The sequence below is a fragment of the Microcaecilia unicolor genome, chromosome 1 (assembly GCF_901765095.1).
Source record: "Microcaecilia unicolor chromosome 1, aMicUni1.1, whole genome shotgun sequence".
Taxonomy (NCBI): domain Eukaryota; kingdom Metazoa; phylum Chordata; class Amphibia; order Gymnophiona; family Siphonopidae; genus Microcaecilia; species Microcaecilia unicolor.
Genome location: NC_044031.1, coordinates 530,392,757 through 530,536,935, shown reverse-complemented (window position 1 = coordinate 530,536,935; position 144,179 = coordinate 530,392,757). Strand labels below are relative to the sequence as shown.

The window sequence follows — 144,179 nt, the reverse complement described above, 5'->3', positions numbered from 1 at the left end:
AGCCCCCCCAAAATTGGAAAAGGTTACAGAAAGGAGTAAGGAACATAGGCTTAATAAAACCTTACTAAAACCTTACTAATCCTTTAGGAAACTGGAGAGAATATGGCGGAAAACACAGAGTAAAACAGCAAGAGAAGACTGGAGAAGAATGGTAAATGTATTCAAATTTCAAAATAAAGTAGCCAAACAACAGTACTGTTCTGAAAAATTAGGGAAAGGTAGACCAGATATTAAAAAAACAAACCTATATCAGATAATAGAACACATGGAGGGGCATAATTGAACGGGGTGCCCAGGTTTTCCTGGGGCCGTCCTCGCAGGATGGCTCTGTGAAGGGGCGGGGAAACCCGTATTATCGAAACAAGATGGGCATTCATCTTTCGTTTCAATAATACGGCCGGGGACTTCCAAATCTCAACATTTAGGTCAACCTTAGAGATGATCATCCTTAGGTCATCCTTAGAGATGGTCATCCCCTGTTTTCGGCGATAATGGAAACCAAGGACGCCCATCTCAGAAATGACCAAATCCAAGCCATTTGGTCATGGGAGGAGCCAGCATTCGTAGTGCACTGGTCCCCCTCACATGCCAGGACACCAACCGGGCACCCTAGGGGGCTCTGCAGTGGACTTCAGAAATTGCTCCCAGGTGCATAGCTCCCTTACCTTGTGTGCTGATCCCCCCAACCCCCCCCCAAAAAAAAAAACACTCCCCACAACTGTACACCACTATGATAGCCCTAAGGGGTAAAGGGGGGCACCTACATGTGGGTACAGTGGGTTTGTGGTGGGTTTGGGAGGGCTCACATTTACCACCACAAGTGTAACAGGTAGGGGGGGATGGGCCTAGGTCTGCCTGCCTGAAGTGCACTGTAGTACCCACTAAAACTGCTCCAGGGACCTGCATACTGCTGTCACAGAGCTAGGTATGACAATTGAGGCTGGCAAAAAAAAAAATTTACATTTTTTTTAGGGTGGGAGGGGGTTGGTGACCACTGGGGGAGTAAGGGGAGGTCATCCCCAATTCCCTCCGGTGGTCATCTGGTCAGTTTGGGCACCTTTTTGAGGCTTGGTCGCAAGAAAAAATGGACCAAGTAAAGTCGCCCAAGTGCTCATCAGGGACGCCCTTCTTTTTTCCATTATTGGCCGAGAACACCCATCTCTTAAGCACGCCCGAGTCCCGCCTTCGCTACGCTGCCAACACGCCCCTGTGAACTTTGGTTGTCCCCGCGACAGAAAGCAGTTAAGGGCGCCCAAAATCGGCTTTTGATTATGCCGATTTGGGCGACCCTGAGAGAAGGACGCCCATCTCCCAATTTGTGTCGGAAGATGGGCGCCCTTCTCTTTTGAAAATAAGCCTGCTAATGAGTCCAGAAGAATTAATAGAAACAACAATCACTCTACTCTCTGCAAACTGTTTAGCAAAACACTTTGAGGGTAAAATAAAAAATGTAAGAAATATAGTAAAAGGGAAGGCAATAAATCTCAATGATTTCGAAGAAATTATCTCCAGTGGAGAGGTCAAAAGACAGAAAAAAAGAAAAGGTGCAGCAGGTAGAAACTGGTCAACCTTTTCACCTATTGAGACAGAAGTATTCAAGAATTTAATGCTAAAATACTAAAAGTCCCAATGCCAATTAGATACCTGTCCAGTCCTATTTACTGAAAAACCCTTCAGAAAGTTATCTCGATCTAGGAATGACATGGATAAAAGAATCTTTAAATACAGGCTCTTTTCCAAGACTTGTCAAAATTATGCTTATCCCATCCCCAAAAATCAGAAAGAAGACCTAGGAGATGTCACCAACTATAGACTGGTGGCTTCAATACCATTTATATTTCAAAATCTTAGAAGATGTGGAGGGGCATAATCGAACGCAAACGCCCATGTGTAAGAACATCCATCTCCGAGAACGGGTCGTGAAGGGGTGGGCCGAACCGTATTTTCGAAAAAGATGGACGTTTATCTTTAGTCTCGAAAATATGGTTTGTGCCAGGCAAATGCATTGGATGTGGGCGTTTTTGAGATGTGGGCGTTTGAGCTGGGCGTTTTCGTTTTTCAGTGATAATCGAAACCGAAGCGTCCCAGTTCAAAAGCGACCAAATCCAAGGCTTTGGGTCGTGGGAGGGGCCAGGATTCATAATGCACTGGTTCCCTCACATGCCAGGACACCAACCGGGCACCCTAGGGGGCACGTTTAAAAAATAGGAAAAAACATTACATTACCTCCCAGGTGCATAGCTCCTTTACCTTGGGTGCTGAGACCCCCAAATCCACCCCAAAACCCACTCCCCACAACTCAACACCATTACCATAGCACTTAATGGTGAAGGGGGGCACCTACATGTGGGTACAGTGGGTTTTTTTTTGGGGGGGGGGGAGTTAGAGGGCTCCCATTTACCACCACAAGTGGTACAGGTAGAGGGGATGGGCCTGGGTCCGCCTGTCTGAAGTGCACTGCATTACCCACTAAAACTGCTCCAGGGACAGGACTTGTTGCTGCTGTCTAACCTTGGCACAGCAGTTCACACCGTAAGACTAATCTCGCTGAAAACGTCCTTTATTTCAATAACCGCGTTTACTCACGGTTAACTGCAGATCAGAGGTTGTGCCCCACTGGCAACGAGTCTCCCTGGTACTAAGATTAGCAGTAGGTCAGAGCTGGCAGAATGGTGTTCAATGCCCTCTTTCAGCAACATTCAAGGTAAGAACTAAGTTCTGTAACGTGGCTAACACACGAAAGGGATCTAAAACGGACTTACAAAAATGGCCACTACCTCGTGGACTACCGGAAACAAAACAGGGCACACTCTGACCCAGTAAGCAGAGGGAAAAGCACCATGGGAGAAGAGCCTACCAACTACCAACATCGTGAGACTGTAACACAAGCTAGTGAAATCACGGAGCCCAATACCCTACACCCACCACAATGCAATTCTGATGTGACCCTGCAGTGCACCCGAAAGCCACATCTGACCCAGGGAAAGGCTGTGAGAGGATCGAACACATTCTGCTGTCATGGAGGTGGGTATGGAATTTGAGGGTGGCATAGAGGCTGGGAAATAAGGTTTTTGCAAGTGGGTTTTTTTTTGGGTGGGAGGGGGTTAGTGACCACTGGGGGAGTCAGGGGAGGTGATTGCCAATTCCCTCCGGTGGTCATCTGGTCATTTAGGGCACTCTTTTGGGACCTGTTTGTGAGAAAAAAGGGTCCAAAAAAGTGTCCTAAATTCTTGCTAAAAACGCCTTTCTTTTTTCCATTATCGGCCGAGCGCGCCCATCTCTGCTCAGCCGATAACCACTCCCCATTCCCGCCTTCATCATGCCTCCGACACGCCCCCGTCAACTTTATTCGTTCCTGCAACGGAGTGCAGTTGAAGACGACCAAAATCGGCTTTCGATTATACCAATTTGGCTGCCCACGGGAAACTGACGCCCATCTCCCGAACATGGGCGTTTTTCTCCTTTCGAAAATAAGCAGGATAGTCACAGAACAATTAAAAAAATTTTTGGAACACTACAATCTATTACATCAATACCAATGTGGTTTCAGAAAACACTAAGTACAGAGACACTGCTAGGTACCTTGGTTCATGAATTCAGGAAAATAGTGAGCAGTGGCCATCAAATAGCACTGATCTAGTTTGACCTCTCAAGTGCCTTTGACATAGCAGACCATAAGATACTCTTGAAAATCTTAGAATCAGTAGGAATTAATGGCGTAGTTTTGAAATGGATAAGTCTCACTAATTCTCGGATCTTACAGTGTGAAAAGGGGTGGAACCCTGTCTAAGGATTGGATAGCATACACTAGGGTGCCACAGGGATCCCTCCTATCACCAATCCTATTCAATGTCCTGATGTCCACCCTGAGTTTCTATATGGAGAGGAATGGAATTAACTGCTTCTCCTACGCAGATGACATAACACTGTATTTTCCCTTTCATAAAGACAAAGATGATGTTAACACACTGGTCAACCACGGTCTGATGCTGGTTGACAAATGAGCATCATGTCTGTATCTTAAACTGAATTATGACAAAACAAAGATTTTAGTAATCACAGCACCCACCATGGATGTGTCAAACATACAACTGCACTTCAATGGAATACTACTGAGAATTGAAAAAGAACTGAAAATATTAGAGATAACGATTGACAGATACCTAACCTTTGATAAACAATGTCAACAAATGGTTTACAAAGTCTTCAGTGTACTAAAAAAAAACTCAGGATAATACGTCATTGCTTCAGTCAAGACAATTTTAGGATATTCTATAAAATGTAGGCATACTTCTCAGAAAACACCTAGGTGTTTTTTTTTTACTGTGCAGATTTTTCCACAAATTGATTATTGCACCACTAGTAAAAAAAGGCCCGTTTCCGAAACCAATGAAACGGGCGCTAGCATGTGGCTTTTTTTTGTGTGTGTGTATGTGTCACAGAGTTATTTTGTGTGTGTGAGTGTGTGAGGGTGGTGTGTGTGTGCAGATGTTGATGTGTGTCTTTTATTTTTTTTATTTGTTTTTTGGGTGGGGGGTTGGGGGATGTGCTGTGCTGTGCTGGCAAAGTGGGATGGATTGGTGTGTGGCTTTGAGGGTGTGTTTCTGTTGTATTGTGTGTGTGTGGTTTTGTCTGTCAAGGAGGTTTGTGGAGGGGGGGTCTTTCTGTTGGTGAAATGTAAATGTGGTTGTAGAGGGGTCAGCCTTTGCTGAGTGGTGGATTGTTTTTTCCGGGTTTTTTTTGTGTGTTGTGCTGAGGCAGCAGTGTTGTTTTAAATGGGCAGAAGGTAGAGGAGCACGTTCTTGGTCTGTCAGTATTTTTGGGCCGTTTCAGGGCTGCTGTAGGGGAACGCTGGAAGTGAAATGTGCTGTGGGAAGCAGCGCCGTCTTTTTCCATAGGGCTGGGGTTCTGGGCATCCTGGAGGTGGGAGACGGCTTGCCTGAGGACGGGGATGGTTGTTTTAAGTTGGCGTAAGGGAGAGGAGCATGGTCTCGGGCCGTCAGGGGGTGATCCGGAATGTTCGGTCCATTTCAGGCCGGCTACAGGGGAATGCTGGAACATTTATGCGCTGCGGGAAGCAGCACCGTCTTTTTCCAGGTGCTCGGGGAACCCCCAAGGTGGGAGACGGCTTGCCTGAGGCTGGGGATGGTTGGGCACGTCCTTGTCCGCTTCGGCAAAAGGGGAAGAGGAAGGGGGTGGGGAGTTACCTGCAGCCGCATAAGAAACCGGGTATTCTTTGTTTGTTTTGTATTATTAGTTTGCATTTCTGTTGTAGAAAGAGTGGATGCCTTTCGAATGATGGAGGTGGTGCGTCGGTGTGCGGTTGTTTCGTTAGTTTGGCAGCCAGTCTCCAGCGATTCCTAGGCAGGGAAGGAGTAGGGAAACAAGCTCCGCATGTTTCCCTACTCCTCCCCCTTCCTTGGTCGCTGTTTGCTGCTGGCTGGGTCACGGGTAATCCTTCCAGCTGGGCCGCAGCTTGTCCTGTTCGCCCACGTCCCAGATGGTGAGGGGCACGTTGTTCTCCGGCTCCACCAACTCCAAGTCAAGCGAACCCAAATATAGTCTGTGCTGTAGGCCCTCCGGCACTCTTCAGTACCGGCATTAGGCATTTAAAAAGTTCTCCCCCCCCCCCCCCCCGGGTCTATTTTTGCACATACCCACAGCAGGAATATTCTTCTCTCGTTCCAGCGTTGGTTCTGTGCTCTCCATGCTGCACAGATAATGAGCCGTTCTTCTGGTGAATGCTCCTCCCTTATTGCCACGTAGTTTCCTCTGATAGGTCCGTCTTACATTGCCTAGCGTTGCCTGGGAAGGGTTTTGTGATGGTCCTTTGTGTTTCAGAACATTGAGGGTGTTTTTTCTGATTGGTCCGTCATGCGAGGGCGGGGCAGAGAGACATGGTCAGTGTTGTGGCTTCACCACCATGAACTGACGAACCCTTCAGGGAGTGACTGAGTGACTTCAGAACGTTGTCTTCAGAATGTTGAGGGTGAGTTTTATTATAGTAGATATTATATGTAGGCTGTGCAACATCAATTAGAGAACAGATACAGACACTACAGAATGTTGCAGCTAGACTGATCTTTTCTAAATCAAAATATGAGAGAGAACTCCTTTCTACATCACATTACACTGGCTACCATTTGAAGCGAGAGGGATGTTTAAACTCTGCACCATGATACACTCATTTCTACATGGCAAAATGCCAGAATATCTAAACCATTGGCTAATACTACCCAAAAAGAGACTGAGAAGGATGAAAAGAAATCTTCTAGACCTAGTATTTCCATCAAGAAAAGGTGTCAGATTTAAGACAGTACACTCAGAGGGGCATAATCAAACGCGGACGCCCATCTCCATGGGCGACTATCTCCGAGGACGGGTCCGTGAAGGGGCGGGACAGACCGTATTTTCGAAAAAGATGGGCATCCATCTTTTGTTTCGATAACACGGTTGGTGCCGGGAAAATGCATCAGATTTGGGCGGATTTGAGCTGTGGGGTATCGGTTTTCAGTGATAATGGAAACGGAAGGCGCCCAGCTCAAAAATGAACAACTCCAAGGCATTTGGTCGTGGGAGGGGCCAGGATTCGTAGTGCACTGGTCCCTCCCATATGCCAGGACACCAACCAGGCCCCCTAGGGGGCACTTGTAAAAAATAAAAAAAAAACATTAAAATACCTCCAAGGTGCATAGCTCCCTTACCTTGGGTGCTGAGCCCCCCAAATCCCCCCCAAACCTACTGCCCACAAGTCTACACCATTACCATAGCACTTATGGTGAAGGGGGGCACCTAGATGTGGATACAGTGGGTTTTGGGGGTGGTTTGGAGGGCACCCATTTACCAGCACAAGTGTAACAGGTAGTGGGGGTGGGCCTGGGTCCACCTGCCTGAAGTCCACTGCACCCACTAACAACTGCTGTGATGGAGCTGGGTATGACATTTGAGGCTGGCATACAGGCTGGGAAAAAAAAGTTTTGAAAGTTCTTTTTTTTTTTTTTGGTGGGAGGGGGTTAGTGACCACTGGGGGAGTCAGGCGAGGTCATCCCTGATTCCCTCCGGTGGTCATCTGGGCAGTTGGGGCACTTTTTTGGGACTTATTCATGGAAAAAAGGGTCCAAAAAAAGCAGCCCAAATTCTCGCTACTGTCGCCCTTCTTTTTTCCATTATCAGCCGAGTGCACCCATCTCTCGACCGATAAACAAGCCCCAGTCCTGCCTTCACCACGCCTCTGACGCCCCCATCAACTTTGTTCGTTCCCGCGACAGACTGCAGTTGGAGGCGCCCAAAATCGGCTTTCGATTATACCGATTTGGGCGCCCATGAGAGAAAGACACCCATCTTCCGATTTGGGTCAAAATATGAGCGTCTTTCTCTTTCGAAAATAAGCTGGTCAATAACCTTATCGGCGAAATGGTGGAACAATATACCAGTGACAATATGATCAATATCTGAGTACAGAATTTTCCATAAACAGCTGAAGACTCATCTAGTCAGAAAATATGTGTTAGGGAATGAGAGATAATGTGTACAGCACCCCAATACCCTCCAACTACAACCAATATGACCCTAAAATGTAATGTTTTTCTTCTTGAAATGTGTTGAGTCTAAAATGTAACAATGTACTCAATCTCTTAATGTAAGTCGCACTGGACTCAGTCTGGGAATGCTTGTGACTAATAACAAATAAAGTAAATATTTGAGGTGTTATTGCTCTACGGAATAATACAAAGGCATTATAATATTCTCAGTTTTGCTCTCCATTGCTTTCCTAATAATTCCTAACTTCTAATTGCTTTCTAAGCTGCTGCTGCATATCGAGCACAAGATTTCAACACATCAATCTTTCTCTTTTAAATATTCCAACTTCTTGTCAGCTGTTCTTTCACTAATTCTGCTTTCCTTTTTGAAGTATTAATTAAAAGAATCAAGAGATCTAAAGAGCACTTATTTAAATCGCCTCACAACATTTCAAAAATTCAGCACCATCTGAAAACATACTCAGTATCTAATCTGCTGTTCCTTTCAAAAGGCCTAGAAAAGGCACTGTCACTTCAATTAATTACCCTTTTGAAGAAGGTTAATGCATTTTATCCCAGACAGTCTGCCTTCTGAAAAAAATCATAGTACAGAACTTCCATTACTTTCTCATACTAATGAGATAGCTATTAATTTAGATGACGGTAGACAAGAATGAGTAGTTGCACTTGAGCCAAGTACCATTTTTGATCTGGTAGATCATCAGCTCTTGTCACATCTATATGACCTGGGGTAAGGGACATAGCTCTTAAATTTCTTTGCTCTTACTTATCTGGAAGGTCTTCTGTGGTGCACTGGAATGGATCAACTTCTCAATCTCATGCACTAGTATGCAGGGTGCTTCAAGGTTCCTGCTCTAGGCCCCTTGCACTTGTAGTATCCCATTCAGGGCATCTGTGGATCTGGGGCCTGAACTGGCTGGAGCAGTGGCGTTCCTAGGGGGGCTGATACCTGGGGTGGAGGGAGCATGGAACGAACGAAAGACAGGCAAGCGTGGCACCCCCCCCAGCGGCGTGCACCCGGGGCGGACCGCAGCCACCGCCCCCCCCCCCCCCTAGGAACGCCACTGGGCTGGAGCCTCCCGAAGGCAGTTTCTGTCGGTCTCTTACTCACTTGGCACTCAGTGCCTCCACCTGGGGTAGAAAGGTGTGAGTGGGTGGGATTACCCTCTTCTTCACCTCTCCCCAGCAAAAATCCAAAACAACTGCTGTGACCAGGGCTGGGTAATAAACAGATTTTATTGAACTATTTACATAGGCCTCTATATACACCGTCTTATGCAGCTAAGAAATTAGGATTTTTTATCACATGAACTCAGTTACCACAAGCAAACACCAACAGTCTTGTTACTGAACCTCTTAAACCAGTATATCAAGTATCTTCTAACTTATGCAGTTGAACCAATAGGATTAGTCTTTAGCTCAGATTTTCAGAACCAGTAATTGGTAGCCATTTATACCCTTTAAAACCCCTTCAGTCTAGATTGCCAAGGTAGTAGCTTTAAGTCCTTCCCAGTTTCTTACTTAAGTTTGTGTGTGGGAATGGCTGTATTGCCTTGGTCCTTCCTCTTTTTTCTTTGCAATTCCACCCTCTCCCAGTCACCTCAGATCTCACCCCTCTGCTGGAGACTTCTTGGGCTGGTGCTAGCCACATCTAGGGAACTTTCTCCCTCACTGGGCCCCTAGTGCTGATAGCACCCCAGAAGCCTTGTCCCTTGCTGGGCCCTAGTGCTGATTGCACTCCAGAGACCCTGTCCCTCACTGGTTCTCTCTTCAAGAGGAGCCTCTGTGGTTTCTCCCTGCTGAGGTTCAGGCTTACCAGCCCTTAACAGGGCTCTGCAACCACCTGTAACAAGTTTCCCCACTAGAGGACACCTCTGCTCTTCCCAGTCCAAGGTACCAGTAGTGCCCCTTCAGGCCATTCTATTCTGCCCTGAGCTGCTCCCAAAGGTCTCCTTACCTTGAGCAATGCTCCCAAGCGCTGCTCCATCTTCTACTTTGAGCTACTCACAAGGGCCTCTGTGCCTTGAGTAATGCTTCCAAGGGCTGTCACTCTTTCTATCTTCAGGAGAGCCTCTAAGAGAACTGTACATGCTGGGGTTCAGAATTACCCTTAACAGAACTCTGCAACCTCCAGTATCAGGGTCTCCGCCAGTGGTGTGCTGGAGCAGGTTCTCACAGGCTCTCAAGAGCCGGTTGTTAAGTTTTTAAGAATTTTGGGAGCCAGTTGTTAAAGTAGAGCCCTCTATGGCTACTTTAACAACTGGCTCCCAAAATGTGGGCTTGGGCCCCCTGCTGAATTATCTTTTACTTTGCTGGTGGGGATGCTGAGCCCTGCCAGCCAAGTAAATAGACTACTGCTGTTCCCCGCTCCTTGTTTCCAGCTCTGGGCAGCAGGCTGGGACTTCTCGAGCATGTGAAAGAAGTTCCAGCATGCTGCTCAGAGCAAGACGTTGGGAGTGGTGGCAGTCCATTTATTGGCTGCCAGCAAAGGTATGCCTAGCGTGCCTGCACGAAGGGAGGGAGGAGAGAGAGGCAAGTGTTGCTCCCCCCACCCCCCGGCCACCCCTGGCCCTTCCACCTGCAGAGCTGGCTACGTCCGGAGAAAGAGCCTGTTGTTAAAAATTTACCAGCACACCCCTGGAGATAGACGTTTCCATTCGATTATGCCCCTCCACGTGTCACACAGTCACTCACACACTCTCTTGGTCTCATACACTCAGTCTCACAGAAAGTCTGTGTCTCACACACACTCTCTCTCTCGCACACACTGTATCTGTGTGAAACACACTCTCTCTCTCTCTCACACTGTCTCACATATGCACTTGCACACACTCTCATTCTCACACACACACTCTCTCTCTCACAGACACACTCGCACCCAGACTCACTCTCTCTCTCTCTCTCACACACACACACACTCGCACATTCACTCTCTCTCTCTCACACACAGTCACTCTCACATACACTCTCTCAAACATACACACTCCGAGGAAAACCTTGCTAGCGCCCGTTTCATTTGTGTCAGAAACGGGCCTTTTTTACTAGTATATATATATATATATAAGACATTTTGTGGTTTTGAAAATGGTTATATTTTCTATTCGCATTTTGGACATTTAGTGCAAAATATCCAGCTTAGATGTCATTTTGAAAATGTCCCTCTTTGTATCCTAAAGCTGAAAGTGTGCAGTAACAGTAAACAGTCAAACATAAATAAATGCAAAATACTACCCAGAAATGTCATGCTAAGGTCCATTCCGATTAGAAAATCTATCTATGCTTCTGAATATACAGTTTGATTTTCTGATCTGTATTCTGATTCAGGCTACGTACGTACTGTTCTCCACCAAGGTTCATGCAGCTTCTTTCCTTCTGAGAAATTATGCTACAAATCACAAATAATTGCCCTGTATTTACAAAATAATGAGCGTCTGTGATTTTTTTTAAAACTTCTTTCCACTAATATTTCTTTATACCACCCACATTAATAATGTTGCTAATAAAGCATCTTTGGACTTAGTCCCATATAAATCTTGGAAACTTGCTAGAACTGCTAAAAATCAAATGAATTGTATCTTCTAAAAGGCAATGAACGCTATGTTAAATACCATCAATCATACTTTTTGTAAAGCTTTGCATGGGATCTTGTATTCCTAGGGATGTTCCTGTTCTGTGCATCTAGGAGTAAAGTCAGATGTGTCCTACTTTCCAAAAGCAAGTAAAGATGTTGAAAGAAAACCTGATTGATGATTCAAGGAAATGCTTCAGCAAAACAAATCAGTTCAAAATTGTACCTGCTGGGCAACTAGAAAACATTTTTGGGGAAACAATATCCTTGTGTTTGGAATCCTTAAAAATACATTCCATAATTACATACATAAGACCTCCTCCAATATTGCCAGTGTTTTATTGATTATCACTTAAAACTCAGTTCATATTCAAAGAAAATGTCTAGCAGTGTGGCTATATACTCACTCACCTTTCAGCTGCCAGTTTAGACAGGTCCGACATAGAATTATTATGATTTTAACGTTGCTTCTTAGCAATACTATTGACAGCACAAACAACTAACCAAAAGAGATCTGTTTGACAAGAGACTGGTTGTGTGGACAGACTTAAAAATCTAAACAAGAATATTTTGGGCAAAAGGTGGATTGGGGGTGAAGGTGCAGACATTTAAATATTTCCAAAATATAAAGGCCCAGGAGGTAGGCTTCTATCAATGACAAGAAGATTCTGGAAAGAAGGGCTATGGGACGAGGATGAAAGAGGTAGCTTCAGGAATAAACTAAGAAAATATTTCTTTAAATAAAAGTGAAGGTGTGGGCATTCAAATGACAGATGAAATTTACTCCCCTGTTTACTAAGCCAAGCGGCAATGCCCTCACGGCCAGTTCAAAGCGAATGGGCTGTATCGGCATTAGCACACGGCAGCCGCTAGCGTGGCTTAGTAAACAGGGAGGTTAATGTGGACAAATGCAAAGTGATGCACATTGGGAAATATAATCCAAATCATAGTTACCTCATGTTAGGTTCCACCTTAGGAGTCAGCACCCAAGAAAAGATCTAGGTGTCATCGTGGACAATATGCTGAAATCATCTGCCCAGTGTGCAGTGGCAAACAGAATGCTAGGAATTATTAGGAAAGGGATAGAAAATAAGACAAAGAATATTCCAGATGATATTCAGCCAGCCACAGTCAGCATTTTTTTTAAAACTTTGATTGTTGCCAGCTAGATTAGCTCCCAATATTCAGTGCCAGGCCATGTCTGGGCACCTGCACTGACTATTGAGGGCTAATTTGGGGCGGGCTGACCACAAGAGCTTATGCGGGCCCCTGTTGAAAATCGGCCAGGACCCATATAACTTGCATTTGGAGTTTTTTTACCCCCATCCCCTGAAAAGCCCCCCTCCTCTCTTTCCCCTTCCTCCAGCCCATGAATCAGGAACCTCTCCTACCCCTCCCCTAGGAATGATCCCCCCGACCACCCACTCTCCCTACAGTCCAGGTATGCACCCCCGGGCCTACCTTTCATCCTTGGTGGTCCAGTGGGGGCCTTAGGGGCAGAAGCAAAGCCCCTTGCCACTGCTTAGACAAAATGGCTGCCGCAACCTCTCGTAGCAGCTCACCATAAGTGTGTAGTACCGCAAGGCTGCCACAAGTGGTCATGACAGTCATTTTATCTTAGAAGTTGCAAAGAGCAAGAGTGAGGGGGCTTTTCTCTTGACCCCCAATGCCCCCACTGGACCACCAGGGAGGACAGGTAGGCTCAGAGGGGCCTACCTGTACCTCGAGGGGATAGGAGGTCGGGTTGTCATTCCCAGAGAGGGGTTGGAGAAGTTCCCGACTCATGGGCTGGGTGAGGGGGCTTTTCAGTGGTTCTGGGGACAAAAAACAAACCTCAAATACAACTTATGCAGGTCCCAGACGATATTCAGTGCCAGTCCCGTATAGTTAAGCAGGTTAATTTAGGACAACTTTTGAGCTATCCTAAATTAACCCACTTAATTATGCGGGTCCCAGCACTGAATACTGCCGGCACCCGCCACCTCCCTAATGCTGCCCCCTGTACAACCCCAGACCTGCCCATTTTTTTCTAGGGTCAGTCAGAGGCGATATTCTTGCCCGCTTTAGTGCTGCTGAATATTGGGGGTTAGGCAATGGTAAACTATTTAAGCATGCAGGAAAGGCTCCTGTCTGCTTAAATCATTTTGAATATTGGCAGGACTATAATGCCTCTGTATCACTCCATGGTGCAATCTCACTTTGAGCATTGTGTGAAATTCTGGTCATCCTATCTCAAAAAAGATATATCAGAATAAGAAAAGGTTCAAAGAAGGGCAACCACAATGATTAAGCAGATGGAACTCCTGTCTTATGAGAAAAGGCTTAAGAGTTTAGGGGCCAGATGCACTAAACTTAATGAGCCAGCAATGTGGTTTTTAAACTGGTTCTAGCCAGTTTAGCACGCAAGTAGTAAACCGAGCCATTTTCCTGTCTTGGTAGCAGCTAACGAAAACGTAATACAAATGAGCTAATTACTATTATATTGTGAACGCGATTCAATGCACTACTGTTTCTGACCCCCATGCACCGTGGAAAACCTAATGGGAAGTCTGCACCTCTCGTTGGGGCTGCTGTGAGCGGAACCCATGCAAAGGAGGATGCCCATCGCAAAAATCAGACGGAAAAAAAAAGTCCCAGTGCTCATCAGGGACGTCCTTTCAAGTGCCTAAAACTTGGACGTCCTTCAATCAAAAAAAAAAAAAAAAGGACGTCCCTGACGAACACTTGGTCATTTTTTTTCTTCAGATTTTGGATGTATTTTTCTTATGACTAAGGTGCCTGAACCAAAATGACCACCGCCGGAGAGAATCAGGGACTGGGACATGTGAGGATGTCCAAATCAAAACTATTTGGATGTCCCTCTCAATTATGCCCCTCCAGGTCTCTCTTAGCCAATCACCAGTGACAGCTAAACGCGCTGTGATTGGCTGAGAGAGACCTGGAAGGGCATAATCGAAAGCAACGTCCAAATAGTTTTGATTTGGGCGTCCTCGCACATCCCGATCCCCGATTCTCTCCAGCGGTGGTCATTTCGGGCACGTAAGAAAAACACGTCCAAGAGAAGGACGCTCATCACAAAATCTGAAGAAAAAAACGTCCAAGTTTTTGGCATGTGCAGAGCAGTCAGCATAACGATTGGCTGCTCTGCACATGCTCAGCTGGCCGACTGGCTCCCCTCTGTAGGAAGGAAATCACGTGCAAATGAGCTAACAGCGAGTAGCTCATTTGCATGCAATTTCCTTCATGCATGCCCGTTTTTTACCGATTCACTAAGGGATCAGGAAGGGAAGGGCTCTTTCCGTGGAGTTAGTGCATCTGGCTCTAGGACTCTTCAGCTTTGAAATGAGATGGCTTAGGGGGGAAATGATAGATGTCTACAAAATCCTGAGTGGTGTAGAAATGTGAATCAATTGTTTATTCTTTCAAAAAGTACTAAGACTAGGGGACCCTTATTGAAATTACATGGTAATACTTTTTAAAATGAATAGGCGGAAATATTTTCACTCAATGAATAGTTAAGCTCTGGAACTCATTGCAGGAGGATGTGGTTAACAGTGGTTAATGTATCTGGGTTTAAAAAAGGGTTGGAAAAGTTCCTGGAGGAAAAGTCCATAGTCTGCTATTGAGATAGACATGAGGAAGTCACTGCTTGCCCTGGTATTGGTAGAATGGAATGCTGCTACTATCTGGGTTTCTGCCAGGTACTTGTGACCTGGATTGGCCACTGTTGGAAACAGGATACTGGGCTAGATGGATCATTGATCTGACCCAGTGTAGCTATTCTTATGTTCTTATGAGGTGGTAGAGACAAGGACAGTACCAGAATTCATGAAAGTGTGGGGCAAAACAAAGAATCTCTGAACTGAAGGGATTGTAGACCTGAGCAATTGGTGTAGATGGGCAGAGTGAATAGGTCATATGGTCTTTTTCTGCTGTCACTTTCTCTGTTGATTAGGAGGCAAGACCTGGAATAGCACATGGAATATAAGTCAAGCTAAGAAGTATTCACAGAGTTAGTTCATCGCTTCTGAGTACAGCACCAGATAAATATTTTCTCTCATTCTCAGAAGTACAATTTATTATATTAATACTAACATTAATGGAGGAGTGGCCTAGTGGTTAGAGCACCTGTCTTGCAATCCAGAGGTGGCCAGTTCAAATTCCACTGTTGCTCCTTGTGATCTTGGGCAAGTCACTTAACCCTCTATTGCCTCAGGTACAAACTTAGATTGTGAGCCCTCCTGGGACAGAGAAATATCCAGTGTACCTGAATGTAATTCACCTTGAGCTACTACTGAAAAAGGTGTGAGCAAAATATAAATAAATAAATCTTTTTAATTTCATAAAATTTGTATGACACTGTTCATTTGAGGAAAAATTATCATTATAAACATGCACTTGAATCAGTCAAAACCAAATACTGCTTAGTAGAGACTTGTTTTCCTAAGTCCTGCTCCTTTGCTTACTGAATTACACCGTGTCAGCTCTTCCCCTAGTACATTCTGAAACTTTCAGAGCTCTTTACAACAGAAACAGAAACCTCTCCAGCAGCCTGATGAGAATGTAACCAAGGTTGCTCCGACTTCCTGTGCAACTGGGAATAAGTGTAGAAAGATTGTACTCCTGGGACATCTGCAAGAATCAACTATATTTTACTGTTTTAATTATCTTGACCTCAGACATCAATCTGTTTACTCATTACTATAGGAGGTAATTTTGTATTTTCTGCGTGTAAAGCCTGTTTTACATGTGGAAAAGGGTTTTTATGTGTGCTGAATATGCATATGCAGTGCTAAGATGCCGGTACTCATTATGGGCGGGGTTACCACATATGGCCCCACCCCTATGATAGCCACAACCACATTAGCCACACCCTTACACCAGCCATGGCGCATATAAACAGACATCATTGAAAATATTATACTAGTATAAGAGAAAAAATTAAGTGATTTTTTTTCATTATAAATAATTTCTGTAAGCTGTTACAGCTCCAGTATACCCAGTGCAAAATAAGACAGCAGATGTAAATTCTCAAATTGGACATATTCCAAACACTAAAATGAAAATAAAATGATTTTTTTCTACCTTTGTTGTCTGGTGACTTTGTTTTTCTATCCATATTGGTCCCAGTCTCTGAATGTGCTGCTCTCTATCTGTTCTCTTAACTCCATTTCCAGGGTTTCCTTTCCATTTATTTCTTTACTTTCCTCCTTTCTTCTTCATTTCTTGCCCTACATCCATAAGTAAAAGCTATGTCCTCCTCCGTGGAATTGACTGGAGGAGGTATAACGTGGATCCAGCTTTTGCCTATTTTCTCCATCCATGTGCAGTTTTTCTCCTTTCTTCCCTTTCCCTCATCTTCATCCATGTGCAGTTTTTCTCCTCTCTTCCCTTTCCTTCATCTCCATCTATGTTCATCTTCTTTCCTCCCCTCCATCCATGTCCAGCACTTCTCGCTCCTCCCCTCCATCCATATCCAGCATTTCTCCTCTCTTCCCTCCCCTGTATTCATATAAAGCAATAATTATCTCTGCCCTCTCCTCCATCCAAGTCCAGCAGTTCTCCTCTCTCCCCCACAAACCCTCCATCCATCCATGTCCAGCAATTCTCCTCTATTTCCTGCTCTCATCTCCATCCATTTTTCTCCTCTCTTCCCTGCCCTCCCCTCCCATCTATGTGCATCTCTTTCCTGTCTTCCCTCCCCTCCATCCATGTCCAGCATGTCTCCTCTCTCCCCTGCCTTCCCCTCCCATGTCCAGCGATTCTCCTCTGTCCCCTGTCCTCCCCTGCCATCCATGTCCAGCGATTCTCCTCTCTCCCCTTCCCTCCCCTCTCATCCATGTCCAATGATTCTTCTATCCCCTGCCCTCCCCTTCCATCCATGTCCAGCGAATTTCTCTTCCCTGACCTCCTCTTCCATTCACGTCCAGTATGTCTCCTCTCTCCCCTGCCCTCCCCTCCCATCCATGTCCAGCGATTCTCTCTTCCCTGCCTGTTCCTTCCATCCATGTCCATTGATTCTCTTCTCTCCCCTCCCATCCATGTCCAGCAATTCTCTCTTCCCTGCCCTCTCCTCCCATCCATGTCCAGCAATTCTCTCTTCACTGCCCTCCCCTCCCATCCATGTCCAGCGATTCTCATCTCTCCCCTGACCTCCATGTCCAGCAATTCTCTCTTCCCTGCCCTCCCATCCATATCCAGCAGTTCTCCTCTCTCCCCTGCCCTCCCCTTACATCGATGTCCAGCGATTCTCCTCTCTCTCTCCTGCCCTCCCCTTCTATCAATTCTTCTGTTCCCAGCCCGTCCTCCTTCTCCACTGCCTGCCTGCTATGAAGGAATAAAGAAAGGCTGCCAGTGTCGGACTCAGCAGCACGAACAGTGCAGGCAGCGATTGAGAGAGGCTGGCAGCGTCGGAGCTTCCTTCTGCGAGTCCCGCCTACTTTGTTTCAACTTCCTGTTTCCACATAGATGGGACTCGCATAGGGAAGCTCCAATGCTGCCAGCCTCTTTCAATCGCTGCCTGCACCATTCGCGCTGCCAAGTCCTAGAAAAAACAGTAAGTTGGGGGAGTGATCTGGTGCAGGACTCGCCGGGGGAAAAAAGGTGCCGGTACGCTGTACCGGTGCGTACTGGCACAAAAAAGCCCTGTGCATATGTAAGTACTTGTGTGCTTGGGGATCTTTTTACCAAGCTGCAGTAAAAAGGGCCCTGCACTAGCTGCAGGGGCCGTTTTTGCTGCGTGCTGAGGCCCCTTTTACTGCAGTGGGTAAAAAGGCCAAAAAAAGACATGACCATGCAGTAAGATTTCACTTACTGCGTGGCAACGTGTGTGGGGGGGGGGAGCCCTTAATGGTAAGGGCTCCTGCCCTAACTCGGTGGTAAACAGGTAGCATGTGGCGCTGCCCGATTACCGCCAGGTTAGCACCTAAGGAAATATGAAGGGCTCAGTGCAGTGCCGTAGCCAGACCTGACATTTTGGGTGGGCCCAGAGCTAATATGGGTGGGCACTGTGTATATAGGTATATAGGTAAGTAGCAGAAGGATAATAAAGTGGCCCTTCTACTAAAGCTTAGCACCCCCACCCTCACAATCTAGTTCAGTTATTCTCAACTTTAATGTTCATGTAGGCGAAACACTGAGTACTGCAGTCTGTGGCACAACAAAAAAAAGGGCCCAAATATCATTTATTTTGTTAAAAAAAAAAAAAAGACACGAGGGAACTATAAAGTACTCTTAACAGAATGTACTTTTATTTCAACAACAATTAATTTACACCAGTTAATAAACATACATTTTTCAGAACTGTTGACCTTTGTCTACTGTTCAACACAACAAAAACTGCATGAAACAAAGCCCCAGATTTCTAACTAATGAAATAAGAAAACTCACTGTTAACGACAAGATTTGTTTCTACCTACTATGGAATCTGTAGCATACAGAACATAGGTAGAATGTTTCCACTTACAGCTTTCCAGAGGAATAATGTATTCAAATTCTGGTAGCACCTCATTAAAAGCACCAAAAAATCCCTTCACGGCCAGGTACTTTATGAAGTAAAACTAAATCCTGCAAAGAGACTTCTCAGAGCCTATTTTGCAAGCCTTAACACCAATTCCAACAACAAAGGCACAAACCTCATCAATTATAGAATAAAGGATCAAAAATTAGAAATTGTCCTGTATCCTGGCATCAGCACTTCCCTTCCCTACCCACCCACCCACCCATCTATCCATCCCTGTAGCCTGGTATCAGCTTTACCCTTCCCTACCCCCCCCCCATCCATCCTCGTAGCCCAGCATCAGCCCTTCCCTTTTCTATCTTACCCCAACCATCCCTGTAGCACTTCCCTACCGCACCATCCATCCCATAGCTAGGCATCAGCCCTACCCTAACCCCCCCCCCCCACACCCTGTAGCCTAGCGTCAGCCCTGTCCTACCCCCTATCCATCCCCCCATGGTCTGGCATCTCCTACCTCCCCCCCCCCCCCCCCCACTGTGAAGAACACCGGCATTAAATATACTTTTTTTTTTAATATGCTGAGCACTGCAGAGCCCACCTCCACCCAGAAACCCACCTACATTAAATTTAAAACTTAAAAAATAATTTTTACCTGGGCGGTGCAGACTATCCCCACCCAAAAACCCACCCAGGAACCACCATGACAAATATATAATCTTTTAAAAATTTTAACCTGCACACTAATAAAATTTAAAAAGGTATATTTAGTGATTAAATATATATATTTTTGCCCTAGGCAGTGAAGAGCCCACCCTACCCAGAAGCCCACCGGCAGCAACAGCTAGCAGCATTACATTAACTTTACATTTTAAGTCAAAATTAATTTATTTTTTATTTTTTTACCTGGGCAGCTGGGCTTCGGTAAAGCTGCAGCCTCAGAGAGCTCAGCATATTGTTCTCCCCTCCGTGTGTGCTGTTGTGGGGCCGTGGAGGCCTGGGGGGGGGGGGGGGGGGGAAGGCTGATCTTTCCACCTGCAATGGGAACCGTTGGAAACTGATGGCAGACGGCTGATTTTGCCATGCAGCACTGCGGCACCGTCGGGTGCACAGTGTGGGAGGGGGGAGAGTATGGCAAAAAGCAGGAGCAGAGTTCACACCAGATGGAGGCAGTAAGCGACGGTAAAGGCAGCGGCGTGCAGCTGCACCGATATGGCCTACAACTTCCGGGTCAATTCAGGACCCATCCAACCCGCCCGCACTAAAAAAACAAAACAAAAAAAACAAATGTAGGGACAATCGTGGCAGGACTGGAGGAGGAGAACTGGAGAGCTGCCGGCTGCCTGGGTGGGCCTTAGTTGAGATTGGATGGACCTGGGCCCACCCAGGCCCACCCGCAGCTATGCCCCTGGCTCAGTGGCTTAAACTTCCCCTGGTGTGTGGAAGTTGGTAGCATACTTTCCAGTCACCAATGCCAGCACTCTTTGAGCGTGCTCAGCAGGGCCGCCAAGACGGGGAGGCAGAGGGGGGCAAGACTCTCCCGGGCCCGGCCTCCAAGGAGGGCACAGCACCAGGGTTACTCTCTCTCTCCTGCTCCTGATGAGACCCAGGTGATCGCATCCTGACAGGAGCAAGAGAGAGAAAACTGTGGCACTGGGCCCCTCTTCGAGGCTGGGGAGGAGCAGAGGCCTTCACAGCCTCTTTTTTGGCTGACGGGGTCCCCAAGCCACCCCAACAGAAGAAACCTTCCTCTAGTGCTGTTCTTCACTCTGCCGCATTGCCTGCCCTGAGACAGCATTTTCCCTCATGTTGGGCATGCTCGGTTTTGATGAAATTGAGCATGCACAATGTGAGGGGAAAAGCAGCCACAGGGGAAGGCAGGCAATGCGGCGGAGTGAAGAACAGCGCTGGAGGAAGGCTTCTGCTGGTGGGGCCCAGGGACCCCTGCCAGCCATGGTATGTGGAATTGCAGTGGGGGGGGGCGGCAGCATATATGATCCTGGGGGGGGGGGCGGCAGCAGTGATTCTGGCGGGGGAGGTGGTGGCAGTGGCGACCCTGCCCCGCACCTCGTTCAGTTTCTTGGCGGACCTGACGCTCAGTTCATGCATTACTTGTCTTCTCCTGCTCTGCTGCACAGGTATTTCTTCCTGCCGCGTCCAAACAGGAAGTACTTCACACAGGAGGCGGGACGAGGCAGGAAAAAGGACCTGTGGCCGGGAGAGCACAGAACAGAGTTAACGCGATAATGTGTACACCCAGCACTGCTGCAGCACACAGGAGCTTGAGAGACTATCTGAGCCAAGCCAGCACCAGGCGGGACCCCTTGCAGGCTGGGCCATGGGGAATTTTATCCCCCCCCCCCCCCTCGGCAGCCCTTGGTAGTTCAAGGGTTAAATAATAACAAGCTGCACTGCATGCAGAGCAGCTCATAATTATGTAAATGGATAATACAGCTTCCATTTTAAAAATAGAGCTGCAAGAGGGGGAGCAACTCACTCTACACCTGGGATGTCCTAGTAAATGCTAGAGGATGGGTCCAGGATGAGGTAGTATGAGGTTTTTGAGAAAGGGGATTTGGATCAGGGGGGCAAATTTTATTTGTTACATTCAAGCACTGAATGAATGTGCAGAGGGGGAACATAGCTATTACACTTGACCACCAGGGATTTGTGTATGGGAGGGTAGGAAGAGGCTTGTTTTGTTTTTTTAATTAAGTCTGGCAACATTAAAACAAGAAATTCAGTTTGTGGCCTATTATATTTGCATTGCTATAGCCACGAACATGCAACGTTCCCAACTGCAGCAATACAAAGAACATTATCACAGAATTTAATAATCCACGATACTAATCTGCAGTAAAACAGGCTATTTATTGTGAGTTACTAAATGAGGGCCTGTAAAGATACAGTGTGTTTTAAGCAAGTAAAATGTATTGAATATTTTCCTGCATTTTGTTCGGAAGTATATTTCTCTTGTTTGGCCAGTAGATGATGCATGTTTATGCTTAAAGCTGTTACAGAGGATTAACTTCTCTTTATTTGGCACACAGTGATGTAACCAGCTTTTATTTGAAACTTGACTGTTCTGGGCTCTGATTGGCATGGAGTTTGAAAAATTACCCAATAGTAAATAGTTGCTTCAGCCTTAGTCTGGAAGAAGAAAGAGACAGATCTTTTTGCTAAGGCTCTGTGAACAAGCATATGTCCTGATCTTCCCAGGTACTGTTTAGACAGTGTATAGATGTTTTAGTTAGTTTTCTAATTGACCCATGTTTCAGTTACTTGTTACTGTTTACTATTTGCACATTTTTGTTCAGTGTTCAATTTTTATGAGAATAAACAAAATTGTTTGTTTGTTTGCTCTGCTTGTCTGGACTGATAAAGAATCCTGATGGTTTGTGTGTTGGATCTGTGAGTGCTTTCTGGAGCTGTGGGACCACTGGGAGTGTGGCCCCAGTAATCTAGAAATCACAGGGGATAATTTGAGAGCAGGAGACTCGCCCAGAGGCGGTTGTGACCCAGTCGGTGGGAGGAGGGTGCTAGTGTAGAGCACAAGCAGCAGGTACAGGCGGACCTGCGCTGTGCTAAGGATAGACCCTCTAAGTGACCATGGGGTAACCCCAGGTGGGTGACTAGGTGTTTCATGACAGGACCTTAGATTCCAAACCTACTGGGGGAACAGGAAAATATCACCTTGAGCAACCAATGAAAAATGCTTCAGGTAGACATAAAACACCTTCTTATGATCTTCAAAACTTTCGATTTAAAGGAACCTCTATATCTGTATCATCATCTACTTCCATACCCACCCTTGCATTCCTTACGTTCCCAAGACCAAAACTTGCTAATTGTCCCTTCTTACAAATAAACCCTTCACTAACACATCTGTGCCTCAATTTTTTCGGTCCAAGCTCCACACCTTTGGAACTTTTTACCCACTTCTCTACGTCAGTCCTCCTTACCATTTTTAAAATCAGAAGACTTTTCTCTTTCAAGATGCATTTGGTTAGACTTTACTCCTTTGCAAAGCATTCTACCTCCAATTCTGAATAACTAAGAGCATCCCTATTTATTCCTTCTCTTCTTTTTTCCTTCTCTTCTTTTTTCTTATATTAATGGAGTTCCTCCCCTTTTTCTCTCTCTCTGATTGAGGAAACAGGAAATTACACCAAGAGGTGGGCTGCAGTAGGGTGAAGAGGCTGGTGCCGGTGGCAGGGCAGCCTATGGGAATCGCTGCCACCTTTTGGAAAAGAAAAAAAGAAGGTAAATGTGGGAAAGAGGGTTGAGAAGGGAAGAGGGGAAATGCCGCTTCATGGAGAGTGCCACCTGAGGCCCCCGGATCAGTTGACCTAATGGTAGGCCCATCACTGGGAAGGCCAGTCCTGAAAGCTTTGAAGGTGAGCCTTGTTATGTTAGGCAAGGAAATGGGAGGATTGGGACCTAGGCAAGTTTGATGTCTATGGTGAGATTAAGGAAGGGGAAAGTGGTGGGAGCCTGTGGAGCCTGTATAGGGATGCAAAAGATGTTAATGTACCAAACTCAACATGCAAGACTGGTGTACTAGGCTTTTCACTATCTCATCTGGTGCATCACTAATGTTAGAAATCATCTATACCTGTGGTGGATCTAGTTTGTTTCTTTATTGCTCTTTTAGGATTGCTAACTGACTTCAGGTTTTGAGGACAGGCTTAGAGAGTTTGGGTTTTACTCCATTGCCTGAATGGTCATGGTACGACCAATATTCAATGTGATTAAAGTGGGCAGGAGAGGCTCCTGACTTCAGAAATTGCTTGTCTATGACTACTGCTGATATTCAGAGGCATGTAACTAACTGGTTATCACCGCTGAATATTCACAGATAGCACCTGCGTCGAATCCGGCTAACTTGTGGATGTTCTGGGACGGAGTTGGCATTTATGCAGTTAAATGCTCATATTCAGCCCTTGACCGCATAAGATAACCGCTTAAATTGGGCCACATAAATAACAGTTCTATCTTTAAGCAGTTCAGCTTATGCAGACAAGGGCTGAATACTGCACTTAACATCATAAGCTTTAGTGTCAACTTAATACTGGATATTCAATGCCAGTGATGGACATAAAAACACAGACTGCCGCCAGCTTAATATAAGCCGGGGTGTCTCTAATTGATTGCTTAAACAAAAGTAAGACTACAAGTCTTTTTTTCTTCCAGAAAAAAAGTGGCGTAGAATTACATAATGAAATGAAATCTTCAGTCCTGTCTGCTGAACTCCTGGGTCACAGTTGACTGTTTCATAGTATAAAAATCCATTCCTACAAGGTTTGGATTGGATCACCTCTCCTGAAAATCTGGAGCCAGTTGGCAGTCTATCAGATCCTCTCAAAATACAACAGTTTTCCCTGGAAGATTCTGGGCAGTTTGGTGGATTTTATCAAATAAATCAACAGACTGAAACACTCCAGGTTCAAGAGTAATCAGTGGAGAATTATTTTGCTTCCACCTAGTGGCTATTTCTGAATATGCTGAAGGAAGCTTGTGAACTGCAGGTAATTGTAATATGTATGAGAGATCATTTCCAAAGGATTCCAGCTGCCGAACTAGGGAACCAGGTGGATAAATTCCCTGTTTAAAATTGCTGCATTGCTGAAACATTAAATATAAAGTATATTCAATGCTGGCAGTCCTGGGAGTATAAGAGGGTTCGTAGGAGAGGGAATCCAAAAAGCACACAAGCAGAAGCAAGTAGCCAAAAAGAGCACAAGGAGCCTTCAAGAGTAGGGGTGTCACATCAGAACTTTATTGATAAACCCTGACACGGTCCATGTTTCAGCGAAACCACCTGCGTCAGGGGTCTAGTAGCAGTCTGAAGCTTCAGATGTATCAGCTGATCAATGGAAAGATACAATCTCAAAAAACAATCACTGATGCCAACAAGCTGTGCAGGAACACAGTACAACTTCAAAAAATGCTTCCTGCACAAGCTTGAACTGCTGTGGACTGACAGAATAAAGCTATGAAAAGTATAATAGGGTTGGCAACTTTTTGACAAAGAAAAACCCAACACCTGCCATGCTCCATGCCCTCCCTTGTCCTGCCCCATGCCCCACCCCCAAGCCCTTTGCTTCACCTACTCTTGCACCTTATCCTGTGCTCCCCCCCCCCCCCGAAACCCAACATTCTGCGCTAGGTTTGCCATCTCAGAAGAAAAAATGGCACATACATATATTCCCCGATTATTTTGCAAACTCTGTCTGATATTCTAATAGAAAATGCATGGGTGTCGTTTGGGAGGGCTAGGTGGGGCATTGCCCCCCCCCCCCAAAATGCTGCTGGACCGAGTTCTTTGCTCTCCCTCCCCTGCCAGTATCTCTCTCCTCCTCTTCTTCTTCCTCATTCTGCTTTGTCACTTCTCCCCCCCCCCCCCCCCGCCGCATCTGCTCCCTCCCCTCCCCTCAAGCCTGTCCTAGTCCTGCGGCTCCTTCCCAATACAGCCCCGATGAGCAGGAACTAAAAACAGCTGGTACAGAGTCCTGTGCTACAGCTCTTCCAGCGGGTATCTCAAACTGCTCCCTCTAATGCACATCCTGCTGCCAAGAGAGCGGTTCTGGCGAACCTGGCTGGAAGTGCTACAGCACGAGACTCTGCACCCGCTGTTTCTAGTTCTTGCTCACAGTGGCTGCACTGGGAAGGAGCAGTGAGACTAGGACAGGTTTGAGGGTAGGGAGCGGATGCGGAAGGGGCAAGAAGGGACTAAGCAGAATACTACTACTACTACTTAACATTTCTAAAGCGCTACTAGGGTTACGCAGCGCTGTACAATTTAACATAGAGGGACGGTCCCTGCTCAAGGAGCTTACAATCTAAGAGACAAGTGAACGGAATAGGGAAGAAGAAGAAGAAAGAGATAAAGAGAGTCAGGCAGGGGAGGGTCAGTAAGACACTCAGTCCAGCCGTGGGATGAGAACAGGCTTGAGGGAAGGGTGAAGATTGGAGGGGACAAAAATGGATAAAACTGGACATGGAAGGAGAAAGATGGGGGTGCTGGAATATGTGGGGCAAGGGATGGAGAAGAAAGATGGCTCAGAGTTTTGGGTTAGGAGAGGGATATGCTGTGCACCTGGAAAAAGGGAATAGGGAGACAAAGGGCAGTTTTTGGGGAGGAGGTAAACGGGGGGGGGGGGGGGCAAGAAGGGACAATGCTGGATGGAGAAGGAGGAGAACGAGAGAGAGAGGGGGGAGATGCAGGAACACATGGGGAAGGGTAGAGAGAAGAAAAATGTCAGACCTTCTTGGGTTGGGAAAGGGAATATGCTGGACACTGGGGGGAAAAGAATAAGGAAACCAGGGCCAGCAAGACATAGGCTCAGAGTGCACAAGTGTAGGGGCACCTAAAGCTTGCTGCACTGGATTGCCCCTTCACAGCTACCAATATGTTCCACTTCACCCCAGTATCTGGGACACAAGCCGCTAACACCTCCTTTCCTCCCCCATCCAACCCTCTATCCAAATGGGATAGCAGGTGGGAGGAGAGATCAGGAAGACACTAGAGAGATGTGGATAGAAAGAGAGATCGGCAAAAGATGCTGAACAGGAGACCATGTAAAAAGAGACATCAGGAGAAGATGCTGGAGATGAGGCTGGGTGGATGGGGAGATAAAGGGAAGACACTGGACATGGTGCAAAAGTAGATGGTAGGATGTACTAGAAATGAAATGGTGAATGGTGAAATGAAGATCAGGGGGAGATGCTGGAAATAGAGGAATATGGGAAAATCAGGGGGCATGCTAGACATAGTGGAAAGGGAGATGGGAGAATGTACTGAACATGGAGGTAGGTGACAGGGAAGAACAGGGAGACATAACTGGACATAAGGGAAGGGAAAATAGGAGAGATGTCTGATATGGATGGAGAAGAAGGGAAGAGAGGAAAAATGTTTGACAAGGGTGGGGGAGAGATGGAGAACTAGATAGAAACAGTAAAAAGAGGGAGCTTGAAGACTGGAGGATGAGAAGGAGACATAAAATTTGAGAGGCCAAAAATAAATTGGAGAAAGCTTAGTGTGAAAAACCAATGAGGAAATGAAGAAGACAGAAAAGATATGGCAAATGGACAGGGGGCCCTGGATAGCACACTAAGAAGACAGAAGAAAGAAAAAACACCAGACCAAAAAAAAAGTAGAAAAATAATTTTATTTTCCATTTATTGATTGGAATGTATCAGTTTTGATAATTGACATCTGCCATCTTTATATTTTGCACATTACAGGAGCAAATGCATCTCTTTCTATTTCTTTGGTGTTGTGCTGCATGCAGAATCTGGCTTTTTGAAGTTTCACATTGATTTTGTCTACATATTTTTACTTTTAGTTTGTGGTCACGTGCTGCGTTTAGAGATGGTCTCTGTGTTCTGTATGTGTGACTGGGGTCAGTTAGGTTGATATAATATTCCTACTTGTGCAGTTATCTCAATAGGGATCACTGTGATATTTATGACGTTGCCTTTTCCTAGGAAGGTCCTTGTCAGTGCTGATGTGCAATAGTAGATTTTGTAGGGTTTTGTATTCATTCATAATAGGTCTACTGCTGGAGTGGGGTTCTGTTACTGCTACTGAGATGAAACTAGAATCAGATTTTCTTTTTGTTTGTTTTTTTTGTATAGTGAATTCTATAAGAACATACCCTAGTTCTGCTCTGCAAACATTGCATGTGAGAAAGACTTCCATGGATGCAGAATGTTTGTTTGCTTTTAACAATGTGTCGATTCAAAGCCAACATAATTTATCTCAAACAACTTTTACTGATAAAGTTTACTTTTTTTTAAGTAAAGCTTGGGCATATAAATTGCATTATTTATTTTTCCTTAGGACAACTGCCTGACTAGTAAGGGAACCTCCTCACTCTTCTTCCTAACCAGAGTTTTCAGAGGGCCTTCTCATTTGGGAGCCTTGGAAAGGGGATGCCACCTCATCCCTCACATCAGGAAGCAGACTGCCTTCAGCCACCCCTGGGGGTAAGTGCTGTCAACCACTGCCTGTAGGGGTAGGGGATAGGATAAAGTGCTGCATGTGGATGACCCCAGAAAAAAGTGCTAGCTTATGGGGATGCAGTGAGGGGGGGGGGGGCTATTTTTTCCTATCCATGTGGCATGGTATGGTAGTAACAGTATCTGGCTGTTTTTAAATTAGAAGAACTAAATAGGAGGCAATGCATTGTTTATGATGATTATTATGTTATGCATTTTTATGAAAATATGTATGTTAGTTTGTACACTGCATAGAATGGTAGATATTATGGGTATATACGTTTCAGGGGCGGATTGACCATTCGGGCAACCGGGCAGTGCCCAAGCGCCCAGAGACTCCAGGGGGCCCAGAGGCTCTGTCCGGTTGCCCTTGCCTGCCCTTGCCACTACCACTGATGTCGCCTCACACTACAGCCACCCTGGTGATCCAGTGGCCGCCGCATGCCACCGCATGCTCTAAAGAGAAAAAAGATAAAGCTGCCTCCAGTACAGAGGCCGTGCTTACAACACTGACAGCAAGGCTTGCCGTAACCTCGCCCTGTGGCACTTCCTGCTGCAGTGGGGGAGGTTCCAGCAAACCCTCACTGTCAGTGTTGCAGCATGCGGCTCTGAACCGGCAGCTTTATCTTTTTCTTTTTACAGCTCAGAAGTTCTGGATCGATAAGGAGCCTCCTCCCGTCCTCAGGTTTGAAGCGGGGTGGCGGGGGGGGGGGGGGAGACAGACCGCAGGAGCCAGAACCCCATGGGACTAAGGAGGTTAGATTGGGGCTGGGACTGAGAGAGCCAGAAGAGTTTCAGTGTAGTAGATGAAGCAGGAACCCCCACCTCTCCTGTTTTCTTACTGCCAGATAAGGTTTTATTTGCACAATGCTATCTCTGGGTCTTATCTGCACTTGGTGACCTGTACAAGCTTCTCCCTGCAGCTGTGTGGACTAGATGCCGCCTTCCAGTCTGCTCTTTTACTTGCCGAACAGGACTATTACATCCAGTTGACAAATTCTCTTGGCTCAAACCCTGGTCTCTTTGCCACACTGAACTCTCTCTTCAAAGTATCTTCACCTCCAACTGCCCCTTCACTTTTCCCCAGACTCTGGCTGAGTACTTTCATGATAAGGTTCACAAGATTAAACTTGAATTCTCAACCAGGTCACCTCCACCTCTCCTTCCCTTACTCCAGTCTCTCAACCCTCCAACCCCTGCTTCCTTTTCTGAAATCACTGAAGAGGAAACTACACATCTTCTTTCCTCCTCGAAACTAACTACCTGTTCCTCTGATCCTATTCCCACCCATCTACTTAACACTATCTCTCCTACTGTCATCCCATTTATCTGTCATATCCTCAATCTTTCACTTTCCACTGCAACTGTTCCTGATCCTTCAAACATGCCATAGTCACACCACTCCTTAAAACCCCTTCATTGGACCCTACCTGTCCTTCCAACTGTTGCCCCATCTCCATCCTCCCTTTCCTATCCAAGATACTTGAACATGCTGTTCACCGCCATTGCCTTGACTTTTTTCACCTCAAGCTATTCTTGATCCACTTCAGTCTGGTTTTTGCCCTCTTCATTCAACTGAAACAGCACTTGCTAAAGTCTCCAATGACCTGTTTCTGGCCAGATCCAAAGGTCTCTATTCTATCCACATCCTTCTCAATCTATCTGCTGCTTTTGACACTGTTGATCACATCCTACTCCTTGATACGCTGTCCTCACTTGGATTTCAGGGCTCTGTTCTTTCCTGGTTTTTTTCTTCTCTTTCCCATCGTACTTTTAGTGTATACTCTGGTGGATCCTCCTCCACTTCTATCCCACTGTCAGGAATCTGTCTTGGGACCTCTTCTTTTCTCCATCTATACTTCTTCCCTTGGTACTCTGATCTCATCCCATGGTTTTCAGTATCATCTTTACGCGATGACTCCCAGATCTACCTTTCCACATCAGAAATCTCAGCAGGAATCCAGGCCAAAGTAGCAACCTGCCTGTCTCACATTGCTGCCTGGATGTCTCACCGCCATCTGAAACTAAACATAACCAAGACTAAGCTTCTTATCTTTCCCCCTAAACTAACCTCTCCTCTTCCCCCATTCTGTATTTCTGTGGATAACACTCTCATCCTCCCTGTCTCATCAGCTCGTAACCTTGGGGTCATCTTCGACTCCTCTCTCTCTCTCCTTCTCTGCACATATTCAGCAGACTGCTAAACCTGTCATTTCTTTCTCTATAATATCACCAAAATTCACCCTTTCTTTTCTGAGCATACTACCAAAACCCTTATCCACACACTTATCACCTCTCGTTTAGACTTTTGCAACTTGTTTCTCCAATGCTGCCTTTTCCCAGGAAAGTCCTTGTTGATGCTGTTATGGAATGGTAGATTTGTGTCATACATGTCCCGAGTGACTTTTGTAGGGGTTTTGTATAAATTCATAATATGCCTGCTACTGGAGAGAGGTTATGTTGTTGTGTTCCTTAGATTAATGTTTGTTTTTCACTTCTTCTCTTCAATGATGTAGATTGTGTGATGTTTGTTTGTCAATATCTTTTTAAGTACTGTGTAGTAAATTTTCAAATAAAAAATAATTATTTTCTATTTATTAATTAGCATATGTAAGAATGTACATATGCTTGAGCTGGTTTAAGACTTGGCCTTCAATCTCAAGCATTGCGGTGGTAAATCTCCGGCATTGGGATGGACCACCACCCTGCTCCTGAACAAGCCACTAGACCACCCCTTCAAGGTAAGGGCTGTGGGGGCAGCAGTATCACGTGGGGGGACAGCGGAGGTGTATGGGCAGGGGCGGCGGCAGGGAGGGGTCCAGAGTATTCTCAGCGCCCAGGTGCCCAGAGTATTCTCAGTCCACCCCTGATAATTTTTGTAAATTAAAAAAAGGGGACATGCTGATAAGGAGGGAGAGAGATAGGGAAGAGGAAGGGAGAAAGAGTTGGACTTTGGAAAAGTAGAAAAGAAGAGGGTTTTGGTGTCAGGCCAAGGGAAAGGAGAGAGGGAAAATGTGTTCTTTCTATGTCAGTTCATGTGAATTCAAGAGGGGGCTTTATGAGAGTAATGTTCCATGATGCTGGCTCATTCCAGTTAAAAAAAAAATATCTTCACTATTTTGGTATGCTGCTTCATATTCATTCTTAGCCTGCTTGTTTTTTTCCTTTGGAATAATCTTGAATATATATGAGATGTGTATGCAAATGAATAGGTTAATGTGCCAAGCGCCACCCTTTTGACCCCCTAAATGATACAGTCAAACTATGCCCATGAGCAAATGTAATATCAAATCACAGACACAGAGCAGAAATTGGAGGAGAGGAAATTGCTATTTAATCACAGACAGATCTTGAAATGTTAGCAGAAATTAGGGAATCTAACAAATTAGGTAACACAATAATAATTACCCAGATGTTGAATCCAAAAATAGGGAAAAGGAGGGAAAATCCAAATACAACCAAAGCCTACCCTTACAACAATAAAAATATCTGCTTGAATTAAACAAAAACTACTATTCACGGAGAAACAGACCTCAGTGAATAAAATAGTACATAAACCCATAGTTTAATTTAAGCAGGTATGCTGTAAGGTTGGGTTTTGGTTATATTCTTTAATTTCAACTACTCTAATATTGACTGGATAAATTCAAGGTCAGGGCATTTTAGGGAGGTAAAATTCCTAGATGAAATCAAGTACTGCTTTATGGAACAGCTGGTTCAGGAACCAATAAGAGGGGAGCAATTCTAGATGTAGTCCTTATGATCTGGTACAAGAGGTATGAGACCACTAGACAACAATGATCACAACATAAGTACACACAGGAAATCCAATAAATTAGCAATTAAATATCAAATATAATGAGGAAAATGGTTTAAAAACAACTTAGAGGAGCAACAACAAACGTCAAAAATTTGATTTGTAAACTGCATAGATTTTCTTTGCTATATTTGCAGTATATCAAATAAACTGAAACTGAATATGGAACATCAGATATGGACATTGTTCAAACGTATCATCCTGGAAGTCCAGGCAGATAAAATCCATGCAGGGGCATAGCCAGACACCCAATTTTCGGTGGGCCTGGGCCCAAGATGAGTGGGCAGAAGAACTGCGCCTTGTCCCACAAGTGATTTGGTCTCTCCCTCTCTCGCCTGCATACGGTCTCTGAAACATCCCCCCCCCCCCCCCCCGCATACCTTTTAAATAGATTTTCACCTGCAGCGAGCAGCAACTAATACACACTGCTCATGTTGGCCCTACAGCATGTATCAGTCGCCACTTGCTGCGTGAAGATCTATTTACCAAGGTATGCGGGAGGGACAGTTGTTGGGAGTTTTCGGCTGGTGGGGCTTGGGAAAAATGCCTGCCAGCCACATCATAGGTGTACTGCTACTGGATGGGCCTGAGCCCAAAGTGGGTGGGCCTGGGCCCACCTGGGCCCACCCTTGGCTACGCCACTGAATCCATGTATTAAAAAAGGTGGAATGAAGGTCAAATGACAGCCGGCATGGTTAAAACGTGAGAAGAAGGAAGCTATTAGAACTAAAAGAACATTCTTCAGAAAATGGAAGAAGGATCCAACTGAAAATAGTAGGAAACAGCATAAGGAATGGCAAGTCAAATGTAAAGCGTTGCTAAGGAAGGCAAAGAGAAACTTTGAAAAGAATCTTGCCTTGGAGGCAAAAACATAATAACTTTTTAAGGTACATTTAAAGCAAGAAGCTGGTAAAAGATTCAGTTGGACCAATAGATAATCGAGGGGTAAAAGGGGCACTCAGGAAGGACAAGACCATAGAGGAGAGACTAAGGGGGTTTTTTACTAGGCCGCGGTAGCGTTTTTGCTCTCACTAGAAATCACATGGGGGTAAACGCCGAGAGGCCCATAGGAATATAATGGGCATGTCAGCATTTATTGCCAGTTGACTTTTACCGCAATCTAAAAATGCCACTGTGGCTTAGTAAAAGGCCCCCTATGTGAATTTTTTGCTTCAGTCTTCACTGAGGAAGATGTAGGGGAGATACCCATGCCAGAAGTGGTATTTAATGGTGATGAGTTGGTGGACTGAAACAAATCTCTGTAAATCTGGAAGATATAATGTGGCAATTTGACAAACCAAAGAGTAGCAAATCACCTGGACTGGATGGTATACATCCCAGAGTACTGATAGAACTAAAAAATGAAATTTCACACCCATTATTCATAATTTGTAATTTATCTTTAAAATGAAAAATGGAACCGGAAGATTGGAGGGTGGCCAATGTAACGCCAATTTTTTAAAAAAGTGTTCCAGAGGTGATCTGGGAAATTATATACCAGTGAGCCTGATGTTGGTGTTGGGCAAAGTGGTAGAGACTATTATAAAGAAAATAATTACTGAACATATACAGTGGTGGAAATAAGTATTTGATCCCTTGCTGATTTTGTAAGTTTGCCCACTGACAAAGACATGAGCAGCCCATAATTGAAGGGTAGGTTATTGGTAACAGTGAGAGATAGCACATCACAAATTAAATCCGGAAAATCACATTGTGGAAAGTATATGAATTTATTTGCATTCTGCAGAGGGAAATAAGTATTTAATCCCTCTGGCAAACAAGACCTAATACTTGGTGGCAAAACCCTTGTTGGCAAGCACAGCGGTCAGACGTCTTCTGTAGTTGATGATGAGGTTTGCACACATGTCAGGAGGAATTTTGGTCCACTCCTCTTTGCAGATCATCTCTAAATCATTAAGAGTTCTGGGCTGTCGCTTGGCAACTCGCAGCTTCAGCTCCCTCCATAAGTTTTCAATGGGATTAAGGTCTGGTGACTGGCTAGGCCACTCCATGACCCTAATGTGCTTCTTCCTGAGCCACTCCTTTGTTGCCTTGGCTGTATGTTTTGGGTCATTGTCGTGCTGGAAGACCCAGCCACGACCCATTTTTAAGGCCCTGGCGGAGGGAAGGAGGTTGTCACTCAGAATTGTACGGTACATGGCCCCATCCATTCTCCCATTGATGCGGTGAAGTAGTCCTGTGCCCTTAGCAGAGAAACACCCCCAAAACATAACATTTCCACCTCCATGCTTGACAGTGGGGACGGTGTTCTTTGGGTCATAGGCAGCATTTCTCTTCCTCCAAACACGGCGAGTTGAGTTCATGCCAAAGAGCTCAATTTTTGTCTCATCTGACCACAGCACCTTCTCCCAATCACTCTCGGCATCATCCAGGTGTTCACTGGCAAACTTCAGACGGGCCGTCACATGTGCCTTCCGGAGCAGGGGGACCTTGCGGGCACTGCAGGATTGCAATCCGTTATGTCGTAATGTGTTACCAATGGTTTTCGTGGTGACAGTGGTCCCAGCTGCCTTGAGATCATTGACAAGTTCCCCCCTTGTAGTTGTAGGCTGATTTCTAACCTTCCTCATGATCAAGGATACCCCACGAGGTGAGATTTTGCGTGGAGCCCCAGATCTTTGTCGATTGACAGTCATTTTGTACTTCTTCCATTTTCTTACTATGGCACCAACAGTTGTCTCCTTCTCGCCCAGCGTCTTACTGATGGTTTTGTAGCCCATTCCAGCCTTGTGCAGGTGTATGATCTTGTCCCTGACATCCTTAGACAGCTCCTTGCTCTTGGCCATTTTGTAGAGGTTAGAGTCTGACTGATTCACTGAGTCTGTGGACAGGTGTCTTTCATACAGGTGACCATTGCCGACAGCTGTCTGTCATGCAGGTAACGAGTTGATTTGGAGCATCTACCTGGTCTGTAGGGGCCAGATCTCTTACTGGTTGGTGGGGGATCAAATACTTATTTCCCTCTGCAGAATGCAAATAAATTCATATACTTTCCACAATGTGATTTTCCGGATTTAATTTGTGATGTGCTATCTCTCACTGTTACCAATAACCTACCCTTCAATTATGGGCTGCTCATGTCTTTGTCAGTGGGCAAACTTACAAAATCAGCAAGGGATCAAATACTTATTTCCACCACTGTACATAGGCATGGATTAATGGGACAAAGGCAATATTGATGTAACCAAGAGAAATCTTACCTCACCAATTTGCTACATTTTTTTGAAGAGGTGAACAAACATATGAATAAATATGAGCCAATTGATTTTCAGAAGACATTTGACAAAGTACCTCGTGAATGACTCCTAAGGAAATTAAAAAGTTATGGGGTAGGAGACAGTGTCCCTATTGTAGATAAAGAACTGGTTAAAAGATAACATATAGAGCTAAATGCAATATTCTCAATGGAGAAAGGTAAGTGGTGGTGTTCCCATGGGGTCTGTGCTGGGACCTCTGTTTTTAATATATTTATAAATGACCTGGAAACAGGAATAATGAGTGAGATGACCAAATTCTGCAAATGATACAAAGAATTACCATCCAGGGCACGCGGTAGCCGGGTGGTAATGCCAATTTGGTGCACGTTGGAAACACGTAGGCCTTACATGCCTTTGTATTAGGCCCCCTTAATGTGGTAGGTAAGGTGGGTTGGCTGGATTCTCCAGGCCAAGTGGCTCCCTTCAGGGTGCAGGAGAAATATTTTTTCCCTCCAAAATCATGGACATATATAGTCTGAATAACTACTCTCCAAATCCCTCCTATGGAGTTGGATTTTGAGGGACAAACATCCCTGCAGCACTAAGCTAGAGCCAAATTTATGAGTGACACCAGGGTCATATAATTAACTAGCATCCATAATTTTGAAGAATTACAGACCTATTTGATGGATAAGAAATTACAATTTGAGAAGAGATTTTGATGAGTATAAATTATGCTATAAGAGGCTCAAATAAACATGTATCCTATACTGAATTTCTGATCATATGGCCCACTGTTAAAATAGCTTAGATGCTCCCACAGTAATGGAATGTGCAAAGTGCTTAGAGGCCTTGGGCTGGCTTATTTTGAACATCAGATGGCTTACTATGTCCTAAGTAAAGAATAATGATCTAATCAGGGATCTTTTTTCAATCTTGTCACAAAGCTCATCTGAAGGGATAGAGAGTTCAGACCTTTTCTGTAGTGGTCCCTGAGTTATGGAATACCCTTTCTTTGGAATTCCATCAGGAAACAGACAACTTGGATCTTAAGAAGAAAATTCCAACCTTTTTATTCCCTGTTTTGATATTGTAGAGCCATAATATTCTGGAACATCTTTTTTTTTTTAATTTGCCAAGAAATTTTACAAGCAATAATGGAAAATACCAAAAAGAAAATATTTATCACTAGACAGCAATAACAACTCAAATCAAGCCCATATCATGGGAAAAGGGAGAGAGATACAGTACCAAGAAAAATAATGAAAGAAAAGACAAGAATATTATTTCTATATTATGAGACTCTTCTGATTTAACTCCTGTAAAACACATCTCACCTAACAAGTCCTTTTAATAAAGCATGCTAACAAATTTAGCATGCGTTAAATGATAAGACACCCATAGGAATTTAATGGGTGTCTTATGATTTAGCGTATGCTAAATCTATTAGCAAGCCTTAGTAAAAGGACCCCTAAATAATTACATTTAATGTTCTGCTAAAACTTTCTCCAGTTGTAAAGAATCAAAGAAAACATATTGATTCCCTTGATGTGTAACTAAACACTTACAAGGGAATTGTAAGAAAAAGGAAGTTCCCTTGGCCAAGACACACGCTCTCAAAGCCAAGAAACCTTCCTAGCTAATTGAGTAGCTCAATTTACATCTGCAAACATTTGCACAGTGTTCCCACAAAGCATCTTATTCTTATTCTTAAAATATGCTTTCATAATTGCAATCTTGTCATTTGAAAAAAATAGCTATGAGGAATATTGTCCAATGAGTCCTCCAGAAAGGTAGAAATATCTGCACTTACTGATGGACCAAAGGATCCAGGTCACCCTCCTGCCCTGGAATAACCATTCTCCTAGTAGGCAAATAATAACAATTCTGCAAAGATATTTGTTCATGTTTAGGTGAACCCAATATTTCCTTCAAGTATTTATGGACAAGTATTTCAGCTGACAAAATATGAGTCACTGGAAAAGAAATCTAAGATTTTTAGACTTGGCAATATTTTCCGTAGCCTCTATCTTATGATGAAGCAGAAGGCTACCCTTAATAGCTGAAGCACTTTCCATTTGCAGTACAGAAATCTTTGAGTCTATAATAAGCATTTGGGTTGATGTAGAAGCTGAAGTTCCATCAAATAGTTGCTTCATAACTACTTCTGAAGAAAATTGACACAGTTGAGAAACCACCTGTCTCAAAAAAAACCCTCCTTATATGGTGCTTAGCCCTGCCCAGTGCATCCCAGAATGCACCAGCAGGGTCTGGGCACCACCATTTTGGAAGCAGTGGGGCCCGAGGCAGGAGGGAGGAGGTGTTGCTGCTGCCCTCCTGCCTCCAGCAGGGAGGGGGTCACTAGACTACCAGGGTAGATCTTTGCTAGGGTGTGGGGGGGGGTGGCTGGAAGGAAGTGCAGGGGGGGGGGCTGGGTCCACTGGACCACCAGGGTGATTTTCCATGGGGGGGTCATGAGGTTTGGGGGGTCCACCCAGCCACCAGAGAATTGTTTGGGGGGGGGGGGTCAGCTTAACAGAGGGCCATAAGCAGTGCTTTTTTTGTGCTGGTACGAGCCGGACCGGCATCTTTTTTCTGAGGTCCAGCACCTCCCTGACGTTCCATTCTGCCCCCTGCAAGTATTTACCAAAGTCACAGCTGTGAACTGGTGAGCAGCGGTAGTAAAAGCAGCAAGCAGGCAGGCTCGACTCCGTCCTTCGCTTCCCTGCCCTCTCTGCATCCCGCCTTCCTCTGATGTCATTTCCTTTCCGCGAGGGCTGTAGAACTGAGCCATGTTGTTCTGCAGTGCCTTGGGGGTAGGGGGGGAGGTATGTGATGTAGTCTGAGGTATGGGTAAGAAAGGCATCAAGGAACTGGGTGAGGCAATTGGAAATGGCAGGCTGAGTCAGGCCCGGTTCACAGCTAGGACAGACTGGAAGCTACCAGTGCCCAGAAAAATGAGGGAGGAGATGACCCTCAGGTGGACAGGGATAGGATTGTTCCTACTAGTCCTGGGCTGAAGGAGGGATTGTAGCTGGTCACAGAGACATTGCTGGTCAATAAGGTCCAGAAGATGGGTATGGGCTAGAAAACTCTGGAATGTGGATATCTCCTTCGGGGCCTCCCCTCCAAACTCTCCTTATCTTCCACCATGGCATAAGCCACCACTGCATTTATTGTGCCCATATCTCACCACCACAGGTGCAAATCACTAATCCCAGATACACCACTGGGCATACCTCTACCTACTTCCCTAGTGGGATCCAGCACTAACAAACACCACCTAGCACTCACTCTCCTACCACCAGCACAGTGGAGGAGTGGTCTAATTGTTACTGCAGTGGGCTTTGATCCTGGCAACCTAGGTTTGATTCACAGTGCAGCTCTCTGTGACCTTGGGTAAGTCACTTAATCCTCCATTGCCCCATGTACAAAAACTTAGATTATGAGTCTTCTAGGGACAGAGAAAATACCGGCGTATAATGTGTGCAGCACTGTGTACCTCTAGTAGTGCTATAGAGGCATGATTGATTGCACACACATTGCACTGTACACCCCCCCCCCCCCACCTCACCCCGGGCACGAGAGGCCACCTATAGGAATAGAAAAGATCTTCCACTCTATGAATATGCTGGTTGTATGGGATGCCCAGGGGGAGATTATGGACATGTGTGCCTGATGTCCATGTTCCACCCATGATGCCCTCATACCACAGCATTCTAGAATCTACCACAGGTTTGACCGAGGGGAGATCACCAGCAGCTGGGCCCTAGGTAAGCGTAACCAGGATCCCCGAACCCCATACCCCCTCCTCCCACATATCTTTAGCACTCCCTCTCTCCAAGGTTCTCCACAACTCAGAATTCCCATCTCACCTCCACAAGGTAACCAGACCAGCCAATTCACACCCCTGTCTCTCCTTCTGCTTCCCCCCACAGGTGACAAAGAATACCCACAGTGAACCTGGCTCATGACCTCGATAGTGCACCACAAACTGCGGCAGAGGGGGAATACAATAAGAGGCATCAGACCACAAGATGTATTATGGAACACATCTTTGGGTAGCTGAAGAATTGCTTCCGATGTCCCGACCGATCCAGAGGGGAGCTCCTCTACAACCCTGAAAAGGTAGCCAAGATCTTCATGGCCTGCTGTATGCTGCATAAGCTGGCTCTCAGAAGACAATAGCCCCTGCTATAAGATGGACAGCAACCACAGCAGAAGGCCCTAAACCCAGACCAATTTTTAATGAAGGTACACAGCACCCCCACACCCTCCCACCACTATCACCCTCTCCATGAACACTCCCACCCCCTCATCTACCAGCCATCACACATCATACCCCTCCCCCACCACCCATCACCCTCTCCACACCCCATATCACACTCCCTCCCCCTCCCCCCACCCCTCAATACAGCCCACTACAGTAAGGCAGTATGCCACAGAAATTGCATACTTCCCCTTCTCCTTACCCCTCCCCCAGCTCCGCAGGACTGCACCTCTCCCACCCTGTCCCTGAGCCGCTGGCAGCAGCCCAGGTCTTGCTGCTGCCGAACTAGTGTCTGACTCTTCTCCTACATAAGATAACATAAAAACATAAGAATAGCCATACTGGGTCAATCCAATGATCCATCTAGCCCAGTATCCTACTTCCAACAGTGGCCAATCCATGTCACAAGTACCTGGCAGAAACCCAATTAGTAGCAACATTCCATGGTACCACTCCTGGGGCAAACATTGGCTTCCCCCACGTCCATATCAATAACAGACAATGGGGTTTTCCTTCAGGAACTTGTCCAAACCTTTTTTAAACTGAGATATGCTAACCACTGTTACCACATCCTCCAGCAGCAAGGTGTAGTCTTCCAGGTTCTCTGATATTTCTTTCAGTTCCTCTGCATTGTCACCCTTAAAAACCGTTTCCGGTGCAGGTAGATCTCTTACATCTTCTGTAAAAACCAAAGCAAATAATTCATTCAATCTCACCACTATAGCCTTGTCCTCCGAGTGCCCCTTTTACTACTTCATGATCTAACGGTCCCATGGACTCCCTCACAGGCTTTCTGCTTCTGATGTGCCTGTCTCCACAGCAAGTTTTTCTTCATATTCTCTTTTTGCCTTCTTTATCAATGATCCTATTGGGCTCCCAGTCTCATCACCATCAGCAAGGCATCATGGAGTTGGACTTGGGGGTCTAGCATGCCTTGTGTGCGCCAATGCAAAACTGAACTTCTTGTTTTTCCCCCTAAACCCACCTCCCCTCTTCCCCCTTTCTCTATCTCTGTTAATGGCTCTCACATCCTCCCTGTCTCCTCGGCTCGTAACCTTGGAGTCATCTTTGATTCCTCTCTCTCCTCTGCGCATATTCAACAGATCGCCAAAACCTGTCGTTTCTTTATCTGCAATATTAGCAAAATTCGCCCCTTCCTTTCTGAATACGCTGCCAGAACCCTTATCCACACCCTTGTCACCTCTCGCTTGGACTATTGCAATTTACTTCTCACTGGTCTTCCGCTCAGCCATCTCTCTCCTCTCCAATCTGTCCAAAATTCTGCGGCACGACTTATTTTCCGCCAGAATCATTATACCTACACTAGCCCACTCCTCAAGTCACTTCACTGGCTCCCAGTCCACTTCCGCGTTCAGTTTAAACTTCTCGTACTGACCTTTAATTGCATCCACTCTGCAGCCCCCCATTACCTCTCCACTCTCATCTCTCCCTACATTCCTCCCCATGAACTCCGCTTGCTGGACAAATCTCTCTTGTCGTCCCCCTTCTCCTCCACTGCTAACTCCAGGCTTCGCTCCTTTTCTCTCGTGGCACCTTATGCCTGGAATAGACTTCCTGGACCTATACGTCTAGCTCCATCTCTACCTGTTTTTCAAATCTATGCTGAAAACCCACCTTTTCACTGCTGCTTTTTAGCTCCCATTAATTCCCTCACCCGTAACTGTCTTGTCTGTCTGTATTATTTAGATTGTAAGCTCTTTTGAGCAGGGACTGTCTCTTTGTATCAGGTGTTCCAGGTGTTCAGCGCTGCATGCGTGTGGTAGCGCTATACAAATGCTAATAATAATAATAATGCATCTGTCACAGACCATGCAGCCAGTGTTCTTTCATACCACATTTCTGGTGGCAGCATAGGTATTGTAGAAGGAGCTGACATTCCCCCTTCCCCCTTCCCCCCTCCCCAAGCACACATGGCCACAGAGCTCAATGGTGAGCTGCTTTGAATTGTTATGTCCAGGTCGCTGTACCAACAGGAGGAGTGGCCTAGTGGTTAGGGTGGTAGACTTTGGTCCTGGGGAACTGAGGAACTGAGTTTGATTCCCGGCACAGGCAGCTCCTTGTGACTCTGGGCAAGTCACTTAACCCTCCATTGCCCGCCGCATTGAGTCTGCCATGAGTGGGAAAGCGTGGGGTACAAATGTAACAAAAATAAATAAAAAATAAAATGAAGGGTTCATCTCCCTTAATGCTTCTACATTCCAGTCCTTTCCCTAATCCCCAGAGGACACTGGCCAAGCTGATGAGTATTAGGAGGTGGAGCCCTTCCCAAGCAGAATTAAGAGGCCAAAGATTGGTCCAGGAATCTTCAGACACATTTCTGCCACATGTCTCTCAGACAGTAGTCCTGCCCATCTCACCAACTGAGAGCCCAGCCTACCCCCCAGGACCTAGCAGGGCAATATATAGCCCCATTCCCTGATGGCCTATAGCCATGTGCTGGGAGAATGAATTGGGAAGGGAGACTGCAGGCCTGTGGTTCCTAACTCCCTTCTCCCTTGGGAGGGGGGTTTAGGAGGCCACATATCAACCACCTCACTCACGATCCACACAGATTCCACGAGGAATGAGGTGATTAAATCTGTAGAAGACACAAAACTATTCAAGTTGTTAAAACATATGTTGACTGTGAAATATTGCAGGAAGACCTTAGGAAATTAGAAGACCAGGCATCCAAATGGCAGATGAAATTTAATGTGGACAAATGCAAGGAGATGCACATTGGAAAGAATAATCCGAATCATAATTACCTGGTGCTAGGGTCCACCTTGGGGGTCAGCACTCAAGACAGAGCCGGTCTTAGGCAGGGGCAACAGGGGAGGTTGCACAGTGCCTTGCACTTCCAGGGGCCCCGCGGCGCTCCCTCCTGCTCCCTGCTATTGCCGTCTCCTTTATGCATGGGCCGTGATCTGACTGCTTTGCGTGTCCTCCCCCGAGCTGCAGGGTACCCTCCCGGCACATACCTGAAGTGGCCTCGTAAGACTTCTGCTGAAGTCTTGCAAGGCTGCCATTGGAAGTCTCGGCAGCCATATTAAAGAAAATGTGGCATAAAGAGGGTCAGCGCTGGCAGTGGGCAGGAAAAACTAGGGATCTTTCCTGCCCCGAAGAATCCACTAGATCACCAGGGTGGCTTCAGGTATGTACCGGGAGGGCAAACTGTGGCTCGGGGGACAGGGGGAGTAGGGAGGAGGTCTGGAATGGGTGGGTGGGAGGGAGGATAGGGGAGGGGAGGGGAGGATACTGTTAAAAAATAGGTAATATCTGTCCCCTTCCTCGCTCAGACAGATCCCTGTGCACTCAAGCTGCTGCATCCACGTTGTCTTTCTTTATTGTTGGTGGAATTTTTATTTTAAACTCACTTAGTTTTTCAAACATGCCGGCTTGTGCATAGGGATTGTACACAGAGGAAGTATAATAAGTAGAGTAGTAATTTGTTATAAATCGTAATCAGTATCATTTGGAGGGGCTGGTTAACGGAGCACCCTAGGCAGTGTGTTTTTTCTAGCAAAAAAGGTGCTGGTACTCAAATGCAAGGCCACCCTTCAGGGGTGGGGTGATCACTGAGGGATCCACCCCACAATAACCAGACCCCTGCAACCAGTCACAGAATCTATGACAAGGCAGAATTGGTGTGTAGAGCCTGAGCTCTTTTGTTAAAACCTGGGGTCCATGGGTCAATTTTAGCAGACAATGGAAAAGGTGCCGGTACTCAGTACCCCCAAGTACCCCCTCAAAAAAAGCCCTGAACCTAGTACTATTATATTCGTGCAGAGATTTTTTTATTATCCTGGTAAGGGGCCACTAAACAGACATCATGTTATGAGAATCAGGTGCTCAAAATTCAGAGTTTCTATCTATTTACTTATTTATGGCATTTTATCCCACATTAAACATAAATTAGATTGAAACATGGGAGCATTAAAAAAAATTTTTTCCTGTGCCTACATCAAAAGAAAAAAAGATGGCATGTGGGAACTTGCTCCTTTTGCTTTCTGGAATGCAGTGGTATATTATACAAATGCACTTGCCTTTTTTTAATTGCTACTATTTCACAGAGAAGGTATTGATTAATGAGGGAAGAGTTTCCTTCGTGCAGAACTGTTCAGAGTCAGTCTAAATGTGCCATCATTGTCCAGTTCAGCACAAAGTTAATTCAGTGGAAAATAAATCTGTTGGCTCAGGCTGCTTGCTATGTGAATATTCAATCACTGTTTCATTATTGCTACCAAGTATTACATATTAAGGGGATTTGTTTTAATTCATTTATCCAGTCCTTATATGCACATGTTTTTGCTTTTTAAACCTAAAGGTTTCCTATGATAGTATTGTGCATATTTGAATTAGTTTTTCTGTACACGTTTTGCTTGATTTGTCTTTATTTGAAATAAAACACATCTTGTCAACAAGGGACGGGGCTAGGTGGAGTTGGGAGGCCCCGCCAACCTAGTCTGCACAGGGCCCCGCAATTGCTAAGACTGGCCCTGACTCAAGAAAAAGATCTAGGTGGTGTTGTAGATAATACACTGAAATCTTCTACTTAGTGTGTGGCGGCAGCCAAAAAAGCAACAGGTTGCTAGGAATTATTAAGAAAGGGACGGTGAATAAGACCAAAAATACTATAATGCCTCTTTAATGCTCCAACCTTCAGTATTGTGTTCAGTTCTGGTCGCCGTATCTCAATAAAGATAAAAGATTCAAAGAGGAGTGATCAAAATGATAAAGGGGATGGAACTCCTCCCATATGAGGAAAGATTAAAGAGGTTAGGGCTCTTCAGCTTGCAAAAGAGACGGATGAGGGGAGATATGATTGAGATCTACAAAATCCCGAGTAGTGTAAAAGGGCCAGATGCTGTATCTCCTCCCCCACCCCCCGCATTATTCCCTACCTTGCTCCTCCTTTCTACCCTTCCCCCTCCTTAATTGTTCTCTGCCTTTACCCCCCCCCCCCCCCCCCTCCAATTCCTCTTTTTCTTCCTTCCCTAATCGGTGTGGGGAAACCTCTGTATGCTTATCAACATATATGCTGGTTATTTTCTTATCAAATATTGTAGTTCCTTTCTGATTTCTGATAACTTTGATTATATTATACACTGCCTAGATCTACTAGTTGGGCTTGGTGGTATAGCAAATCTCAATAAACTATAAACTATTGTATAAGATACTGTAAAAAGAGAGCTTTGTGTCGAGTGATTTCTAGCAGACAAGATCATTGTTTCAGTCTTCCTTTCCAAAAGCCTGTGTTATAAATTCAGAAAGGCACCTTCCATTTGCTGTTTCGATTATTTGGTAGAGAGGTAAAATCAATATCAATAGAGTTGTGCCTCCTACCACTTCAACTCTCTAATGTAATCACATCATTTTCTATTCCCGCTCTTGTCTGTCCTGGCATCGGTGATGTATTGCATGCCAATTATGTTCATAGTATTTCTATCAGTGAGTGGCTCCATGTATATCTGCAACACACCTTTTTTGTGATTCATTGGCAACTTTATGCTTCTGGCAGCCTTTACTTTCTTAATGAAGAGATAGCCATAGTAAATCTGTATTCCATTGCACTGAACACTGATTCAAGAGAAACAGAAGGCCTTTCTCAGGGCTTCTACAAAGTTATTTAAAGAATGGGTATGGCAGGTATACCTTAGATTAAATTATGGTCTGATTGATTATGACATGTTCAAATCTAATACTGCTCATTAAACAAAAAGATTACATTTGTCCCATTCCACATTTGCAAATGTTCATGAATTATTTACAGATTGTGTAGATGGTGGGAGTCAGAGTCAAGCTCAGATAATTCTAGCATCCAACTGGAGAGCTGAAATTGAGATCAACCTTTTTACTATCATGTATATAATCTATGCACACATATTTATTTCACTTTACAAAAGAACTCAGTGCCAAATACTAAGGAAGTCTTTTACTAAAGCTTAGCTTGAGTTATCTGCAGCAGGGTCCATAGGAATAAAATAAGCTCTGCTGCAGATAACTCGAGCTGAGCTTTAGTAAAAGACTTCCTAAATGTTCAAATAAGGCTTGAAGCGAACTCTGCTATGAAACTAAAGTGTGGCCTTCTCTTATTAGATTCCTTCACTAGCCCAGTATATTCCGGAATTCAGGAGCTTAGCAACATAGGGGTCAACACAGAAAGCCTTGCGGTACATCCACACATGGATGTCTGAGCATGTGGCTTCAACCATGAGCATAATATCATGCCATGCAGAAAGCTAATATTATAGATGAATGTAATCAACGGAGGCAATTCAATCTAATAACTTAACAACCCTACGCTGGAATACATTCAAGATGTTTATAAATGTTTTTATTTGTATTTGTGCAGATTCCTGAATAAGGCACTTTTAGTGCCAAAATATGGTACCGTGTTGAGTCATCTTTTATTAAAATTTGTTATCCATATTCAGCATCTTTGGTCTGTTTTGAAGAGCCTGACTCTGTTCCCACTCTTTGTCTCTACGTATGATTCCCCGTGGGATATTCTGTCTTTTTTCTGCATCATTTCACTTAAAAAAAAGTAATATCTTCACTTTTTTATATGCTGCTTTCATATTCATATACTGGCTTCATATTCAGTCTTAGCATGTTGCTTGTTTTTTTTTCCTTTGGAATAATCATAGTGAATATATATGAGACATCTATATGTAAATGAAGAGGTTAATGCACCAAGCTCCACCCTTTTGCCCCCCCCCCCCCCCCACATGAAACAAACTATGCTCATGGCACCCAGTCATAGAATTGCCCTCTGTGTGTAAAGGAAGCATGATCTAGTGACGAGGCCAGGGGTAGCTGGGTGGGAACCAGTAGCCTTGATGTTCCCGGCAATCAGCCTTCTTTGGTGGCTAACATCCAGCAGGTCCATGCAGATATAGGCAAGCAAAAGATAAAGCAACAGCTTTTTAATTAGACTTCATTTTCTTTTAATTATCCACTTTTCATTTTGTCAACGTTAACAGAAGAGATTGCTGTATCATTCAAGACAAATGGCTTTTCTACATAGTCATTTAGCATAAGGTCAATATTCAGATGTTTTATACTGGTAAAATTGGGATTTACCTGTATAAATCTTCCGTTTTAAAACTATCCTCTTGGTCCAGCTAACTTTATCCACACAAAATTTGCTTTTGAATTAAGCTACCCGGAGGAAAGGGGGCCTGGCAAGCCTGAAACATTTAGCTGAATAACACTATATTGAGCACTATCCAGCTAAATTTGAGCAGATAGGTCAGTCCACACAACTAACAAGAATAAATTTCTGCAGGTTTATTTGGATATTCACTCCAGAAATGATCTCCAGGCAGCCTGAAAGTGTTAACATAAGAAACATGACATAAGACCTATTCTGCCAAGAAGCATATACAAAAATCGTTCCATCCCATTGTGCAAGATTAGTAGATGCTTATCCTAAAGAGGTGGGAAAATGTGGGATACAAATGTGATAAATAAATAAATAAATAAATAAATAAATAAATAATTTACAGTATATGTTTTACTGCTGCAGAAGATGTTTTCACCTAGTACTGAGTCAAGTGGTGTGAAGACTTATGCAGTCTTATGATTGCTTTAATGATATTGACCTGCATATTTTAGAAACCAGAATGTGAAAATGTGCAAGGGTGGGAAGACTTTTACAAGTCACTGTGTGTATGCTAATCATAGAGAACTATTTTGTTGCCATCTAGTGGCAATTAGAGAAAATGGTGCTACAATTTGCAGAGCAAATGTCTTGTCAGGGTTTGCAGGACACTTTTTAATCTAACAACACAGGTATTTTGTTGAAGGATTATTGGTTGCTAGGAATGCATCTGAAACTCTTCTTCTGTTCTGTTCCAACATCACTGGCTTCAAGATTATGGTATAAGCCTATAAAGTTCTTTATTCTGGTATCCCTCTTTATCTCTCATCGCTGATCACCTCACACACAACTACGCTTTGTTCTTCGCATGAATGTCAGCTGTCATTTCGCCCTGCAACACACACTAGACAAAAAGACTGCATGTTTTTCTTTAGAGCACCTTTAGTCTGGAATGGTCTGTCTGTCTGTCTGTCTGTCTGTCTGTCTGTCTGTCTGTCTCTCTCTCTCTCTTTCTTCCAGGGCCACTTTTATCTATGAGCAAAAGAGACAGTTTTCCTTTTGTAAACCCCCTGGTGGCAGAGCAAGGTATTACAATGATGGTACCAAATATGTCACAGTGTTTCCCCAAAATGACTCAACACCAACCAGGGACTTTAACAATAAAAAGAAAATATTTTTTATTAGTTGAATTATATTTAAATGCTAATGAAATTTTACCAACTTGCAGATTTAACATATGTATTTCAATTACAGGTTTGCAACACAAATCAGTTTAGTCTCTAGAAACATTGAGAGCATCCTCAGATAAGTATAAATATTAGTTACATAAATTATTTAAGTACATACAATTCTGCAAAACATCAGACTCTTCAAAGTCGCCCCTCTCCTGTCCCTCAGACTCCCGGAGACCCCCAAGGATCCCAACATGTAAGTTTTCCTCTACTCTTTTTTTCTTCTTTCAGTTATCTCTCACTTATTGTTCAGGTTTCCTTTACTATTTTCTCTTATGTGCACTTTTTAAAATAGTTTCAGTCACTTAGCTGTTCTCTTTGTTTTCTCTCTGGCTCTCTTGAACAGTGGGTGCCTTTTCTTTCAGGTGATGATCTCCAGTATCAAATTTCTTCCAGTCTTTCCCTAATAACATGTTCTCACCAATAGAGCTCTCTCCCAACTGTCAGCCTGCGCTGTTTGTCACTCTCCTGAGAGTTCCAACAGCATGCGGAACACTCAGCGCATGCACACAGACTACTCAGTTTCACTGCACTGCTCACTATCTCTACACCAGATCTAGAAGGAGCCAGGTAATCTTTTCAAATTTAACCCATAGGGTTACACTTTGCTTTCTTGGAAAATTGGAATTGTGTTATTGTAAACCATTTAGAAGGAGTGTCTATGGTGTGGTATATCAAAATAAATTGAACTATTGAACTTGAACTTGTCTCGGACCCCTGTATAATGGGGGCCCAGCTACCCATAGGTAAATTTAGCCCAGAATGCTGCACTGCAGGTCCTTGCATGGTGGGATGATGGAGCAGCTGCTGCTGCAGTACCAGCTCATAGCATGGCTCATACTACACAGTAAAAAAAAAAAAAAAAAAAAAGATAGTCAGCAGTCTTTGAGTGGCTGCTACCTCTATGCTGCCAATCAATTCCAAGTGCCAATGTCAGAGAGAGGACCAAAGAACTGTTCAGCACAAGCACATGGGTTCAGCAAGCACATGGCACAGCTGCACAGGCAGCAGCATAGGAGGCTGAGGCATAAGACATCTTATGACTGAGGGAAGAGGTGGGTCATGAAGAACAGTGCTGCATATCATCACAGACCTGCACTGCTGGCTGTTGCTGCTTCTGTTCAGAACCCAAGATAAACATTCAGGAAGGTAGAAGAGAAATGAAAGAAGGAGGTGAATGAGAAAGGAACGAAGGGATTCTTTTTCATATATTCATGGCACCTCTGAATACCCTGATTCAGTCTATGATCTTACTTTCTATGCATATGCAAATGATATCCACAATCTTGCTTTCATAGACCTTTACCCATGTAACCCCCACATAAATATTAGTGCCTATGTTATAGAATTGTCCTCTAATTTAATGTTTCACAGCATATTTGTTCCTGCTATTTGTCAATTTAAGAACAGGTACTTCTGGTTTTTTTTTTAGATGTATAGCTGCTTATTTTAGAACCTCTATGCGTGTTTTGGATGTCTAAAAACCAGCATTTAGACATTCATATTATATGGACATCCAAATGCCAATTTTATAAAGCCAGACTATGGACATCTAAGACTGCTGGGTATTCATATGGCAAGGGGGTGTGGTCTAGGCATGTTTGGGCAGGACTAGGAAGGAGCCAAAAGATGGCGGTAAACTTCAATTGCAGAAAGGGAAGGAATGTCCAAGTTCAAAAACATGGATGTCTGTATTTGGTAGGTGTCCAGGTCACAGAAAGGTGCTCAGATTGAGTCGTTCTCCACTGAATGGAGTAAGGGGAAGTCACAGTATTTTCCTGTCCCTGAAGGTCTCACAATTTAATAAAAAGAAACTAAAATTGCAAACAGCTGCAGGGGGTCTTGAACCAGGATCCTTTGGTTCCCTCTCCTGGTTCTCTGCAAACTACACTAACCATTAAGCTACACCTATTCTTTCTGTGGACATCTGTATGGCTCTTTTGTAATATGGATGTTCCTCTGCTGCCACACAGGCATCCATGTCCGTTGTCTTGCCCTGTTCATAGCTTCAATGTTTCAGTTTGTAAAATGGATGTTCGTGCTAAACATGAAAAATACACCTGAAGTGAAAAAGTGTCTATATGAAATAGGGGGAAAAGTCTCAACAAACTGTGGCATAAACACAATAGTTAATTGCATACAGTAAAAAGTCATCATTGACAACCCCCCCCCCCCCCCCTTGTGTCTTCTTTTTTTCTTTTTTGTATTGAATTCACTATTCTAACAAAACCAGTATGCTAAACATAGCCAGAACTTGGACATCCATTATTCAGTAATTTAGAGCAGGCTGTATGTCATCAGATCCTGTTCTAAAATATATGAGACTTGGAGGTCCATATCTGATGTACACACTTGGACATCCATATTTTGAGTTGAACGTCCTTTCTAAAATTCTGCTCTTAATATAATATAGCAAAGTAAAAACGTGAAGATGGCTGTGCTTTGGAAGTGTTTATGGGATGCATGATTATTTTTTTGGAGGGGGTGCAATCTGAACAAAAATGAAAGGGGGCCCATCCACAAAAATTTACCCGGGGTCCCATAACCTCTATATTCTACTCCAGCTACAGGAAGCAAGTTTAGAGAGGTCCCAGGTCATATAAAGTTACTTCTGGTGATGGTTGGGCTGTTTGTAATGCAGCCACCTCTTATCCGTGTTCCTACCACTGTCCTCTATATCTCCTCCAAGCATGCATGAATTCTGTTATATGTTAATATCAAAAGCAAGACATGCTATGAGGTTGCAAATTTTAACATCTTGGAAATAGGCTTGTGACAAGATAAGAAAGGGTGGCTCTGAAAAACAAATTTGTCAGTTTTCACAAACTCATGTTTATGACTTGAAAGGGTGGGGTGAGACATTATCCATCACCATTTTATCTTTTTGAAAAACATAAAATTATCCTATGTCATGCTCAGATCAGCTTGAAAACTTATGAAGCTGTAAATTACCCCCCTGTCAAGTATAAGTGGAGACTATTATTTAAAAGAAAACAACTGTTCAGCCCAAATCAGCAGGTTTGAGGTAAAACAGAACACGGAGCACATCCCTGCCTCTAAGTAGCTTTCCATAGAGAGAGGCAGCTACTGCAAGACAAGGAAGATGGCAAGCCAGGAGTGGGGATATGATGCCCATAACGGTGAGAACAAATCTCTTTCTCTGTCAGAGACGGGACTGTGGTCAACTGCTACACACAGAATCTTATCTGTGTATTTGCTTGAATCCAAAGATGTTCAAGTGCTGGCTCATGCATCTGTCCTAAATAGAATCAGTGACTGCAATTTTCTCTATAAAGGTTTTTAACTCTCTGCTTTGAAGTGATTGCATTTAATGTAGAGCATTGTGGTCAAGATCCTTTACAATGCCCATAGATAAGACCTTGTGACTCCTCTGCTGGATATGTAACACTGGTTCCTAGTTGTTTTTTTAATTGCAAATCCTATAAAATGTTACAGTTACTCAAAGGGATCTCTGTTCTGGTATTCCTGAGAGTCTTTCTACATTGTTAATTCTCTTTGTTCTCAGCAAGACAACCTGCTTTTAGTTCCCTTGCCTGTAGCCATCCACCTTGAGATCACTGTTTTTGCCGTTTTGGCTCTATTTATGTGGAACAGCAGTTGGCATATCTGGGTTTTAAAAAGGTTTGGACAAGTTTCTGGAGGAAAGGTCCATAGTCTGCTATTGAGATAGAAATGGGGAAACCACTGCTGTTCCTGGTATTGGTAGCATGGAATGTTGCTACTATTTGGGTTTCTGTCAGGTACTTGTGACCTGGATTGGCCACTGCTGGAAGCAGGATACTGGACTAGATGGGCCTTCGGTCTGCCCCAGTATGGCTATTCTTATGTTCTCTCTTCCACCTGATATAAGGCCAGAGCCCTCTTTGGTGAAGGTCAGAACTGGACTAAGGACATTTTTCTTTATTTAGGCCTGCAGAGACCAGGGCTTTTAGCTTTGGAGGCTAAGTGTAAGCTGTCCTTATGTAATTTAGCATTTAAGGTTCAAGATTAGGTTTATTTGATATTCCGCTTATGAATATACAAAAAAACATAACAATGCAATAAAACATATGACAGTACAGATCAAAAAATATAAGTGCAAGGCTCTAGATCCTGCCCTATTTCTCTCTGTCTTCTCTTTATTTATTTTTATATATATATATATATACATAGGTCTTGTTCAGACTCTTCTTTCACTTTTTTAGGTTGTCTCCTTTCTCGCCTCCTGTGTATTTAATATGTAATAATGTTTTATATTGTATACTGCTTTGCTGTGAAACCTCAAAAGGTGGATTAGAAAGTCTTTAAATAATCTGAACTAAATGAAGTAAAAGCAAACCAATAAAAGAGTTGAATAAAAGATTAACAAATGTTGAAATGTGAAAGTTTTGGGCATTATTAGTATCCCTTCCAAAGGCACTGTGCCTCAGGTAAGCACTTTAGAAATTCCCATTTAAGCACTTGTTAACGTTGTACTGCTTTTACATTTACCAAATTACAGTCATGATACTATTTTAGGTCATTTTAATTAAGAAAGGATAACATGGGGCTTCCATTTCTATTAGTGGTAATACTGTATCTCTGACAAAGTTGCACCATTGGTTTTGGCTCAAAACATAGCAAAATAAGAGTATTTACAAATCTTCTGTCAGGTTTTGCATTTCATTTCCATCTTGATTCTTGCACTATGTTTATTCTCTTGCATATTACTGCCTATCACAGTTTCCTGCACACTTTTATATATTTTCTTTGATCAAAGACCTAAGGGGCCAATATTCTAAAACCAGCGCTGAAAACATGTTAAAGGAAAAATAGTGTGGTAAAAATAAAAATAAAAAAAGATGCCTGATGGCTGTTAGATCTTTGACCCTTGGGCTCCATGGACTTTAGGTAAAACAGTCCCAAACCCAGGATTTCTAGATCTGAGAGATCCACCACCTAGAACACTCACATGCCACATCCAGAACTTCAAACCCCAAAGCTTCACATATGGGACCTGAGATACCAAGATTAAAACCCAGAAGCCCTGCATCCAGAGGCTTGGACTCAAGAGCCCTGGTTCTAGCAACCTTGCACTCAAAAGCCTCAGATATATCCTCACTCCTAGATCCAGAACCCCCCTCCCCCAACCTAATAATTTTGGGGGGATCCTGTCCAAGTATGGGCTAGATTGGCCACTGTTGGAAACAGGACAATGGGATTGATGGACCTATGGTTTGACCCAGCATGACACTTCTTATATTCCTGTGTTCATAGGACTGGGAGTCCTGGATCCATGACCTGGAATCCATAACTAAAAAATCATTGGACCTGTGAGCCTTGAACCCAAGAAACTGGGGCCCCTGAATCTGGAGCCCCAGGGCTCCTGGAACTCAAAGTTCTGGATCTGAGACCTAGAATCCTGAGACCAAAGTGCCCCGGAACCAGACCCTCAAAACTGAGAACCTGTGACAAGAGTTTCAGGCCCATGATCCTCGGAACTGGATTGTGAAACTGAAATCTGGGGTCTCCATATTTGAAAACCATGGACCCCAGAATTGAGAGTCCCAGACCCAGTACTCTTGAATTTAACATAGAAACAGAGAACAATGAAGGTAGATAAAGAGTATGGGGCCGATATTCAGAGCAATTTAAGCGGGCTGGAAAGGCTGTGGCCCACTTAAAGCTCCTGTTCCCACCCAACCGCAGATATTCAGCAGCACTAATAGGGCAGTGCTGCTGTAGCATTAAATGGGGCAGTGCTGCTGAATATCGCCTCTGACCAGCCCCCCCCCCCCAAAAAAAAAAGTGGGCCAGTCAGGGATGGACCAGGGGGCATGTTGAGAAGGAGCTGGCCAGCTGGGGCTTATATGAGTACCAGCAATATTCAGCCGAGGTCCGCATAAGCTTAAGTGGATAAATTTAGGACAGCTTTCAACTGCTTAAGCTTATGCGGGCCCAAGCTGAATATCAGGCCAAGACTCGAATATGGTTTTTTTTTTACATTCAAGCCCCCCACCAAGCCCCTCTCCCCTCCTCCCAGCCCACCACCACAAATCACTCCTCCTCCCCCAAATATCTCCCGCCCCCAACCCCCAACACTTCGATAGTTCAGGTAGGCCCCCGGGCCTACCTTGATCCCTGATGGTCCAGTGGTGGTTATTGGAGGCAGGAGTGTAGACCCTTATTCCTGCCCCATGCGGTGCCTTCCCAAAATGGCTGCCATAACCTCTTGTGGCAGCTCGCAATACTATATTATGTACCGCAAGCTGCTGAGAGAGGTCGCAGAAGCCATTTTGCAAAGGTGTCACAAAGGGCAGGAGTGAAGGGGCTCCACTTTTGCCCCCAATAGCCACCACTGGACTACCAGGGATCAAGGTAGACCCGGGGGTCTACCTGAACTACTGAGGTGTTGCATGTTAGGGGTTGGAGGCAGGGGGCGTTTGGGGAGGGGAAGTGAATTGTGGGCATGGGCTGGGGGAGGGTCAAGAGGGAGAGGGGTATGTGTCAGGGGTTTGAGGGGTCTTCAATTAAAAAAAAAGAAAGCTGGCTGAATATCAGGAGGCATATGGCCTATCCAGTCTTCCCATCCATGCCATCTACTCTCTCTATGTATTTGTCCCAATCTCTCTTGAATTCCAATGTTGTTTTCATCTCCACTACTTCTACCAAGAGGCCGTTCCATGAATTCATCACTCTTTCCATGAAGAAATATTTCCTCAGATTACTTCTGAGTCTATCCCCTTTCACCTTCATCCTATGCCCCCTCATTCTAGAGCTTCTTTTCAATTGAAAGAGACTTGCCACCTGTGCATTTATGCCGCATAGAGGGGCATAATCGAACGGCGCCGGCCATCTATATAGCCAGCCATCTTCGGGGCCAGCTCCACAAAGGGACAGTGCCAACCGTATTATCGAAAAAGATGGCCAGCCATCTTTTGATAATACGGTTGGGGCCGGCTAAATCTCAACATTTAGGTCAAATGTTGAGATTGTCCAGTTTACAGATGGCCGGCTTCCAAGGGCTCACCAGGGACAGCTTTTTCAGTAGTACCAGTGGGATTTGAACCTGCCACCTCTGGATTACAAGACTGGTGGTCATTTGGTCAGTTGGGCTCCTTTTTGAAGTTTGGTTGTGAAAAAAAAGGGACCAAGAAGTAAAGCTGGCGAAATGCTCGTCAAGCCTAGCTTTTTTTTCCCCATTATCGGGCGAAGCCGGCCATCTCGTGAGTACGCCCCCCCCCCCCCCGTCCCGCCTTCACTACCCTACTGACACGCCCCCTTGAAATTTCGCCTGCTCGGTGACGGAAAGCAGTTGAAGCCGGCCAAAATCGGCTTTCGATTATATGGATTTGGCTGGTTTCAGGAGGTCGCCGGCCATCTTCCGATTTGTGTCAGAAGATGGCCAGCGATCTCTTTCGAAAATGAGCTGGATAGGTATTTAAATGTCTCTATTATATCTCCTCACTCCTGCCTTTCTTCCAAAGTATACGTATTGAGATCTTTATGTCTGTCCCCATACACTTTATGACAAAGACCACTGACCATTTTAGTAGCTGCCTTCTGGACAGACTCCATCCTGTTTATATCTTTTTGAAGGTGCTTTCTCCAGAATTGTATACAATATTCTAAATGAGGTCTCACCAGAGACTTATACAGAAGCATTATCACTTCCTTTTTCCTGCTGGCCATTCCTCTCACTATGCACCCAAGTATCCTTCTAACTTTTGCTATCCCCTTTTCTACCTGTTTGGCCACCTTTAAATCATCACAAACAATCACATCTAAGTCCCACTTCGTCCACAAAAGTACTTCACTCCCTAAACTGTACTGCTCCCTCAGGTTTTTGCAGCCTAAATGCATGACCCTGCATATTTTAGCATTAAAAATCTTAGCTGCCAGATTGTGGACCATTCTTCATGCTTCCCTAGGTCCTTCTTCATGTTACCCACACCATCAAGGGTATTTACCCTATTATAGATTTTGGTATTATCCACAAAAAGGCAAACTTTTCCAGAAGCCCTTCAACAAAATCGCTTACAAAAATGTTAAAAAAGAACCGAACCTTGCAACACACCACTAGTAACATCCTTTTCCTAGCGTGATCTCCATTTACCAGTACCCTCTGACGCTTTCCACTCAACCAGTTCCTAACCCAGTCAGTTACTTTAGAGTACATACCAAGGGTACTCAGTTTATTTATAAGTCGTGTATGCAGAACTGTGTCAACAGCTTTGGTAAAATCTAAGTACACCACATCTACTGCTCTCTCTCTCTCAAGCTAACTTTGTAGTCATCCAGTCAGAAATTAATCAGATTTAGAGCCCCAGACCTGAGGCCCACCCATCTAAAGAACTCCCCCATCCACTAAACACACCTTCCACTCCAGCTCCTACCCACTAAGCTCCTCACTCATTAACCCATCCACTCAATCTCTCTCATCCACTAATCTCCCCCATTCAAGCTTTCATTCACTAGCTCACCCACTTCACCCACTTACCCATCCACTACTCAAACCCCTGACCTTGTCACCTACTAATCCACTTCCTATTCAGATTCCCAACTGTACTTCATCCCCAACCATTACTGTGCCCCATTCAAAACTCTGACTGAAACCCCACATACCAAGCTCCTCACACTAGCTCATTTCCACTCAAATCCTTCAGCTGCTAATTCATGTACACCACTCAAAATTCACCACCCACCTCCACAAGTACACTCCAACTTTCTACATCTCACTCTTTTATCTCAGCCTCAAGTCCAGAGACTGTGATTTCTGAGGGGACCCCTACATGCGTTTTTGATTGGAAAATTGTGTGAGTATTTTTAATTGGAAAACAACACACCACCTTGAATATTGTGTTCAATTCTGGTCGCCACATCTCAAAAAAAGATATAGTGAAATTAGAAAAGGTACAGAGAAGGGCAACGAAAATGATAAAGGGGATGGAACGACTTCCCTATGAGGAAAGGCTGAAGCGGCTAGGGCTCTTCAGCTTGGAGAAAAGACAGCTGAGGGGAGATATGATAGAGGTCAATAAAATAATGAGTGGAGTGAAACGTGTAGATGTGAATCATTTGTTTACTCTTTCCAAAAATACTAGGACTAGGGGGCATGCAATAAAGCTACAAAGTAGTACATTTTAAATGAATTGGAGAAAAATTAAACTCTGGAATTTCTTGCCAGAGAATGTGGTAAAGGCAGTTAGCTTAGCGGGTTTAAAAAAAGGTTTGGCCTGCTTCCTAAAGAAGAAGTCCATAGACCATTATTAAAATGGACTTGTGGAAAATCCACTGCTTATTTCTAGAATAAGCAGCATAAAATGTGTTGAGCTTTTTTGGAATCTTGCCAGGTATTTGTGACCTGGATTGGCCACTGTTGGAAACAGGTTGCTGGGCTTGATGGACCTTTGGTCTGTCCCAGTGTGGCAATACTTATCTACTTACGTATTTATACATATATCTGGAAATGCAATCAGGGTATTAGCCAAGCCTTCAACCTTGTGCCCCCCGCCTTTACCTTTCAGGATCCTCCCCTGCCCCCTCATGATCATTATCATCCCAACACCACCCCTTTCTATTGATAAAAGTGCCCTCTGTTGTTTCTTTTATTTTGTGTGGATGTCAGGATCTATTATTTTGCTTTGGCTGCAGCTGGTCTTTGGTGCCCCTCAAAAATGCAGGTCCCGAACTGGTGGTTCTCAGCTTAGTCCTCAGGACACACCCAGCCACTCAGGTTTTCAAGAATTCCACAATGAAAATGCATGAGATAGATTTGCATGCACTGCCTCCTTTGTATACAAATCTATTTCATACATGTTCATTGTGGATATCCTGAAACCCTGACTGGTTGACAGTGCCTCAAGGACTGTATTGAGAACCACTGCCCTAGGCAACTATCTATTTCTGCTTAATGGTGTTATGATTCTGTTAGAATTCTGCTAGTCAGAAAGGGGAATGCTTGGAATTGCTCCTGATTGGTTCATCAGGGGCTGAGCTCATGTCACTCTGATCTACTTAAGCTTACCTTTCCCTACAACCCCTGCTTTGGCGTTATTCCTGTTCTGCTGAAGCCTTACCTGCGCTCTGTCTGAGCTATTTGCTCTGTGCTTTAGTGGGGTTTGATTACTCCTTACCTTGCCTGCAGTTTCTGTTCCTCTGTGTGTGTCTAATTACCTCTCTCACTGCACCTGGGATCCTCTGTTTGGCTGTGGTGCTGTATGGTGAGTTCCTACCTCGTTCCATTCCAGTTTGTTTGTTTTGGTTCCCCTTCCTTGGAGTTACCCTTTTTTGCTGTGTTTGTATTCTGATTTGTGTGTCCTGCCCTTGTAGCAGCTCAGGACCCTTTGTTTATCCCTGTTGGGGTTGTTTGTTTGCTCTTTCCCTGTACTCCAATTACCCCTTGTTTACAGTGTCCCTGCCTCTGGCAGCTGTGTGTTTAAGCTTGGTTTAACCCTTTGTCTGCAGAGTTTCACTGCTTCTGGCAGTTGTCTGCTTGGTGCAGTTTCCCCTTGTGTCCGTCAGTCCTTTCTTTACTGTAATTATCCTCTGTATTGCTGAGCACTGTTACTTTCTGTGCTGGGGTGTGTGTTAGGTACCGCACTCCGTTTTGCTGACTTTTCCCTCTCCTGTCCGCTGAGGGTCTCTGCTTACAGTATCTTTATTTCACAGTCCCTCATTTCCTTTGTGTGCCGTGGGGTACTGCTTGATGTGTTTCTGTGTGTGCCGGTGCTCTATTTCTCGTAGAGACCGCCTCATTTTTCCTCTTTCTCCCCTCCCTACGTATGAGTCGGTTCCGGTTAGGCCGTGAGGCCCGCATGCTTGAATTCTGAGTAAATGGGTTCCCGATCAGCCGTGAGACCTGCCCAAATGCCCTATCTTCCCTTTTCTGGAGGGCAAGTTCATTGCTGCGTGTGTGTGCAGGACTTGGTAGCTGGGGTAGTGTATAGCGCCTGCTCAGTCCACCCCGGCCTTGGCCTAACTCCTATTCTAGGCCTCGGCCTGAGCTCAAGGGCTCACAACCAGACCAAGAAATGGTTGGGATGGCCCTGAGTGCAGTCCAGGTGCATTTTGCTCCCTGCTCTAAACCCTCCTCTACTTGACACTAAGGGGTGAATTCTGTATATGATGCCAAAAAATCAATGTCAAAAAAAGACATGTATAATGCTATACTATAAACCTTGTCTAAAGTTAGGCGTTGTTTATAAAATATTGATAGCACCCATTCCTCCAACTAAAATTTAGGCGCAATCGTTTACGCCAACTAAAACCTGATATAAAAGCCCACGCCTAACTTCGGCATGGATTGGGCATATTCTATAACAGTGTATGTAATTTTTAGCAACATCTGTGACCTGCCCATACCCCTTCCATAGCCACACCCCCTTTTGAGATCCATGCATTAGAATTTACAAGCACCACTTTACAGAATACACCTAGAGAGCTGCGTGTGTAAATTCTAATTATTGTCAATTAGTGCTAATAATTGCTTGTTAGTGGCCAATTATCAGCACCAATTGGCTTGTTAACCAATTAAAGTTGCGTGCACAAGCTGCCGCACTGCCAAATTTGTGCATGAAACTTTAGGCACCATATATGGAACCTAGGAGTTAAAATATATGTGTTACGAAATAATGAGCACATCAGCCACATCAAGAGAGACCAATTATCAACCAGTCAGTTTGTGCATGTAATTTGTTCTTTATCCACATAAAAGGCTCTCAAATGTCTCTTTTATTTTTTATGACATTTGAATCCTGCATTATCCCAAACAGAGTTCAGGTTTGATGGGGCTTATATTCCAATTATAAGCAGGTGTTATCTCTGTCCCTAGATGGTTCACAATCTTGGATATTTTTGTACCTGAGGCAATGGAGGGTTAAGTGACTTGCCCAGGGTCACAGGGAGCTACTGTGGGAATTGAACCCAGGATACAGGGATTAAAAGTCTGCTGCACTAACCATTAGGCCACTCCCCCACTATGATCCATCATTAACTATATCACAGGAATTGTTGGGCATTTATTATTCTCTTGGGGAAATACTCAACTTGGTCACATTGCTCCACAGGTCATTTTTTCACATACAAGTTACATCAGTTTTTGAGGTGAAAGTATATGCCTACTTTGACTTTGAAAACTACCCTGGGGGCAAAGTATCTGCTGACATTTGCACAATACATGGGGATACTTTTCTCTAAGAAAAAAACATACATACGCCTATGTTTACTAAGGTGCGCTATGGGCGCATTAGCATTTTTAATACGTGTAAATGGTTACGCGCATTAAATGCTAATGTGCCCATAGAAATGTATAGGTGCATTAGCGTTTAATGTGCCTTAAATTTAAAGGTGCATTAGAAACATTAACACACCTTAGTAAACATACCCCATAGCAGTGGCATAGCTATGGGGGGGCCACAGAGGCCTGGGCCCCCCCAAATTGGCTCTGGGGCCCCCGGTTTGGCTGGCGGGGGTCTCCGACCCCAACCCCCACCAGCTGAAGCATTTAGTAGTCCCATGCTGGTCTCGCACTTGCCTTCTCTCCTGTTTCCAGTCGCGTCATGCATGCTCTCCTTTTAATGAAATGAGCATGCTGTGCGTGGTGCGCTGAAAACAGGAAAGGAAGCGAGTGCAAGACCAGCGCGGGACAGGTAAACGCTTCAGCTGGCAGGGATTGGAGACACCCACCAGCAAAGGTGCCTTGCAGCAGCGGCGGTGGCGGGGAAGTCAGAAGCGGCAGCGGCGGTAGGAAGTGGCGGTGGCGGGGGGGCTCAGAAGTGGCGGGGGAGGGGCAGTGGCTGGGGGAGGTGGGCTATGTCTGGCTACGCCCCTGCCCCATAGCCTTAAAAACATGTAATGTATGCACGTAATTCTCTACCCCAAAACTAAATACAGCTGAAAGTATGGAAATTGTGGAACAGATTCTAAATGCAAGCTAGTACTGAAAGTCAGTCCCATGATTTCCATCTATTTCAGCCCTTTTTCTGAAGTCCTATGGCTATTAAATCATTGTTGTGCTAGTGATCTCTTCAAACCCTGAAGGATGCAACGTGAGGTGATTTTAAAAGGTTAATTGTGTAAATTTCTCTCTAGGACCTGACCTATGGAGTAAACAGTTTCCCCTTGCTAATGGAAACCATCAGTCCCCTATTGATATTAAAACCAAGGAAGCCAAGTATGACTCCTCTCTGAAGCCCCTGAGTATCAGCTATGATCCAACAACAGCTAAGACCATTTCTAACACTGGGCATTATTTTCAAGTGCATTATGATGACAAGGACAACCGATCTGGTAAGAAATTACAATTTACTTCTCACTGGTCTTCCTCTCAGCCATCTCTCTCCTCTCCAGTCTGTCCAAAATTCTGCAGCGTGACTTATTTTCCGCCAAAATCGTTATACCCACACTAGTCCACTCCTCAAGTCACTTCACTTGCTCCCTGTCCGCTTCCGCATACAATTCAAACTTCTCTTACTGACCTTTAAATGCATCCATTCTGCAGCCCCCCATTACCTCTCCTCTCTCATCTCTCCCTACATTCCTCCCCGTGATCTCCGCTCATTGGACAAATCTCTCTTGTCGTCCCCCTTCTCCTCCACCGCTAACTCCAGGCTCTGTCCCTTTTCCCTCGCGGCACCTTATGCCTGGAATAGACTTCCTGAGCCTGTACGTCTAGCTCCATCTCTACCTGTTTTCAAATCTATGCTGAAAACCCACCTTTTCACCACTGCCTTTGGCTCCTAGCTACTACTCAATTGCATCCCTTTATTCCTTCTCACCCTGTACTTCCCTCGCCCTTAATTGTCTTGTCTGTCTGTATTATTTTTAGATTGTAAGCTCTATTGAGCAGGGACTGTCTCTCTATGTCAGGTGTTCAGCACTGCGTGCATCTGGTAGCGCTATACAAATGTTAATAATAATAATCTAGGATCTGTGCCCAAATCTGGGTGACCATATAGAATCCATGGGAAAATGACAGAATCATTTTAGCAACTAGCTTGAGAGTGCAGGTGTTTCCAGTTAAATGTCTAGTCACTGGACTCCAAGCTGAGGTTCTGCCCTGTCCCCAGTTACTACGGAGAACATGCCTCTTCCCAATAAGACAGTGCTGTTTTAAAACAAGTGCATTAAAAGAACAGCTTTCAAAGTGCCTTTACTTTAACTTAACAAGATGTCAGGTTTTAGTAGCTTTCTGAGCAGCTGATTGCACTCATCAGTTATATCATCAGAATGGCTAAATCAATCAGCTGCCTGGCTAGCAAAGCAATAAAACAGGTTGACGGAAATTCTGAGATTAAAAATGAAGTCTTCTTGATTGGTTTTCTGATCTTTGCTTACCCAACTATGCAACACCATGAGCAGTTTAAAGCTATTTTGAGGATCCATGAAGGGGAAAACTCTGAACTGAGGCCAGCAAATACGTGAATGGTGCCTTTTTAAAATTTCTCAGCCATGACTTGAAACACACAAAGTACCCAATTCTGGCAACATGTAAGGAATTTTGACCAAAATGTAGCTAAGGAATGCAGATGGACTAGGAGTTCTTTGGCATTTCTTAACTAAATGCCACAAAGACGCACTGTAACCTGCAAATTTGTTTGCAGGTTAATAATCAGATCCAAAGACTGCAAATCTCATCAAGAGATTTAGCATTCATATAGCAGACCCTTGGATACTTCTTCATCCCTGACTTTACTCTTACTTACCTGCTTGAGCACCCACAATATTGAAAAAATTCCTTCACTGTGAGAAGGAAGAGTTAATTTCCATTGGGTTTAACACCCCCAATAATTTTTGAAATGATGACTCCTCAAAAGCTTTCCCCCAAGTACGATTCTCAGGATTCAAGCTGGTACTCTCTGACTCTGACCTGGTAAAATTACCATGGGGCCACAAGACAGGAATTCATTCAGCATACCGCTAGACACCAGGGATTTCATCAAAGATAGGCCCAGGGGAGCCATTGGAAGAATAGGGTGGGATCCTGGGAGAGAGATTAATACAATAGAGAAGGGTTTGGGTTGGGGAAGGGGACACTTGCAATTAAGGGGGAGGGGGATTGGCCACTATGGGATCTTCTGGTTAGGGAGGTTTGGGAGATGCTGCACAATGGGAGTTATGGATTGGGGGGGGGAGCCTAAGAGGGACTTTCAGCTTGGGGGAGGCACTCTGGTCACTGCTTTGGCTTATGTGTGTTTGGATTTTGCTCATACCACCTTTTTCAGTAGTAGCTCAAGGTGAGTTACATTCAGATATATTGGGTAATTCAATGTCTCAGGAGGGCTCACAATCTAAGTTTGTATCTGAGGCAATGGAGGGTTAATTGACTTGCCCAAGATCACGAGGAGCAGCAGTGGGATTTGAACCTGCCACCTCCTGATGTCAAGGCTGGTGCTCTAAGACCGGTGTTGGCCTCTTTAAAAAGGCCTGGGAGCAGTGGTATGCTGGAGCCGGCTCACACCAGCTCATGAGAACCGTTTGTTAAATTTGTAAGAATTTTGGGAGGTCCCCCATGGCTACTTCAAAAACAGCTCCCAAAATTTGAACTCAAGCCCCCTCCTGAACTCCCTTTTAGTTTTCTGGCAGAGATGCTGAACCCTGCCAGCCAAATAAATAGACTGCCGCCTCTCCCTACTGCTTGTTTCCGGCTCTGAGCAGCATGCCAGGACTTCTCATGCATGCTCCGAGCCAGCTCCAGCACACTACTACTCCCAGGCCTCATTTTAAAGAGGCCAACACACATAAGCCAAAGCAGTGACCAGAGTGCCTCCCCTCAAGCCAGAAGTCCCTCTTAGGCACCCCCCCCCCCCACACACACACACATCTATAACCCCCATTGTGCAGCATCTCCTAAGTCTCTTTAACCAGAGGGTCCCATAGTGGTCAAACCCCTCCCCCCCTTAATTGCAAGTGTCCCCAATTTTGAAAAAAAAAACATCCACGGGAAAAACTCATAAAAACAAGCCATTGGGATGTATGGGAGGCCAGCATTCTTAGTAGACTGGCAACACAGACATCCCAGCAGAGAGGTGGGGCACCCTAGGGGGAACTGCAATGGACATCACATAAAGGGTCCCAGGTACACATCTCCAAAACCCACCAAAAACCTACTGTACCCAACTGTACACCACTACAATAGACCTTATGGCTGCAGGTGTCACCTACATGTAGGTACAGAAGGTTTTTGGTGGGTTTTGTTGGGCTCACACTTTCGACCACAAGTGTAACAGAGTGGGATATGGGCCTGGGTCCCCATCTCTACAGTCCACTGCACTGATCACTAGGCTACTCCAGAGACCTGCTTGCTGCTCTAATAGGACTGGTCATAACATCTGCTGCTGTCATAGAGGCTGGTATATACTGTTTCTTTCACATCTTTGGAGGGGTGGTAGGGAGTCAATGTCCACTGAGGGCGTAAAGGAGGGTTATGCCTTAATCCATCCAATGGTTATCTGGTCATTTAGGGCACCTTTTTGTGACTTAGTTGTGATTGAAACATGTCTAGACCACAACATCTAACTTTTAGCCCTGCTTTGTTCCATTATGGCAGGAAAACGTCCAAGTTTTAGGAACGCCCAAATCCCACCTCCAAAATGCCCCAACACACCCCCTTGTGATTTGGATGCACTGCAGATGAACTGCATAGAAAAACATCTTAAAATGTATTTTGAAAATAGCAATTTGGATGATTTGGACAAAAAAAAAGGGTCCATCTGTCGCTTTGTGACGCTTTTTGAGTGTTTTTCTCTTTCAAAACTGAGCTCTCATATCTACTGTATCTTACCGAGGGTCTAACTGGTTAAAGGGTGTCCCTTTAGTCACCAAATTTAATTTAAAGTAGATGTTTTTGTAAATTGCATGAAGTTTGCACAGCAGAGTAGAGCAAATCTAATTTATTTACGAAGGAGAGGGTTGGGGGAAAAGGTGTAATTCATCATTGATGTCTCAGAGTATTGCTTGGTCGTCCTTCCAGACTAATTATAAAATCTCATTTGTCCTTTAGTGCTGAAAGGCGGCCCACTGACTGGAAATTACAGACTGAATCAGTTCCACGTTCACTGGGGCTCCTCTGATGACGGCTCTGAGCACACTGTCGATGGGGCAAGGCAAGCAGCAGAGGTATAAATTCTTCAAGGAAAAGTGAACAGCCCACTTTTCTTTACAGTAAACTGATACTGCTACATTTTACCCACTGATTTTTCTTTTTAGAAAATGATGAGAAAATATCATTCATTCCAAGCATTATTTGTCTTAATTAATATGTCTGTGACATGTTGTTATGACCTGTATTTTAGACTGTAAATTGCATTAATTGGCTTTTGGTTTGAATGACAGCCTAGCAAATCATAAAATAAAATATTCCACTATTTAAGTTAATCATATTGGGACCCGGGTGTCACTAAACTTCTCATTTTGCATTGCCTACTACACATAGACCCCCTTTTACTAAGGCAAGTTCACGTTTTTAGCGTACGCTAAAATTGGGCACACACTAAACATTAGAGACGCCAAAGCATTCCTAAAAACGTGAGTGCACCTTAATAAAAGAGCCCCCCCCTTAGGTAGCAGGGCCTGGGATAGAGGTACATTCTGATCTATTGAGAAAACGAAAAGCTGGCTACTGGAAGCTCTGACTCAGTTCTTACACCAGGTTCAGCAATCACCCCAGTTACAATATGAAAGCAGCTGCTATAAAGGGTTCCTTTCTCTATCAAGCAGGACTGAACGCTAGACACGCCCAAGCCAGTGGTATCTCTGAGCTCACAAAGAGTAGACACAAAAATAAAAAGGCTGAATGGAGTGCCTGGACATCCCCTTACATGTTAACTGAGGAAAGGAAGGAGTATTAGACCCTCAGGTGAACTCAGTCCCCAGGAGACGCTCCAGGACCTCATAAGAAAAGGGGGTCCTGTACCAGCTAACACAGGTAGGGTCCCAGAGTGAGAGGAATGCAAGAGAGAATCAAGTCTTCTTACCTGGAGAGGAAGAGAATAAAGGTGTTATATATACAACTGTACATCTGTAGAACAAACTATAACTAACTTATATTCTTTTTTTTCTACTATTCATCTTGATTATTACTATTTTTATTACTATTATTATTATTATTAATTTGGATTTTGCTCACAGCTTTTTCAGTAGCAGCTGAAGGTGAGTTACATTCAGGTACACTACGTATTTCCCAAATAATACTGTTGAACAGATGAATAACAAAAGTATCAGGGAGGAATATAAAACGTGGCAGACTCTAACATATCACAAAAAAAACACAGTTTTATCCTGAATCAACTGGTGAGAAAAGATAGAATGGCATCAGCTGTTCATGAAACCTGTAGGGAGAATGTTCTCTTTCTGAAAAGCATGACTTTGTCTGTGCCTTTCATAATGCCAGACTTAGGTCCTTGACCGAAACGCCATTGTTTTCGGATTGTGGACGCCGGGTGTTTTCTTTTGTGAAGTTGGTAGCATGGAGTGTGCACAATTGAGACAAGTAGTCGCTTTATTTTCAATCTTACTTGTTTTTGTAATATTTGCAATAAAATATAGAATGAATGTAATTGAGATACCTTGGCAAGTGATTGATGACAAATCATAAAGCTTTGACCTGAAATAGCTGGGATTATAAGACATTTCATAGCTTTTCATTCATGAACATCTGGTGCCATTGTATCTTTTCTCACCAGTTGATTCAGGATAAAACTGTATTTTTTTTTTATATGTTAGAGTCTGTTGCATTTTATATTCCTCCCTGATACTTTTGTTATTTATCTCTTTAGGAAGGTCTAGAGTTTTTATTCCCCCTCTTTTTTCTACATATGTTGAACAAATGAATGCCTTGGGGTCCCTACAGTGTGGTAAAGAACTCTACTGTCCATCTGAACCTCACTGACAACCACCTTAAACTGACAAATTGAGCAAGGCGGTTAACAATAAAATAAAAAATGAAAGCAAGGAAAAAGGACTGCAATGTTTTGACAGGAAAGGTAATCAAACACACAAACAGAATCAAGCATTCTACTAGAGACAGACATAAGTCTTCTCTCTCCCAGGTACTGATACCCCCAATAAGCCGTCTCAATCAACCAGTGTAAGCTTGCTTGAATAACCAACCTTCAACATAGCCTTAAATTTTATTGTATTAAGTTCACTGCATAGAGGTAGAGGCATGGAGTTCCAGAGATGGGGGACAGCAAAACAGAATGTACTGCAATGAGTCATCTCCATTTGAGCAAGACGAGGCCCTGGTGAAACCATGCGATGGTCATTTATAGAATGTAATACCTGTGTTGAAGAATTTCGATTGGTTAGTAAGGACAGATACAAAGGTGTACCTTGTTAAGAAGGTTTGAAGCCTAAAAACAATGCTTTAAACTGGATGCATTATTGAATTGGCAGCCAGTGATGATCCTGTAGAGCAGATGTGATGTGATTGAATTTTCGTAAGTGGCAGAGTAGGCAGACAGCTGTGTCTGGAGCCTAGTAAGTAGAGTTTTGGTGATCTCTAAATAAATGATGTTCCAGTAATCTGGGTGGGTCATAAAAAGAGCTAGAATGAGTGAGTGAAATGTATCATGGTCAAAAAGTGAATGGACCAATCTAAGTTGGCGAAGAAGGATTGGGATTTGCATAGAGCAGAAATCTGTGGCTCCAAAAGAACTCCTAAGTACCGAAAACTGGGGAATGGGGAGATGGGGGTACCTATTGTGGATTAAAAACTGGTTGAAGGATAGGAAACAGAGAGTGGGGTTAAATGGGCAGTATTCACAATGGAGAAGGGTAGTTAGTGGGGTTCCTCAGGGGTCTGTGCTAGGACCACTGCTTTTTAATATATTTATAAATGATTTAGAGATGGGAGTAACTAGCGAGGTAATTAAATTTGCTGATGACACAAAGTTATTCAAAGTCGTTAACTCGCGACAGGATTGTGAAAAATTACAAGAGGACCTTACGAGACTGGGAGACTGGGCGGCTAAATGGCAGATGACGTTTAATGTGAGCAAGTGCAAGGTGATGCATGTGGGAAAAAAGAACCCGAATTATAGCTACGTCATGCAAGGTTCCACGTTAGGAGTTACGGACCAAGAAAGGGATCTGGGTGTCGTCGTCGATAACACGCTGAAACCTTCTGCTCAGTGTGCTGCTGCGGCTAGGAAAGCGAATAGAATGTTGGGTATTATTAGGAAAGGTATGGAAAACAGGTGTGAGGATGTTATAATGCCGTTGTATCGCTCCATGGTGCGACCGCACCTTGAGTATTGTGTTCAATTCTGGTCGCCGCATCTCAAGAAAGATATAGTAGAATTGGAAAAGGTGCAGCGAAGGGCGACTAAAATGATAGCGGGGATGGGACGACTTCCCTATGAAGAAAGACTAAGGAGGCTAGGGCTATTCAGCTTGGAGAAGAGACGGCTGAGGGAAGACATGATAGAGGTATATAAAATAATGAGTGGAGTGGAACAGGCGGATGTGAAGCGTCTGTTCACGCTTTCCAAAAATACTAGGACTAGGGGGCATGCCATGAAACTACAGTGTAGTAAATTTAAAACAAATCAGAGAAACTTTTTCTTCACCCAACGTGTAATTAAACTCTGGAATTCATTGCTGGAAAATGTGGTGAAGGTGGTTAGCTTAGCAGAGTTTAAAAAGGGGTTGGACGGTTTCCTAAAGGACAAGTCCATAAACCGCTACTAAACGGACTTGGAAAAATCCAAAATCCCAGGAATAACAGGTATAGAATGTTTGTACGTTTGGGAAGTTTGCCAGGTGCCCTTGGCCTGGATTGGCCGCTGTCATGGACAAGATGCTGGGCTCGATGGACCCTTGGTCTTTTCCCAGTATGGCATTACTTATGTACTTATGTACTAATAATAAAAGTGGAGCAGTTGGGGCAGTATGATGACCAGTCAGCCAACAAGCCACCATCTTGTTACAGTTTAACACAAGGTGGTGATCCATGAGCCACTGAGCGATAACTTGCAGGTATTGTTGAACAGGTGATAAATTCAAATTAGAAGAGGAAAAAGAGCTCAAAGTATTTCTTCAAATACATATGTTTGATAGTACCAACAGTCAAAGCAAACACTGCCTTTAGTTTACAAAAACCCTTCTGTTTAGTAATTGCTTCAATTAAATATATATACACAGTACAGTCTTGATTATCCGACGTACATGTGACTGACCCATTGTCGGATAAGTGAAAAGTTGGATAATGCGGAAAACAATGGTAACCCCTTAACCAAAGCATGGAAAACATACAGTATACACATAGGCGGTCGGTGGCCCAACTGTTTGGGGAGGCTAAAGGGGGCGGGGTTAGGGGTGGAGCCAGGGGTGGAGCTTATATACATAATTGTCTGATAACACACAGAAAAAAATAAATAAATAAAAATAAAATAATCACAATTAATACCTTTTATTAAATTTAGATATTAGATATGTATCATATGTCAAAGAATAAAGTGGTTGCTCAAAGCATATTCTAAGCATAATCGCTCAACTGCAAAACACTATGCACAACTTTGTGCAAAAACACACTCAGAACCTTACTGTACCATAAATATTACACTGGGCAGAACCTAATACACCAATATACCACCCATACGGAAAATGCAGACCGTCAACAATATGAAACAAGGGATCATATCATCACAATTCTCATGTAGAGCCACAAAACACCCTAATTCATGTTTAATGTGGGATAAAATGCCATAAATAAGTAAATAAATATAAACTTTTAATGTTGAGCACCTGATTCTCAAAGTGGACATATTTCAAACACTATAATGAAAATAAAATGATCTTTTCTACCTTTGTTGTCTGGTGAGTTTTTCTGATCATGCTGGCCCAGTATGATTCTGCTGCTATCTGTCCTCAGTGAAGGTCAGGAAGTCATCCTAGTTAAATATCTCCCTGGCAACCCAGGACACCTCCAGCCAACCCCCCCCCCCCCCTCCCGCTCTCCCAGCAGTAAGGTAAACAAACCATAAACCAATTTCTACAACTGGACAAGGCTAGAGGGCTTTCACTGCAGCTCCTGCTGAGAGGATGGAGGTAAATCAACAATTTAAACCCCTCAGAGCACAGCAGGGGAGGCTTAGCCTGTCCAAGCCTCTTATACCGGGCGCCTATGAGTATACATAAAGAACAGGCAAAGTGTGTCTCTAATTGTAAAAATATTGTTTATTAACACCAATCAGCAACAACAACAACAACAACAAAAAAGGAAAACATTGTACAGCAGGTAATTAGAGCAAATACAGTACAACTGTACTGCAGACAATGTGAACAGAAATACAGAACCTAACAAAGGAATCCATATTTATCTACTGAATGTTCAGCCTCACTTGAGTTTGTCTTCTACAACAGGCAATGTGAACCAAGCAGAGCTCACTGCTTTGTCTTCTCCAGTCAATAAGAGTTTGAAGCAGAAATCAATACAACAGAAATGAAACTGGAAACTGTCCAGATCTAAGAATGAGAAAAAGAATTTAAAAAAAGAAGTGCTTTAAATGTAAACAAACAAACAAACAGGAATAGGTGTACATACAGTACTGTACTGCATAGAACTCATTGTGCACAAGAACTTACTATGGTTTGCTTGCTGCAAAAACATGTTCTCAGATCAAAAATGGTTTCTTGACAGAAACGCAAGGTCTCAGCTCAAAACATCTTTAATGTCCACTTTCTTTAGCACTTCTTTTCTGCAAAAGTTTCTGCTCTGTAAACAAAACAACTTTTTTCCTCTTTTGGCTGGCCAAAAATTGCTGCCACGCTGTAATGTAACAGATGATGAAAGAGCGAGGAAATACAAGTTAAGGTAAGTTCGCTCCTGTCTGTTACTCAACATTCTGGTGCTTTGGCATATTTTGAATGACATTTATATATATATATATAGAAGAATTTTGCTAACAATTTTGCACAATATAAATTTTTTTTTAATTATTATTTAGTGAGGTTTTTTCAGTTAACAGTATTGGGGAGGGTGTATATGGATTTCCATTAAAGTTTTCACACTCTTGTTTTGGATTTAATTGGTTTCATATATTCAAAAGAAACAAAAAATAAAAGGGTCACAAACTAAGGAGTACAAATGATGTATAAAGCTTGGAAGTGAGCTGAACTCACTGAAAATTAAGCTTGGCTGTGGGAAGCAGCCTATACTGAATTCTCCCTTTGCCCCCTGTTTAATCAAGCTTTTCTGTTTACCTCAAGAATGTGTAAATTCTCTGGATTTCCCTATACATCTCATGCATTGGGATTGACTATTTTTGATTTCTGTAATGTTGTAAAAGCAGGGTCTCAGCTTGAAAGTTCTTCAACAGTTCCATCACGGTAAAAGCGGGGTCCCAGATCCAAAAATTACTGCCATGGTGTAAAAGCAAGGTCTCAGCTTAAAACTTCTTTAACAGAATAGAAGCCACATGCCTCTTAACGGCAATGAGGGGTGCATGAAGGAGTGTCAGCTGCACTGCATGGTTCCCTTGCAGAGAAGCATGGTCTCAGATCAAACATGGCTTCCTTGCAGCATGTGAAGCAGGAAAACAGGAAGAGAAACCGTGCGCTTCTTAAACAGCAATGCAATGACATCACCCGGTGGTCTATTGGATATGCCGGATGGTCGGATTAGCGAAGGTTGGATAATCATGACTGTACTGTATATATATGGCCTGTTATTCACCGGTCAATATTCAAAGTGATTTAAGTGGCCACAAGGAAAGGGGAAATGTACCCTTTTGTCATACAGCAAGTGCACAATTTTTCTCTTTTCCAAACTTGTGCTCAAGGTGAATTATACAAGAGAGGGCTTGTAACCTAAATTGGTACCTAGAGAAAGAGAAGACTAACCAGCTTATTTTTGAAAGAGAAAGACGCCCATATTTCGACCCAAATCGGGAGATGGGAGTCCGTTTCCCGTGGGCGCCCAAATCGGTCTAATCGAAACCCGATTTTTGGCGTGCTCAACTGCACTCCATCACGGAGACAAGCAAAGATCATGGGGGCATGTCGGAGGCGTGGCAAAGGCAGGACTGGGGCGTGGTTATCGGCCGAGGAGAGAGGGGCGTCTTTAGCTGATAATCGAAACAAGAAGGGCGTTTTTGACGAGAATTTGATCCACTTTATTTGGACCCTTTTTTCAGGTCCAAGTCCCAAAAAAGTGCCCCAACTGGCCAGATGACCACCGGAGGGAATCGGGGATGACCTCCCCTGACTCCCCCAGTGGTCACTAACCCCCTCCCACCAAAAAAACCCCACTTTGCAAACTTTTTTTTCCAGCCTGTATGCCAGCCTCAAATGTCATACCCACCTCCATGACAGCAGAATGTGTTCTATCCTCTGACAGCCTTTCCCTGGTTCTGATGTGGGTCTCAGGTGAGTGTGACAGCTTTTCTGTTAAGGGCACTGCAGAGTCACATCAGCAATGCATTGTGGTGGGTGTAGGGTATTGGGCTCCGTGATTCCACTAGCTTGTGTTAAATGCTCACGATGTTGGTAGTTGGTAGGCTCTACTCCCATGGTGCTTTTCCCTCTGCTTACTGGGTCAGAGTGTGCCCTGTTTTGTTTCCGGTAGTCCATGAGGTAGTGGCCATTTGTGTAAGCCACTTTTAGATCCCTTTCATGTGTTAGACACGTTATAGCACTTAGTTCTTACCTTGAATGTTGCTAAAAGAGGGCATTGTACACCATTCTGCCAGCTCGGACCTACTGCTAATCTCAGTATCAGTGAGACTCATTGCCAGTGGGGGCACAACCTCTGATCTTCAGTTAACTTTGAGTAAACATGCTTATTCAAATAAAGGACGTTTTCAGCGAGATTAGTCTTCAGGTGTGAACTGCTGTGCCAAAGTTATAAAGCAGCAACAAGTCCTGTCCCTGGAGCACTTTTAGTGGGTACTGCAGTGCACTTCAGGCAGGCAGACCCAGGCCCATCCCCCCCTCCCCCATCTGTAACACTTGTGGTGGTACATGGGAGGCCTCTAAAACCCACTGTACCCACATGTAGTTGCCCCCTTCGCCCCTAAGAGCTATGGTAGTGTTGTACATTTGTCCCTCCCATGACCAAATGGCTTGGATTAGGACGCTTCTGAGCTGGGCGCTTTTAGTTTCCATTATCGCTAAAAAAAAAAAAACACCCATCGCAGAAAGGACCAAATCCATGGCATTTGGTCCGTCCAAACTGTATTTTTGAAACAAAAGATGGACGCCCATATTTTTCGATAATACGGTCTGTCCTGCCTCTTCACATACCCATTTTCGGACATAGACACCCATGGAGATGGGTGTTTGCATTCGATTATGCCCCTCCACGGGTCACAAGAGGCAGATGGACGTATTTCTCACATGAAAATATTTAAACCATACAATCAAACAAAAAAAAATGTTTATATGTGATATTGTCCAAAAGAAAAATGTTTCGAGAGTGGGCATTTCAGGGTAGCGTGTCTTGGGGTAAGATGAGCAGTCTTATGTAATGTGCAATTTTTTTTGCAATAACAGACATTATAGGTCATCCAGACTGTTTCTATGCTACACAATCTAATGTTTGCATGTCCCTTCAAGGTCGATAATGTCCCTTGTCAAATTGTTATAGCAATAGAACGTCTCTGAAACACCTTCTTTATCTGAAAAGAGACAGTTCAACACACTCCACATCTGGAGCATTCAGCAGCATCCCCTCTTTTGTTTATCACCGTTTATAGAGGACACTCAGTTAACTCAGAACAGTGTCCATATTTATATTTTCACTGATATATTTTAGTTGCCCTTTTACAGAGCAGCTTACTGCTCACTCTTTTAGGGCTACCGCTGGCGCAGCACAGGAAAGCGAGACCTTCCCTTTTACCAGCTGCAGCGCGTATAAAACATGCACTGATGCCAGCGCAGGCCCCCTTTTCCCGCAGCTTGGTAAAAGGGCCCTTAAAATTTTTTTTTGGGGGGGGGGGGGGGATATTTTCAAATATCGCAACATGTTTATTTCTTCCATTATGGATTTACATTGTTACACATTTTCTGGTGAATATTTATTTTGCCATTTGAACATCATATTACAAATGCCCCTCTATGTGAGCAGGTGGATTTGAACCCTGAGCTTCCCTAGCACATAGCCTACTATTCTGACGACTCAGCTCTTCCTCTGCTGTATCAGGCATATTATAACATCACCACCATTAAGAATAAAAGAGAGGGAATCTGCTGGAACCATAAGTACTTCTATGTATCTAATTTAAATTTATAAATCACTCCCTCCTTTAATCTCAATATGATTTGCAAGGTATTTATTTATTTAATCACATTTATAGCCCGCTCATTCAGCCATCTGAGCTGGGTACAAAGAACACACATAATAGTACAATAACAAATATAATACAAAAAATAAAACACATGCTCAAACCCATACCCTCCACACACCTAAGAATTACCAAACACTCTACAAAACAGAAAAGCGTTCAGCTGTTTTCTAAATAATCCGTACAAGGACAGATGCTTCAAAGCAGATGGAACAGCATTCCATAAACTCGGGCCGGCAACTGAAAAACCGTCTGCATTCGAGCCTCATGCAGTGAAGAAATATCATAGTTATAAATAAAGTCATAACAAATATAGCTGCATTATATTGTAACAAATTCACACTGATTCATTACATCTGATCATTTCAAAATTATCATTATAAAAATGTCATGTATAAGGTGAAGTATCTAATCACATGGAGAGTAAAAAGAGTTTCAATATATTGCTATACGATACTTCAAACTCGTTCACAGAATAAATTGGATAAGGTGAAGAACATTCATCTTTGCTACCTATAACACTATCTAGTTTAGAAGTACTGGTACTTGAATGTATTACCCAAAACATTCTTTTTAAGTCTTTGCTTCCTGAAATAATTTTTCTTTTTTGCATTCTTGCATTAATATTTCTTAATGGCTCCAGGCCACCTGTATATGTTATCTCACAAGCTAGATATGTTTTTGTAATGATAGCAATGCTGATTAAATTATATTTTTTCTTTCCAGTTACATGTAGTTCATTGGAATTCAGACAAATACAGCAGCTGTGCCGAGGCCGAAAACCATCCTGATGGCTGGGCCATTGTCACTTCCTTACTGCAGGTCAGTGCCACAGCAAAGCTTCCTTGTACCCTTTCTCGCTTTATGATTAGGACTCTTGGTTTCTGCTGGTTATGCCACAGTTATGAAATCTGACAAAATCCTTGTCAGCTCATGCCTCAAGAAGATGAAGAACCCATGCATAGGAGGCAGTGCATGCAAATCTCTCTCATGAATATTCATTGTGGATATCCTGAAAACCTGACTGGCAGGGGTGCCTCCAGGACCAGGTTTGGGAACCAGTGAATTAACCTATAAGCTGCCACCAGCCTCTTTCATTTTTGCTACTTCAAATTAATATGGCTGCACCTCTGCATATTACACGGTAATAATAACACAGTAGATGTCAGCCTACCCTTGTCAGAACGCCTTTGAACCATCTCCATCTGCCTGGTTGACCTTGTTTACCTTGCTTTAGTTAATGATTGCTGTCATGCCTCACCTTTCCGCCCTCAGCCATCAGCCTGCTGTTAGGACACTGTGGTAACATGAAGAATGGTGGGCCAGGAGGAGCCATGATAAACAGAGCCACACAACACATTTAATGTGAACACAAAAATAATATTTTATTAAAGGTGCCAGGTAAGGGGTCCTATTCAGTCCACAGGCATGGGAGAACATAAATATAAAACTAGTCCTTAAATGACCTCTTCTTGTGGCCTTGCCCCTGCAGGGCCACAGTGTGCACTATTGGTTCTCAGCAAGGCAGCACATTCTGCTTATCTCTGGCCTGGGTCGCTAGAGTTACCAATACAATCTTTAGCAAATAACATATACCAGGCAGCATCTGGTGAGGCCAAAGCAGTGGCGTAGCCACAGGTGGGCCTGGGTGGGCCGGGGCCCATCCACTTAGGGCTCAGGCCCACCCAACAGCAGCACATATTTAGTGCTAGCTAGTGGGAATCCCAAGCTCCACCAGCTGAAGACCTACCCCTGATGGTGCTGAAAACACTGGTCTCCACTTCAGCAGTCTAAGTTTCCTAACCTGCTGATACTGGTCTCATCGCATTGGGGGAGGGGGAGGGGAGGAGAACACTTGGGCCCACCCACTTCTTGACTAGGCCCACCCAAAATCTGCTGTCTGGCTACGCCCCTGGGTCAAAGATACAATTCTGCAACATCCCTAGTTGAATTTGGACTACCTAATTGTCGTAGTTGCAGTTCACAAACATATGGTAGCAGCATATGCAGTGGGGCTTCCGTCTGGGCCTCCTCAACCTAGCTGTGTCCTGAGCTTTTATACTTCCTAGACCACATTCTCCTGGCTCCACCCCTCCCATGCCATTTCCCCCCCTAGGCGGGAATGAGAGGTTTAAGGTGGTTCTGCCACTGTGAGGGAGTGTCATTATGGGAGAGTGGTAGCGCCCATTAGAATCTCTCACAAATACCTACCGTCCCACCCATTTACATCTGAGGATTTGCCTAAATCTCTGCTACCATTCATGATAGCAGCCCTTGACTCCTCTTCTCATTAACTTGATGCAGCTGTTCCATTGTTCTGTGTGACTTTGTTGCCTCCTCTTTTGGCTCTCTGCCAGTTAAAGTTAAAAAAGCATATACGTTTCCTTTACTAGTCTCACTTCTGCACCCCAACTTTATTTTTAGGGATAGCACACACTATTTTCCTTAGAAGTAAATTATAGGAACCTTTATCTTCATTTATGCATATAAAAAGAGGAACTATACGTATCAAGTAGAATACACATATAAATAGAAATTTTAGAAGAAGTGCAACTTATATGTCTAGATGACAGGAAGTAATAAATAAAAATGAAACTGAAATAAAGAAAAAGAAAGAAAACTAAGGTGATATCTTTTTTATTGGACTAACTTTCAAAGGCAGAATCTTGTCAAAAATGTATTGTTAGTCCAATTAAAAAGGATGTTTCCTTTTTTTTATTTTGCTTTATTTCAGTTTTACTTGTATTTATTCCTTTTAAAAGGGATATTCAGCAATCACAGTATTTTATCAGAGGTGACAGGATGCAGAGGTATATAGGGGGGTATTATTCTGGGAGGTCCTTCTGAGTCTACATGCATTGATACTTTTACCTGTCGGCATTTACACTTGCTTCAAATCATACGAAATTCGTGGCTAACTTCCCAGCTGGGCTTGAAATATTAAGGCTTATGTTTCTGGAGCTCAACAACACCTCCCTTTGCAAAATGGTCATGTTCTGGAGGATAAATTCCTAATCAGCACCATGCGGACAGGCAGATTTTCAAAATCCACCACTTATAAGTGTAAGTGGCACCACTTACTCACAGGGAGAGAGTAATTTTCTAAAAAGGACCCCAAATGGAGAGGCTGGGTGGGCGGCTGGGCGCCTTTTAGATGGAGGCCCATTTTAGAATGGAATTGACATGTCTGCATCGGGACATTCCCAACAGTCTATCGAACACTAAGGGGCTCATTGTCGAAAGAGAAGGACACCCATCTTTCAACATAAATCGGAAGATGGACGTCCTTCTCACAGGGTCGTCCAAATCGGTATAATCGAAAGCCGATTTTGGACATCCCCAAATGCAATCTGTCACAGGGATGGCCAAAGTTCAAGGGGGCGTATCGGAGGTGTAGCGAAGGCAGGACTTGGGCGTGCCTAACACTTGGACATCCTTGACTCATAATCGAAAAAAACAAGGACGTCCTTGACAAACACTTGGACGTTTTCACCTGGTCGTGTTTTTCTTATGACCAAGGCACAAAAAGTTGCCCAAAATGACCAGATGACAACCGGAGAGAATCGAGGATGACCTCCTCTTACTCCCCCAGTGGTCACTAACCCCCTCCCACCCTCAAAAAACATCTTTCAAAATATTTCGTGCCAGCCTCTATGCCAGCCTCAGATGTCATACTCAGGTCCATGACAGCAGTATGCAGGTCCCTGGAGCAGTTTTAGTGGGAGCAGGGCACTTCAGACAGGCGGACCCAGCCTCATCCCCCCCCCCTACCTGTTACCCACATCTAGGTGCCCCCTTCACCTGTAAGGGCTATAGTAGTGGTGTACAGTTGGGGATAGTGGGTTTTCAGGGGTTTTGGGGGGCTCAGCACACAAGATAAGGGAACTATGTACCTGGGAGTAATTTATGAAGTCCACTTAAGTGCCCCCTAGGGTGACCGGTTGGTGTCCTGGCATGTCAGGAGGACCAGTGCACTAGAAATGCTGGCTCCTCCCATGACCAAATGGCTTGCATTTAGTCATTTCTGAGATGGACTTCCTTGGTTTCAAAAATCAGAAACGTCCATGTCTAGGGACGACCATCTGTAAGGACGACCACATTTCAGGATTTGGACGTCCCTGACCGTATTATCGAAACAAAAGACGGACGTCCATCTTGTTTCGAAAATACGGGTTTCCCCGCCCCTGGATCGGGACATTTTGCGAGGACGTCCAAATCGAAATTTATTTATTTGCTACATTTGTACCCCACATTTTCCCATCTATTTGCAGGCTCAATGTGGCTTACATGATATTACAAAAGATATAATTATGAACAGAGTAAGAGGTTTTTTTCTAAATTAACATATTACTATGTAAGAAATAAGATATGTCTGTAGAATAATTTACATAACACATAATAAAAAACAATAATATATGATGACCAATAATGAGGACGACCCTTTCGAAAATGCCCCTCCATGTCTTTCATAAAACACTAGAAAGAAACTAGCAAATGCACAGGTATTTGCCAGCACATTCAGTACGAGAAGCTACTTTAAAAATAAGCCTAGTGGGGGAAAAAAAGATTCCTGGCTGCAGTATTGCAGATAACAAGCCCCAAGCCAGGTCCACTGTGTCTTAAAGAGATCAGTGGTAGGATAAAGTAACCCACCCAACCCCCCTCCCCCACAGTATGAGATTACTCTCAATCCCAAAGAAGAACAAAAGAAGTGAGGAGATGCTGTTGGTTGCTAAAGAAGTAGGCTATTTAGCATGTTTATAAATGATATGGAAATCAGAACGACGAGTGAGGTGATTAAATTTGCAGATAACACAAAACTATTCAAGGTTGTTAAAACATGTACAGACTGTCAAATATTGCAGGAAGACCTTAGGAAATTGGAAGATTGGGCATTCAAATGGCAGATGAAATATTTTGGGCCCTGTTTACAAAGCCATGCTGTAGGCGCACTAACATTTTAGCGTGTGCTAAAAATTAGCATGCGCTAATGCTAGAGGCACCCATAGGAAAATATGGGTGTCTCTAGCATTAGTGCGCACTCATTTTTAGCGCGCACTAAAAGGTGAGCGCGCCTACAGCGAGGCTCAATAAACATGGTCCTATATGTGGACAAATGCAAGGTGATGCACATGGAAAGAATAATCCGGATCATAGTTACCAGATGCTAGGGTCCACTTTGGGGGTCAGCACCCAAGAAAAAGATCTAGGTGTCGTTGTAGATAATACGCTGAAATCTTCTGCTCAATGTATGGTGGTGGCCAAAAAAGCAAACAAGAAGCTAGGAATTATTAGGAAAGGTATGGTGAATAAGACTGAAAATACTATAATACCTTTGTATTGAACAATAGTGCAACCTCATCTTGAGTATTGCTTTCAGTTCTGGTCGTTGTATCTCAAAAAAGATATATCAGAGTTAGAAACGGTTCAAAGAGCCACCAAATTGATAAAGGGGGATGGAACTCCTCTCATATGAGGAAAGGCTAAATAGGTTAGGGCTCTTCAGCTTGGAAAAGAGACGGATGAGGGAGAAATGATTGAGGTCTACAAAATCTGGAGTGATGTGCAATAAGTAGAAGTAAATTGATGTTTTACTCGTTCCAAAAGTACAAAGACTAGGGGACACTCAAGGAAGTTACATGGAAATACTTTTAAAACGTCCTGCATGCTTTGGTTAGAAGTTCCAGGATGCCTGGATGTCACCACAGGTACCCCGAATGAATCCTCTTTCCATCTTCCCTAGACTATACAGGGGTGGGAGGATTCCCCATACCTCCCCATTAAAATAAGCCAGCAACCAGCTTTCGGGTCTGTTACTTGTCCCTTGGTCCTTGAATCCTTGCTCCAAGTGACTTTTAGGGCCAACTTATGGGAGCATAGCAGGCTGATTGCGCATTCAGGATTACTGGATCAGGATGGATACAAGGGATCTCCCTATTAGCATATGTCAAAGGTGGAAGATGGAACCCAAGACAAATTTGGCAGGCAAACAGGGAGCTTATAACACGTGGAGGGGCATAATCGAACGGGGATGACCATCTCTAAGGACGCCCATCTCCGAGGACGTCCTCGCGAAGGGGTGGGGCATCCCGTATTATCGAAACATAATATGGTTGGGGACACCCAAATCTCAACATTTAGGTCGACCTTAGAGATGGTCGACCTAAATGTTGAGATGGTCGACCTTAGAGATGGGCAACCTTGGTTTGCGCCGATAATGGAAACCAAGGACGCCCATCTCAAAAACGACCAAATCCAAGGCATTTGGTCGTGGGAGGAGTCAGCATTTGTAGTGCACTGGTCCCCCTCACATGCCAGCACACCAACCAGGCACCCTAGAGGGCACTGCAGTGGACTTCTCAAATTGCTCCCAGGTGCATAGCTCCCTTACCTTGGGTGCTGAGCACCCCCAAAACCCACTCCCCACAACAGTACACCACTACCATAGCGCTTAGGGATGAAGGGGGGCACCTACATGTGGGTATAGTGGGTTTCGGGTGTGTTTTGGAGGGTTCACATTTACCACCACAAGTGTAACAGGTGGGGGGGTGGGTGGGCCTGGGTCCGCCTGCCTGAAATGTACTGCAGTGCCCACTAAAAACTGTTCCAGGGACCTGCATACTGCTATCATGGAGCTGGGTATGACATTTGAGGCTGGCAAAAAATGTTTAAAAATTTTGTTTTGGGTGGGAGGGGGTTGGTGACTACTGGGGGAGTAAGGGGAGGTCATCCCCGATTCCCTCTGGTGGTCATCTGGTCAGTTCGGGCACCTTTTTGAGACATGGTCCTGAAAAAAAGGGACCAAGTAAAGTCGGCCAAATGCTCGTCAGGGACGCCCTTCTTTTTTCCATTATCGGCTGAGGACGCCCATGTGTTAAGCACACCCCCCCCCCCCCCCCCCCCGTTCCACCTTCGGTACACTGCCGACACTCCCCCATGAACTTTGGTCGTCCCCGCGATGGAAAGCAGTTGAGGATGCCCAAAATCAGCTTTCGATTATGCCGATTTGGGCGACCCTGAAAGAAGGACGTCCATCTCCCGATTTGAGTCGGAAGATGGGCACCCTTGTCTTTCGAAAATGCCCCTGATTGTGAGGAGGTCACTGCTGCCACCTATTCTTCCTTCAGTTTCCAGAGGCTTCTACACTGTTCCTCTTAGTTCTATACCTCTCTGGAAACTTCTAGTGGGAACATGTGATTTCCTAGCAGGTACAAATAGAGGAGAAAAAACAACAGGTTTACAGAAAGGCCACAGCAAAAATTGACTCCAAGCTGTCTATCTACTGAGTGGTAGAAGGCTTAGAGATGATTGCTGGAATAAATTGTACACACCAGAAGAGGAGCCAGGTTGATGGTGCGGGGGAGAGAGAGAGCGGAGTTCCACTGGCGCACAATTTCAGTGCAACTTGATGAGAAAAATAGGCGCCAACAGAACTCCGTTTGGGGGAGCGGCCGCTCCCCTGGCGGCCCACTTGGCTAAGCCACTGGCACACACCCTCTTCCTATTGACAGATAGGGCGACCATAGGCCAGCAATCGAAGCATTAACTTTCAGTGGACTGCTGACCTGTGCACAGCATAGAGAATTCAATACAGTACAAACTACTGTTGAAATTCTTATGATGTTACACAAATTACAGGAATATCTGCCACAACCACTCAGCAGTGGTGGCAGCGGCTGGTGATTGAGCATGTAAAGATTTAAAAATTGTAGTTCATAATTTAAAAAGATTAGGAAACAGAAATGATATGTGATCAAAAGTGGCTTATTGCATATCCAGAAGTGTGTTTAATTAGTTGAAATATTCAAATACTGTGCATTTGTAAATAAAGTATGGGACGGATATTCAAAAGCACTTTTCTGTTTGGCAATAGCTGCTGTATGGATGAGTGTCCTAGCTGCCAGTTTTTAGTGGCAGTATCTGGGGCAGATTGAGGTTGGTGCTTGTTTGTTCTGCCTAACTCTACGGATAGGTGGAGATATTCAGACGTTATCCACATAGCTATATGGATTAATTTAGGCCAGTAAGAAGTCTGTCTTAATATCAACACTATCCATACAGCCAGTGGCAGACACCAATCTCCAAGTATATTCAGATCTGCTCACTATCTGAATAGTGGCACTGAATAAGCTATTTAAATGTCACAATGAGAGTTTTTAAAAACCCACTATCAGTGGGCATTTCAGTATCAAACCATATGTGCTTATTTTGTTAAGCAATAAAGATTAATTCTAACTGGAATAATTAGCAATTTACTCTTCTACATGCTTTCTCATATATAGATTGGTGCTGACAACCCTAATTTGCAGAAAGTCATTGATGTATTGGATTCCATTAAAACGAAGGTGAGTATTAGTTATTTCATAAGCTTGTGGAAGTGTGGAATTCTCAAAGCAAAGAAATTAAGTCATTGGCTCATCTTCAAATATCTTAAAGTCCAAAAATAAAAGCTATCTCCACCTAGCTAAGAAGTCTACTTTGGCATGGGTATCACTGTGTTAGGTTATGGTCATTCTTGATTTGTAAGAGGGAAGTCATGGATTTGATGTATTGCCTTTCTGTGATTTTATTCTGTGCAGGTGCTTTCTCTGTCCCTAGTGCGTTCACAATCTAAGGGTCCCTTTTACTAAAGGGTTGCCGTGTGGCAACTTGCTTGCTACGCGGCAACCCGGAACTACCGCTGGCCTAACACAGGTGTCAGCAGTAGTTAAACCCCCAGTAAGCACCATTTTCAGCACTAGAGAAAATATTTAAAAAATATTTCCACAGGGGGTTACCCAGAAGTAATTGGGCAGCGATACACACTGCCTGGTTGGTATGGGAGCCCTTACTGTCACCTCAATGGTGTTCCCCCCCCGAAATGGCCACATGGCAAGTGTGAACTTACCGCAGAGCCATTTCTTTTTCGGCCTTTTTACCCACTGTGGTAAAAGGTCCCTGGCGTGTAGCGAAAATGGCTGCTGCCGCTAACACAGGGCCCCTTTTACTGCAGCTTAGTAAAAGGGCCCCTAAGCTTTTGTAATTGGAGCAACAGAGGGTTAAGTGACTTGCCCAGAATCACAAGGAGCTGCAGTGGGACTTGAACCCAGTTAAGTTTTCAGCCCACTGCACTAATCATTAGGCTACTCCTATTGTTGCTGAAGTTTAGCATGTAGAAGCAATTTTTAGAGAATAATCTGATATGAGTCTCACTGCCAGAGCACCCTGAGATACCCCAGGAAAATCATGTTTTAAACTTTATTTTTATCATATTAGTAACAATAAATACAAGTATAAACTTGGTTAGAGCAAGAGAGAGATAGGAACATATCACAGAATAATTAGTGCATAGTCTAAACAAAATGAAATAAATCACCCTTCCTCAGACCACAATAAAAGCATTGGAGGGAGTAGAAAAGGAAGAAAGGAGATCATAAAGAAGAAAAAAACATAATTACAGAAAGCTTCACATGATTACCACACCAATTGCAGTATCACCTCAATCATCTAGATGATAATTTTTTCAAGTCCAAGAAAGCTCTAAGTTGTTCTGGAATAAAAAAAAAAAATTACTGAGGGCCGAATGCACAAAATTTACCAGGCAAGCAACGTGTGTTTTTGACCGGTTCTAGCTGGTTTAGTGAGCACAGAATTCAGCAAGGCATGCATAAAGTGGTTCTGCCGGTTCGTTTCCAGTCGCAGTAGCAGCCAACGAGAATTGAATGCAAAATTATTTTAATGAGCTGATTAGTATGCTACTATGCATTCAGAGTAATGCACAGCCATTTTCTAAGTGATGCAAAGAAGCAAACCCTATCTTTTACGTGGAAATTTTAATGGGAGGTCAGGAGCTGTCAGTCCTTTGCAGTTCTTCATTGTTACAGGTACTCCGGCTCACTCAGGCCTGCCAGCGTCACCTCCAGCCACTCCCAGGTCCTCTGCCACTCCTGTCCGTTTCACCTTTCTCCTTCCATTGTGGCTCCATCTTCTCCTCTCGAGGGCTGGAGGGCAGCTTTGTGTGTGTATGAAAGCTGTGTGTGGGGAAAAAAGCTACACATACTTTCATACATGCACACAAAGAGAGACATCCCTCCCCAGAAAGAGACAGGGAGGGAGGGAGACACAGACAAATTTGGCAGATTCTGCATGTAGCAGCACGGGAGACGCAAGATTGCATTTCGGGGGGGGGGGGGGGGGGAGTCCTGGCTCTCAGCAGATTCCTCCTGCTTTTTTGGGCAGAGAATGAATAGCTTTTTTTTTCACCAGTTAAGTGTCAGATGAGAACAGTCCACTTCTATGCAATCTGAAACACTTTATAACTGCTGTGACCCTAAGACAGTAATTCCCAAGCCTCTCCTGAGGGAACCCCAACCAGTCAGGTTTTCAGGATATCCAGAGTGAATATTCATAAATTGATTTGCATACACTGCCTCCTTGGTATGCAAATCTCTCTCATGCATATTCCAACTCCAGGGATTCCAGTCTAGGTTACACCTCTCTCTCTTTCTAATCCTTGCTACTCACAAGCTGCATTAACTACCTTTGCGTTAATGTTTCCTGTTTCCAAGAGTCCAGCTTCTGGTATTCATGGGTTGTAGCTACCTTTGCAGAACATCACCAGCTGAATATTGACCCAATAGTGCAGACCCAAATGTGCTGATATAGATATTTACAGCATATTCCCCCGAATTCTACATATGGCGCATAAAATTGTGTGTGCAATTTTGGGTGCATGCTCAATTTGTGCGTACAATTTAATTCTGTAATGAACAAATTAGCACTGATAATTGGGTGCTTATTGGCACTAATTGGCAATAATTAGAATTTACGCATACACCTTGGTGGGCACTATTCTATGAAGAAATGTGCGTAAATTCTTGTGGTCGGCTATGAAAAGGGGGCGTGGTCATGGGAGGGGCATGTGCAGGTCATGGGCTTTCCAGGAGTCTGCACATACTGTTACAAAATATGCCAGATCCGTGCCTAATTTAGGTGTAAATCCTCGCACCTAAAGGTTAGGGGCAGATCCTGGAGCTAGGCGCAATCCTCTAATAGGTGCCCAACTCGGAGCACCATTAAAAAATAGCGCTTAGCGCTCATTTTTTTCAGCACCAATTTTTCAGTGCATACATAGAATTTGGTCTACTGTGGAGAAAGGAAAGTCACTTTTATTAATCATAAATGCTGGGTTCCCTGAAAGAGTTTTGTCTTGAGTACAGAATAGGAGAAATTCTTTTGAAACATATCCCTCATTGATAACTAAGTTTGAAATAATTTTCTATTATTATCTAGTAATTCTAAATATTATTGCACTAGTAAGACTGAGAACATGATTATATTTCCCACATTATCAGACATTTATGATATATATTTATATACTTTTCTTTTAAGGGTAAACAAGCTCAATTTACCGATTTTGACCCCTCTACTCTGTTTCCGGCATCCCATGATTACTGGACTTATCATGGCTCCCAAACTCATCCCCCCTGTCATGAATGTGTTGCGTGGATTATCTTCAAGGATCCTGTTCCTGTGAGCTCCCGGCAGGTACCATGCAGTAACTGTTTCAAACCTTCCATGACTTTGCTCTCCTGTCTAGACAAAAATAGGGACTCCTGGGTGCCGATGATCAAAAGTAAACGCGAGCGCTAGAGGCCATTAGCGCCCGCATTTACCAGCGCAAAATGATCAGAGGGGTCTAGCACAGCAAACAGCGAGCACACCAGGCCTTAGTGCTGATAGCATGCAAATGTAGACAAGCTCATTTAATGTGGTTATTTTGTATTCCTCTTCAATGATCAGAAAAGAGCACCCAAAACAAAGGTGCCTGACCGCTGTAAAAAATATAACACCAGGTCCAAGCAGGCGTTAGGGTGTTGGAAGAGAGGATTTCCCATGATTCTCATGCTTCTCTCATGATTCTTTCTGCAAAATCTACCAGTTCCGATTGCTTTTGGAAGCAGAAGGAAGCTCGTGCAAGCCCTTGAGCGCAGGATGTGAAAAACAGCAGACCCGAACGTGAAGCACACATTGGCGTTCTTGTCCTGTATCTAAATTTAAAGTGTCAAAAAATGGCTTAGGTACTCAAACAATGTTTATTTTTATTTAGGTAAGTACTCTTAAGAGGAAAAGGCCTCGAGAAACCCCGTGACAGCTGAAAAAGTCTATAAGGGGTTGGACTTCCTCATCATCGGCCAAAAACCTCTCTATCTTTACATTGGCTAAACAAGAACTCAATAGAAAATCACTATTCATTGAGCTAAATGATTTTCTATTGAGTTCTTGTTTAGCCAATGTAAAGATAGAGAGGTTTTTGACCGTTGATGAGGAAGTCCAACCCCTTATAGACTTTTTCAGCAGTCACGGGGTTTCTAGAGGCCTTTTCCTCTTAAGAGTACTTACCTAAATAAAAATAAACATTGTTTGAGTACCTAAGCCATTTTTGTGACACTCATCTGACCGATCTAGATATCTCACCCCTACATACATTATCTAGTTGAGTTCTAAATTTAAAGTGGCCATGCTTTAAAAAAAAACCGAAGCACACACATTGGCATCTGTTACTTGCATCCAAATATAAGCATCCAGTAATAAAAATGAAAAATGCTTATATTTATTATGCAGAAAACAAACGTCAATGTATACTTCACATTCGGGTTTTACTAGGCGCATGCGCAGAGAAGCTGAGCTTACCACTAAACTCTTCTGTGCATGCGCCAAGCGCACAATCCTCCTGCGCCAAAGCACAATCATTCCACCGAACTCCCTAATACTCAACGCTATGAGCTCACCTATATTTGCATCTCATTAGCTTTGAGCATTAGGGTGTTGTTCTTTTGCGCTGTTCCAGTGGAATTTTTATGATGCTCAGTGGCGTTCCTAGGGTGGCTGACACCCGGGGTGGATCGCCAATGCCCCCCCCCCCCCCCGGGTGCAGTGCAACCCCCCCTTGGCGAAAGGACACCCCCCACGGGTGCATTTTTACCTGCTGGAGGGGTGCTGCGCGCCTGTCAGCTTCGCTCATTCCATGCTCCCTCTGCCCTGGAACAGGAAGTAACCTGTTCCGGGGCAGAGGGAGCACGGAACAAGCGTAGCCGACAGGCGCACGGCATCCCCCCAGCGGCATGCACCCGGGGTGGACCGCCCCCACCCCCCCCCTTGGTACGCCACTGATGACGCTAGTCAGAATAGCACCAGAGTTTTGATCAGCCCTCTGGTGTACTAATGAGCTCTAAATCAGATTAGAATAATCAACATACTGGCTGAAATATAACTCTGTTAAGAATTTATAAAACTTTCCAAATACATTACTATATACTGTGCTGCTTGGTCAAAGTTCAGGTGAAGAAACTAGGTCACACAATGTGACCTTTATCACTAACCAACCTCAAGGCATTTCTCCAAGCATAAACAGACTGTACAGCCCAGTTTTCAAAGAGGGTTGACTGCTGAAATTTGGGAGCCTTAATTCAGTCAGTTTATAGAGACCTAAACATTTAGCTATAAGAACACCTAGCTAAGGGGCCCTTTCACAAAGGCGCCTATGCACATCCAATGTGTGTCAAATCGGCACTACCACCCAGTGACCGCGTGCCCCAGGCGGTAATTCTATTTTTGGCATGCGCCCAAAACATGGGGTAGAAAATATTTTCTATTTTCTATCCTGTGGCGCTTACTCAGCGATAATGGGCAATCGACACGCATTGGATGCTTACCGCCTAATTAGCACATGAGACCTTACCGCTAAGTCAGTGGGTGGCGGTAAGGTCTCAGGCCAAAACTGGACGCGCACTGGTTTTCATTTTGCCACACGTCCATTTTCCGGGCTTTTTTCCAGGCGTGCCGAGGAAATTGACCAGCACATGTCCAAAACACGAGCCTGCACCAGCACAGGCCACTTTTGGGCGTGCCTTAGTAAAAGGGCCCCTATGTTTGGGAACCTAAAACTGAGGCACTTAAATTTAGGAAAGCTATTGACTTAAAGTTCCTAAATGAGATGCCCAGTGCTGGAAACAATTCATTCCCCTGACCACGCCTCACTGCTGGTTCTAGTCTCATTTAAATACTCAGATAAGGCACACCTTTGCTCTTCCAGATTTAGGTGTTGAACTGTTAGAATAAGGAACTTAGATCTGTCATAAATTAATGTAATATATATGACCATCTCTGGGAAAGTGATTAAAGTCTCCACAAACAAATGAGGTTTTAATGGATTTTGTTAGAGCAATTTGTAATACAGTGGTTCAAATCTCATCCTTCTATGTGAAAAAAAAGTTAACACAAGTTCAAACATGCAACATTTACAGAGTGTTTATGGGCCCAAGACATGAAAAATTGGCCAGTCTCAGCATTTTGGATCTGCTACTTTAGTTGCCTTTTTTTCCAATGATGGTCATGTGGAGGGGCATAATCGAACGTCGCCGGTGAAATAGATCACTGGTGATCTATTTTGGCGGCGGCGCAACAGCTGGCCGGAACCGTATTATCGAAAAAGATGGCCAGTTTAGCCCGGCCAAATGCCAGAGTTTGCCGGGTTTGAGATGGTCGGTTTTGTTTTTCAGCGATAATGGAAAAAAATGCCGGCCATCTCAACCCCGGCCAAATCCAAGGCATTTGGTGATGGAAGGAGCCAGCATTTGTAGTGCACTGGTCCCCCTGACATGCCAGGACACCAACCAGGCACCCTAGGGGGCACTTCTAAAAATGTTTTAAAATACACAAATAGCTCCCAGGTGCATAGCTCCCTTACCTTGGGTGCTGAGCCCTCCAAATCCCCCCCAAACCCACTCCCCACAACTCTACACCATTACCATAGCCCTTATGGGTGAAGGGGGGCACCTACATGTGGGTAAAGTGGGTTTTGGGGGGTTTGGAGGGCTCAGCACTTAGCACCACAAGTGTAACAGGTAGGGGGGGGGGGATGGACCTGGGTCTGCCTGCCTGAAGTGCACTGCACTCATTAAAAACTGCTCCAGGGACCTGCATACTGCTGTCAGGGAGCTGGGTATGACATTTGAGGCTGTCATACAGGCTGGTAAAAAAAGTTTTTATTTTTATTTTGTTAGTGTGGGAGGGGGTTGGTGACCACTACGGGGGGACTACGGGGGGGAGGGGGACTACGGGGAGGTCATCCCCCATTCCCTCCGGTAGTCATCTGGTCAGTTGGGGCACCTTTTTGAGGCTTGGTCGTGAAAATAAAAGGACCAAGTAAACCCAGCGAAATACTGTTTAACGCAGCTTTCTTTTTCCCATTATCCGCGAAAGCCAGCCATCTGGTAGCCACGCCCATGCCTGCCCATGTCCTGCCTTCACTATGCCGCTGACACGCCCCCTTGAACTTTCGCCAATGCTGCGACGGGAAAGCGGCGATGGTGTCAAAAAAGCCACTTTCGATTATACCGAATTTGCCGCTTTTGAGAGATCGCTGGCCATCTCCCGATTTATGTCAGAAGATCGCCGGCAATCACTTTCGAAAATAAGCCTGATATTGTTACTGTTAGTAGTGGCACAATGTAAGCAATTGTTTTTCTCTCTTTTTTTTTTTCTTTTAGCTGGCTAAATTCCGTAGTCTCCGGGCTTCTGGTGCAAGACAAAAGGCTCATCCAATCCTGAGTAATAATCGCCCAACCCAGCCTTTAAAAGGCAGAAAAGTGAAGGCTTCATTCCATTAACATGAAAAAATGGAGAATGGAAAGACATGCCTGAATCCACAACAATAAAGAAAAAGTTAATGCAATCAAGCATACATTCATAAAAGAAGATATTTGTCCTTTTGCAAGATTGCTTAAAATAGTATTCAGGGATATACATTTGTCTGATGTTGTTTCATTAAGGGGATCTTTTACAAAGGTGCAGGTAATGTTTTTAGTGTGCGCTAAATGCTAGAAATGCCTATAGGAATTTCTGTCAGTGAACTATCCTACTAGCTCCAGTGTTCTATATAAGTGAAGATTATAGCTAAATATCATACATAGAAAACACTTATATATCATATAACTTCAATTTTGCATCTTGAAGACCTTAGTCAAACGGAGTTCAAGCGACTATTTTCCTATCGTCACCGGTCCTCTTTTAGTTATAAATAATTTGTTATATGAGTGTCTTATATTTTTTAGTGATTTTAATAGGGTAACTGCTGTCCCAAACTTTGCTAGGTAATACTAGCTTTCACTTAGCTTTAATGTATCCACTCCAGGGGGTTTACTCTGTCCGACATGACATCATGTTTCGCCGTTCGGCTGTGTCAAGGATTCCTCCCCAAAGAGATAGGTCCATCATCTGTGGCAGCACAGACTGAGTAATCAAGATGCATAATTGAAGTTATGTGATATATAGGAATTGTTGAGAATTGGGGGGTCCCGAGCCCCCCAAGAAGGCTGGAGTGACCTTAAATCTGACTCCATCTCTAAATAGCACTAGTACTGGGGTACTCAAGGAGTTATTGCCTCTAAGGGAGACGTTAGGTCTAAGGAAAAGATACCAGCCTTATGACAAACTGGATTTAGATTACAAGTTATACAATGCATTTATACTTACAGCCTTTGATCATTAAGTGAAGCCCACAAATCATCATTTGGAATGAGGAGTTTATTTGCCAAGGTATAAGTCAAATCAGTGATTGACAACAGGCATGTACAATCAATTAATTATAGGAATATAATAAGCTGCAAACAGGTGTTAATTATTTGCTAATGTTTTATAATTTCTTTCACCAATTAGAGGTTTTACAAGGGAAAGCAATTAGGTAATTTGTCAATTCTGCTGGACACATTGGTTTCCCTTGGAGAGAGAGTGCCAACCCTTTTCTCTCTAACTTAAACCAGGAACTACCCTGAATTTTATAGGCGCCCTCAGGATATGGATAATATGACAGTAGATATACCTGATTGGATCTATGCTAATGTCATGGTTGTCACTGATTGGCTCATGCTAATAAGTAGCTTCTATCTTGCTACGCCTTTCCTTTCTCACACCAGCTGACCACAATCCTGCTCACAGGAAGTCTCCCTCCTCTCTGGAACAGCTAGTTCCCTATTTTCTTTGCACCTGCTATGACTCACTTATTTCTCAACTTGTTTTTCTAACTTACATTAGAGAAAATTCCACTTTGTAACAGATACGGGCTTCCATTTTGTGTTGAAATCCTCCATTTTGTTTCCATATCTATTGACTTAACTTTTAGGCCTCAATCTGGGCTACAAACTAGGCCATACTTTTCCAGGAAGCTCCCAGTTGTGTCAGCCATCAGATTTCTGACTCAGCCAAGGTCTGTAATGGCCTGAGCTCTATGACTGGGCCCTCCACCATTCCAGTGGAGGGGTCTCTGGCTGTACCATAATTATACATTCCCCACTTGTCACCCCCTCTGGGGAGGGGTGACACAAAGCTCGTCAAGCTTGTCATCATCCAAGGTGGCAAGCTATCAAACGAGAGGGGGAGTTTTGGTCTTACAAATTGCTAGAAGGTATGGTGCAAGACAGGAAACTTCATTCTCAGGTTATATATTATTTGGGCATATGGAATTCCCTTTATATTACCTAATCCCTTGGGCCTTAATCCTGATGTCATCTCTCTTGAGACTTACTCAAACCTGTAGTGAGAAAGGTTTTATGAATGGGACAAATTCATGAGTTCATCTACAAAATCTCATGAAGTATCGGTATGTGGGTAATAGCAATTTCAGGTGGATCGTACTAATAAACACTTTCAGGTCTTTCTATGGCTTCTATTGTATCTGTTGCATAGTGCATGGGGAGATAATCTAATGTATCTATCTCAGTGGTCTTGGGAAGGAATAGTGGTTTTGAGTAAGCATTGTTATGGGCTCAACAAATATATGGTTAGTACTCTGATTGCAGGCTGTTTTAGGTTGTATGTATTCAGAATCCTTAAACAGGTCGGAATTCCTGGACCTTACCATTACTCATCATTAGCATCCAATAATGAGCACTAAAAAGTGGATAGCAAGTATGAGGTTGCCTCATACAGCAAAAATGGTCAATCCTAGGAAAATGTATATTAACAAAGGTCATGCATGGATCTTGACATATGCATAATGACCTGGAAGTATGGGAAGCATTTCATATATCCTTTACCCCACTTGGAGCTTAGTCAAACCTACAGAAAGATATGCAGCTTAAGTAAGCCTATACCAGAGTTAAACAATTGCATAACTGGTTGATACTAACAGAGTTTACACCTACATTATGATATCATAGCCAGTATTAGGGTTTGATGTTACCCTTGTATCTGAGCAATATCAACTTCAATTTAAATTACATAAACAGAAATAACGGGGAAACTCTTAGAAAAACATTTAGAACAATAAAGGAAATAATAGGAAAATAAAAATAAAACCTTTTCAATATATAGACAGGATTACTGCTAAACTGAAAATAAAACAAAATATGAGTCTATAATGTCCATAAACAGCAACTGTAAATCTCAAGTGAAGTATCAGTTCTTAATCCTCTTTCATCGATCATGGTTGAGGCGGTGGAAGCGCAGAAAAATCTGGACGGAGATCTGGAAGATCTAACAGGGCTGGATTTTCACAGCAACTTGGGCAAGGAATCAGTAGAAGTGACAGTCTTAATACTAGGAATTGGGATTTGCAGAATGTATCCCCACTTCTGGCTTGCATAGTGTGCAAGACAGATTGGTAATTACTACGAAGAGATGATCAAATAACAATAGTTAAGTATATGGAACAAAGAAAAGGGTACCAAAAAAACAATAAAAATTAAAATTTAGAGACGATGTTGATTGTTCAAGTTATTGAGGTATGGAGGGTCAGGAATATGGTGCACAAAAATAGTCAAAAGGCACGGGCAATGCATTGAAATCTATCGCCAATAGGTATGGAATCTTCACCTGCGATGACTAACATTCACCAAGGGTTGGGCCCTCAGCTGCAGGAGGCCAGCAGGACTTACGAGTTAGATGATTCAGAAAGAAGGGTAGCGTAGGAAACAGTCATAGTCAAAGCAGAAGACTAATGTGCAGAAATTTAAAACTCATAACTAGTCCAGGTGATGGAAGTATCTTCTGGAATCACGGTCGCTGTCTGTTGTAACAGAGAGCTCATACGTAAAGTGCCATGTAGGTTCTGGAAAAGATGAGCCTGCAAAAATATTTAATACAATAGAATATTTAAGAGCATAACCAAGAAGGTCTAAATTAATGACATCATTTGGACAAAATAAAATTCTCATTGGAGGAGGTGGCGCTTTTTTTGATTGTTATTAATATATATATCTCCATATATGTAAGAGTAAGATTGAACCTGCATATTAATAGGTTTAGAAATATTATTGTTGTAGTTATAGTATGTTACCGAAGTAGTGCCTATGTTATCACTTTGATTCAAACAAATCAGACTATACCAGCTTTCAATTAGACTCATTCGATTCTATAATTTAATAGGATACCTTCTGGAATGGATGGTACCATGGTACGTTAACCCTGGTGTCACCCTATGGGATAGGATGAAGAGGGGAATGTTAATATGTGTTGTAGCTTGAGGCCTATCCACTGGAATGGTGGTGGGCCAAGTTACTGGGCTTTGGCCAGCTGAGCAGCCCTGACTAGGCCTGAAAGCCCACCAATGGCCTTATAGATGGGAACCTGCAAAAGCAGGCCTGCATGATGGGTCTTAACAAAATCTGATAGAACTGTTAAATTGAACATAACACCTAAGATGTAGAAATAATGGACAAAAATGGATGAAGTTTGGTTTTTAAAATGAAGTCTGTGAGATTGGCACTCAGATCATAAGATGATATGAAAGATGATATGAAACTGAAATGCTAGTATTGAGATATTTTTGTATCAAGAGGGAGAAAAACAAGTGTTGACAAAAGCGGAAATGTCATAATCAGGTGCAGATATTTTTGTAATAAGAAAAAACATGTTGTTGACAATAACGGAAATCTTGCAATAGCTAAAACGGAAAGAAGAGGGTACAGATGGACATCTGCCGGAAAGGAAAGTATGAATCAGAGGTTGGGCAATATTAAGGGAAAAAAACCAGGGGTCTTGCCATTGACTTGCATGCAGACCTGTGCCTATAAAAGAGAAGAGATTTTGGCAGATCGTTGGAACTTTCCCCAACACATCCTCAGAGCCAGAACTCTGTGCAGTTGAACCTAGGATCTGTCTGATGAATGTACCAAATTGAAGATTTGATTTTGGTAAGAATAAACACTTTATTTCTGGCAACTATCTCTGTCTTTATTTCTAATTCATTCTTTACCTGTCATTTGTTCTGCAAGGTAATCCACACACAAATAACACTCAGTCTCTGAACCAATTTGGGTTGGCTTTTAATAGAATATATGTGGGAACATAAATGGCCAAAGATCTCCTTAGACCCTATTAGACAGAAAGCTGTGGTCATGGGAATAAGGTGTGAACTCCGCCTTCTGATGCCTCCCCAGAACAGACCCCCATGGGACTGGGTAACCCTGGAGGTCAGGGAAACAATTCAAACCCTTTTGGATGAACTAACGCTCTTTACCCCTCCGTGTAGAGGGGTCAAGAAGGGGTCTAAAAGGGGGGGCATTAAAACAGAATATATGGGCATCTCTAGCATTTAGCACATGGTAAAAAAGCTAGCTCGCCTTTGTAAAAGGATTCCATAGTTTTTAATCCCAAGTGACAGGGAAAAACCTGAAATTAGGGTCTGTACATTTCAACATGAGCCAGACTCAAACCACTGACCCTGGAATCAAAAGGAACTGGTTTTCCAGGCGGAGCTATTCTGCCTCTTTGGAATCTAGCTCTAGGCAGCCCATTCCTAGTATTTGTATTTCTGGTAATTAGTTCCTGTTTCCTGACTGGCCCAACAGGGAACAGCCCATAGCAGGCTTAGGTATTTCTGTTCTGCCTCTGAGCTTGTTCCCTGTTGGTTCGTTTTTCTTGTTTTGTCCTGCATTTGATTCCTGTTCCTTTTCCTTGCTTCCTGATGCCTTCGGTTTCCAGCTTCTTGTCAAGCTCTTTGCTATCAGTAATCCTTGTTTGCACTTCTGAGAGGTAGAGTGACATTAAAACTTAACTTGGTCAATCTTAGTGCTCATTTTGTTCTTCTGTAGTATTCATGCCTATAACTGGAATGACAATAATAACAAGCCCAGCTCCTATCAGTATTTCTTCTACTACTGGATCCATCATGCTTCAACCACTAGGCTAATCTCTTTTAAGCCTGGCACAAATAAGGGTGAGCATGTATTCGTCATCAATCCACTGTAATTATTTTACATTTTAATTTGCATTTGCATTTTCTTCCCACATATAGAAATCAAACAAAATAAAACATGGAAAAGAAAATAAGATGATACCTTTTTTATTGGACATAACTTAATACATTTCTTGATTAGCTTTCGAAGGTTGCCCTTCGTCAGATCGGAAAGGGCAACCTTCGAAAGCTAATCAAGAAATGTATTAAGTTATGTCCAATAAAAAAGGTATCATCTTATTTTCTTTTCCATGTTTTATTTTGTTTGGTTTCGATTGATAACCTTAAGAGTGGACGAACACGGCTACCACACTCCTCTACTTCCCACATATAAAATGGATCAATTACTTAGCTTAGCTTCTTCTTATCTTGGGTCATGGATTTGATATACCACCTTTCTGTGGTACAACCAAAGCAGTTTACATGTTAAAGTCCCTGTGCTAGCAGAACTGCCAAGTTACCCATTCCAGGAGGGAGACTTTTTGGCCAGTCCTGATTTTAAACGTACATCCCAAAGGAGTATGGTAGTAGCTGTAGTCCATGATTCTATCCATTGAAATCAGTGCTGCAGGTCCCACAATGCACCAGGATAATCCAGGACTGGCCAAAAAGTCTCCCTCCTGGATTGGGTATCTTGTCAGCTGTGTACCCTAGGTAGGGACTCTGTGACAGAATGGACCAGCCAAAGTAGAGGCACTGATAGACTGACTCAGAGGCATATTTTCAAAGCACTTTGGGAGGCTAAGTTCCATAGGTTTCTATGGAACTTTGGGAGGCTAAGTGCTTTGAAAATGAGCCCCTCAGTCACCTAAATAAAATAAAACAAATAAATAATAATAATAATAAGCCAAAGAGGCACTGTCAGTCACCTAAAAAAGCCAATAGAAATATTTAGCTAAATGTGGGTGCTCACAGAAGTTTAAACAGAGCTGTCAAATTACCCAGTTCCAATAGGGAGAGTTTTTCGCCAGTTCTGGTTTTTATCTTACATCCCAAAGCAGTGTGGGATTTGTAACTCCTGATTCAACCCATTGAGGGGCCCTTCTACTAAGCCTTGTAGGCACCTACGCGCACCCACCACGCACTCATTTGGAGTTACCACCCAGCTACCGTGTGGCTCTTGGGGTAATTTCATTTTTGGCGTGCATCTGCTACGCACGTCCAAAAACTAATTTTTATTTTCTGACACGCATCAGCTACTTGCGTCAAGTGGCATTCGACGCATGTAAGTCATTACCACCTGGTTTAACATGTGAGACCTTACCGCTAAGTCAATGGCTGGCAGTAAGGTCTCAGACCCAAAGTGGACGAGCACCAATTTTTATTTTGCCGTACGTCCATTTTCATCAAAAATTTAAAAAAAGCCTTTTTTACAGGAGTGCTGAAAAATAGATCTGTGCGTGCCCAAAACATACGCCGGCCAATTTTCAGTGCACCTTAATAAAAGGACCCCTGAAATTAATGCTGCAGGTCTTATAATGCATGAGGATATTGTGAAAAATCAAGTACTGCCTCCAGTCTCCCTGCTCTAGAGACTTACTCCAAAGATTTATCTTGTATGATGTAAGAATAGATCAAACATGAGCAGGAGGCAATTAGAACAGTAAAAATATTCGAACAACAATACAAAGTATGGCATGGTATACTACTTGCAATGACAATACAATTATGTACTAGAACATTATAATTGGTAGTGAAGGGTAAGGCAAAGTTGTAACATACAGATGAGTAAGAAAGTAGGAAGAATTAGAGAGATGGTTAAATATTATCTCAGCTAGGGTAGGAGTGGATAAACATGTCCCGCTGCAGTATGTGCAGCCTGAGTCAATCCTTGTGTGTGTGAGTGAGACTAACAAATTAGTTACTTTTTCCATTGAAGAGCCAAGCTTTCACCTACTTCCTGAAGTAGAAGTAGTCTTGTGTTAAGCGGAGCCTTTCAGGCAATGCATTCCAGAGTGTGGGGGCTACTCCGTAGAAGGCTCGCTTTCGGGTATCACATCGTGTAATGTCTTTTGGAGAGGGTGTAGTTAGTGAAAGTCCTTGGGAGGACCTTAGTGTCCTTGGCAGTGTGTGGAGGATCATCCTATTCTTCAGATACTCAGGGCCATTTCCTTTCAGGGCCTTGAAGATCAGACATAGAGTTTTAAATTTAGCCCTGTATTGTACTGGTAGCCAATGAAGTTTTTGCAAAAATGGTGTGATGTGGTCACATCGCTTACAACCTTCTATGAGTCTTGCTGCTGCATTCTGAATCAACTGGAGCTGGTGCAGGCCCTTTGTAGTCAGACCATTGTATAGTGCATTGCAGTAATCCAGTCTTGATGTTACCATGGCATGCACAATTGGGATAAGATTTACCTTCTCGATGTAAGGAGAGAGGCAGCGTAGCTGTCACAAATAGTAGAAGCAGCTCTTGAAGGTTGCTTGGATTTGGGGAATCAGAGTAAGTGTTGAATCTAACTGTATTCCAAGGTTCCTGACTTGTGATGTGAGGGGGAGTTCATACTTCCCAAAAGAGATTTTGATGTCAGGTATGTGTCCACTTGTGTTAGGGACCCAGAGAAGCTCGATTTTACTTGGGCTCAGGCAAAGTTTGTTGTGTTTAGCCCATTCTTGAATTGATGTTAAACAAGTGATCAGTTTATTCAAGGCTGTAGGTAAGTCAGGTTCAATGGGTATGAATAGCTGCACATCATCCGCATAGATGTAGAACTGAGTGCCCATTGACCGAATCATCTCAGCTAGTGGCTTGAGGTAGATATTGGACAGAATAGGTGACAATATCGATCCTTGTAGTACCCCGCAGGTCAGTGTCCATGGTGGTAATGAGTTGCTGCCAGTCATTATGGATTGTTGCCTGTCTGATCTAAACCAGGCAAGTACTGAACCAGGCAAATACACATTTTAATCTTAAATGTGTGTGTGTGTGTATATTTATCAACCTAATGGCCTAGTTGCATCACATTTTAGACAACCAGATGAAGGAATCTGTCAAATTCACTACCCTCAGAAGAGGGAATTCTGTCTGATAGATAGTTACACCTGCTATTTAGCATGCACAGCGCTCCTGATTTAAATACTAACCTACTCTCAGTGGTGTGCTGGAGCAGGCTCTCACAGGCTCGCAAGAGCCGGTTGTTAAGTTTTTAAGAATTTTGGGAGCCGATTGTTAAAGTAGGGCCCTCCATGGCTACTTTAACAACTGGCTCCCAAAATGTGGGCTTGGGCCCCCTGCTGAATTATCTTTTACTTTGCTGGTGGGGATGCCGAGCCCTGCCAGCCATGTAAATAGACTACTGCTGCTCCCCGTTCCTTGTTTCCAGCTCTGGGCAGCAGGCTGGGACTTCTCGAGCATGTGAGAGAAGTTCCAGCATGCTGCTCAGAGCAAAACATTGGGAGTGGTGGCAGTCCATTTATTGGCTGCCAGCAAAGGTATGCCTAGCGTGCCTACACGAAGGGAGGGAGGAGAGAGAGGCAAGTGTTGCTCCCCCACCCCACCCCACCCCCGGCCACCCCTGGACCTTCCAACTGCAGAACTGGCTACGTCCGGAGAAAGAGCCTGTTGTTAAAAATTTACCATCACACCCCTGCCTACTCCCAAACCCTCCTTAGGAAGGCCTCCACTCAGGTTGGATAAACTTATGCATATATCTACTGCATATACATATATTTTTGTGTCTATATGCTAGGCAATTTTTTAAAAAGTCATTTTGCATGTAAAACACTGTTGCACCCACAGATTTTCCTTTTTAAATTACTCCAAAGCTTTCCCTATGGCCCATCCCACCTCCTCTGACATCACTTCCTGTTTCTGAAACGTGACTGTGTTAATTTCACAATAGCTTTCACAGTTCTATTTTTGATACAAATGTAAACGTTCACGACTTTCTTAGATGCAAAAAGGTCGATCGTGATGATTCTTCCTGTTGACTTGTCCTATCTGAATCTGCTGGGTTTTTTTTTTAGAAAACAAACATCAAACCAGAAACCCCAAATATTTGAGATAAAAAAAAGGTCAGTTCATATGCCAGTGCTGTGAAAGTAACTCTAGCGTGGAATGGGGGAGGGGGAGAGCGGGTTGGTTGAATGGCATGTGGAAGACTAGCACTGCCATTTATCCACAGTAGCCAGCCTCACAGTGCTAATCTAACTGGTTAGTACTGGGTAATGTTAGCCTGATTGATTGCCAATGATTTTAACTTATACCAGTCATTCTCTTTGTGTAAAGCATATACTGCCACAGCTCAATAATGTGTGCTACCTTGATAACATGCGTAACACCAATATCATGTGATATTTTACCACAGATCCCATCTTATGCACTAGGATCTACTTATCATTGAGACATGTTAATGGTGTTAGCCTGTGGTAATGTAGTAGTGCATGTTACTAACTCTAGCTGTTCCTCAGACCTTCCATTTCTTCACCCATTATTGACTGCCAGGGAACATCCAACCCAGAAGACTCTGCTCATGCCTTATGAATTACATCACAAAAACCAATCTTAACTATAGAGTAGTACTAGCAAACAATTGGAAAAGAGATGACTGAGAGGAGCTATGATTGAGGTCTACAAAATCCTAAGTGGTGTAGAATGAGTAGAAGTGAATCGTTTTTTTTACTCTTTCAAAAAGTAGAAAGACTAGGGGACACTCATTGAAATCACATGGAAATACTTTTAAAACAAATAGGAGGAAATATCTTTTCACTAATTGAATAGGTAAGCTCTGGAACTCTTTGCCAGAGGACGTAGTAACAGTGGTTAGCGTATCTGGCTTTAAAAAAGGTTTGGACAAGTTCCAGGAGGAAAAGTCTGTAGTCTGCTATTGAGACAGACATGGGGGAAGCCAACCCTTGTCCTGGGATTGGTAGCATGGAATGGTGCTACTATTCAGGTTTCTGCAGGTACTTGTGACCTGGATTGGCCACTGTTGGAAACAAGATAGTGGGCTGGATGGACCATTGGTCTGACCCAGTACAGTTATTCTTATGTATTTATGACATGTATATCCCATATCATCTCAAATAGGATTCAAGTTCAATGTGGCTCACAATATAACAAATATAGAACTGACAAGGCATTGTGATTACATAGAACAAAGTAGATATATATACAAATACAAAATTTCTAATAACAGCATAACATGAAGTTCAGATCATATAACATGTTTGTAATACATAGGATAGAATGTGAATACGGACAAAGTTGTTGTTATTGCAGGTTTAGTTAGAGGGTTAATTATTTCTATTTTTAGAGGTCAGTCTTATCAAGTGAGTTTTCAATAGTTTATGAAATTTAAGATAAAAATTCATGAAATTTGGCATTATGGTTATGGCACAATTCATTTATTTATATTTTGCCTTTCCCAAAGCAGAGTACAAATTCACATACACAATCTACAGCGTATATAACTATCATACTAAAACAAAAATATACAAAATTTAAAATTACTCCCCCCCCCCCAATATTGTAGACTTAAATACAACATTTAGAATAAAAACCAAAAATCATTATATACAAACAACAGAACCCCAGAAAACATTCTATGCTGTCATATTAAGGCTAGCCCTCCTTATCAGACCATGTGAACCCCATATGCCAGGCAAAAGAAATGAAAATAAGAAGTGTCAGATTGCTTTCTAATCTCAACCAGCAATTCTATAAAGGAGCAGCTATGTGGAGCCCATTCTATAAGGGCAGTAGACAACTATATGTACTTTCCTTTATAGAATAAGAACACAACCAGGTGTATATACACATATTTGTGTAGCTTTAAGCACCAATGCTAGCCATAGAACTGGTGTAAATGCTCCTGCCTAGATTTGGGAGCTATGTGCCTAACTTAGGCCCCAATGCTCAAAAGTAAACACGGGCGCTACAGGACATTAGCACTGTACTAGCGACCGCATTTACCTGCACAGAATGTTCTGAGGGGTCTATCGCAGCATGAGATCGCCAGGCCTTAGCGCAGAAAGCATGCAAATGTAGTCAAGCTCATGTAAATGAGGTAATTTTGTATTCCTCCCCAGTGCACCCGAACCAAAACTGTCTTACCGCTGTAAAAAATAATACCAGATCAGAGCAGGCGTTAGGATGTTGAAAGAGAGGATTTCCCCTGATTCTCAGGCTCCTCTCATGATTCTTTCTGCAAAATCTGCTGGTTTGATTGCTTTTGGAAGCAAAAGAAAGCCCGTGCAAGCCCTTAAGTGCTGGTTATGAGAACCAGCAGACCCCCACACATTGGCGTTTCTTTCTTGCTTCTAAATTTAAAGTGTCATGCTAACCAAAAAAAATTTTTTAAACACCCAGTGAAATTGGCATCTGTTTCCTGCATCTAAATATAAGCATCCAAGCTGAAAAAAAATTAAAATGCTTATATTTAGGCTGCAGAAAACAGACACCAATGCATGCTTCATATTTGGGTTTTGCCAGGTGCATGCGCACAGGAGCCGAGCTTACCGCGGAACTCTTCTGTACATGCATCAAGCACAATACCCCTGCACCAAAGCACAATCCTCCCACCAAACTCCCTAATGCTCTACGCTATGAGCGCGCCTATGAGCGGGCATTGTTTTTGTGCACTATTCCGGTGGAATTTATATGGAGCTATTCAGAACAGCACTGAAATTTTGAGCATCGGGGCCTTATAATATTCTATAAGTTTGAGTCCTACCCATATTCTGCCCAGACTCCTCCTATATGAACACTCACCTGTACAATACACACTATCGAAGATGTAGGGGTATTTATGGAATAGATCATAGCCAGATTTTTAACATTTCCACATATATCTGCACACATGTACGCTAATGGTCAGTGCAGTGGAATTTGATCCTGGGGAACTGGGTTCGATTCCCACTGCTGCTCATTGTGACTCCGGGCAAGTCACTTAACGCTCCGTTGCCCCAGGTGCAAGTAAGTACCTGTATATACTATGTAAACTGCTTTGAATGTAGCTGCAAAAACCACAGAAAGGCAGTATATCAAGTCCCATTCCCTGTCCCTATTTCAGATCCTACATGGAATGTTGCTAGTGGAGATGTAGCCTAGTGGTTAGTGCAGTGGACTCTGATCCTGGGGAACTCGGTTCAATTTGCAGCTCTGTGACTCTGGGCAAGTCACTTAAGCCTCCATTGCCCCAGGTACAAATAAGTACCTGTATTTAATATGTAAACCACTTTGAATGTAGTTGCAAAAACCAAAGAAAGGTGGTATATCAAGTCCCATTCCCGATATTCTAGTCATTTACACATGTATTTGCTGCATAAATGTTATATTCTTTATAGAATTATCTCTTTATGCTGGACCAGTGCATTCATACGGCATGTCATTTACGCTCATGTTATTTCTTGTGCTCTTCTCATTTTGATTTCATCTGCTCTTTCTACTCATGGATAGCGGTACTTACAAAAGAACCAAGAGAGAGCTAACAAAATCCAGACACTCCTCTGGAACCTCAAAATTGCACATAAGCGGACATAATTGTATTTTTCACATCAGCTGGTGTCCTTGTAAATTTCTGGTGCTACAGCAGGGGTTGGCGGTTGGCTCAGTGGAAGGAGGCTCTCACACGCCGGTTTCTCAGAGGCTGAGGTGGACGATAGTTGGACAGCAAGTGGCAGGCCGGCTCACTCTTAGCAGAACACAGGATACTGCGGAATTTAGCAAGCTGTCAATAAAAAGAGAATAAAATTCAGTTCGTAAGTGTCATGGAACCTGCATCTGAATATAGAATAACAAAACTGCTATGTAGATATCACCTTTACGCCAACATGGTGTTATTCTTATGCTTTTTGCTATAGTGCATCTTGCTGGCCCCTTAGAAAACCATTAAGCTTTGGGTGTATACAGCACTTCGAATCATAGAAGGATCTCAATGCATTGTGTATTTTTTTACTTTTAACAAGAAGGCATAGTCGCCTTAGGAAAGATGGCTCAACAGCACGTTCCTGACAGACTGCATGAAATGTTCAGAAGGGAATATGGGAGAGGGAACAAAGTTATTATTATTTAATAAGAGTGATGGTGATTTGATCAGAGTCATAGAAATTACCAAAAATCAGGAAGAACAAATCCAACAAACCAAGTTAAACCATAAACTCACTATAATAAACTTGGATTCAAAATAATTTATCTTTTTTTATATATGCACTTTAAAATGCTATGAATATTATAAAGTGTTTTAAATGTGCTCAGACCATACCGTTTACACCCATTATATCCCCAAGAGGAACATGTGGTGGTGTCACAGTGGAACCATCATTGCACATACGATGTTCCGCCTCCTAATATTTGTGTATGTACATACAGCTGAGCCCAAGTAGATCTTTATCACCAGTGTATGCATATATCTATAATAAATATGTATAGGTCATAAACTACTCACATTAAATACTGTTAGGCTTGAGCTCAAACCTTCGCCCATACATTATGGTGCATTCCATATTACCATCCGATACATAGATAATAGAACATACAATACAACATTTGTTTGAATCTAAAGGAGGTATATGTTAGTTCATGACACCCTGATCTCACTTCCCCCACATATCTTACATAAACCAACCCACAATGCGATATACACATATATTTACACAGTTATTGCACTTCCCTTGGGGTATATTGTGCTCGTGCTTGTGCTTCATTAAAATCACATATCATTCATCCATTCCAATCTTGCCATCACAATAACTGCAGAGTCATAGAAAGCCAGCAGTCAAAAGAAGTCGCATATTCACATCCCAATATGTCTGTGAGCTCCCTGGGTCAGAGGTTAAGCTATTCCCTCCTGGTTCCACAAACAGTCTCTCTTTCCTGAGGATCCACTTCCACACATAGAAGCTTCTAATTAGGAACAATCTCATACAAAGTACCTCCTTCTCAATCCTGGTCTCACTGCTCCACTCCTCAATTAGGAGCCAAATACACAAACAGGTAGAAACCTCTATGTGTGGTTAAAAGTCCAAAGCGAAAGTAGAGGATGTCACAAAACACAACCAGCCAACAGGATGAAGTAAAAGAGTCCTTTATTCAAAGCACCAGTAACAGGACTCCACACAGTCCGTGTTTCAGCAGTAAAACCACCCACTTCAGGGATCACAATACAACTTGCCAAGAAAAGTTTTAAAAACAGGGAAACCTGGTACAATACCCTAGCACAGCCAAGTAAATCTCCTCCTTGCTCCTGATTACACTGGCTCACAACAACCCCATAGTCCACGACTCCAGTGCAGTCATAAAGCGTTCAACAGTGCCAGCTCTACAGCGGTTCAAGCCTCATTCTGAGTCACAGCACCACTTCCCAATTAAACAGCATGCAGAGGGGTGATTAAAGCCTGTGACCTATCACATTCACGTCACACTGGATACTAACTAAAAAAGCCAAACGAATCTTCGCAAGAGACAAAACAAAATGCAGGGGGACCCAAGGCTGGGCTCTCACACACCCTCAGACCTTGATTAGGAGTCTGCCTTCTCACAGTTCAAATCTCTACACCAAACCAAAACTCCATACATACTCACTAGTGTTGTTAACCTATAAAGGGGTCAGGCAGTAAAATTGCAGCCCTATCTGGAAGGGGGATGCTGTAATCTGATGGTACATCAATTTAAATGGTCCAAAGCATCAGCAAGGGTAACAAAATAGTGACATCATCAACCCAGCTGTTCTGTATGATTGTTCACTCTTTGTTACTCTTTAATTTCCAAAACGACTTCAGTTCAATTCCAACCTTTGTGTATAAAGTACGGTAAATTTATATCATACATTTTAAATTTATGATTGTATTTTTATCATTCTGATTCATGTTTTTAACTTTTAGCTTGAGCGGACCACACCCTGAGGCAGCCATTTGCGAAACATGCTGCATGTTGGTGGAGGCGTCCAAGTACTACAAAATGTGATAAGGATGTTGTCAAATGGTTGTGACTGAAAGATTTTAAAATGTCTTTATACGCTGAAGAACGTTTGTATAAGTTGAAAACACATATAGGTATGGACACAGCTATTTGGTATTACATTTTTTAAAGGATTTGCCAAATTACTGTCAGTGCCAACATTAAAGACAGCAGATGTTTTAGGGCTCCTCATGATACATGAAAACAGTTCTATTTCACTGTTTAGTGAGTAGTTAAGTATGGAAATAATGATCTTTCAGCATAATCACACAGGTTTCTGCATTTGATGCACAGTGTAGTTTTGAGTTGAATAAAGGATACTAAAGCTGAAAGCATGCTGTGGTTTTGCCTTCTTACTCCGTACCTGTTCAGAGCTGGCAGTTACAGGCTGCCTCAGGACAATCCAGATGACACTTTCCAGAAGTGGTGGAACAGTAAGAGAACCGAGGTAGGTCCAGTAATCCAAAGACCCAGGAAACAGAGAGGAGGGGTCAAAATTTGTGAAAGTAGCTTGTGAGCCCTGAAAAAGAAAGAGAATGATTAGTAACCTTCCAAAAGCCAAACAAAATATGCCTATGAAAATCCTTGATGGGATAAACTCTGGGTCCTTTTCGAGTCACACGGACCCAACGTACAATGATCTAAACTCATGTCTTCCTATCCTTTTTCCAGCTGTAGCTGGGTGCTAAGAGTTGAGTGATCACTGTCTACCACAATGCCTGTGACCTTTCTCTTGGCAGAATATTGTAGAGATTTGCTCTCTTTTTCTGCAGCCCATGGTGTCCTTCATTCAGCTCCTAGGCACCATTCAGCTACTACCCACCCCTTAGTTTCACAAGCTCAGGTTTGGCTGTTGCTGGACAGAGGGTCATCATGACACTGATAATAATGACAAAAACAAAAATACGAAGAGGGTAGACCAATGTTCCAAAAACAAGTGATTTATTGGCTAAAACATTGACAATGCAGAACTGCATTTCAGCGATATGTGCACCTGCTTCAGGAGTCAGTTTTTTTTCTGTTTGTCCTGGATGACATGTGATTTTACCCTAGCAGTTGGCACCTCTACACTTGCTAGCATTTTTATACATCAGTGGTTTTGATGCTATATTAGTGGATATATTTTCTGCTACACTTCCTTCCTTCTTTCCTTATCCGATAAGTCGAGTACAGCTCTCGGTCACTCTATGGATCAGTGATCGCCATGCCTTCTGATCTCTCACAGCTTCTTTCAGTTCTGCTATATTCATTCCAGTATCTTCCTTGATAGTATCTATCCAGCATATTCTTGGGTGGCCTCTTTTTCTTTTGCCACTAACCATTCCAAGCATGATGTTTTTTCAAGGGACTTGCTTCGCATGACGTGACCAAAATAGGAGAGCATTTGTTTTGCTACCTTGGCCTCCAGCAAGATTTTTGGTTCGATACATTCCAGAACTGCTTGGTTTGTTAATTCGACTGTCCATGGGATGCGTAACAGTTGTCTCCAGCACCATAATTCAAATGCATCAATTTTTCGCCTGTCTGCCTTTCTCAGCATCCAAGATTTGCAGTCATATGTTGCTATTGGCAAGATGATTGCACTAACTAATCTACATTTGGTTGCCAGGCTGATGTCCTTGCTCTTCCAGATGTTGTTCATGCTGACCATTGCACTTCTTCCACCCTCAGGGGTACACTCACCATTGTGATTAATTTTGGAGCCAAGAAAGATGAAACCTTTGACAACGTCAATTTCTTCATTGTCGATCTTGATGTCAGCATTCACATTTTTTGTTGATGTCATGATCTTTGTCTTTTAGACGTTCAGGTGCAGTCCAACCTTCTCTCTTTCTTCTTTGACTTTCCTGATCAGATGTTCAAGATCCTTCTTATTTTAAAGCCATCAGGATGGTATCATCAGCATATCAGAGGTTGTTGATGTTTCTGCCACCTATTTTCATGCCAATATTGAACTCATCCAGGCCTGCTTGTCGCATGACGGTTTCAGCATACATGTTGAAAGCTGCTGGTGACGGGATGCATCCTTGCATGTGCCCTTTCCAATCTTGAACCAGTCTGTGTCTCCATATGACATTCGGCCTGTAGCTTTTTTGATCTTGATAGAGTGATCTTATGAGTCCAATCAGGTGTGTTTGTGTGCCCATCTTCTTCAGGCAGGTCCAGAGCTGCTTGTGCTCAAGTTCATCAAATGTCTTTGAATAATTGATAAAACACATGTAGAAATCTTTCTGGTACTCCCTAGCGTTTTCCATAATCCATCGAAAGTTGGCAATATGATCATGAGTGCCTTGACCTTTCCTGAAGCCAGTTTGCACATCTGACAACTCCCTTTTGATGGTTATACTCAAGCGCTGTTGAATGATCTGCAGTATGATTTTGCTTGTATGTGCTGTAATTTGTGCAGTCCTTTGTATTTCCCCTTCTTTGGAACTGGGATGAAAATTGATCTTTTCCATTCTTTTGGCCACTCACATGTGTTCCATATACATTGGCATAATGCTGCCACTGGTATGGCAGCATTAACAGTATACACTACACTATTTTACATTTATTTGCTTTGGCTGAAATTGTGTAACTGACTCTTGAAGCAAGTGCACGTAGCGCCGATTTTTTAGCCAATAAACCACTGTTTTTTGGATCAATATTGGTCTACCCCCTTCTTTTTGTTAGTGTTTATGTTTTTGTTAAGGAGATCACTTCTGCTTGTTTTTCTTCTACTGATAATATTGAGCACTGCTAGGTGGTAACATGTCTTCGGTAATAATACTGGTTTCCTTCTGTTTTCCATCTTAGTACTTACAATGTGCTAGCTCAACTCCAAGTCAGGCAGTCAGAAATGCCCTTAAAACTACCCTAATTGGCTGTAATCCTAGTTGGAATTAATTAAAATATTCTGACCATGCAAGAACTTAGAATGATTTGTTTGCATCGCATGAGCATAGTAGACAAATATGCTACTTCTCTTTCTTTATCTCTCTCTCACACACCTTCACTCTTTTTACCTTTGTTTTAATAGCATCCAAAACATCAGTAACTTTCTGCAGAGGCGAGTTGTGTTCACCAACCTATAAATGCAAGCAGACACAGCCATATGTCAACTTTTTGATTTTCTTTCTGGTACGGTAATTGTATTTACATCCAGTTCTTGAGGGCCACAAATAGGTCAAGTTTTCAGGATATTCATAATGAATATGCATCAGACAGGGTTGCAATTAACCGAGGTAATATGCAAGCAACTCTATCTCATGCCTATTCATCCAGAGTATATTTTTATTTGTTGCATTTGTATCCCACATTTTCCCACCTATTTGCAGGCTCAATGTGGCTTACATAGTACCGTAAAGGCATTCGCCAAGTCCAGTAGAGAAACAAATACAAGGTGATATTGTGGTTGATTCAAGGTACATGTGTTTCAGGGATGATGGGGAACGAGGAGAGGAAAGGTTATGTGAGTGTCCATTACGAGCTTTAGTTATGCTGTGTTGCAGAGTGTAGGTATTTATGTTGGGTTGGTGGAGTATGCCTTTTTGAAAAGGTTGGTTTTTAGTGATTTCCTGAAGTTTAGGTGGTCGTAGATTGTTTTCACAGTTTTTGGCAATGTGTTCCATAGTTGTGTACTTATGTAGGAGAAGCTGGATGCGTAGGTTGCTTTGTATTTAAGTCCTTTGCAATTTGGGTAGTGGAGGTTTAAGTATGTTCGAGATGATCTGGTTATGTTTCTGATTGGTAGGTCTATGAGGTCTGTCATGTATCCTGGGACTTGGCTGTAGATGATTTTGTGGATCAGGGTGCAGATTTTGAAGGTAATACGTTCTTTGATTGGAAGCCAGTGCAATTTTTCTCGGAGGGGTTTGGCGCTTTCGAATCGTGATTTACCAAATATTAGTCTGGCTGCTGTATTTTGAGCGGTCTGTTTGTGACCCTTAAAGACTCTCAGGGGCCCTTTTACTAAGCTACGTAAGTGTCTACATGTGCCCAACATGCGGCAAAATGGAGTTACTGCCCAACTACCGCGTGGCTCTTGTGGTAATTTCATTTTTGGCATGCGTCCGATACGCACATCTGAACATTTTTTATTTTGGGGTGCACATAATGGATGCGCACAGGTCATTACCGCCCAGATTCTTTACCGCTAGGTCAATGGCTGGCGATAAGGTCTCAGACCCAAAATGGACATGCGGCAATTTTGATTTTGCCACACATTCATTTTCGGCAAAAAATGCCTTTTTTACAGGGACGCTAAAAAATGGATTGGCGCACGCCCAAAACCTGTGCCTACACTACCGTAAGCCATTTTTCAGCGAGCTAAAAAATGGATCGGCACACGCCCCAAACCCATGCCTACACTACCGCAAGCCATTTTTCAGCGTGCCTTTGTAAAAGGACCCCTCAGTAAATACCAGTGATGTCTAGTGTCACTGTATGATTTTCCCATTAACATTAGATCCAGATTACCATAGTGGGAGCAGCTGTAAATTCGTAGGTGCCTGGTATAAGCAGCTTGAGGAGGCTAAGCCTTCCCGAAATCCAGGCTGGCAGACTAGAGCAGGAGCTGCACCATTCAGTAATGATAGTAAGGCTGAGATTGTGGCTGAAGTGGGAAGCTGGAGAATGATCTGAGCTTGTTACAGCTACTAATTACCCATTCCATGTCTCATAGGAGATTGGTGACTCAGACATTTGGGGAGGCTAAAGAGGGACATGGCTGGGATGGGGCTAGGATGGGACTAGGATGGGGCATGATTGGGCAAGTTAAAATCCTTGGGGGTAGGGTGGAGGTAACACCTATGTCAGCAGTAAAATGGACAGTGGGTCACTTTTGAACACAGCAGGGAAGAACCCCACCGCTGTGTAATTCAAGTAGAGGTGCACCAGCTGCTCCTCCCACTCGCCCCAGTACCTCTGTTACTGATGGTAATATATTCTGGAAACACATGCAGGTTCTTTAACACTTGGCTCCCAAACAGCCCTAGTACCGCATTCCAGAATCTTCCTCTTGACCATATGAACAGTGATGTTCAGCAGCATTGTAATAGAAATCATGTGGTTACATAACCATAAAATGATTTGCCTATCAATGCTTTTGGTAGGTTGCTAAATGATCACCAGGTTCCAGATCTACTGGCCTCTACTGTTGAGCAATCAAACATGTTTGGAATATGCATTATCTGTATTAGCTGTACCTAATGGCTACAGCAGCAGCATGAAAATCAGAGAAGCTGAGTTTCAAATCCTACTGCTACTTGAACAACAGGCTTATTTTCGAAAGAGATCGCCGGCGATCTTCCAACACAAATCGGGAGATCACCGGCGATCTCCTGAAACCGGCCAAATCGGTATAATCGAAAGCCGATTTTGGCCGGCTTCAACTGCTTTCCGTCACAGAGCCGGCGAAATTTCAAGGGGGCGTGTCGGTAGGTAGTGAAGGCGGGATGGGGGCGGGATGGAGTGGGACGGGGGCGTGCTCACGAGATGGCCGGCTTCGCCCGATAATGGAAAAAAAAAGCCAGGCTTGACTAGCATTTTGCAGGCTTTACTTGGTCCCTTTTTTTTCACGACCAAGCTTCAAAAAGGAGCCCCAACTGACCAAATGACCACCGGATCCCCTTACTCCCCCAGTGGTCACCAATCCCCTCCAACCCAAAAAAAAATCGAAGTGCTCAGGGACGTCCTAAATCAAAAGTATTTTTGCTTGGCTTTTTCAGTGGGATTTGAACCAGCCATCTCTGGATTACAAAACTAGTGCTCTAACCACTTAGCCACAGCTCCATCTGCTTAGCAGTCCCTCCCTTTTGATTATGACCCTTCAGGTCTCGCTCAGCCAATCACAGACAGGGGTCTCTCTCAGCCAATCACAGCGCATTTGGCTGAGAGAGACCTGAAGGGGCATAATCAAAAGGGAGGAACAGCCAAGCAAGTGGTTAGAGCACCAGTCTCGTAATCCAGAGGTGGCCAGTTCAAGTCTCACTGGTAGTACAGAAAAAGCTGCCCCTGATGAGCACTTCAATTTTTTTTTCCACTTTTTTGAAGCCAGTCATCTGTAAACCTGGCGATCTCAACATTTGACCTAGATGTTGAGATTTAGCCGGCCCCAACCATATTGTCGAAAGAAAAGATGGCTGGCCATCTTTTTCAATAATACGGTTGGCACCGCCCCTTTGCGGAGCCGGCCCTGAAGATGGTCGGCACCCTTCGATTATGCCCCTCCAAGTCACTTAACTCTCCATTGCCTAAGGTACAAACTTAGAGAGTAAGTACTCCAAGGACAGGGAAATATCTACTCTACCTGAATGTAACTCACCTTAACCTACTACTGAGAAAAGTGTGAACCAAATCCAAATCCAAAATCCATTACCAGGCATATTGTGACTCAATACAAACCCTCTATAAAAGTCACTCAAGACCTATAAGGCAATTCTATCATATCATAATAGCACTAACTTCCAGGAGTCACACAACAAGGGCCTACCTAGGAAAAGCAGCACTGTAAACATTGCAGTAAACAGTAGAACAAGAATATACCTATTGGGAAAACTAAACAAGATGGATTAGTACAGCTCAAATCTACAAGACATTCAATACCTTTTTTTATACACAGAGAACACAGATAGATCCTAATTTTTATAGAATATGAAATCACAAAAAGTAAAAATAGAAATATGTAGACAAAAATTAAATTGAACCCCTAGGAAGCCAGACTCAGCATATAGTGCAATACCAGAGAAAGAGAAACAGTGGTGCATGTCTCCTTCTGCTGTGCAAATTATAAAGACAATAGACGTAACTTTCAAAAACTGGCACTAATTAACAAAACAAAAAATGGAAAATAAGGTGATACCTTTTTATTGGACTAATTCATTACATCCTTTAGAGACCCCCTCTCCCTTTAGCTCTCTTCCCTGACCTGAAGAAGGAGGTTTTGGCCTCTAAAAGCTAGACAAAAATATATTTAGTCCAATAAAAAGGTGTCTCCTTACAGGGCCGTGCCTAGGGTCTCTGGCGCCCCCCTGCAGACTATCAGTTGGCGCCCCCCCCCCCCCCCATCTAGCATAAAATGCCATAAATAAGTAAAGAAATATAAACTTTTAACATTGAGCACCTGATTATCAAAGGGGCCATATTCCAAACACTATAATGAAAATAAAATGATTTTTTTCTACCTTTGTTGTCTGGTGACTGTTTTTCTGATCAAGCTGGCCCAGTACCTGATTCTACTGCTATTTATTTATTTTAGTTACATTTGTACCCCGCACTTTCCCACTCATGGCCTACATAAAGAAGTGAAAAAAAAATCCTTGGTGATCTCTCTATACAAATACAGCACCATCTCTTAACACCTGCAGATACAAAAAAACACAAACATTTCAATAGTCCATGGTTATGAGCTCTGTGGGCTCCTGCAAGGGGGGGAGGGGTTGCGGTTTGTTTGTGTGGATGGAAGCAAATAATACTAAAAACTCCCCGCCCCTCAGGAGGCATGTTGCAAACAAAAGACTCTACCCCAGGCCAGGAAGGATCTTGAGTCTTTACAGCAACCATTTAAAGAAGTGTTAATAAATCAGAAATCTGAGTCTTAGAGCAGAGCCCCTTCCTACCCGTGCTGCATAAACTTGCTGGGCTGGCAAAGCACGCCCTTGTCAGTGTGTGCATGGTGCTGCAGTTTTAACTCACCTTGTGGGTCTCAGCTTCACTTCTTTTTGTTGTCCACAACAGCAGGGACCCAGTTTGTTACTCAGGTCCGTCCAGTCTGCGTGCAATCCACAGCTCCAACCGGTTGAAAACCGGGAAAACAACCAGGTCTCTTTTTTCCCTGGTCTGTGGCAAGTGCATTTCTTTTGGCCAGCTTTACACTCGCAGGGCTGCTCCAGCTGGATGTTCCTGACCAGATGGCGACCAGAAGCAGCCCTCTTCTCCTGCCCCTCGCTTCTGCCCTGCAGCTGCTTGTAAAAGAAACAGATTTCCTTCTCCTCCTCGTCTTCATTGGGCCTTGCTTCTCTCACTATGTCCCGCCCTCGCGGAAAGAGGAAGTTACCTCAGAGGAGGGCGGGACATAGTGAGAGACGCAAGGCCCGACGAAGACGAGGAGGAGAAGGAAATTTGTTTCTTTTACAAGCAGCTGCAGGGCATAAGCGAGGCGCTCCCTGCAATGCTGCTTCACCGATTTTTCTTTAACAGCAGGAGCGGAGCACAGCACCCCCCCCCCCCCCCCCCCCCAGTGACACCCGGGGCGGACCGCTCCGACTTTGGTATGCCACTGAAGGCAGGGCTGCTATCGGGGTCCTGAGGTAAACGGCGAGGGTAAGCATGGCACGGCGGCGCCCTCTAGAGGTCGGCGCCCTCCTGCCATGCTTACCTCGCTTACCTGGTTGGCACGGCCCTGTCTCCTCATTTTCCATTTTTGTTTAAACTTATTAAGGGGCCCTTTTACAAAGCAGTGGTAACCTTACCACTGTGTCACTGTGTGCCAAATTGTCCCTACTGCTGGGCTTGCTCAGGAGACCGGCAGTAGTTCTGGCATCCAGCATGTGGTGATTAGATCACTTTTGTATTTTCTAGCGCAGGATGCGTGCCCGGTGGTAATCGGGCAGTGCTCTATGCACTGCCCAGTTACCACCGGGCTACCACCGGAGCCCCTACCACCTCCTAAATAGGAAGCAGCAAGGAATCCCTCAGAAAATGGCCTCACAGCAAGCGTTTAACTTACAACATGACCATTTCCTTTTTTTTAAGCCTTTTACTGGTAGCAGTAAAAGGGGGCCTGACTGAGCTGCAAACCCACACGCTGATGCCACCACAGGACCCCTTTTACCGCTGCTTGGTAAAAGGAGCCCTAAGTGAGCTAACATTGCAACTACACTTAACCCTAAATTAAAAATAAAATTCTTATTTCCACTTTTGTTGTTCTGGCCATTTAACTTTTCTAATCGTGTAGGTCCCTGTCTCTTGTTACTGCTTTCCTGTCATCTCTTAGCTCTCTTTCCAAGGTCTCCTGTTCATTTGTTATAATTCTCTCTCCTTCCATCTTCTACACTTCCTCCACTACATCTGTCTGACACTGATCTTATTCTTTCAGATTTCATTCATTCTTGCTATCCAGTCTTCAATTTCTCTTTTTTTCACTACATCTACCTACAGCATTCTATATCTTTCCCACAGCCAAGCCCTTCCATTCCCCTTCTTCTCATTCTCCAATTTTTCATTTACTCTTCTGTCTCTCCCTACTACTACTACTACTACTATTTAGCATTTCTATAGCGCTACAAGGCATACGCAGCGCTGCACAAACATAGAAGAAAGACAGTCCCTGCTCAAAGAGCTTACAATCTAATAGACAAAAAATAAATAAAGTAAGCAAATCAAACCAATTAATGTGAACGGGAAGGAAGAGAGGAGGGTAGGTGGAGGCAAGTGGTTACAAGTGGTTACGAGTCAAAAGCAATGTTAAAGAGGTGGGCTTTCAGTCTAGATTTAAAGGTGGCCAAGGATGGGGCAAGATGTAGGGGCTCAGGAAGTTTATTCCAGGCGTAGGGTGCAGCGAGACAGAAGGCGCGAAGTCTGGAGTTGGCAGTAGTGGAGAAGGGAACAGATAAGAAGGATTTATCCATGGAGCGGAGTGCACGGGAAGGGGTGTAGGGAAGGATGAGTGTGGAGAGATACTGGGGAGCAGCAGAGTGAATACATTTATAGGTTAGTAGAAGAAGTTTGAACAGGATGCGAAAACGGATAGGGAGCCAGTGAAGGGTCTTGAGGAGAGGGGTAGTATGAGTAAAGCGACCCTGGCGGAAGATGAGACGGGCAGCAGAGTTTTGAACCGACTGGAGAGGGGAGAGGTGACTAAGTGGGAGGCCAGCAAGAAGCAGATTGCAGTAGTCTAAACGAGAGGTGACAAGGGTGTGGATGAGGGTTTTGGTAGAGTGCTCGGAAAGAAAGGGGCGGATTTTACGGATGTTGTAAAGAAAGAAACGACAGGTCTTGGCGGTCTGCTGGATATGAGCAGAGAAGGAGAGAGAAGAGTCAAAGATGACCCCAAGGTTTCGAGCTGAGGATACAGGGAGAATGAGAGAGCCATCAACAGAAATAGAAAATGGGGGGAGCGGGGAGGTGGGTTTGGGGGGGAAAATGAGAAGCTCGGTTTTGGTCATATTTAATTTCAGGTGGCGTTGAGACATCCAGGCAGCAATGTCAGACAAGCACGCTGAAACTTTGGTTTGGATGCAAGGTGAGATATCAGGGGTAGAAAGGTAGATTTGGGAGTCATCAGCATAGAGATGGTAGGAAAAGCCATGGGATGAGATTAATGAACCAAGGGAAGAAGTGTAGATAGAAAAGAGGAGGGGACCAAGAACAGAACCCTGAGGTACGCCGACAGGCAGAGGGATAGAAGTAGAAGAGGATCCACCAGAGTGAACACTAAAGGTGCGGAGGGAGAGGTAGGAAGAGAACCAGGAAAGGACAGAGCTCTGGAATCCAAGTGAGGACAGGGTATCGAGAAGTATGCTGTGATCGACAGTGTCAAAAGCAGCGGAAAGATCAAGAAGAATGAGGATGGAATATTGACCTCTGGATTTAGCCTCTGTGTGTCTCTCACCTCCACCGCCGCCATGCAGCATCTCCTCTCTCTCTCTCTCTCTCTCTCTCTCTCTCTCTCTCTCTCTCTCTCTGTCTCTCTCACTCTCTCTCTCTCTCCCCCATCTCTCTCTCTCTCTCTTTCTCCCCTGCCATACAGCATCTCCCCTCTATCTCTCTTCCTCCCCACCAGCATTATCCTGTTTCTCTCTCTCTCTCTCTCTCTTTATTTATCTCTCCCCTGCTCCATCCAGCACTAGTCTATCTCTTCCTCTCCCTGCCACTGACCTTTTACTTTAGTCCTGTAGCTAAATCAGCCATCTGCCACTGACATTGGAACTTCCCTCTGCCAAAGCCCATGCTTGTGGAAGAAGGAAGTGATGTCAGAAGGGGCGGGCCATGGCAGAGGGAAGTTCCGGTATCAGCGGCAGATGGCCAATTTAGCTGCCAGTGCCCCTGCCTGCAAAGGGAGGATTCGGGGATGGGAGCGTCCCGGTCCCAGCTCCAGAGGAGAGAGAAGGACATTGCAAATCGGGCATGTGGGATGGAAGCACTGCCCCCCCCCCCCAACAGCACAGGGCTCTCGGGCACTGCTCAGTTGCCCGTATGGTCAGTCCACCCCTGCCTCTTATATAGGGTGCTTATGCCCTGTATTTAACTAATTGTGACTAGATGAATGATTCAGAGATGGGGAAATACTTTCTCTAACTCCTGCAGTAACAAGGAGTGGGGGCATAGGTAGTAGAATGGGGTGGTCCATTGGGGCCATGCCCTATCAATATTTTGCCCAAGGCAACATCCTCAACTAGAAAGCTTGGGGGCAGGACTAGAGATTGGTTGATTTGGCTCCTCCAACCAAAAAGGTTCCTGCTTGCCCTGGCTGGGAGGGCACAGAGAAGAGAGCATAAGAGGCTGTTTTTGGTAACAACATGAAACAACCTAGGAAATGTTATTGGCATTTCCTATGTCACCAGAAATTACAGGAAAAATAGAAGAGGGAATGCAAAGCAAACCCAAACAGAGCAAAGTAGCCAAAGAAGCACAAGGAGCCTCCAAGAATTGTGTGTGTGTGGGGGGGGAGGGGGGGCGTCAAATCAATACTTTATTAAGCAGACCCAACATGGCTCGTGTTTCAGTGAAACCGCTAGTGTCAGGGGTCTAGACAAAAAGAAACACATAATTTAAAAATATGTAAACATAGTTAAAGATGCCAATTAAAAACCAAAGTAAAAAAAAACAATAATACATCTTAAGTCAATGATGTACAAATATAATGCCGAATGACCACAGAATATGGATTTAAAATGCAACTATACAATCAAAAAAGTGAATAAATAAATACATGAATATTAAACAATGGATACAACATTGAAAAACTGTAAATCAAAAACAAACAAGTGAAAGCTGCATCTTGCACATACCTTGTGCAGAAACAATGACCTAGTATATCAGTCGATCAGTAGATAAAAACAATCTGACTTTAAAAGCAAAAATGTCTGATGAGAAAAAAAAAACAAGGGTAAACAACAGGTGAAGCAGTAGGTATAAAAAATGAAGTGAACCAGAACACTCCAAAAGAGACGTAAAAAATATAATGTTTTGTAAAAGTAGTAAGTGATTTTGAACATGATTCTAATGTGATAGTACCACTAAGTCCAATGCAAGAGGGCTAAAATAGCAAAGTAATCATTCAGGTGAAGATGTAAAAAAGTCAAAAACACGTGGAGTTTGATACTGTAACATGATTCAAATGTGAAGTACCCCCAGAGCATTGAATGTGCGTCAAAAGCAAATGTAAGAAGGTACATAAGTAGCTGGCTGAAAAACAGCATAATTGCTAAAATGAAAATTTCTGTGAAAAAGGAAAGCACAAGTAGCTGCAAGAGGGAATGTGGTTTTGGAGGCCGTACCTTGCGAAGGATGTAAAAAGAATTGAAGCGGTGCAAAGAAAAGCTACGAGAATGGTAAGGGATTTGCGTTACAAGACGTATGAGCAGAGACTTGATGACATGAACATGTATACTCTGGAAGAAAGGAGAAACAGGGGTGATATGATACAGACGTTCAAATATTTGAAAAGTATTAATCCGCAAACGAACCTTTTCCGGAGGTGCGAAGGCGGTAGAACGAGAGGACATGAAATGAGATTGAAGGGGGGCAGACTCAAGAAAAATGTCAGGAAGTATTTTTTCACGAAGAGAGTAGTGGATGCTTGGAATGCCCTCCCGTGGGAGGTGGTGGAAATGAAAACGGTAACAGAATTCAAACACGCATGGGATAAACATAAAGGAATCCTGTTCAGAAGGAATGGATCCTAAGGAGCTTAGCCGAGATTGGGTGGTAGAGCCGGTGGCGGGAGGCAGGGATGGTGCTGGGCAGACTTATATGGTCTGTGCCAGAGCCGGTGGTGGGAGGCGGGACTGGTGGTTGGGAGGCGGGGATAGTGCTGGGCAGACTTATATGGTCTGTGCCCTGAAAAGGACAGGTACAAATCAAAGTAGGGTATACACAAAAAGTAGCACATATGAGTTTGTCTTGTTGGGCAGACTGGATGGACCATGCAGGTCTTTTTCTGCCGTCATTTACTATGTTACTATGGTGGTGGCGTACACTGAAGGAAAAAGACGCCGATTGACGCAGAGCTGTAAAATACAGATGCTTTATTGTAAAAAAAAGAATGGGGGAAATAAATGAAATGAGAAGTAAACTGATCGCTAAATGTTAACCCATCCCTAATGGCAATAAGAACATAAGGTCCATCAAGCCCAGTATCCTGTTTCGAACAGTGGTCAATCCAGGTCACAAGTACCTGGCAAGATCCCAGAACAGCAAAACAGATTTTATGCTGCTTATCCTAGAACAAGCCGTTGAGCCCATTAAAACGGGCAAGAAAGCAGTCAGAGCAACGCCGGGTGCAGCCGAGCCCCCGCCCAGGAAAGCTGCCCCGGGGGATGGTGGCAGAGGAAAGCGCCCGGGTCACAGCAGCGGCGGCAGCAGCTCATCGTACCTGTCAGAGACGGAGTGCGCCTCGGAGCTGCTGTCGGACGATCCCCGCCCGCCCGGTACTCGCCGGCCAACGTCGGAACTCGGAAGAGATTTGTGACGTGTCACGCATGCGCAGATGTTCTGCGCATGCGTGGCACGTCGGTCACTCTTCATTTATATAGTAGGATAAGCAGTGGATTTTGCCAAATCCATCTTAATAATGATGTATGGACTTTTCTTTTAGGAAATTATCCAACCCTTTTTTAAACCCTGCTAAGCTAACTGCTTTTACCACATTCTGTGGCAACAAATTCCAGAGTTTAATTATATGTTGCATGAAGAAATATTTTCTCTGGTTTGTTTTAAATTTACTACTCAGTAGCTTCATTGCATGCCCCCTAGTCCTAATATTTTTGGAAAGAATAAACATGTGAATTCCCTCTACCTGTTCCACTCCACTCAGTATTTTATAGATCGCTATCATTTCTCCCCTCAGCCATCTCTTCTGCAAGCTGAAAAGCCCTACTCACTTTAGCCTTTCCTCATAGGGAATGCACTTTAGGGGGAAATGAGCTTAGAAGAATCATTTTTTTCTGATGCACTATCAATTTAAGCAGTCAGCCTACATCCCTGGAAAGCAAGAGATTGTAAAAGTCTAAGAGTTCTACTTAAATCTAAGGTTCTATTTTATATAAGAGATTATTAATTATAATATTATCTAACCCACTTTGATTCTATAATTAATATAAGCAGGATATAAATGGTGGGATGTATGTGAAAGAAAAGAGAAATTCAGTGCAGCGCAAGGATAACCCCCCCCCCCCCCCCCAACACTCTTCCTGCTCCTCTATCCTACTCTCCCCCCCCAAAAAATGGTCTCTTTCTCCCAAGTACTATATTGAAAAAGAGGCAAAAAAAATGTTAAATGCAGCAATCAAATGGCCAGCGATTCCTCACCTTCACAAGCACACCCACTACAGCTAAGCCATCTGGCTGCTGAGCAGCATCAACAAAACTGGGGTATTTTTCTGCATTCCAGTGAACCAAATGCAACTGAAAAAGAACGAAAACATGTTTACTGAGACTGAGCAAGAATACATGTACTTGCTAACAGAGTAACAGCCCCAAACATCTGCACTTTTAGGGGCTAAATTTTATAAAGCTTTTCCCACATGTAAAATCAGTTCAACAAACAGAAAAGGGTTTTTGTAAACTTAGTTGACTACACACATGGATAAAAGTATTTATTTATTAGAATTTATTTACCACCTTTTTGAAGGAATTCACTCAAGGCGGTGTACAGTAAGAATATATCAAACATGAGCAATAGGCACATGGAGTGAGTGCACTAATTTTAAGTGATTTGTGGATAAGCCGAGTAGAGCAGAAGCAGAGTTGCAGTATACATGTGTCTTTTATAAATTGCATGGGTACATGTGAAGAATACATGCACCCATATGCTCCTTTTTTGAAGCAGGTGTAAATTTGTGCATAGGTTTTGTGTGATACTGGAGGTTGGTGCTTATTTTGTAAAGGTACATAAACACCTGGGTTGCCTTTTTAAAAAGGTCAGTGGTTCCCAAACCTGGTCCTGGAGGTGCCCCAGCCAATCAGGTTTTCAGGATATCTACAATGAATATTCATGAGAGAGATTTGCATACACTGCCTCCACCTCATTCAAATCTATCTCATGAATATTCACTGTAGATATCCTGAAAACTTGACTGACTGGGCCTGGGGTGCCTGCAGGATCAGGTTTGGGAACCACTGAAATAGGTACTTTATGGACTTCTCACATAGGTGTCTGGTTATAAGATTGCCCCCGTACATGTTCTATTCAGGGATTTTGCACCATACAACACTGCTTTCTCAAAGTTATGCACCTTTATTTGTAAATAGGAAACAGCTAGAGAAATCCAAGCTACTGATTGGATATGACCTTAAGAAAGTTAGCTGATTATGTGTTCATTGCTGCAGCCAGATTTTGCAGAATGCCTTACCTCTGCTGCATATTCCTGGCCATCCACGGTGTGCTCAGAGCCATATTCATCGGTGGGGCCCCAGTGGAAGTGAAACTGTCGTAGTCTATAGCTTCCTTTGAGTGGTCCAGCTCTCAATACTGTAAGCCAGTAAATAAGACATAATAAGGGATCAAGCATATTTGAGGCTGGCATAGAGGCTGGAAAAATATTTTTAAATTTTTTTAGGGTGGCAGGGGGTTAGTGACCACTGGGGGAGTAAGGGGAGGTCATCCCCGATTTCCTCCGGTGGTCATCTGGTCATTGAGGGCACATTTTTGTGACATGGTCGTAAAAAAAAAGGACCAAGTAAAGTCATCCAAGTGTTCGTCAGGGATGCCCTTCTTTTTTCCTTTACTGGCTGAGGACGCCCATCTGTTAAGCACGCCCCAGTCCCGCCTTCGCTATGCTTCCTTCATGCCCCTGTGAACTTTGGTCATCCCCACAATAGAAAGCAGTTGGGGACACCCAAAATCGGCTTTCGATTATGCCGATTTGGGCGACCCTGTGAGAAGGATGCCCATCTTCCGATTTGTGTCTAAAGATGGGCGCCCTTCTCTTTAGAAAATAACCCTGTAAAGGGGGGGGGGGGTTATCAATATGGGCTACTGTTAAGACGTGATATTTTACTGTTAACCCAAATTATTAGTAATCAAGTCTCATTGCATAAAATGGGACTTGTGCTAAAGTAGCATTAGTTAATGGTAAAATAACACATCTTAATGGTAGCCCATGCTGTTATCTACCCCCCCCCCCCCCCCCCTCACCTTTAGTGTGAAGAGTTTCAGTCTCTGGTGACCAAAGCTGATATTGTGATGTCATAATGCCTCATTCCAACAATGCCAAAGAGTCAACCACATCAGTGATATCACAATGGTTTGAATGATCTATACTTGGCTCACTTTTACTACATAGAGAAGTGATTATTTCTTTTTTTCTTAAGGTGGAAGTTATAAGCCTGGACTACCATTAATATGTGCTATTTTACTGATAACCCCATTATTAGTAACTAGGTCTCACTGCATAAAATGGGACGTGCTGAAATAGCACAAGCTAGTAGTAAAATAGCCTGTCTTAAGCAGTGGCGTACCAAGGGGGGGGGGGGGGGCGGTGGGGGCGGTCCGCCCTGGGTGCAAACCACTGGGGGGTGCCGCGCGCCTGTTGGTCAGAGTCCGCTCGTTCCCTCCCTGCTGTTCCCTCTGCGCAGAACAGGTTACTTCCTGCTCTGGGGCAGAGGGAGCAGCAGGGAGGGAACGAGCGGACTCGGAGCTAACAGGAGCGCGCCACCCCCCCCCCCCAACAGGTAAAAATGCACCCAGGGGGGTCGCGCTGCACCCGGGGGGGGGTGTAGTTTTGCTGGGGGGGGGGGCGCATCGGCGATCCGCCCCAGGTGTCAGCCAGGCTAGGAACGCCACTGGTCTTAAGAACAGCCCACATTGATAATCTCCCCCCACCCCCCGGTCAGAACTTCTCAGACCTGTCCTGATGAACCTGTAATTGTTTGGATTTTCAGGTTATCCAAGTGAATTTGCTCCCAGAATATTTGCATGCTTTGGAGACAAATTGTATGCAAATCTGTCATATGCATATTCATTGTGGATATCCTGAAAACCTGAGTTGCTCTAGAGTTCGCAGAGCAGGTTTCACAAGCCTTGTGTTCAGTGGTCAAGCCTAGGCTGAATTCCAACAACATATCTCAGAACACACTGGAAAAGAAATTGAAATTATTTGGATATTTAGACCCAGCAAAGTCAGCAGGATCTTAAGGTGCTGCATAGCTGAGAATGTTTTATTTAGCATTTCCTACTGCAAGACTCAAGCGATATGATCTTCCAGAGGGACCTGTAGTTTATAAGTAAGGCTTCTGATTTTAGGTGGTTCCCAAACCTGGTCTTGAAGGCATCCCAGCCATTTGGGTTTTCAGGATATCTTTAATGAATATTCATGAGAGATATTTGCATGTATTGCTTCCACTGCATCCAGATCTCTCTCATGAATATTCATTGTGGATATCCTGAAAACCTGAATGGCTGGGATGCCTCCAGGACCAGGTTTGGGAACCACTTTAACCAATAAACACAGATGTTTTAAAAAAAAAAAACCCTGATGCCAAAAAATTAAAATATGTGTTTATTGGTAAACTCTAGAAAACCCCCACTTCCTTTAGTAATATATAGACTTGCTCCTGCCTTGTCTTGTATCCCACACTCAGTTTTGGTTTGGTTTTTTTGAAAGGGGGGGGGGGGGGGAGTTGGTTTGGCTTTTTCTGCACTGATGACTCCTAAGTGATGCAAACATACATATTTCATGCCACAGGGAGGTCTGATCCTGAGGGAAGTGGATTGTGATCAGAAACATCGGGAACAGCCCTGGATTATGAAGCCCTAAGGGATGGGTTATGGTGGACAGGAGGAGTTGTATAGTTGTACATAATTGTGGATTATGGCTTGGCCATGGGAGAAGTAGACGTGAACATCCCCGTGCCCTTGGCCACTGACTGGGTAGTGAACAGCCCGTAAGTGGACCACTTGCTCCAGAGGACCTGGATGTGAACCAATACACCTGTGGAGGGAGTATTGCCTGCTTTAATTCCTGAGGAGTTGGAGGGCTGCTGGCTGGGAGATCCAGTGCCTGCTGAACTGCTGGAGGAGCCTTGGATTGAGCCAAGGAAAGTTAGTGGTGAACGTCTGCCTAAGGTGAACCAGATTGACCAGTACCTTAAAAAGCTGTTAATGGAAATATGGGATTTGCGCTACCCACATGTGCCATTGAATGTCATGTGCCTGGTGGATGCTCAGAGGGATGTATAGGCCTGAGCTGAGATCTTCAGGAGAATGAGACCTGAGGTGGAGGACCTTCATATGAGAAACCATGTTGATTCCCAGTACAGAGACTAGATTGTGGGACGCTCCATCCAGATTCACCATGTGGAGGTGGTAGATTCTTACTATCAAACCCAGTTCCACGTGGTAGACAGATTCATCCATGGGGAAGTGCTGGTTCAAAAGCCCACTCCTAAGTGGTATAGCTGAGAGGGACAGCTGGACAATCTCCCAAGAGAAAAGTGCATTTTGTCTTGAACTATTGACACTGATAATGTTTGTATGACTGAAAGTTATGTTGCTAGCACAAAAGAAGAAACAGTAGCTTGTGTTCATGGTTGGGAAAAATGAAACTGTGCCTTTCGGAAGAAGAAGAAAATTATGTTGTGTGGTTATAAACTTCCTATAGTGTTTGAAGTGAAAGATAATTATGTTGAATAAAAGTTCTTGGGTTATGTTAACAAAAAATGTTTGCTCTTTGGCTATCATGGGATGGAAAGGGAAACATCATGGTGGGTAATAAAGTGGAGGAGTGTTCTGTGGGAACATCATTGTGACCCCTGAGGCAGGCATCTGATTACGCCGAAACACAGACCATGTTGGGTCCTTCTGTCCAAGCAGTGAATAAAGTATCCTTTAAGCACTATTTCCTGTGTTAGAGTTTCTGTTGGCCATCCTCTACTCCTGTTTGGTTTCATACAATGTGTTCCAGAGGAAGAAACATGAGGAAGCTAAAGACCGAACAGGTTGTTACCTCTGAGTCATCACAGGTATCCTGACTCATGCTTAAAAAAGAGATTAAAGTAAACTAAATGAAGGGTATGGTATAATAATTTAAAAATAAAAAAACTTTAAACATGTTGCCATCCTTGGAGATATCTGGGTGTCTTGATATTTACACTGGGTAAAGTACAGAATAAAGACTTAAGCAGGTTGCCACCCTTGTAGCAACTGGGTGTCATGACTTTACTGAAATGTGATAAATGTGCACGGTGGGAACAGAAAAAAAAAAGGGAACACAGATAAATTGGAAGATGATAATGTATACTGCATCAACGTGATGTCCTGGTAAAGAGCAATTGACTAAGTGTTTAAGATTTGCGTGAGAAGGTATTGATGCATAATGGTAATTATGTTTTGCAAAATGTTTGGTGTTATTAAAGGTGTTGGTAACCCTTGAGAGATAGAGGGCAGTAAAAGTTTGGCCCTTGAGGACAATGGAAGATGATTTCCTATGATGGAACCAGGACAGTTATCTTTTCTTAACTGGGGGGGGGGTGTAATCCCCCATTATATGGGGATTACTGAGTGGTGTGGGTTTTCCCTGGAGTCACTGGGAGAGTCTGTGGGATGTCCCTGGGTGGGAGGAAAGGCCAGCCCAAAGGAAGTGTGTTATTTGAGAAGTTGCAGAAAGAAAATGTGTGATTGACAGGGTGAAGTTTGAAGGTAACAAAAGTTCTTGTTTGCTGGTCCAAGTGGTCTTTGGTTGCTTTCATCCCCGTCAGGACCCTAGTAGGAGAAGGCTATCCTGGAAAGGCAGAATAAACTAGGGCTGGAATTAAAGAGGAGTTCCTGTACCTAACAGCAGAAACTGAGACAGTGAGAGAAGCTTCAGGTAGGTAAGCGGAACCCGGGAGCAGGAGTTGGAGCAGGGGAAGCCTGTTCAAGACCAGGGTGCAGCCCTGAGAGGTACATCGCTGGAAGGATAACAGACAGGGAAGTCTGATCCTGAGGGAAGTGGATTGTGATCAGAGGCATCGGGAGTAGCCTTGGATTACAAAGCCCTAAGGGATGGGTTATGGAGAGGAGGAGTTGTATAGTTGCACATAATTCTGGATTACAAGAAAGAAAATTCCTGGCATTATGCTTTTGAAAACTGTTTTCTTTTGCAAATCAAACTAAAACATTACTTTCCTTTGGAAATGATGTAGATATGGACCTGACAGTCCCACATTTTGTCATTTTGTCACTCTCGATGTTGCTGCCCTGTATATGAACATCCCGCAAGACTCAGCTTTAAATCTTATTAAAGCTATCCTGAAAGATAGGAGTCCTACTCCTCGTATTCCCACTATCTTCTTAATGGATCTGGCTAAGCTGGTAATTAAGGCTAACTTTCTGGTAAATAATACATTGTTTTAAAAAAATCCATGGTGTGGCAATGGGTGCGACGCAAGCCCCTTCAGTGGCTACACTTTATATGGACCTTTTTGAAACATCTTACATATATTCATCAGAATTTTTCACCTCATCAATATTAATTTGGAAAAGATACCTGGATGACATATTTTTATATGGAAAGGAACACGGGAGTCATTGCTTCAATTTATTGAATGGATTAATACCTTAGATGGGAATTTAAAGTTTACTGCTAGTTATCATCAGCAATATATAAATTTTTTGGACATTCATATGGAAAAATCGGAAGGAACTATTGTTACATCATTGTACAGTAAACAAACAGATCGTAATAATTATTTACATTTTAAGAGTTTTCATCCTTATCATCTGAAAAGTAATCTACCGGTGGGCCAATTTTTAAGGCTCAGAAGACTCTGTTCCTCCTTGGATGACTTTAAATTCCACGCCAAATGTCTCGCCACTAAGCTTTTAGCAAGAGGCAGAGGCTATCCCCCCCCCCCCCCCCCAGGACTGTTCATAAAGCGTACCTGAGAGCGCATTTCTCTAAGCAAGAACTACTTCTGAACTACAGAAATTGTGAAGAACAGAACCGTCTGGTCTGTGTATTACCATATTCATCAATGACCAAATCTATAGTGCAAATAATTATGTCTCATTGGCATATTCTACAGATGGACACTCTATTTATGGAGAAGCCTCCTAGCTTTTACACATGCGAAAAATATAGGAGAGATACTATCTTGGAAAAATCAATACCATACTAAGCAAAATGATGTACTATTGCATTCCACCTGTGGACACTGTCAATGGTATCAGACTTCAATAGTAGGTTCGATATGGGCCAATCCACAATCACAGCGTAAAATCAAATCCTCCTGTAATTCAGACTGTACTACAAAAATGGCAGTATATATCATTCAATGTCCTTGTAACAAAATCTATGTAGGGAGAAGTATGAGAGCAATTAAAGTACGCCTTACAGAACATAAGTCCAGGATCCTTACTAATAAAATGGAAGCCCCCTTGGTACAACATTGGGCTGAATGTCAACATCAAATAGCAGATTTACGATGGCGGATAATAGATAATGTAGGAGAAGGGTGGGAGGGTGGCAATTTAGAAAAATGCTGTAGAACCATATGGATTGAATCGGGAAATCGAATGGCTCACATTAATTTGACCCGGTGTTTACTAGTGATCAGCTGTGTCTGTCGTTGAGTTTTGATTGGTGCTCTGTATATCACGTGAATATTTGAATTGGCTATAAAGCCTTCTTTTAAAAAAATTATGGTGGCCATTTTGAAACCGTCGTCTGGATGAAACCTATGGTTAGTGAAGGTCAATCTTTAATTTGTGCATGATAGCTCTGTCAGTACCTATGGACTAATCTTGTACTACTTTTTTATATTATAGGAGACTACCTTGAGACAGCTTGTTAGCGAAACATGGATCCAGGGCCGTGCCTAGGGTCTCTGGTGCCCCCCTGCAGACTATCAGTTGGCGCCCCCCCCCCCCCATCTAGCAGAGCAGGAACAGAAGGGAGCAGGCAAGTAAGTCGGACCTCAGGAAAAAATAGCACTGTATGTATCCCTCATTGATAAGTCTCTGACTCTAAAGTTTAGCATTTTCATTAAAGCAAAATGTATTTTCATAACACTTCAAAGATTTCCAACTCAAAATAGGAATGCTAATTCAAAATGTGAGCAATTCCTCTTAGTTTCCAAAGATTCTTTTTCTAATCTCCTTTGCACCAAAGGATATAATTCAGATCAAACATTTATCTCTGATCAACTATCTCAGATCAAATATTTATTTCAGATCAAATATTAAGGTTTCCTTGCTTACAGTCACTTAAATCTACCTAGCCTTTATATAGCTTATAGGATTTAAACACTCTTAAACTGAAATTCACCCTTTTCTATTCTTCATAAACTTCAAGTAATCCTGAAATATTCAGATCCTTTTCTCACTAGAGAAACTTCAATCTCCACCAACCTCTTTTCATTCATATTTTCTCATTTACCACATAATCAGGCACTCTTTTATAATTTCAGTCAACACACACAGGAACTCACAGCTGCATGTCTCTCTTGGCCAAACCCATGGTCAGTTGCTGTCTCACTCTGTTCCCTTCCAGGCAGATTTCTAACAGAAGCTGATCATCCAATCAGAGAGCTCTATTTGAATGCAGATTAACATACAGACACTCATGGGAATTTTTAGTGAAAAACACTAGATAAACCCTTCGTTTTTGGATCAAACTCCACACTTTTGATCAGAGCCATGACCTAACATTAAGGCTGTAAACATTCCATCATTTTTTATCCATAAATATACAAATGAGAACCTCCCAAAAATGGACTAATTTGCATATGATTTAAATAAATCTGAGCATATGACAACCAAGTACAGACTCCCAGCACCTGAATTCTGCAATTAGATTTAATGAAAATACTTTTAAAACTTATTTTTAGCACTTTTAAAATTTGAGGTTCTCTTTAATTTGAATGCTGTTCAAGCTCTGAAGCTCACCCTGAGTGAGGAGTTATCCCCAAACCAAAGCATATATAGCAATCTGGTTGCATTCTTCCAAATAACTTGAAGAGCCTGCCTGCCTCAGTGCATACTGCTGCGTTGTTGCTTACACTTCTGGTGCAATTTCAGTTAAAAGATTTTGCCATGAAAAGGAGGACAGGGGAGATAGGAGAATTGCAACTTCAGATAAAAGATTTTGCAAGTGAGTGGATGGCAGGGCAGCAGGGCCCCTCGAAGGCAGGTGCCCCCCTGCCTTGCTTACCCCGCTTACTGCATTGGCACGGCCCTGCATGGATCTATGTAGGTGACATTTGGTCTCCATTATGTACTGCTGCTTACAGCTAAAAGGTTAAGTACTCATCTTTAATTCAAGAGATATCATGTTACCTTCTTATGAATGTGGACTATAAAGAATGATAAAAATACTCTTGAAAATATAAATAATATTTTTAAAATTCTTTTTTGTTAAATAAAGTTGGGATTAATAGAAAAAAGCTTAAAAATGGATCAATGAAGATTGTGGTACCGCCCCTAGTTATATGACTGGCTCATCTAGCCAAAGAGGAGGCGGGTACACTTGTCTGACAAATCCTATCATGATTCTACTGATCTTTTGAGTAGAAGTTCGAGAAATTGTTGGGAAGTAGAGCATATTTGAGTTTGAGATATAGCTTGGCTCCCTTCATTATCCAATTGTTTTTAGCACCTTCATTTTTGATTGTTATAATTTCTTCCTGGAGGCATATTGCTCCAAAAGGTATTTGTCAACTGGGATGGCCAATGTGGAATGCTGCGAGCATCTGACATCATAATCTTTTTGTTTTTCTTACAAGCAGACCACATATGCTGATTGTGGCATCAGACGCCTATGGCATCTCACGTTTGCCATCCCAGTTGAAGAACAAGTTCCAAGAAGACATTTAAGTAACTGCACCATTGTTTACCATTGTCTTATCTCTGTTATACTTTGAACTTTGCATGAAAGACAGTAGACAAGATATAGCTATGCTATCCTACTTTCTTTTTATGGTGCAAATTTGTGCTTATCTATAAGCAAATTTATGATATGCCATTAACTTCAGGTCTCTGACCTGATATGGATTTTGAAAGTTTTCCTACATTAGGCATATGAAATGTTGTAATGGAAACTTAAAGAAATGGAAAATGTATTTGATAAAGGTTTATTGCAAGTTCTGTTTGGATATGTTTAATAAGTTATGTTTCATATGTATTCTAATCCTTTGTGTGTTAATGTGGTCATTTTTGCTAGCCTGATGCAAAGATCTGATGATGATCTAAGACACAGCTGACCGGACAGTGTGTGAGGATAACTGATAGGTGCTATAAACTACACATATTTTCAAATTCTATAAATGGTGCCCAAAGTTAAGCACACAATTGGATGTGTAGTTATAGAATAGGGCCAGTTACGTGTATAACATAATTAACTAATTGACAATAAATACAAATAATTGTCATTGATAAGAGCTAATTAGCGCTAATTTGATGTGCGTGTAACAGACTTATACTCCTGTTCTATAAACAGTACTCCTAACCTCTTGTGTGCAGATGCAAAAGGGGCATTATAGTTATTTGATGCTAGCATGCACCTTGGCAAATATTTCTAAGATGAACCAGGATTAGCTCAAGCTGTGACCTGAGCTGTTATGTCTCCATTCCATTTTGGGGTGGCTACTACCACCAACTTAGGGGTTCAAAATTATCACCTTACAACTCATAAAACTCAAGGGCATGCATCCATTTTTTAAGGTTACTGTCAGGCTTATTTTCGAAAGAGAAGGGTGCCCATCTTCCAACACAAATCGGAGATGGGCGTCCTTCTATCAGGGTCGCCCAAATCAGCATAACTGAAAGCCGATTTTGGGTGTCCCCAACTGCTTTCTTTCGGGGGAACTAAAGTTCACTGGGACGTGTCAGCAGCATAGCAAAGGAGGGACTGGGGCGTGCTTAAGAGATGGGTGTCCTCGGCTGATAATGGAAAAAAGAAGGGCGTCCCTGACGAGCACGTGGCCAACTTTACTTGGTCCATAGTGAAGGGAAATCTTGCCTCACCAATTTACTGCATTTCTTTGAAGGGGTAAATAAAACATGTGGGTAAAGGTGAGTTGGTTGATATTGTGTATATGGATTTTCAAAAGGCATTTAACAAAGTTCCTCATAAAAGACTCCTAAGGAAATTAGAGAGTCATGGGATAGGAGGTAGTGTCCTTTTGTGGATTAAAAACTGGTTAAAAGACAGAAAACAGAGAGTAGGGTTAAATGGTGAGTAGTCTCAATGGAGAAGGAATGTGTTGGAGAGCATTTTCCATCTCACAGATAGGCTGCAGAGAATACCTTCTCCTGCTTTAGACTTAGCCTGGCCTCAGAATGACATCCTATAGTATATCTCCTATCAAACTGAGCTCTCTTTTTCATCAAGCACTGCCATTTCCTCCCCTCACCCTCCCCACTGACAGTTTGAACTTCGTGGGTGTGGCTTGGATCTCTTTCAGGGAGAGAAAACTAACAACTTATAGCAGCAGCTTCAGAGAGCATTTTCCATCTCACAGATAGGCTGCAGAGAATACCTTCTCCTGCTTTAGACTTAGCCTGGCCTCAGAATGACATCCTATAGTATATCTCCTATCAAACTGAGCTCTCTTTTTCATCAAGCACTGCCATTTCCTCCCCTCACCCTCCCCACTGACAGTTTGAACTTCGTGGGTGTGGCTTGGATCTCTTTCAGGGAGAGAAAACTAACAACTTATAGCAGCAGCTTCAGAGAGCATTTTCCATCTCACAGATAGGCTGCAGAGAATACCTTCTCCTGCTTTAGACTTAGCCTGGCCTCAGAATGACATCCTATAGTATATCTCCTATCAAACTGAGCTCTCTTTTTCATCAAGCACTGCCATTTCCTCCCCTCACCCTCCCCACTGACAGTTTGAACTTCGTGGGTGTGGCTTGGATCTCTTTCAGGGAGAGAAAACTAACAACTTATAGCAGCAGCTTCAGAGAGCATTTTCCATCTCACAGATAGGCTGCAGAGAATACCTTCTCCTGCTTCCACCCACCCTACCCCTCTACCCACCCACCCCTAGAGTGACATGTCTTATATAACCTCCCTATCAACCCACTCATTACTTTACCTCACCCATTTCTATTCTTCTATCACCTTCTCCCACTACTCCAACCAGAGTTACACCTAATCACACTGACCACCCTTCAACATCTTCTGTCCTTCTGTGACTGTTCTCTTGTGCTTGACTGCTTAAATATTTTAAATTTAAATGCTTTACTTTTTGTCTATTAGATTGTAAGCTCTTTGAGCAGGGACTGTCTTTCTTCTGTGTTTGTACAGCGCTGCGTACACTTTGTAGCGCTCTAGAAATGTTAAATAGTAGTAGTAGTAGAAGGGTAGATAGAAGGGTTCCATAGGGGTCTGTGCTGGGACTGCTGCCTTTTAACATATTTATAAATGATCTAGAGATGGGAATACCTAGTGAGCTAATTAAGGGCCCTGTTTACTAAGGTGCGCTAGTGTTTTTCACGTTAAATGCAAGAGACACCCATATTCCTATGGGTGTCTCTAGCATTAGAGCGCTAATTTTTAGTGCACTCTAAAAACTCTACCATATGACAGAACTAGGTAAGCCTTAAAAAGATACAGCCAAACTTCACTCAACATTGAGGAGAATGAGAGGTAGAAAAAAGGAAGTTCAATAAATTCTACACAGAACAAACCTGATCTGTCTTCTGTATCATCAAACTCAACGTTGAAGGCATATCCACAGTTCAGGATTACTTTGGGCGAGGTTGGGTCATAGCTGAAGCTCAAAGGCCGGAGCAAGGGATCATATTTGGCTTCTCTGGATTTTATAGCAATGGGGGACTGTCGATATCCATTAGCAAGAGGGAAACGCTCATGCCAAACTGCAGGTCCTAAATTTCAGGAGAATTTGAAAAATTATTAAAAGAAAATGTATTTCCTGAGTTCACTTCAGAAACTAGCATTTAATTTAAGATGCTGTCTTTATATCCTCATGTTTACTTTGCTGTAATAGTTTACCTAGCACGGTGCCAGAAAAAGAAGATGATAAGTCCAAACCTGTGGCCAGGATTGGATATTAGGCACAGGCAACACAGACACATTCCTAGGGCACCAAATTCTGAAAGCACCCAAGAACTGGGGCTTGGTACCTCTGCCCATTTTTTAATGTATGAATATTTTATCTGTTGAGAATGGTGGAATCACAATGGCAATGATGAGTTTAATGAAGGATATATTTGTGAGTGCTTTGATTACATATTTATTGCATATTTTTTTGTAATCTGCCTAGGTTTTAGGTGGGCTATAAATATTTAAAATAAATAAACATAAACAAAATTCCAGGCCTGCCTGTATCTCAAACTATATAGCACTATGTCCTGTGGCATGGGGATACAAGGTTGGATCATCCATTTTCTGAGGCTTTATGAGCTTGAGCACAACAGTGGTGCACCCACCTGAGGAGGAAGAGAAAATGACTACTGCTGCTATAATAGACCCTAGTGGATAAAGAACAGTGATGGGATTGAACCTCAGAGTTGGTGCTCCTCTACTACTCAGATATGTTATTTGGGTTTTGTTTTGTTTTATTAAACTGCAGTAGTGTTTTTAGCTCACGGTAGAAATCAGCTGGCGGCAAACACTGAGACACCCTGGGCATCTCGGCGTTTACTGCAGCTGATTTCTACCGTGAGCTGAAAATGTTACAACATCTTAGTAAAAGACCCCTTGGTGGGGGGGGGGGGGGGGTTATTAAGCTACAGTAGCGTGTTTAGCTCACGGTAGAAATCAGCTAGTGGTAAACACTGAGACTCCCTGGGTGTCTCAGCATTTACCGCAGCTGATTTCTACCGTGAGCTAAAAATGTTACCACGGCTTAGTAAAAGACACCCTTGGAGAGGGAGTTCATAGATGAAAAGAGAGAAAAAAAAGAATATCGTGCACCAAAAAACAAAGAAAAATCTATATTTAGAGAAGCAATGCAGATATCTACTTTAGAGACCTTCTGGGTTCTGTTCCCTTAAGGACTGCAGAGACCTCTAGTGGATCTACTAATGTACTGGACTTTGACTTGTAAATATCCCACAACATCTGGAACAAGAGGAGGGCTCTCCTGACTACTGACTTACATGGTAGGAGGAAATCCCTCCTTGAGGGAAATTGTACTGATATGAATACCCAACCAAGTTTGAATTTCCTTGTCTTTGGCTCCTGCTTCCCTGGTCATTGTAACATGTAGTAAAGAGAAAATGGTCTATGTCTAGCCCAGTCATTGAACCTGGAGTAGCAGGAAGTAGAGAGACATGCCAGGAAAGTGGAAGCTTCTGGCATAAGCTGGGATGGGGAACCAACCTACCACACATCCCGCATAGGAGGACAAGGGGGGCTGACACAGAGGCTGATGCTGACAGGAAGACAGATGAAAGAAGAGTTTGAATCTTCAAGATGGGTCTGATGCTGAGGCAGAGGGTAAGACAGGGTTCAGAGTGCAGATAGGGAGGGAGAAGACAGAGAGTGGAGTGGACTGGATGGAAAAGATCAGAATGGAAGGGAAGAGGGAGGGAAGTGGTGAGAAGGGATCAGAATGTAGGAAGAGGAGGTAAGGAGGAAAAAGTCTGAAAGGAGGGAGGAGTAATATGGGGAAGACTGGAGGGAGAGTGAAAGAGAGATAGGGGAAGGGATGACAAATTTGGAGAAAGTGGAAACAGGTTGAGAGGCACTGAAAAACAACAGATGAAAGAGACAGATCTGAGAAAAGAATGAGGAAGCTGGGTAATAATTAAGAGAAAGAAGAAAGGGGCTGGATGATAGGAGGAGTTGAATGACAGGTTACTAGCTGGGGTTGGTGAGGGAATGTGACTTAGCAGAAGATAAATGAGGGCTCGAGATGAGTGAGAGTGGATGACGGAAAGCTCATAGGCGAGAAGTGAAAAGAGGGAAACTGAGGACTAGAGGGTGAGGAAAGGGAAGAATGAGGGGTAAAATCTAGCTGCTAAGTGGAGATGCACAGAAGAGAGAAAAAGAGAAAATGATGAATAGAGAGTGATCATTGTCAGGAATAATAATAATAGTAATAATAATAATATTATTATTATTATACAGGTTATTTATATACCACCCCAACCTTTTAGCTCTGGAGCAATTTACATTAAGAAAATTCTACAATATAAAACTTTAGATATACAAAAAAGAATTGACTTGCTATAAAAAGTTAATTTTACATGGTATGATAAAGTGAAAATAGATATTAACTTAGGGGCCCTTTTACTAAGCCGTGCTAAAATATGGCTGGCACTGTTGGTAGCGTGTGGGTTTCCCACAAGCTGCAGCCACTTTCATCATGGCTGTAACTTCATATGTGCCGTTAATGGTCACACACTAATTTTCCAATTAGCATGTGGCCATTAACACATGAGCCCTTACCACCATCTGTTTTGTAGGTGCTAAGGGATCCCACCCTAACCGTGCACTAATCGGGCAGTGTGCACAATTTTCTGTATTACCCCGTTAGCGCAGGGCACACCTATTCTCCGCAGTGATCCAAGAACTACCATGTGATGCCTGAGCGCGCACAGTAAGCATGCATTCATGTTTATCACCGCTTAGTAAAAGGGCCCCTTAGATTGGTAAATAACCACCCTTTCAAGATTTTTCTAAATCTTAAATAATCCGTTTTACACCTAACATTGGTTGATAGAGAATTCCACAATGAAAGAGCTTCTACGTTGAAAAGCTTCTTATGTGTTGAAGTTGAATTCATGGAAGAAGCTGACCTACTCATTGAGGTGGCGGTGAAGGCTCCCACGCTATCCCAGTGGTAACCGGGCAGTGCCGATTACTGCTGGGTAAGCACCGGCACTACAAAAATAGAAAATATTTTTGTAACGCTGGAAATGATGTGCACTGGGGATGGGAACTAACACCGGGCTCCTGAGGGAGCCCAGCGATAGTTCCAGATTGGCGCATGGCAACATCCCTTTAGTAAAAGGGCCCCTAAATAAGAGAGGAGAAAGAAGGGGAAGCAGAAATGACAATGTTTGATAGAAAAAGAAAAAAGAATAGCAAGAGCCTTGCTGTTTCTTGTTCCAAACCACAGGCACCTCCACATCCCCCTCCCAGCAGTCCACCAACAAACAGCGGTTCAAAGATTGAAGGCTTTACCAAAAAAGAAAGTCTTCAATCCAACCTTAAATGTTTGATCTAATCTAATCTAACACAGAATTTATCCACCACACAGATCCCAACTTGAGGCTCAAGGTGGTTTCCAATCTTAAGAAACCCAAACAAAGAAATGAGGAATTACATCAACAAATTTAATTTAAAAAATGTTAAACATAAGTAAAATAAGTACATTAAAATGTATCAAACAAAAAAGTTTTCAATTTCCTTTGCAGCTGTGTATAAATCAATTCCTGTCTTAAATTTGAAGGGAGGTCATTCCAAATAGTGACAGCCTGGAAAAAAAACATAGGACTTCTTTTAACCGTGCAAGAGATTCCCATTCAATTCCTATGGGATTCTTCTCATTTGCCGTGCCGAGAATTGCTAGCATGGTTTAGTAAAAGAGGCCCATAGAGTCCAGTTGATGCCTATAGCATAAACCTTATAGTACCGGAAATTTTAACAGAAATGTATCATGAACCTTAGTGGAAAAATAAAAAGAATGTGAATAAAAATTGAATTAATAACTCCAAAGAATTACCATACGATATATGAAAAACCAGACCAATAATGTTTTAAAAAATGCGAGCTCTTTAATGATGACAAGGTTCCAATCTTAAGTACCCAGGAAGGGTATTCCAACAAATAGATGATGTAACACTGAAAAAATGAATCATGTGTAGTACCAATCTGGTACTCCTAAAGTAGAGAACAACCAGAAGGTTCTGTTGAGAAGATCTTAAAAGGTGGGAGGGGGAATAAGGAATTCAAAGGCCCTTTTACAAAGGTGATTAGGCTCTACGTGCATGCAACCCGCGCCCAAATGAGACTACCACCAGCCTACCGTGCCCCCCCCCCCGGCGGTAATTTCAGATTTGGCACACACCCATAACGCCTAGACTATTTATTTATTTCCTCCAACAAGCGCCGTTTCCAGCAGTAATCGGCAGTTGGTGTGCGCTGACCAGTCAATGTGTGTGTAGCGCATGAGCCCTTGCCGCTAGATCAATGGGTGGTGTTAAGGGCTCAAGCTGGTTTTAGACATGCGCTGGTTTCAGTTTTACCGCATGCCCTTTCCCATCCCATTAAAAAAAAAGCCCTTTTTTGCAGACATGGTAAAAACTGGCCCAGCACGCCTAAAACACGAGCCTACACTGCCACAGGCCACTTTTTACCGCAGCTTAGTAAAAGGACCCCTGAATATCTAGACAAAAAAAAGTGGAAGACCTGAATGGAGAATTTTGGGGCCCTTTTACTAAAGGAGTGGCAACCCCACCGCGGGCTTGCTGCATGACAATTTGGCACTAGGCCTGGCAGTAGTGCCTGCCCCCACTGCATGCCACTTTCAGTGCTCAAAAAATACTTTAACTTTTTTAGTGCCAGGGGCTTACTTGGTGGTAATCAGGCAGCCCCGCATGCTGCCTAGTTACTGCCGGGTTAGCGCGGGAGCCCTTACCACCTCCTAAAGAGGTGGCAATAAGGGCTCCCCCAGGAAATGGCCGCACAGCAAGTGGTTAACTTAACATATGTTTATCACAACAACAAAAAAACAAGGATTCTCTCATGAAACATACCATGAGCAGTAAATTGGCACGTTACAGGTAAGGAGGGAAAAAGCCACAAGAAGCTCCCAGCTATAAACAGCGAGAGCAGGACTGCTTCATCATCAGCAAAAAAAACCTCCTTCAAAATTTCAAATACTTTAGGGGTATTAACTTAGTCAAGATTTGCCAAAAAGGATTTGCTTAAACAATCAAAGAATGGCAAGACCAGCTATCAATACTTAAGTAAAGCGTCCTTTCTCCTCCTCAAATAATTTTTTCTATAGTTCATAACTTACCACATGGCCATTTTCTTTTTTTTTTCTTTTTTTAAATAGCCTTTTAACTGCTGTGGTAAAAAGGGGCCTCATCACGCAGCAAACCCATGCGCTGACACCACCGCAGGGGTCCTTTTACTGCAGCTTGGTAAAAGGACCCCTTAATTAACTAAAATGAGTATTTGGTAATCTATACACCATAGGCAGCCAGTGTTCTGCTAAAATAAAAAAAAAAAGGGTAAGGTGATTGAATCTGTGTGTCCCTAAAATTATCTTATCAGATACATTCTGGACTAGTTGCAGCTACCAAAGATCCATAGTATGAATCTCTTGGATCAGAGCATTGCAATAGTCTAACTTACTCAGAACTAATGCACAAATTAAAATGCTTGTACTGAGCCTGAACTTCCGCAAATTCACTTTTACAGAAAACTGTTTTTATTATATTACAGTGTTGCATTTTGATTTTCTCTAAAAGAGCACTTATTCAACCACCATGTCCAAAGGAGTAGAGGAGTGAGTTAGAGGTATATGCTGAAATGGAGGATGTTTACAGCAGAACCCGAATCGTCGGAACCACTCCTAAACACCTATGAGAAATCAACTTGGAGTTTTTGGCTCCCGTGGAGGTTACACTGAATACCATCTGGAAGGCGCTTCGGGACCTAACAGTAGCAGTAAATAATTTTGTTTCAGATATAATTTTATTAGAGAGTTACATGGACAATTTAACTGAACCCTTTGAGAGTGAAAAATGATATAACAAATGATTCTACATGAGCATGAAGTGGTTGTGATAATAGACCAGAAATTTTGAATAATAAAATGAATATTATTATAGATGATTAATATCGAGATTATTGTTTTTCCCAGAGTTCTGGGTATGACTCCTGAAGTTTTCCTCAGAAATATTTCCTTAATTATTACTTTAAAAGGATTGAGGCCTGTGAAAACTGGGATTACTTTAATCAGTGGGATTTGAATTACAGACTTAAGTATATGTATTGTTAAATAATTTCTGGTTTTTAAAAGAAAAAGAATGTAATCAGATGTATTATTTCTAACTAATATTGGACAATAAGTATGTTTTCAATGAAATGATTTGACTATACACCGTATTGGCCTTGAAGAAGCCAACCAGATAATCAATGTGGAACAATGAATTAGACGAGTAATATCTGGGGATAATCAGGTTAATACCACATTTTTTTCTGTTTACTGTTTAATTGATCTCCTTGTCTTGTTTCACTCTCCCTATTTAGTGGTCTAAGGAAGAGAATAGAATTACCTGACTGAAATAATTCGTATATATTACTTTCTCTGTATTTCCGGCAAGTTGTTTTATCGCTTGTAAAAATTTAAATGGTTATAAATAAAAATTAAAAAAAAAAATAAAAGAGCACTTATTGCTGCATCTTTCACACATCAAAACAAATTTCAAAAAATTCAGAATAGCACAAAAGATTTTAATGGGATGCAGTAAATACTTATTACAGCATTACATTATAGAAAATAATCTACCAATGCTGATACATAAAAACATAAATAATTTGCTAAAGTGTCAGTAAGGAAACTACTCTTTAAATTTTGGCAGATAAACTTTAAGCTAGATGCAATATTCTTAAACTGAAGCTTGATATACCACCATTACCGCTGGCTGAACACTGGAGAAGCACTGTGTACTGTACATGTCAGGGCCGTGCCAATGCGGTAAGCCAGGTAAGCAATGCAGGGGGGCGCCTGCCTTCGAGGGGCGCTGCTGCCCTGCGGTCCCTGCCTTCCACTCACTTGCAAAATCTTTTAGCTGAAGTTGCGATCGCCCCTGCCCTAAAACCGGAAGTGAAAGCAACAGCATTATTCACTGAGGCAGGCAGGCTCTTCAAGTTATTTTAAAGAATGCAACCAAATTGCTATATATGCTGTGGTTTGTGGCTAATTCCTCACTCAGGGTGAGCTTCAGAGCTTGACCCGCATTCAAATTAAAGACAATCTGAAATTTTAAAAGTGCTAAAAATAAGTTTTAAAAGTATTTGTATTAAATCTAATTGCAGAATTCAGGTGCTGGGACTCTGTACTTGGTTGTCATGTGCTCAGATTTGTTTAAATCGTATGCAAATTAGTCCGTTTTTGGGAGGTTCTCATTTGCATATTTATGAATAAAAAATGATGGAAGTGTTTACAGCCTTAATGTTAGGGCATGGCTCTGATCAAAAGTGTGAAGTTTGGTCCAAAAACGAAGGGTTTATCTAGTGTTTTTCACTAAAAATTCCCATTACAGTGTCTGTATGTTAATCTGCATTCAAATAGAGCTCTCTGATTGGATGATCAGCTTTTGTTAGAAATCTGCCCGGAAGGGAACAGAGTGAGACAGCAACTGACTGTCGGTTTGGCCAAGAGAGACATGCAGCTGTGAGTTCCTGTGTGTGTTGACTGAAATTATAAAAGACTGCCAGATTATGTGGTAAATGAGAAAATATGAATGAAAAGAGGTTGGTGGAGATTGAAGTTTGAGATTTCTCTAGTGAAAAAGGATCTGAATATTTCAGGATTACTTGAAGTTTATGAAGAATAGAAAAGGGTGAATTTCAGTTTAAGAGTGTTTAAATCCTATAAGCTATATAAAGGCTAGGTAGATTTAAGTGACTGTAAGCAAGGAAACCTTAATATTTAATCTGAAATAAATATTTGATCTGAGATAGTTGATCAGAGACAAATGTTTGATCTGAATTATATCCTTTGGTGCAAAGGAGATTAGAAAAAGAATCTTTGGAAACTAAGAGGACTTTGCTCACATTTTGAATTAGCATTCCTATTTTGAGTTGGAAATCTTTGAAGTGTTATGAAAATACATTTTGCTTTAATGAAATTGCTAAACTTTAGAGTCAGAGCCTTATCAATGAGGGATACATACAGTGCTATTTTTTTCCTGAGGTCCAGCTTACTTGCCTGCTCCCTTCTGTTCCTGCTTTGCTAGACGGAGGGGGTGGGGGCGCCAACTGATAGTCTGCAGGGGGGCACCAGAGACCCTAGGCACGGCCCTGGTACATGTGATAAGGGAATGAAAGGCTTATCTGTTTAGACCAGAACAGTTTGACAGAATACACTCTTATTAGTATGAAACCAATGTAATTCTTGAAGAATAAGCACAAAATGAAAGACAGAAGGAGAAAGGGAAAAAGGACTTGATATACTGCCTTTCTATGGTATTTTGCAACTAAATTCAAAGGGTTTACATATAGTCAGGTACTTATTTTGTACCAGGGGCAATGGAGGATTAAGTGACTTGCCCAGAGTCATAAGGAGCTGCAGTGGGAATTGAACCCAGCTCCCCAGGATCAAAGTCCACTGCACTAACCACTAGGCTACTCCTCCATTCCAAAAAAAACAGAAAGAAAGAATGAATGAAAAGATGATGACGAAGTGGAATTTTCCTCCTATAAAACATGAGGGATAATTTGAGGGAGTGCAGTAATGAAGGGGGAGAGAAGGGTTCAAATCCTGCTTCTCCTATTAGCGTTTGTTTTCGTGTTGGGAAGTCACTTGTCTTTTGCTGCCCACTCAGGGGACAATATTATTTTTTTTTAAGAAACAAAATCCAGTGGGTAAACAGGGCTTTTTAAAAATTACTCTACAGAATATGCGTGTAAAAGTATGTGAAATGACAAGAAGGAACATACTTTCACACCAGGGGAGCCAACTTTTCAAAATTATTGGGGGTGCTAAGCCAACACTTGTCTGGACACATACAAGGAATTTTCTAAATATTGGGGGTGCTCAAGCACCCACAGCACCCAGAAAGCCAGCTCCTATGTTTCACACAATCCACATGTAGGCCTGTTTGGGGATGTAGTTTGGGCAGAGCACAAGCAAAGTCATGAAGTATGCACATACCTTAGTTTAGAAAAAAATACATGTGCATATGTACTTGGCCTGTGTACATTTATACCTAGCTCTGAGTAGAAGCTGACCGAATTTCTCAGTGCCAGGCAGGGGGAAGAGGGGCTGGGAGTAATCACGAGGGGTGGGGTGTAATCACAGAGGGACGGGGAGTAATCGTGGGGGGTCACTGCTACTGGGTAGGGGTGGGCTTTTTTTGGTTAGGGGAGCATTTCCATTTACAGTTTCAGTTTCTACCAAAACCAATCTACCAATTTCAGGCACACAATCAATTTCAGCAGAAAGCAAAAATTCTGGGTTCACTTCTGAGGAGCTATAAATGTACGTGAGTGCATTTTAATGATGATTTCTGCAGGTTATGTGAGGCTATTTTAAAAACAGCCCCAAAATAGGCACCTACTTGCACTTCCTACATAGACAACCTGTTATAAACTAATTTCCTTAACGTATAAGCTTTTTTGGGAGGGAATTAATTGTACTGGCATGTAGCTTGTTCTGTAAAAATGCCAAATTGGTATAGAATTCAAATAAATTGCATCCCCTCTCCTGTCCCTCCTCTGCATACACCAAGATTCTTAGGAGCGCTTTTACTAAATCCCGCCTTAACACAGGATTTTACTGCATGGTGGCTGTGTAATGCAGCAATCATTTGCGATGGGGGCGGCATTCTCAGCTTTTGTCTTTACAGGTCCCTGGTTAAGAATTCCATTGGCATGGAAAACTCTGTGTGGAGTTAGTGGAAGAACTTAGAACTATATTCTATATATCACGCCTAAAATCAGTGCAGAAATGAAATACGCCTAGGCATATTCTATAAAGTACGCCTAAATTTCAGGGCAGTTTATAGAATACGCCAAGCACCCATCTGTGCAACTAAATTTAGTCATGGGCAGTCACGCCATATAAAACTTGGTGTAAATGCCAACTCCTAAATTATGCGTGGACCGAGTGTATTCTATAACAACATGCATGGATTTTGGAAACTCCCATGACCTGCCCATTCCACACCCATGGGCATGCCTCCTTTTCAACTATGCAACAGAATTTACATGCATCATGATATACAATATGCTTAGACAGTTCTCCAAGTAAATTCTAATTAATGCTAATTAGTGTCAATAATTGATTAAGTGGCAATTATCAGCACTGATTAGCTTGTTAACTAATTAAGGGGCCCTTTTACTAAGCCGCGTAGGTGCCTTTGCGCCCAATGAGCGCCAATTTGGAACTACTGCCAGCTACCGCATGGCCCAGGTGGTAATTTCATTTTTTATGTGCGTCCACTATGCGCACCAGAAAATATATTTTATTTTCCTGTTTACGGCACTAACTAGTCAGTAATTGGCATTATATGCACATTGACGATTACCACCCGGTTAACGCATGAGACCTTACTGCTAAGTGAATTGGTGGCGGTAAAGTCTCAGACCCAGAATGGACACGCACCAATTTTCATTTTGCCACACGTCCATTTTTGGACAAAACCAAAAAAGGCTTTTTTCACAGGTGTGCTGAAAAATGGATCTGCGCACCTCCAAAACACATACCTACACTAGCGCCAGAGCTTTTTTTGAGGATGTACTTGGGGGTACTGAGTACTGGCACCATTTCGATTGTCTGCTGAAATTGACCCATGGTCCCCAAGTTTTAATGAAAGAGCTCAGGTTGTACACACCAATTCTGCCTTGTCATAGATTCTGTGACTGGTTGCAGGAGGCATGGCCATTGTGGGGTGAATCCCTCAGTGATCACCCCACTCCTGAAGGCTGGCCTGGCATTTGAGTACCAGCACCTTTTTCGCTAGAGAAAATGCACTGACTAGCGCAGGCCATTTTTCAGCGCACCTTAGTAAAAGGACCCCCTAAGTTGCATGTGCAAATCCAGAATACAACTGGATTTGCACATGCAACTTAAAAGTCACACTATATAGAATCCGGGGATTAATGCCTCCTATTTAAGAAGTGATTAGTGGTTCCATGTTAACCACACATTAGTCAGGATGCAGTATTTGCAGTCTACTAACTACAATACACCTTTTATGCCAATGCTCCACCCATGACATACCCCTCACACAAAATGCACTTAAAATGTGGTTTACTGCATAATAACTGCAAAAATACCACAAAGCCCCTTCATGAGGTCATGTGCTAGCAATTACCACATGGTAAACTGTACATTAAGGGCTGAATTTAGTAAATGGCACCCAAACTTAGGCACTGGAAAGATCCACGCTAAGATAGCATTCGGCAAAGGGTGCCTAACTTTGAGCACCAGCATTTACACCTGCTGCAGACTGGTGCATATGCTGACGCCCTATTTACAGAAGTTGGGTGCACATTTTATATTATTCTATAACATTGTGCTTAAGTTCTGGGAACGCCCCCAATCTGCCCATGCTCCTCCCCTAGCCACACCCCTTCGGAGTTGCTTGCTATAAAATCTGGATGCCAATATTATAGAATAGTGCCTTGGACCGATGTAACCAACTCCAAACTGATGCCAATTGACATCAGTTATTGATTGTTGATGGCTCATTAACTAATTACTTTGCACACACCTCTGCCCCCAACTTTGGGTGACCTAAATAGAATCTGGGGCGTAAAAGGACCTTTTTGTTTCTTAATCTTGCTTGATCAGGGGTTCTCAACCTAGTCCTCAGGACACACCAATTCAGTCAGGTTTTCAGGATATCCACAATGAATATGCATGAGAGAGATTTGCATACAACAGAGCTATTGCATGGAAGTCTCTCTCATGTGTATTCATTGTGGATATCCTGAAAACCTGACTGACTTTAGTGTGTCCTGTGGACAGGGTTGAGAACCCCTGTGTTAGATCATTTCCAAAGCAGCTTTTATGCCCTTCAAGCACTGAAGAACAGTAGTTTTTATTTAACTCATTTTCATTTCTCAAGAAAGGTAGATCCGTTCTCACCATTGTGATCCTGGTATCCCCAGCTTTGCCTTGCCATGCTTCTCCCCCTCAGAGAGATGATGGTTGTGGGATATAGACAGAGTAAAGCCTGTGGACAGAGCAGCTCAGGACTGATTGACTTGGCCCTGGCAGGTTGCAGCCCAGTGCAGTCGGGAATAGCTCCTACCTCCTGTGGCTTTTCAGCAAATGCTCAGAGGGTTCTTGCAAACTCACATGTGTCCTGGAGGACTCATCTGTGAGAAGAAAGAGGCTCTCGTCCAGCAAGCACAATAAGAAAATACCAAGCAACGAAACCAGGATTATCAGTTTATTGCAGTCCTGTGTGGGATGGGTGTCAACGTTACACACTTTCAGTTTTTTACACACTGCCTGCAATTTCTTTCTGTGTTCAGCACGTGACTGAAGAAAAGGCATGAAGACTGAATGGTGGAAGCAAAGATAACAAGCTAAAAATACTAGTTTACAAATATCAATTAGAATTTTAAAGATTCATTTATAGTAAATGAGGCATTCTTTAAGAAAGTTTCCATAATATTTTAATTAATGTAATTCTTACGCAAACAAGCTGATGAATATCCTTGTGGGCAGGACGGAGTAAAAGTCTTCTTATCTGCTAAATGCAAAAAAGGGCAGTAAACTATGGAACACCACGTGAGGGAACA

At 43.3% G+C, this 144,179-nt stretch overlaps 2 protein-coding genes across 2 annotated transcripts; one reads left to right on the top strand and one right to left on the bottom strand.

Annotated features, from left to right (window-relative positions):
• The first annotated feature begins 50,098 nt into the window (after positions 1-50,098).
• Positions 50,099-89,173, top strand: LOC115478641 (carbonic anhydrase 1-like). The gene is made up of 7 exons (XM_030216137.1): positions 50,099-50,350; positions 60,282-60,479; positions 64,192-64,307; positions 74,201-74,296; positions 81,757-81,819; positions 84,845-85,000; positions 89,005-89,173. Exons 1-7 carry the CDS (start codon positions 50,314-50,316, stop codon positions 89,122-89,124), a joined length of 786 nt encoding a protein of 261 aa, XP_030071997.1. The 5' UTR covers positions 50,099-50,313; the 3' UTR covers positions 89,125-89,173.
• Positions 89,174-101,912: 12,739 nt separating this feature from the next.
• Positions 101,913-143,777, bottom strand: LOC115478633 (carbonic anhydrase 13-like). Its single transcript, XM_030216125.1, has 7 exons — positions 143,518-143,777; positions 131,402-131,599; positions 120,141-120,259; positions 119,098-119,193; positions 107,592-107,654; positions 104,951-105,106; positions 101,913-102,358 (listed from the first exon to the last, which is right to left on the bottom strand). Exons 1-7 carry the CDS (start codon positions 143,552-143,554, stop codon positions 102,239-102,241), a joined length of 789 nt encoding a protein of 262 aa, XP_030071985.1. The 5' UTR covers positions 143,555-143,777; the 3' UTR covers positions 101,913-102,238.
• Between the last annotated feature and the right edge of the window lie 402 nt (positions 143,778-144,179).

Bases quoted from the DNA above. Each gene is read 5' to 3' on its own strand.
- LOC115478641 (XM_030216137.1), top strand. From the start codon at position 50,314: ATGGCAAGCCAGGAGTGGGGATATGATGCCCATAACG. The intron at 74,297-81,756 runs GTCAGTGCCACA...TCTCATATATAG, and splicing joins TTGTCACTTCCTTACTGCAG to ATTGGTGCTGACAACCCTAA. The intron at 81,820-84,844 runs GTGAGTATTAGT...TTTTCTTTTAAG, and splicing joins TGGATTCCATTAAAACGAAG to GGTAAACAAGCTCAATTTAC.
- LOC115478633 (XM_030216125.1), bottom strand. From the start codon at position 143,554: ATGGCAAGGCAAAGCTGGGGATACCAGGATCACAATG. The intron at 120,260-131,401 runs GTTTGTTCTGTG...ACTGGCTTACAG, and splicing joins TGATACAGAAGACAGATCAG to TATTGAGAGCTGGACCACTC. The intron at 119,194-120,140 runs GTAAGGCATTCT...GTTCTTTTTCAG, and splicing joins GCCAGGAATATGCAGCAGAG to TTGCATTTGGTTCACTGGAA.